The 142,142-nt window shown below is 44.3% G+C and overlaps 8 protein-coding genes and 1 pseudogene across 17 annotated transcripts in view; 5 read left to right on the plus strand and 4 right to left on the minus strand.

Annotated features, from left to right (window-relative positions):
* The first annotated feature begins 2,078 nt into the window (after positions 1-2,078).
* On the plus strand, positions 2,079-22,346 carry LOC111854774 (LIM domain and actin-binding protein 1-like). Of its 3 annotated transcripts, XM_072715368.1 has the most exons (13): positions 2,079-2,374; positions 7,419-7,569; positions 10,480-10,546; positions 10,706-10,846; positions 12,326-12,371; positions 13,579-13,974; positions 16,899-17,022; positions 17,135-17,229; positions 18,062-18,110; positions 19,309-19,343; positions 19,656-19,789; positions 19,896-20,986; positions 21,794-22,346. In XM_072715368.1, exons 4-12 carry the CDS (start codon positions 10,725-10,727, stop codon positions 20,977-20,979), a joined length of 2,085 nt encoding a protein of 694 aa, XP_072571469.1. In that variant the 5' UTR covers positions 2,079-2,374; positions 7,419-7,569; positions 10,480-10,546; positions 10,706-10,724; the 3' UTR covers positions 20,980-20,986; positions 21,794-22,346. The 3 variants fall into 3 exon arrangements, with proteins under 3 accessions (XP_072571469.1, XP_023688882.2, XP_023688891.2); XM_023833114.2 differs by having other exon boundaries at positions 19,896-22,346; XM_023833123.2 differs by lacking the exon at positions 10,480-10,546 and having other exon boundaries at positions 19,896-22,346.
* Positions 22,347-23,311: 965 nt separating this feature from the next.
* spryd3 (SPRY domain containing 3) lies at positions 23,312-55,116 on the minus strand. Its single transcript, XM_023832488.2, has 11 exons — positions 54,849-55,116; positions 54,030-54,164; positions 53,679-53,754; positions 46,638-46,762; positions 45,946-46,081; positions 45,587-45,775; positions 34,635-34,784; positions 31,726-31,783; positions 27,063-27,182; positions 26,767-26,906; positions 23,312-25,399 (listed from the first exon to the last, which is right to left on the minus strand). Exons 2-11 carry the CDS (start codon positions 54,155-54,157, stop codon positions 25,265-25,267), a joined length of 1,257 nt encoding a protein of 418 aa, XP_023688256.1. The 5' UTR covers positions 54,158-54,164; positions 54,849-55,116; the 3' UTR covers positions 23,312-25,264.
* A 2,608-nt stretch (positions 55,117-57,724) lies between these two features.
* On the plus strand, positions 57,725-61,864 carry LOC111854003 (insulin-like growth factor-binding protein 6). Its single transcript, XM_023831540.2, has 4 exons — positions 57,725-58,268; positions 59,062-59,096; positions 59,596-59,715; positions 59,963-61,864. Exons 1-4 carry the CDS (start codon positions 57,953-57,955, stop codon positions 60,074-60,076), a joined length of 585 nt encoding a protein of 194 aa, XP_023687308.1. The 5' UTR covers positions 57,725-57,952; the 3' UTR covers positions 60,077-61,864.
* Positions 61,865-68,994: 7,130 nt separating this feature from the next.
* LOC111855267 (U1 spliceosomal RNA) lies at positions 68,995-69,132 on the minus strand (annotated as a pseudogene).
* A 3,179-nt stretch (positions 69,133-72,311) lies between these two features.
* LOC111855067 (arf-GAP with GTPase, ANK repeat and PH domain-containing protein 1) lies at positions 72,312-95,670 on the minus strand. 5 transcript variants are annotated; one of them, XM_023833720.2, is made up of 19 exons: positions 95,341-95,670; positions 82,193-82,251; positions 81,319-81,406; positions 80,899-80,984; positions 80,635-80,776; positions 80,165-80,299; positions 79,585-79,706; positions 79,179-79,334; positions 78,894-78,971; positions 78,181-78,285; positions 77,852-78,002; positions 77,614-77,733; positions 77,288-77,434; positions 76,972-77,031; positions 76,509-76,660; positions 76,297-76,387; positions 75,980-76,202; positions 75,098-75,365; positions 72,312-74,859 (listed from the first exon to the last, which is right to left on the minus strand). In XM_023833720.2, exons 1-19 carry the CDS (start codon positions 95,498-95,500, stop codon positions 74,635-74,637), a joined length of 2,568 nt encoding a protein of 855 aa, XP_023689488.1. In that variant the 5' UTR covers positions 95,501-95,670; the 3' UTR covers positions 72,312-74,634. The 5 variants fall into 5 exon arrangements, with proteins under 5 accessions (XP_023689488.1, XP_023689477.2, XP_023689461.2 ...); XM_023833709.2 differs by lacking the exon at positions 95,341-95,670 and adding an exon at positions 87,782-89,501; XM_023833693.2 differs by lacking the exon at positions 95,341-95,670 and adding an exon at positions 87,539-89,501.
* Positions 95,671-104,113: 8,443 nt separating this feature from the next.
* On the plus strand, positions 104,114-111,062 carry LOC111854387 (tetraspanin-31). Its single transcript, XM_023832294.2, has 6 exons — positions 104,114-104,348; positions 106,642-106,809; positions 107,019-107,099; positions 107,290-107,430; positions 108,561-108,668; positions 108,777-111,062. The coding sequence occupies exons 1-6, from the start codon at positions 104,286-104,288 to the stop codon at positions 108,849-108,851; spliced, it is 636 nt and encodes a 211-aa protein (XP_023688062.1). The 5' UTR covers positions 104,114-104,285; the 3' UTR covers positions 108,852-111,062.
* Positions 111,063-111,184: 122 nt separating this feature from the next.
* Positions 111,185-115,910, minus strand: cdk4 (cyclin dependent kinase 4). 2 transcript variants are annotated; one of them, XM_023832273.2, is made up of 9 exons: positions 115,650-115,909; positions 114,307-114,376; positions 113,700-113,932; positions 113,466-113,601; positions 113,171-113,338; positions 112,782-112,891; positions 112,322-112,372; positions 112,091-112,226; positions 111,185-111,948 (listed from the first exon to the last, which is right to left on the minus strand). In XM_023832273.2, exons 3-9 carry the CDS (start codon positions 113,915-113,917, stop codon positions 111,871-111,873), a joined length of 897 nt encoding a protein of 298 aa, XP_023688041.1. In that variant the 5' UTR covers positions 113,918-113,932; positions 114,307-114,376; positions 115,650-115,909; the 3' UTR covers positions 111,185-111,870. The 2 variants fall into 2 exon arrangements, with proteins under 2 accessions (XP_023688041.1, XP_023688051.1); XM_023832283.2 differs by lacking the exon at positions 114,307-114,376 and having other exon boundaries at positions 115,650-115,910.
* Positions 115,911-122,722: 6,812 nt separating this feature from the next.
* marchf9 (E3 ubiquitin-protein ligase MARCHF9) lies at positions 122,723-137,083 on the plus strand. Its single transcript, XM_023831404.2, has 4 exons — positions 122,723-124,485; positions 134,122-134,277; positions 134,611-134,803; positions 135,030-137,083. Exons 1-4 carry the CDS (start codon positions 124,147-124,149, stop codon positions 135,362-135,364), a joined length of 1,023 nt encoding a protein of 340 aa, XP_023687172.1. The 5' UTR covers positions 122,723-124,146; the 3' UTR covers positions 135,365-137,083.
* Positions 137,084-138,892: 1,809 nt separating this feature from the next.
* The window catches only part of mettl1 (methyltransferase 1, tRNA methylguanosine), a 7,912-nt gene continuing 4,662 nt past the window's right edge, over positions 138,893-142,142 (plus strand). For all 3 annotated transcript variants that reach the window (XM_023833324.2, XM_023833332.2, XM_072715371.1), the window contains exons 1-3: positions 138,893-139,083; positions 139,375-139,508; positions 140,364-140,548. In XM_023833324.2, coding sequence (XP_023689092.1) covers positions 139,004-139,083; positions 139,375-139,508; positions 140,364-140,548 — 399 coding nt within the window. In that variant the 5' untranslated portion in view covers positions 138,893-139,003. The remainder of the gene's footprint in view (positions 139,084-139,374; positions 139,509-140,363; positions 140,549-142,142) is intronic.

The following is a 142,142-nucleotide window of genomic DNA, read 5'->3' on the forward strand; positions in this document are numbered from 1 at the left end:
ACAGCTCAGGCATCACAAATCTCTGAGTAATTGTGTTTGAATTACTGACACTAGCACAGCCTAAAGTGGAAAATTGGTTTCTGTTGGATTAATAGATCTCTCAACCTTTCCACTGCCAAACCCCACAGGTTACAGATGTGATCTGAGAAACAGGGGGTTGGGTCTTGACTCTAACCACCAGGTCTTCAAAATAGACCATTTAAAAAAATAAAATAGGCTATAGGCTGTTTGTAAATGTATAGGCTTATTACTTTTACTAGTATACTTCTTCTAGGATAATTCCTGGGAGTTATCAAAACCAAATTCTTTTGTATAGGCATAAGGATAATGAGATCTTCTGTATTGATTCTCATTGTGTCGCATGTCCAGACCATGACCGTGTGTTGCATACATGTTAGTAAACACCCCTAGCGCATCTTGCACTCTTAACATTGATCCTGGTGGCTATTCGTATTGACGCGGTAGCGGACCATAATGGTCATAGAAGTGTTATGAAGGCAGTACCCCCCAATTATGGAGGCGTAATTTGCACTCTGCTCTCACCCTGTTTTCTCTCTGACTGTCTATGTGAAATTAAATTGCAGTTATCTTTTAACTTTCTCAAGCTTAATAGTGATAAAACAGAGGTTCTCCTCATTGGCACTAAAGCTACTCTGGCGAAACTTGACAGTTTTTTGTATTACAATGCCATACGCCATCTCTCTTCCCAGGCTAAAAGTTTGCCTGTTATCCTAGTCTTTGAAGCACGCATAAATAATGACTCTCGGTCTGTTTACTTTCATTTACGTAATATCAATCATTTACATGAGTCACTTATAGTTCCTAGCACCTCTATTCTTGTACACGCCTTTCTTACATCTCACATTGATTACTGTAATTATATCGTCTCTGGCCTCCCTCACAAACACCTCTGTAGACTTCAACTGGTCCGGAATATGGCCGCCAGGATCATTACCAGAACCCCTTCAATAGAACATACGCATACTACTTCTGTCTTTCAGCAACTCCATTGAGTCAGGCATTAATAAGTTATAGCATTGAATTTGTGACAATGACACATAAACTCCCCTTTGTGTCAATTCTAATATGTGGATTCAATATATAAATATTTAATTTAATATTTATACATTTATTTTATATAATATTAATTATGTTTTAATATTAGATGTGACTATTTATGATAAATCACAGAAAACTGATTAATTCATTGATTTTTTTTTTAGTTGTTTCACAACCACAATTATATTATATATAAACAGTTACTCAATGAATTGTCAGATTGATCGGTAGAGTACTCGATTATTGATGTCATCGATAGTGACAGCCCTAGTTGTCAATACGATGCCCTCTCGTTTTATTGCCATTTGTGCATCTAGCCTTTCTGAAAGCATTGAAATTAAGCTTGTACTTGCTTGCAAGTAGTATTTTTTTTATTGTAAATGAATAATCTGCATATCACTAGTTTAAGTTAAAGCATTAAAGTCACTACAATATGGATAATTTTAACAAAATTTTTCAAAAAGAAAAGTTACATTGAAATAAAGATTTGTTTTTGTGTAGAGTGATTGATATTCCCTAAACTTTTAGGTGTATTAAAGTTATGTCATTTGCTGCTCTGATTTGATTATTTTTTTAAACCATTTTCAGCCAAAAATCAAAGAATACAAAACTATATAAAATGTTTGAAAATATTTTAACTTCATTGCATGTAACCCACAATAACCTTGTATCATTAGAGATTTCTTTTTTTTATTAGTTTTTTTCTATCTTTGTAACTCTTGCCCTGCATTTGATGATATACTTATATTTATTACTACCTTAGAGACAAAACCGACAGTTTAAACAATTAAATTGTACAATTTGATTCTGGCTTCAAATTAATTTTTAAAATTGATGTTACGGTAATGAGTTGGTGAGACTGACCCATATACTCCCCTTAATTCTACTTTAATTTAGGTAATTCATTTGTAAATATTTATGATTGATAAATTGCTTGTTGTGTAATCGATTCACGGCCCTACTATATATTAAAAACTAGCTGTTAATTACATGTGATGTCACCTATTTGCAAACAGAGATGGGACACGGAGAGCCAGTGTAAGAAATGATAAAAGCAAGCAAAGTGACATTTAACCTCACTGACATTTTTGTCCCGCCCTTTGTGAATCCGGGGGTACGGACTTTTTGCATTGGGATATGTGTGCATTTTAAACTGGGGAAAAGCAAACGTCTCAGTCCTTGCGAGTATCCCGAATCTGCCAACTGGTGAAAGAGCTGACCTCTTCGTTAACCATTAACAGACATTATTAACGCTCATGACTGGGTAAAGTGGGGGCAGGAGCAGCTGGCGTTGGGATATCTTCATCTGTGAAATGTAAGTTCTGACGGCGATCACTTAACAGGGTTTTCCTCGAACTACTAGACTTTCATACACGCACCTTTATGACAACACTACGACGGAGTTTAAATTAATGATTTGGTGTTTGTATCTTTGGATGTTTTTACTTGCAGTATGTCAGTCAGGTGTGCAAAGCTTCAGTGAAGCTGTTCCTTTAAGCTGGCTCACTATGCAATCTAAACGCGAGGTTAAAGTTAATCATCCATACCAACTTTAAAACTGAGTGCGTTTTATCGAGAGTGCGTGCACGTTAATTCGCTGCTGTTTAAAAAATGAAACACAAGTATCTTATAATTTTAACACTGGGCACAAGCCACCGTTTTGGATTACTGTGGTGCATCTGATGTAAAGAACGGTTCTTATTCTCTTGAACGTAAGGTGGACGTGTTGCACTTTTCCCACAGTTAACACTACGGCTGTTAAATGCTAGAAGCCGCAGACGTGCTTGGAATTTGCGTGCGGGCGACACGTGCGGAATACAGAGGCTCGTGTCTGTGCGGCGCGCTGTGAAGCTGCGCTGGGCGCCGCTGTGAAGTCGCGCTGTGCTCGTTTGCCTGCGTTATTCGGGCCTCGCGTTTCCCAAAGTAGCCTCTTGCACACCATCTCCTCAACACGCAAAGGTGGTGTTCCTCCTCAGATTATCTATGTTAGAAATATCATACCTGTCTGCTTAGTCGTCTTTTGGACGTGGTTTTAATTGGTACGTTATTTATGGAATGGTATCAGTGGTGACACGAGTCTGTCTGGTCAGTGAACTTCCTGGAAAACTATAGTGTGAATGTTAAGAGTTCTTGTTTAATCTTGCACGACACGGATATTGTGCAATGTTTGGGATTAGAAACCAAAATTAAATAGTTACCGATCGTTCATCCTGGTCAGGGTTATGGGACGATGGTCATAGTCAGTTTTATATTTCCCCTTTTACACTCGGAACTAACTGCCGAGTTAAAATATTTCACCAGTTCACACGAGGTTACTGGCATGCAAGAGGTCTGTGTGGTTTCTCTTTACAGTATGTGCTTTTGGCTGGAAAGCAAACCAAAAATGGTTATTTTCTTTTCTGGGAGTATTTCACAGAAAGTATTGTGACTAAGAAAATAAGATTCAGTGGTCCGCTGCACTGTGTGTGTGGCAAACGAGGAACTGAAAGTCGCTGCATACAGGGGAGAGGACAAAATGGCAAAAGACTAACTCTGAAGTAACTACATCACAATTGCAAATGCTGCTGCAAATATGAGCTGCAAGTGTCTTGTTTATCATTCACTCCATATGACAGATCTGAATGCTGAAATTTTTGTTGCTGTGCTGGGAACTCCTTCATGAAGATGCACTAAATATAAATGAGGGTTAATGGGGTAGTGAAAATATGATTATGACAGATAACATAAATAATAGGCTAAATGCTAGTTAGATTAATGTGGCAGCATTTTGATGAGTGACTTTTCAAAGCAACAAGAGGTCCGTTCATCCATTTTTGCAACCGTTTATCCTGGTCAGGGTTGCAGGAACTAACAAGAGGCCAAATAGTCGGTGCTTGTGAATCGGTCACAAAAACATGGGCGGTCTGTGCCGACAGACCAGTGGTTGCAAGTTGAGTCACTGATTGGGTCACTTAAGAGCATAGATGTGGAACGCCACAAAGGTGACTCAAAATCGACGTTTGTGACCCAGTCTCAATGACTGGCAACTAATATTGTCATTTTGTGTCATTTTTCACGGTTTTTCCTTTATCTGGAAGGTTTTACATTTGAAGAGAACCAAAGGATACAGAACACCCACAATCTGAGGGAGAGGGAGGGGGAGGGGGAGGGGGGGGGGGGGTAATGGTAGAGCTGAGGCAGTCATCTGGTCTGTTTATCACTCTGTATGCTTATGTAAGGGTATATTAGACTATTTTACAGGACCATCTTCCATGCCTCCCCCAGTCACCAGATCACCAGCACTGGAATGCAGAATGCATAGCAGGTTTGCATAGCATAGCAGGTTTACACCATCTGCCTCCCTCAAATAACTGGGAAATGATCTAATATCCCACTGCACCCACTGGTATGACAGCATTCCAGCATGGACTGAAACCTGGGTTTTCCTCAAAGGGTGACCCAGGTCTTTAAGTCTTCAATATTAGTATATTGGTAGATGTATGGAATGGAAAAAATAAACATTTTTTTAAACACACCCCCCTCATTTTTGTGTGTACCAATCATATTTACTTTAGTGGGAAAATGATTAACTTTATCCTGATTAGTGAATTCTTTTAATCTTCCTGCCACCTGGGTAAGAGAAATTAGCCAAATCACCCAACAGGAAAGTCTCTGTCTTTATCTTGCATGCAAAGTGGAGCCCGTTTTCCGAAAGCACAGACGCTTCAGTGTCCCAACTTGCACAATGGAGCTGAAGTCTGCTGGCGAGGAGCTATCTGATCCAGTCTCGGGGATCTTGCTGTCTGTTTAGCCTCGACTGTCTCCAGCAGAATAAAAGCACCTTTCACTCCCGTGTTTTGCCAGTGACTCATCCCTTTGCTGCAGCATGGGCACAATCCCTGCCTGTGTGTGTGTGTGCGTGTGTGTGTGTGTGTGTATGTGTGTGTGTGTGTGTGTGTATGCGTGCGTGCGTGTGTGTGTGTGTGTGTGTGTGTACACGTGCGTGTGGCCCAGATGAAGGTAACAAAGGAATGCTGATCACTAAAGCCCAACCTTGGGCAAATTTTAAAAGGACACATTTACGCTTGTTAAAAATTGATATGACAAGTGTGATTTTTTTTTTTTTTTCCTATTTTTGCATGTAGTGCATTTTTAATTTATTAAATTATTTAAAATCTTTTTTCTTTTTTTAAAGAGCTGAGTATTAACTTTGTGAAATGGCGTAAAATAAAAATGGCATCCTGGATCTAATCTACTATACATCTTCTGATGTTTAGTTTATTTTACGATTGAGTTATTATTGTATCTGCTTTGGGACTATTAGATTGAGCAGATTTGAATTCATGGCTTTAATTATCCTTATCAAACCTCAGCAGCAGGGAGGATTAAGTCAGCCCAAGAAATGTACAGTTCTGTGTAGAGAAGCACCTTTGTCTGTATAATTATTGGTAATGGCCACGATAGTAGGTGCACCTAATTAGTTCCAGGTAGGACTTACTTTTTCTTCCTGAACCATTTTAAGGACGAATGAGCTGTTCAGTCAGAGAAGCCATTCTCTACTACACTACTGTTGTACAGAGCTGTTATTATTGTGGACAAGCTGTTAGATCTGAGTCTGACCACTCTCATTAACAAGGTGTTTGCAGGCCACCAGCACATACTGCAGACCCTAGAGCCTGTAGTGTGTGTAAAAGATGCTGGGTGTTTGAGATGCTAGAATCGCCTTGTTTGGCACCAATAATCATGCTGCTTTCAGACTCTCTTTGATTAGGTATCTTAGAAATTTTATTTATCCCCAAGGGGGAAATTTGGATATCCAGTAGCTCCTTCAAAAATAATCAAAGTACATACTAATGAAGATAAAGATATAAATTGCATATTAAAATACATCCTAAAATGCATCCATATTACATATAACACAGTCCCTTAATTATAATACAGTTATAGATAAACAACAGGGGGTGGAATGGGAGGATGAGGTCAGAGAGCACTATTAAAAAGTCTAATTGCAGTGGGGACAAAGGACCTCCTTCTGCAGCGCAGTGAGAGAGGCCGTTTACCACTGCTGCTGCTCTGCCCAACCATGAGGCTGTGGCCCTAACCCGTTCTCCCACTGTTTAAGTGAGTCCAGCCTCCTGCCCAGCACCGATGCGGCTTTGTTCACCAGCTTGTCCAGCCTCTTGATGTGTTTATCTGTTAATTCTAATGCCTAATCGAACAGTAACTTCCTGACCCTGTCTATGCATTGTATTCATTCAGCTGCAGCCAAATAATTCATTCTTTGGCGGGTCAAGATATTTGCATTAGTCAGTGGGTGTACCTAATAAACTAGCCACTCGTACTTAATGAAGGTGTTGGTGCATTTTTAAAATATTTATGAGTGAATTCTATCTCCCTATAACAACTAGTGTAGTGTAGCAAGGGAGCGTTTGGTATTTTATTATTTTAATGTCAGATGCTCTACTTGTTCTGCAGTAGTCAATTTTAATATTTTAAAAGTGAGAGAGAAATAGGTATTTACCAAGGTGACCTCTGAAATCCTGTTGGCTCCCTTCGCATTTATTTTTGTTTTGTGAAATATCAGTTTATATAAGCATGATTGTCTGTGATGCAAAAGATGAGCTTTTATATAAGATCCCCCTACAACAACTGGGAATTGCTTGGTTGGCAGACAGTTTTAAGGGTTAAATCAGTTGTCCATCATTCTTTCATGCTTCCTTTAAAGTATTTGATACATAATAAATATATTATTAATATTGTAAAATAACTGTTTCCATTTCTATGTGGGGCGAAAACAAGCTGGTTTAGTTTGAGCATTGTTTCAGGTTTAGTTTGAGCATTAGCATTTCATTAGGTCCCTCTGTGCTGTTTCAAGCCAGTTCCGAGCGCATTAATGTGGTTTAATTCGCTGCAGTACCAAAGAGTCGAGCGTAGCCCCTGGGGAGGTCTCCCTTTCTTCAGGTCTAGTTTCACTCTGCAAAGAGAAACTTGAGATTCTTCCAGTGCTCTAGTTGATTCTGTTGGCCGTCCTTCCCCAACTGTCCCTTTTGTCATCTCTACGTTTTCCACACTGTCCTTTTAAAGAGTCAAGTACAGTCCTCACAGCATCTAATTATTGGCCTGTGTTATCTTCTGGGCATTTTTTTTGTCAGTTTGTGTGTCTTTATTTGTTAAATTCAAGCTTTTGTAAGCACTTCTACCTGCAATTGTGTTGCAGTTTCTCTCTCCATTCAGCTTCCATTACACGTGCATGCCTCCAGTACAGAAACAACAACGGCAGCAGGGAGGTGATTCCTACCTGGCAGGTGAAGCGTGTTACTCTTGAGGAAGTCACCTGATCCCTTCTTTTTCTTTCCTCCACCTCCTTTTTTTTCCCTCAGAACGCCCACACCTGCATTCTCGCGCACCGGTATTGCGGAGTTTACAGCAGCTGCATGAAGCCGTGAAGTGAAAGAGGAACGAGGGAACGTTGAAGCGGAAAGCTGCCGTTTTTGTTGATTTGTACTATCAGGAAGCACCCAGCTCTGAAGGGTGAGTTGGAGGAGAAGGTAGCATTTCTTACACTCTCTTACAGATGGTACGCTGCAAACTCAAATGAAAGAGAAAAGTTTTCACATCATATAAGCAATCGCTGGTTTAAAACGAGGAAGGTAGCATTCCTAGCATTCCTGATTCTGTTTCAGTACAAAATAAGTAAATACAGGTGGTTGCTTGGCGACACACGGTCGGGTTTACAGTTGGTTCAAATTTGTGTGTAAGTTCATTTTAAAACTTGTATTGTCAACAAGGGATAAATAAAACTGCTCATCAACATTTTCTCTCCCTTGTTGTTCTCGTATAATTTTTGTGTGTATGTTTTTATTATTATTTTTCTATAACCTCAGTGATCACCTTAAATACTAAAATTTAAACTGGCTATGGTCATATTTTTTGTTGTTGCAAAAGAGTAAGTTTATGGTGTTTGTGTGTTTTTGTCTGTTTGTCTTTACCTTTTGTGAAATGAAACTGATGTGTGAGACTGATCACAGACCTGTGTACCATTTATTACTCCGAAAGATCTTCCGTGGTGATCTGTGGATGTTGTTCATGTAGTTCTCAGTCAAATATATTTGATATAAATATAACAGTAAGGACTTGGAGGTCAAGCCCACCAAAATTTTATTTATGTGGGAAGTTTTGCTTCGGTGAGTAGTATGATGAAGCTTTTAACTTTCTGGTTGGGTACTGCAATGTCCAGTGTTCTTCCCATGGTCCAGTTTCCTGTATCCTAGCTCGTGTTTGAAGCACCAATGATTCATTGCAAAAATATGAGAATATTTATACAATAGTATAGGGACTGGAAAAATTGAATATCTCAGTCAAATTAAGGAAATGTACTCTGACCTATTTGATATTTGCATTCTAACCTGGAATACAAATCTAAAGGTATCTTTACTGACAAAAGATACAAAAAAGAACGTTTTTGTTCTTTGAAAACACAGATGTTTCCTGTTAACTTCTGAACACATTGTTTTGAGCATTTTGTGACGTTTTTGGTGATGACCAAATTGAAGCAACTCTTGGTGGAATCCCACCTCAAGAACCAGCAGCAGGCTTTCGTCTTACCGAGGGCTTCTGTGTGACGCAGCTGCTCCACTAATGAAACTGGGAGAACTGGGTAACCCTACAAGCCCCACAGAACAGCAGGACTACAAGAGGAAATTCTAAACGATCTTGTTGCAAAAGTATTGGGGAGCTCCAAGGGATTCTGGTCTTGTTGTGTTGCAAAGTGGGTTTTTTTATGGGAAAGAGAACTAAATTCTAGAGAGAATGCTATATTTACATTTCTTACCACCCTTGCCTTTTTGTTGTTTTAAGGAGATGTGGATCAGGTCTTGCTGATCTGATTGGACTGAGCTTGTGCATAGTTCATCTTTTGTCTCTTGGAGCCGGCTTAAGTCTCTCCGAATTGCTGGTTTCAAAGCCCTGGGGCAGCGGGGCTGTCCATCTTGCAGACGTGGCCGTGCATCAGGTGACAGCGGGTCGGTCTCCCTCGCCCAGCTGTGGCTGCTCTTGTTTTCATTGGATTGTGCTTTTCCTTAAAATGCAAAGAAATAAATTCCACTTGGCCTGGAGGAACGCCTGCATTCCGTCTGAGGTTTCTGGAGAGGCTCAGCCCACTCTCTCATTTTCAAGGAAGCTGAATCTCTGGTGCTGTCCTGGAGATACTCGTGGTTTTAGGGCCTGTATGGTGCCGCTGGAACCTGCAGGTGCGCTTTTGCTTTTCTTTGCCTTTGTACTAATTTTCTTAAAATACATACCTGCTGTGACAGACAGCCTGTAACAAAGCGGGTTATGTTTGTGCACATGCAGAAGGCTGCCCTACGTTACAGGTTTATCATGTCACCTGTCTTTGTTCTTTTATTGCCTGAGAGAGAGAGAGAGAGAGAGAGAGAGAGAGAGAGAGAGAGGTCTTTTCCTTGTTGAAGTGCATCTTTTTTTTCTCCACTGAAAATATGTGTTGAGTGGAAAGACATTATTTAGTTATGGTGACTGGACCGACCTTGCAGTATTTACACCTGGCTACTGGATGTGAAATTGGAGGACTATAAACTGTAAAAATTCACTCTCACATCTCGAATGCCCCTCCCCCCCCCCGCCCAAGCCTTGCATCATGTTTCATTTGTAGATGTCCTACACAAACAAACAAGGGAGTTTCTGCAGTGTGGAGTGTCTGGGCATTTAATCACTTTAACACAGGCATTTAATTACGCAGGCAAGGGCATAACTTTGGGTTGGGTCTTGCCTGTGGCACTCCCATAACTAGGTGGGGGGTGTTTGCACGGTCAAAGTTTGCAGTGTTGGCTCTGTTGCAGTGATTTTTATTTATTCTTTTATTGTCCTTTCACGTCACACATCCTGCGAGCGCCAGTGGCTGCCGCCAAGGGAAGGCGCTTCCGTCATACTCATCTTTATTGCTGCCTCAGATTTCATGTGCCGTTTTTGCTGAGACGAGTGACAGCGTAATGTTTCATCTCCCTGTGCCGTAGCTGAAGTGGGAAGTGTGTCATGTTGACGGAAGGGCAGGCATGCCGGGCTGCCTAGGTCCTCTGAGCGCGGTGGAATAATCCAGCACTTAAGTGTGACACAATAGGGCTGTTTAAATAAGCCACAATGACTCTGCAGCTTTTTAATGTGCTAAAAGAGCTGTTTGTTTGGGGGGGTGGGGTCTTCTCGGCAACCTTAAAAAGCTTATCTATTTTGCTTGGGTTCTGATCAGGCCACTGCTTTATACCCTCATGCACATGTGCATAGGCAGACTGGCAGCCTGACACCAGGCAGGGAATCCCGTGTCTGTTCATGGTCTCTCCTGTCTGTGCTTGGTGCCCTGACTGGTGCTCCATTGTGCAGGGAGTGGTGAGTCACCCCTTGGGTGATCGCCCCTCTCCTTTGCCTTTTCAGTGCCGCTGTCCCTCCACATCTGGTCCTGGGTCTCGTCAGCATTGGCCCTTTAATTCACTGCAGTTTGGTGAGTTGCTGAACTGTCTTGTTCTCCTGTCAGCACTCCAGGAAAGTGGGAAGAATCTTGCTCTGTGTCTCATTGTTAAGAGAGAAAATGTAGTGCAACCCTGGTTGGATCCTATGGTAATGCATCCATTAATGCATCCCCCCCCCCCCCCCCCCGCAGAAGTCCTGAAGACAGGGTAATGGAGGCCGGTCCATTCAGCCGCAAGCAGTGGGCATCGCAGTCGCTCCGCATCACTGCCAGGGAGCTGTCTCTGGTCGGCACTCGTGGTCAGAGCAACGCCATCGCAGAGCGCTTCTCCAAGTACGAGCACTCGTCCACTTACCCTCACAGCCTTGCTGATGCTTCACACCCAGAATCTGTCTTTCTAGGACATTCCTCTCATTCACAATGATCCTTACTGCCAGGTTAATGGAATTGATCATTACAGAAGTGGTAGATCGGGCACTAATAAAGTGTTTCTCAAACCAGTCCTCGGAGATCCCCAGACAGTCCACGTTTTTGCTTCTTCCCAGCTCCCGGTAGGGCACACCTGGTAAGGACCTGAGAGGGAGCAAAAATGTGGGCTGTCTGACAGGGAGCAAAAATGTGGGCTGTCTGACAGGGAGCTGGGAGGAAGCTGTTATGCACAACTGAAACACTGCTCTTTTCTAAGCTAAATGAAAGGTTAAAAAGTCTATTGTGTTACATGTTTGACTTTGCTGGTTGTTATACTTTTTGTTTAAATGCTATTCCCCCCCCTCCCACACACACACACATTTACTTAAATGCTGCCCTGTTCTGAATTTTTAAAGGTCTATTCTGACTCATCAGCAGCATGCCAGCAGGTTTTTCCAGAAAAGCCTGTATCATGACTGACTCCGTTGCAGCCTATGAGAAACCCTTCCTGTGTGAGCCTGCGAAATCAGCCCATCAGAGTCCATTTATTGTAATTTGTTGGTGTGGATCCAATAACAGTCTGTGGCTGGGGTTCCCGTGCGACACGTGCCTCTGGCATGTTTCAGGACACCCTGCAGTAGCCTCTAGGACCCGTGCATTGGAAGGCCGGCAGGCTCTTATCGCATTAAAAATGCATTGCTTTGCATTGACGTCAGTCTCAGGCTGCCATATCATAATTGCATTTATCCTGCCTCAAACGCAAAAAGGGAACTGCCCTTTTAACACAATATCAGTAAATGATCATTACTATTATATGTAAAATAAGGCATTGCGTAACTACATTTATGACCCACATTCCTTAGGCGTGACGAGAGCCATTTTAATGTTTAAGAATGCAGTGTTTCCATGGCTTCTCAAAATAGTTCTTCCTGAGGGGTCAGGAGAGGCGCTGAGCTTTTCCTGCAGTGAGGAATCATGAGCCAGTCCTGCGTGAGAACTGCGTAAAAGAAGCATGGAACATAGAAATATGGAGCAGTGAACAGGTGGTGGGGTTTTTTTGTTTGTTAACTAACTAAATTACATTGATCCTTTTTTTTTTTCTTTCAAAAATTCAGAAATGGTTTCCAGCAAGAAACCTCTTTTTTAGAAAAAACATACCATTCCTGACCACCAGAGGGCAGTGACATCCCTGCTTGGTTTCAAATTTCAAGTTTCAGGTTTATGTATCTAGTTAACCTGTTTCTGGCGGATAATGGGGATGCTGGTCCCACAGCAGCAGTAATGGTCAGGGCTGCAGGGGGCTCAGCTGGTAATTCACAGGATTCCTGTTTTAAAACTCATTGTCCGTACTTCCTAATTAACGCCCGTCTTCCTTCTCTCCCTCCTACCCTACATGCTCCATAGATACCAGAAAGCTGCAGAACAAACAAACTTGGAGAAGAGGAAAATGGCAAGTATTAAATATACCAGTCTGAAGAGTAAGGGTGATTTGGCAATAATCAGATTTCTCTAGAACAAAAAAATGAGAAGCTTCCCTTGCTGGGTGATTCGTGAGAAACTCATTTTCTGTCCAGAGTTCCTACCACAATTTGAGATGGATAATCTCTGCCTCCCTGCTTCACCTGCTTTACAATGTTTTGAAAATATCTACCATGAAACATTTTCCCTGCCGAAGGTTTTCATTTTGTTGGCTTAGCCAAAAGTCAATAAAACTCAAAAGCGCTATAAATCAAATATTTCATTAGTATTAAGTAAAAAAAAATATTTAACCATTAACATTGAAGTAGTTACAGGGCACCTGTTGAGTGCAGGACATTGATATCCTGTTGAATAGCTACAGGAATATTTGAAATCCCCTTAATGTTACAGGGAATGAACCACACCCACGGTTCTTATTCATATCTATCTGCTATAATAATCTTGGAGGGACGTGGAGCCTGTTGATGCTTGCTGGGCTGTAGGATTGAGATGTGGGTGCTGTGTTTGTTGATAGAGTCCATGCTAAGTTTGCATCCGCCGTTCTGCTCCATTCAGAATGTGGAGGAGGAATTGAACCTATGCAATGGTGTGGCCTGTACACTTTTCATAACGTAATGGCTACAACCTTTTTTGCACAATAGGAATGGAAATAGTGGGCTATTTTAATCCTCCAATTCCTGGGGATTGTTTTGTCATGCTCTGTAACGCCTGGTTGACGCAATAGTTTTGTTGCCCAGATTTATGCCGAATTTATTGCTGAGATTAACTCTCCTGTGTGACTGTGCTGACGGGAAGGACGAGGAAGAGCTTCATGGCTGGGGGTGTGGGTGTTCCTGCACGTTTTCCTTGGATAGTCCTTTCATTCTGTGTGAAAAGAGCCAACAAATTAGCATATAAAACATAAGTTATGTTCATTTGTGGCAAGTAAACACTGACTTGTCAATGAAGTGGAGTTCAGACTTAAGTTCCCCAGTTAAAGTGACCAATTTATTTTTTCAATTAGCTCTTATTTGCAGGGTTTTTGATGAGCTTAAAAATACCTTAATACATTTTTTGCTTTGGATGGGGTTATTGGTAAAATTTATTCTGAATTTCCTGAAGTTTATCTTTTAATATGTCACGAAGAGCGAAGTAAATTATTTCTTCTTTTTTTTCCCTCTTTTCCCAAACCCCCCCAGAGTACTGAAGCCTTGCCCCCCTCTTTCCGCTCTGGCAACTTAAGCGTACTAAAGAAGCGTTGGGAGCAGCCCTTGCTGAAGGATAAGCCCGTGCCCCCCCCCGCCGGGTTGAGCTCCCGACCCCAAGCCAGTACCGATCATGGGGTGGTGCCAGAGGGTCCGCCAGCGGCGAAGCCCTCGACCCCAGCAGCCTGCAGCGCTGACCAGCGAGACCCGGGACCGGCCAAGACGGCACCGCAGCCCCCCATCCTCCAGAGGAGGCCGTCAAAGCAGGCTGCGGATGTGGTCAGAGAGACCAAGGTCACCTCAGCCCCCAGAACACTGGTCCGGAAGCCCAGTGTGCCCATGGAAGACCTGAAGATGGTGTTCGAGCAAGGGCGAGGGCCACGGACCGAAGTAAGAGCGTCCTCCGGGGTTTTGTGACCGGTCATAGGCAGTCACCCAGGCACCTGTATGCATATTAGGTAGAAAAGGTGCGTGGAGCAGGCCCATCCTGATTCTACACCAGTGGTGATCTCCCACGGGTCTCCTGACAGGACCTGAGAAGCACCTTTTAAAGCAGATGCTCAAAAGCATATACAGAACTTTACTTATAGTTTATTATGAATATAGTTCATAACACAGGCAAAAGAATGTTCGTAGGGTGACAGTGAATATTAGCAATGTTGCATCAGATCTTTCATATTCTGTGTGTGTGTGTCCACCCATTGTGCAAAGACATGCAGGTAGGTGGATTGCTGTCTCTAAATTGCCTGTAGTTTTGTCTATCGTGAGGAATTATCATCCTTCAAAAGGTGTCGTTTTACATGGATGGATGGAAGGAAACATATGGGACTTAACTGTAACATAGCCCAAATCGGGCTGTTATGTCAATCAATGAATATACTATGAATACAAAAATATATTAAATTCCACCGCTGATGCTGATTCCAAGCCCTAGAATGCATCAGGTCACGTTTGGTTCAATGAATGGCCTGATTTCTGCCAGTCCTGGGTTTTCCTGTCATCCAGGCTACAGCGTCTTTGACTATTTTTTAGAGGCAGCCTTGAGTTGGCTTGTGGCTCTGACTCATCCCTCTTGTATCCGCAAAACCCCAGGTCTTTTTCAGGGGAAGTGAGCCACTTCTGACATTTGCATTGGATAGGAAACGGAATCAGCCCTTTGTCAGGGCTGTTACTGAAATCAGTTTTTTTTTCTTTTCCCCCCTGAATGCCTGCTGTGTGACATTTGCTTCGCAATGTGCCATTTGCCTTCCCTGCGTAGCCTGCTGGGCTGCCAGTGCTGTACAGAAGCCCAGGAAACAATGTCCGAGTCAAATTATGTCTTTGTATGACCATCCCTCAACCCTCATTCTTGTTTCGATACTTTGATTGCTGCTTTCCGCCACGTGCACCAGATAATCATGCAGGTAACACTTTATGGGGCACAAATAATATACTATTACTTTGTATTAACTAACCACAAATTACGTCACGCATACTGATCTCGTGTTAATTCATCATTAATGAATCATGATGCCTATTATATCTCAAGCAGTTATGTTACTATATCTAATTCTGTAAACCTTCATGAACTACTGAAGGAACTACTACAGAATTACTGAAGGAACAAGTAATACCACCATGTTTGTTCATCATTAATGAATCATGATGCATCTTTCTCAAGCTTGTTAAAGGTTTATAGAATTAATACATTGTGAACTACTGAAGGAACAAGTCATGATTAACACTAAAGTTACTGTTCTCGTGTTCATCATTAATGAATCATGATGCATCTTTTACCTTATGATTATATTTGCTTTATGATTTGTACTGCCATTACTAAGCATTTGCGGAATGCAAGGTGCGCTCACCCATTTCAGATTAAGCTGGGTTGCTTTGGCATTGTGGATTAGAAAAAAAATCCATTCTTTTCTCGTTATCTAAATGAATAGATTCCAAATACAGGAGCTTGTTAAAGCTTGAACATCAGATTTTATTGAGGCACATCAGGTAAATACTGAGGCATGTGCCCCAGTCATGCCCTTTAAGTGACCTTTAAGGTCCCCAGCCTTCTGCCCCACACCAGTGCCACTCTGGTATGGATGCTGGCTTACTGGTCATCTGCTTTGTAGCCCAGGTTTCAGAGGTGCCCAGTTTTTCCTGAGCTCCTCTACCTCTCCATTACTGTAATGTTGTAAATCCCCTTGCCGGTCTGTGGTTACAGCCAAAGATTCAGGCAGAAGTTTGCTGATCTTAGCTGGCCCCCACTCCTGGCGTCTGTTAGCTGGAGCAGCCCCCCCAGAGCAAAACGACCAGAGCATATCTTGATGGTAATCCAAGATATGAAGTAATCTTAGTTTACTGAGTTTGGTGGGTGTTCTCAAAATAGCAGTGAAAATAAATTATCAAGGATTTTTAAGAGTCATGTTGAGGTCCATTTAATAATAATATTTTTTGCTAAGAACAGATTAAATTACTTTTCTTTTGGATAAAGGGTAGTTAAATCATATCGACTCCATCCTGCATTTTGTCCTTATCCGAACAGTGAGATGATCACCCTGCTTCTCCTCCTGCTTCATTTTGTTATGGGGGGGCTTCCCTGAACACCCTCTCGGCGGGTTCCAGTGTTCGAGACAAGAAGCTGCCACTGAGATCATCACTGACTTCATGACACTGAAATCGGCTCATGCAGTCATGGTTACACAGTGTAAATTTTAATTTTGGCAGCAGCAAACGACTGACGCAAATTGAACACGGGTCAGATGTGATGCCAGCACCCAATCCTTTTCAGTCCTGCCAACAGTGAACGAATCTACAGTCTGTGCCAGGATTTTGCAACATTTATTGCTACAATATGTCTCTGAGGTTGTGCTTTGGGCGGCTCCATTAACGGATGGTTGCTCACCATTAGATGCGAAGGAAAGCTGTCAGTTTGGTTTCTCAGGCCTTGATCTGCCCTGAGCTGAACTGGATGGTCACTTTGGAATTTTAAAGGCTATCTGTGTGACAGGCTCTTCTGTGGGGGGATTGTGACATATTTCACTCACCCTCCTGCACACTGGAAGGTCTTTGCATATCGTCAGTGTGTGTGTTGTGTATTTGCCTTTGAGTTGTGTGTATTAGGTCTGGGGGGGGGGGCGTTGATCACACATCTGTTAGATGTGTGTCTGAGTGCTCATTAGCAGAGTGTGAGGGGGGGGGGGGGGCTGGGTGGGTAATGTGTGTCGGGGGCAAGGGGAGGTGGCTCCTGATGGATATGGTAAGCAAGAGAAGGGGTGGGGGTCGCATAACAGTAAAGGGGAGGCCATTAAGACTGCAGTGCTCTCTCGTTTGCACAGCCGAGCACGGAGGGCGTGAGGAGAAGCAACAGGAGTAGCAGCAGCACCTCCGAGGACGTGGAGCGGCTGGGAGCGGGATCGCGTAGCCCAGTGCAGAAGCTGCCAAAAGCAGAGGAACATTTGGGTAATGATCTGCCTGCCCCCTGCAAGCTGCTGGGGAATCCTTCCTGCTTGGCTGTGGTCCCTTCACTGTCACTGTGTCCCTTCACTGTCACTGTGTCCCTCACTGCTCACAGGGGTCCAGGGTGTGTCGGAGTCCTCAGACAAGGACGGCATGACCAAGTCCCAGGCGGCAACAGCCCAGCGGGAACCAGCCACCCCTCCAAGCAGTGTGAGTGTCCATCTGTGCCTGGCCTGGCTTTGAGGAACTGGAACGCGTTCGGTGGGTCTGCGAGGTCAACGTCTAAATGCAGTTTAGAAGCTTTCAGACCGGTAATTGTCATCAGAATTTGCCTTACTGGCCAGGTCCGCTTACACGTACTGGAAGTTTATCTTGGTGGTATTTGGTGTGTGCATTCCAAGACCACAGAATGTGTAAAAAAAGAATAGAATGGAATATTTTAATTATAAGCAATGTTGCAAATGAGTACCGATTTAGTCTTTATACAGAAATGTGCAGTGAGTACAGCGAATGTTAAACTAGATGTGCAAGTTTAAATACTGCTTAGAATTCCTAAATGCATGCCAATAAAGTTATACTTTAAGTACAGATGTACATGTTTATGTGCATAAAGGACACAGAGGTAAAAAATACGGAAAAGTGTCCACTAAAGAAAGTGGACGTTTGGTCTGTGGGCTCCTCAGATGAAAGGCTTCCCCGCTGGATGATATCAGACTGCAGGGCTTCAGGCGGAGCCTGTGGGCTGTCCGCAGGTATGACGTGGCCCCCCGCTTAAACACATCGGCAGGCCCCGTCTTTCTGAACCTGCCACGGCCTGCTGAGGCCGGCTGGCTCCAGCGCTTGTGCTTCCTGCCAGTTGTGTGTGATTAATACCAGCTTCATTGTTTTTTGCTTAATATAAATGAAAGTGACACAGGACAGAATTGAAAGCTCTGTGAGAAAGCATCACAGGGCACTCCTTAGTGCGTCTGCCCTCTGGTGTGGTCCAGGGAAAGCTGCAGCGTGTCTGTGTGTACCCTTCTGACCATTGACTCTCTCACAGAGCCCGTCCTCTGAGCTCATTTCTCGAGAGGATCCCCCATTCCACAACGGTGAGTCATACATGTGCAACCTTCCCGCTGTCGTCTTGGGAATCTACATGGTATCACTAGCTGAGTCACCAGGAGAGACGGGCAACCCCAGACATTTATGTGGGCGGCGTGTGGGTGAGCAGGTCACAACAGCGCTGTGGGGAAGCTTCAGGAACTCTGACTCTCCTTCCTCACAATACTCCTCCAGATTTGTGAATTTGATTTTGGCCATGAATAATTTTAATAACCGTATTTAAAATAAGAGTAATTTTGAATTTTAAGATGCAGAAATTAACTCTGTTTATACCTTGGGGAACAAAAGTGTACCAAGGCTGGACCCTTTGTTCTGACAGTGTACGCCAGGGTCGTTCAACTCGCGGTCCTCGAGGTCCGAGCACTGCTGGTTTTCCAGCCTTCCTTTACCTGTCAGTCAGGTGTGAAGCCTCTGCCCAATCAGAATCAGTAATTATTAAATAACTACCTGGGAGAACTGAAAACACGGGCTGGATTTGGAATCGAGGTCCAGAGTTGAAGAACCCTGGTGTATGCTGTGCATCTGTGTCTCAGCACTCAGCCTATTAGCTGTCCTTGTGACCGTGGAATCTTGTGTTTCTCACTGTAACTTTTAAACTTTTCAATGCCATTAATTTTTTTTAATTTTTTTATTTTTTTAAAAGTTAGTCCAAAAAATGGTACTCCCAGTGCCTACAGTAGTAACTTCATACTTACGGGGGTGTAATTTGATGTGCGAACTATACAGTACTGTTTAGAAATTGGTAATAAATAGTTCTTTGTTATCTGGCAGACTTATGGGTTGAGGTTAGGGGTGCCCAAGTATTATTTGCGAATTTTCACATTCATGGGGATCCTCCATCCCTAATGGTTGTAAATGTGAAGGGGGTTACTGTGCACACTTTGGACAAAATCATCTATTAAGTAAATAAAATTTAGTATTGAAGCACCATTATCCTGCAAACTAAATAGCAGCATTAAGCAAGTTCTGGGAATAAGCTGTATTATTTGCCCCCCCTCCCCCCCCCCCATTCAAAGAAACAACTTGCGACAAGGTGATGATGGTTTCGGTTAATCGCTTTTCCGTAGCGGTACTATGTTGGTCTTTTTTTTTTTATTTTAAAATCTTAGAAAAACAAGCAAAAGAAATGGGATCCCGTTTCTGTTTGGCCATCTGGGGAATCACACCCTGCTTTCTATGTTGTAGGCATGGAAACGGAATCCCAGTCCAAGGCAGTACGGGTGAGTTCCCTTCCAAAAGCAGTCATTGTAATCCTTCATTGTGTTTGTCTTGGAACAAACACAACAATGCAAGCAGGTTTTACTTGACATAGAATACAGGTATTTTCAATCAAAACTCCATAAGTCCATATACTGGAAGGTCTAAGAATAGCTCATTTCACATATGCTTTTCACAGAACCTTTTGTTTGAAAAAGCAGGTTTGATGTGCTAGGAGTCCTGTAGCCATTCCATTGGTTGTCAGCTGGAGTGTTGTAGCAACCCCAAGAACATGCAACATTTAAAGTGTTTCGCCATGTGTTATACCTGTTTAGAAGTTCTGCTTGCCTGTACGGGAGACTTGTGTGGCATGTTTGAAGACCGTGTATCCCCTGGAACGCCTGGTGGCTAATCAGCAGATCTTCCATAAAACCTGCTTTCGTTGTACACACTGCTGCACCAAGCTGAGGTGAGAATGACAAGCCACAACTAAAGGCTAACCTTTTCAGCATGAGGTGCGTGGGAGGGACCCTTAACTAACGCCTTGTGTGCATTTGTCGCCCTCTGCTGGTCAGTTTGGCAAACTACGCTTCCTTGCACGGCAATATCTACTGCAAGCCACACTTCAACCAGCTGTTCAAGGCCAAGGGGAATTACGACGAGGGATTTGGCCACCGTCCACACAAGGAGCTGTGGGAGGGCCACCCTGAGGATGAGGCTGAAGGCAGTGGGGAGCAGGCGAAGGAGCAGGGAGTGGAGCATGGCAGAGACACTCAAGTCAACCAGCAGCAGAACCCACTGGTGGAAGACGCTCCACTGGCTAAGGTCAATGTCCTGGCGGCCACACTGGAAATAAAGACACATCCCACCATGCAGGGGGAGAAGCCAGCCTTCGAGAAACCTGCAGAGACCAGAAGGCTCAAGATCGCCTGGCCACCAACATTGGAAGAGGACCAGGGCTCCGGGAGCTCAAACTCTTTGTTAGAGGATGGAATGGCAAGGCCTTTCCGTGCCAAGTGGCCCCCAGAGGGCGACGCCGCTCCTATCACTCAGACCCCTGAACTGCTTGAACTCAAGAGTCTGCGTCGGAGCACCTCCCTCAAAGAGCGCATCCGTCCATTCTCTGTGGCTGTCTGCAGAACCTCACCACCAGCTCCAGCTCCAGCTCCCAGGGAGCCCAGGCGTGTCTCAAGGGGCCTCCTAGAGAGGAGCGCCTCGCTGAGGCAAGACGGCACCTCCAAGAGGCTCCAAGTCTGGCAATCGAAGACTGAGAAGCCCAAGGAGGAACACGACCATGTCAATGGAGGAGGCTGCTTGGAGGAGCAGAAGAGAGGAGCGGAGGAGAAAGGAAAACGCATCCCTCAGGCATTGGATGGAGAGCCTCAGAAACGGGAACCGCAGAAGGAGGAGCTAGAGAAGAACGCTCCTGAGGAGCAGTTGAATTACAAAAAGAACTCTGATGTCCAGGAGTGTCCGTCTCCCCCCTCAGAGAGCCAGCGCAGTCACACCTCCCAGGACGTTGGCTTCTGGGACGGAGAGGAAGTAGAGGAGAACACGGAGGTGTCAGTGGAGGAGCATATCAAGAGGAACCGTCACTATGATGATGATGATGATGATGATGATGATGATGATGACGAAGATGAAGAAAATCTGGTCTGAAGATACGGTGAGGGGATAAGATTCCAGTATTCAAGTAGAATGACCGCTAAATAATTTTCAGTGAAATTTATTCTCTTTTTAACTTGCGCTGTTTGTTCAGATTTCTTGTGGGTGATTGAAGAGGCAAATTTGTGGCTCCTGCACAACTGGGAGCAGCTGATAGATTGTATTTGTGTTGCTACCTTATTCATGTCTGCCTTTTGAAGAGATTTGGCCGGTTTATTTAGTTTGAATGAGTTGTGTGGTTGCAACCCTTTAAAAATAAAAAAATATAGCTTACCTTAAAAAAAAAAAAAAAAAAAAAAAAAAGAAATCAGATTAAAATGTGTATATGATTTCTCACATTTAAGAAGCAATTTACAAGTAAATTATTTTTATTTCTTTGTTGGTTTGGCTGTTTATCTTAAATGAAGCACAGATTTGAACTGTGGGGTTTTATACAATGGGAGAAGCAATCAAGTTGATGACACTTTAATACAGGGACCTGAACTGGAAACTATGCATTTTTAATAAATGGTTTTTGTTTTTTTGCACAAGTTTCAGCTTTAGCTTGTAACAGCTTCACCCTCCTAGTAAATGTCTATACAATATATACACAGATGGAAAATTTTGTATTTTAGAGAAATTGCTGATTTTTTTTTTGTTGAGAAATTCATATTTCATCTTTTTAGCAGAAATAAAGGGTATATTGGTTATACATTTAATCTCCAGTTTTAATCTGTCAAAGAGCTGAAATCTCAAGGTAAAGTTGGCAATTTGATGATTACATTTCATTACAAGCGCAATTATATATTTATCATGTATCCTTATACAGGAAGAATTCTCTGTGTGTGTGTGTGTGAGAGAGAGAAGTCGGACACCCAGGCCAGGCTTGGAAGCCTCAGCACACCTGGCAAGTGTTATGTATGGCACATCCACCCCGTAATCATTTATCCTGGTCAGGATCAAAGGGGGGGGGAGCACAAGGCTGATGTACACCCAGGATGGGATGCAGATGAGCCACAGGGTGCTCGCAAGCACTCCGACGCAAACTCTGCGTGACTGAGCCTAACTGCAAGTCCTCGAGGCTGCAGGAGGAAACCCCACCAGTGCAATGCAGTCAGTCTCAAATTGTATCTTACTGGCTTGAGATCCAATATCTCGGCATACCTTAGGCCCTTCATTGGTCTTCCAATAAGCATCCATCTGCTTCAACACACTGAACTCAGCGTTTGCAATGTGTAAGGATGCAGATTCTGGGAATTTTCAGAGAAGGAAACTATCCATGGAATTGTATTTGTTTTATTTGGAAATGTATATTTTCCTGTGTATATGCAGCTATAAAATGTACAAAAATAAGCATATCATTAAAAGGGATTTTGAAGACATTTAGATTTAAATACTTAATTGAGCACAAATGTTTCCCTTGTCAACATAACTGAACACAAGGAGGTGGCATGAGGCTGATGTGGCATGATGACTTAAATCTGGAGAATCCGGTCATCGTCAGAATTCGTCCTCACCATCACCATCCATGGGGGGAGTTGCTCTCAAAAAGCCCCAGGCCTGAATTAGCACCAGTGTCTGGTCTTTTGTGTGCAAAAGGGAGACCAGTTGCAAGTTGATGTTTGGAGGATTTGTAAGATTATTTCTGCAATTGGTAACAGATGAGTAAAGACACTTCAACCAGGTTGATCACCTCAGAATAATTTTTACTAAAATATCGATGACATCAATTAGCAAGCAAGATTGCTAACTAGCTGATTAGCTAGCTACATTATTTTAGCTCATTTGAGAAATAGAGGTAGTGGGCTAATTTTCTATATCCAATATGGCTAGAGAAGAGGTGGCCAATCTTATCCACAAAGGGCCGGTGTGTACGCAGGTTTTTGGGATAGAAATGTCATCAGTTGGAACCCTGAGGGAGTATCTCCCACTGGGCCTTTCAGCAAAGCTATTAACAGCAGCCACTGCAGGGGTGCTGCACACCGCCCCCCCCCCCCCCTGCTGGATGACCCAGCGCATCCTCTCACTTACACATATATGTGTCTTATGGAGAGCAAAGTGGGACATGTGAGAACTATGCAAATTCCCCATGGAGGTGGGTAAATGGGGTGAGGCGAGAGCCCCCCCCCATGCTGATACCAGGCCCGTTTGCAGCCATTCTTCCGCAGCTGGTAATCTTCAGTTTATGCAGGATAATTGTAAATGAACAGCATGACTTTTCAATCTGTGGTTACACTAGTTTTCCCTCATAAGTCCCCCATCTTTTAAATATGCGCCTAATCTTTGATGTACGGTGGCGCCATCATCAAACACAAAAACCCACAGTAAAGATGCCACAAAATACACATTTTATGGAAATAACCATCTTTATTTGACAAACAGCAGTTCCCATAGGAACAGATTTCCATGCTGTAGGGAGCCATAGACGGACACTCTGCTTGCTTGTGCTCCAGCTGCTGATTCACGCAGGCTATCAACTGCTGGTGCAAATGGACAGTTCTGCCCACATGGGACCAGGAGTCAGTCACACCGTGGGGCTCCAGCACTCTAATGCCCTACAGCAAGAACATGTAGCTCTGTGAAAGGCACCTCTGGAGGTCAGAGACCTCCTCCAGTCACACCATGCAGGTGTGCACAACTTTTCCCCCCCACAATCCAATGCAGACGCCAGTCTACACATTAACTTTCAGTGCTTTGTGTTTCCATAATCATCGCAGATGCAGTTCAGACCAACTCTCCAAAATCAGGTGAATGAGTAACAGCAATATAGTGTGTTTTGTCATGTTTGTGTTCTGAGAAGTGCACTAACTTGACAAAAAGACGACTGCAGTGTAAGATTCCTGTGCTAATAAAATTGAATGATCATGAACCAAAAATATTTTAAACAAGGAGCTGTTTTGAATGTTCCCTTTCAGTGTGTGAATTCGCCCTTTAGGTGACAAGACCTTGAAATGAGTAAGATTAAGTACTATTACAGAAAAAGAGAGACATCCGTCCATAATGTACTTCTAACAGCAAAACATCATGAATTTATATTTCAGACATACATACAAGCATAGAAAATGGCAAAATATCAACCTAACTGGTTTTGTCAATGTTTTTTTAAAACAACATTCATAGTGTGGATAATAGAACCTTTACGATTAGATGTATATTTAATGTGAATTAAATAATCCTACTGATTCTCTTTTGATTATAATATCAATGTAAAATACAATGACTGGAAAGGAACTAAAAAGCACCTAAAGCCCAGCTTTCAAGCTGCAGGAGGGTCTCCAGCGTTTCTCCATCAGCCCTTCCTCCATGGTCACAGACATCCTACTGCTTCTCTCTCCAAATAAAAAAGCAGAGATAAGACACTAGTGACCAGGTTAATGGAGAGAAGTGTCTGTGTGCAGCAAGGACTGCAAAGACTCGGCCAACGTACGGCTACGATCTACCCAAAAGGCCACAGCGCCAGACGGCCAGGACCCCCGATTCCTGTAATCCTGACTTATAGCACAGTGGAAGGCACAGACAGCCAAGTCCTCGCTGGTGACCAACCACCAGCCTGAGATTATTGGCAACAGTGCTGGGTCAATTTCCCAGCACTTCCTGCACAGTCAGGATCATTACAACATGCATGTGGATCTATATGCCGTTTCCCACAGTGCTAAGAGGGTTACATTTACAGTATTTGTAAGTGCATTCAAAAATAGATTTCTATATATTTTATTTATACACATATTTAATTGACATATTTAACGATATATTTTTCACCCCACCTCAAGAATCTATAAAAAAAATAAATACAACTGCAGCTGCTGTAACTCGAACACTGACTGTTACCGGTGACCAACTTAATGAACGACACGGAGCCAAACAACATGCTTCAGCCACAGCAGAGAAATGGGAACACCTAGTGGCCAGAATAGATATAGCAGATTTTGATCTTTGTATCCATTAGTCGGACATATTTCACGTATTTCAGTAACTTATCAATTTATGATGAATTTGGGTAATTTTCTAACTTGTGGCATGTCAATTATTCAATTCTATTTAAAATAACTTAAAAAAATAATTCTCTCTCTCTCCTGCTATTAATTGCTACAAAAAGATATAATCTTAATGGCACTGAGCAAAACAGGAGTCAGAAACCGCCATCTTTAAAGAGGGAAAGCTATATGTAAGAGGTGGAGGTGAAGCTAAGCGCTATGAGGGCACAAAGCGGCGGCGTGACAGCCCAGTTCCTTGGCTCGGTGCTCTGTAGACAGTGTATAGTGCTCATGTCCCCCCCCCCCCCCACGTCCATTTCTTGCGCTCAGCCACTCAGGGGGTGCAGGTCGACCTTCACTTTCTCCCCGCTGCTCAGCATGCCGATGGTTGGGTAGAACCCACCGGACGGAACTACCACCTCCCGCTTGCCAATGATCTTTCCGTTTCGGGTGAAGAACACCTGTGTGAGCACAAGAGGGCGATGGTGAGTCACTTGCCGGAGTCTCAATACCATCAGTCCCTTTTGGTATTATACCTCCCTTAAGAAAAAAAGATATGGGTTTGAGACATTGCAGGAACACATTTTTACATTTGTGCGTACATATTTCAGTACAGGAGGAAACTGCTCTGAAGTAGTAGGCTACTGCACCGGCTGGCAGAGCACAAACTAATGCCCCATTCAACGTGACAGATCTGCTTTGCATCTGGGTATCATTATTCTGCAATGTGGGGTTTTCTCAACATCATAGCTGCCAAAAGCTCTTACTGGAAGCAATGGCAGGCCCCTACGCTAATGTGACGCAGCGTGACCAGTCGTAGATGATCAGGCACAGCACGTGAGTAATAAACAAACAAACGAAGATGGTTCCCAGACAAGAGCAGCACCCAGATTTCAAAGCTTCCATACTGCTGGACTGATCCATGGACACCTGACTGGCCCAACCCTCAACTATGCTGGCTGAATACTGTTTGTTGAAGCAAGGGTTAAGTTCTGTGTGCTGCAGGAGCAGGAGCGGTGGTAACAGGAAGGGCTGCACAATATCACACTGCAATGTAATCGTGATTATATGAAACATGCACAATAATCACCAGGGCTTTAGATAACAGGCGAAACATTTGTCCGGATGCTGGTGTTCCGATATTATGCGGACGTTTACTTATCCCCGCAATTTGGTAAGTAGTACGCCTAAAATATTAATGATGTATATGGTGACGCCCAAAAGTTAGCAATCTATATAAATTCAGCATATCCTCATGTTTATTAAATTCGATTAGCAGTGCACGCCTCATACTGCCGTTTTGGTAAATCATGGAAGTGATAAGCACTGAAGTCACGGTGAAGAAAGACAGCTGAACAGCCACAACATCTTTCAAAATAGGAGATTGTTGTGGATAAGGTAAACAGACATCAGTGGTGTGGCAATACTCTTTGCAGGATAAAGTTAGACACTTATTAAACAAACATATGCTGAATTTTTTACAGATTGCTAACTTATGGTCGTCAAAATACGCCTCATTAATATTTTAGGCGCACTGCTAATCTGCTTACAATCGGCGGGCATAAGTAAACCTCTGTACAGTATGGAAACGCCGGCATCCGGACAAATGTTTACGCCCGATATCTGAAACCCTGTTGATTACCGCGCATGCGCCATATGATCGCCATGTGGTATCAGGACCATTTCCAGTCAGTGCCAGCACTGCACCTGATTTCCAGACACTGTTTCTGACAGCTTGCAGGCCTTTCATCCTCCTAACTAAGCAGGATGCAGGGTCACCAACAGCCACACTCCTGCCATCAACATCTAAGCATGAATGTGTCCTCACCATGACCTTCCTGCCTTCATGCTCCTGTTCCATCTCCTCGCCATCCTCCTCCTCCTCATCCTCATAGTTGAGGTACAGCACGTTCTGGACTCTTCTCTGTTTGGGACGCACCTCCACAGAATCGCCGTCGTCGCTGTCATCTGCGTGTGGAGAAAACAAAGAATAACTGCATACCAGGTGTACAAATCATAACTGCATTAAAGTTATTTAGACCAAGCCATTTTTGAAATTAAACTCAAACAAAGAAGTGGTCTTTAGTTAACAGACAATGAGAAAGAGCACGTGCCCCAACTAACCTTCGCTGTCCAGAATGTAGTCTCGTGGAAACATGATTCCGCAGCCCATGACATCGCCCTCAAAACAGCGTGGGCCAAATGGATCCCCAACTCCACTGCCATGGAAGATCTTCCCATCATCTGTGCGGAGAACGGGACACAACAGAAAACTGCAGCTTAGTTGAAACTTCAGAAGAACCCTGGAAATGCCATTCTGAAGAACTCCTTCCTTTGGTGTTCCTAGTGTTTTCGTCAATGAACCTTTTTGACGTGACGGAGATGAGACGCAACCTAAATTCTGGTCATGTGACGATAACTATAACGAAATATATTGTGTAATATTGTTGACTAATAAAAACGAGACTAAATTTGATTTACAAAATAAAAACTATACTAAAATGTCTCTTCATTTTCGTTGACGAAAACGAAACGAGATGTTATTTCCTCTCGTTTAATCGCATTATTATTATTATTATGCAGTATTTTTTCCTGTCTCCCCCATTCGGCGCACAGATGGCGGAGAAATGTGGCCACAAAATATCGGGAAAAAACACCACAAACCTTAAAACCTTAAAAGACATCTCAAGGCATTCCACAATGACATTGAGGTAAGTAAAGACATTAACGCAACGTTACTTTCTATTTTAGAAAGCTCATGCCAACTCTGGTCAACATGTTATCGTTAGCAATAGATGTTATCCTGCTAGGTTTAGGCGTTTCGGAGAAAATTATATTTCATAAGCATGGACACTTGGTGATCTGTACAAAACATCTTTCTGATAAGATGTTTGATAAGAATACGTGGGTAAAGGGAACACTTTGAAGCTATGTAGGCATTTTAGCAAGCTAAAGCTAAGTAGCAAAATGAGAACGACAGCTCAGTTGTCTTGAATCCTGGCGATCTAAACTTTCAAGCTTTCATTACTGCGTGACTAGATATATGTCGAAAGGGGTAGTGTTTGAAACATTGAAAGAGCGTTTTTCGGAACATCGTGGGTTTGGCTTGCCAGGCTAGTTATCATCCACATAGAGGTAGATGCTCTGGCTACAGCGCATGTAAATACCTGCTAATTGTGAAATAATGTTCTTGTGGAAAGGATGTTCGTGAATTATTCAGGGCATGATGCATTTTGATTGGCATCCCTTATGGTCTTGTGAGGCCTATTTTTTCTGTTAAACAATTGTAGCTGAAAAATAGCCAAATTACAACCAATAGTTTCAGTCATTGAGGGCAAAATAGGCCTAATAGCAAGGATTTATGCGACTTAATATTTACAACAGTTAGATTTTCCAGAGGCTGCATCTGTCCTGACATTGTATCTATTCCTGTGCTAGATTCCAGAAACAGCTTCAGTGAAGCAAGTCCCGTGCAAGAAGAAGAACATTATTTTATTTAAATTCGTGTGTACTTCTAAGTTCAAAAATGTTTGGTTGGCAAAATGTTATAAATTCAAATCAAAGCGTCTTCCGTGTCTGGAATGGATGCAGAGTATTCTTGAGTCTAAGGTAACAATAAAATAATAAGAACCTTGTTTTAATTGTGAAATGCGTTTGACTAAAAGAAAATTTTGTTTTTGTCTATTCTACTAGGTACTTGTACTATATTGACTAGGTAAAATAGAATTGCATCACTAAAATAGACTAAAATACAATTTTCACTGACTAAAACTAGACTAAAATGTCATCAGTTTTCATTGACTAAAACTAGACTAAAATAGTCAAGGATAATTCTGACTAATGATTTCTGATAATTATGACTAAAATGCTCAGACTTTTAGTTGACTGAAACTTGACTAGACTAAAATAAGTATGAACATGACTAAAACTAATAACTAAAATGACAGCTTGACGCAAAGACTAGACTAAAACTAAAATTAAGACAGGTCGCCAAAAACAACTATAGGTGCTCCTTGCATGAATGTTTGTTTTAGAGAATAGCTCTGAGAGGTCTGACTTCTGCCCAGGTGTTTCCCCTCGGTGCCTCCATCAGTTTGTCCTGGTGCTTCTGGACGACCTCCCTTTCATATCTTCTGTTCCCTTCTTTCCCATTTGAAAACCCTCTGACTAGAGGAACAAATACCCTATCATGTTTTGACAGACCTTCTTGTTTTGCAAGAAAGGCTCCTTAAATGCTATTTCTCTCATGTCGTATCATAGTTGCTGTTAGGGCTCTGATTTTCAAATGGGCAGCTATATAGCTATTCATGTCAGACCAAGTCCATACAGTGGACCCTCCTCAGAATGACCGTGTACTCTGTCCTGTCCCAGTTCCGTACTGTTTCTGTCTCCTGATGTTCCCCTTAATCCGACATGATGCACAGTTTGTAGAGCAGCACGGTGCTACTCATCTCTTCAGGATGTTAGTGTGAAACGGTTCACAATCACACACCCAGGAGCATACAAGAGGACTGAATGGCAGAAACAGACACATGGCATGTAGATTCCTTGGGTCAACCTTATATTAAATGTAAAAAGAAGAGAAAGGTAGATAGAGGGATGTGCATATCAGGAAGACTTTACAAAAGGCTGGAGATGGAGCTAGTGGTGAGCACAAAGCTACAAGCATTGGACTGGAGCAGTAGGAGACAGATGAGCGAGAGGTCAGAGGTCAGAGGTCACAAGAGTCGCCAAGGACCTGAACAAAACAGAGAGCTGGTGGTGGGATCCCTACAAATGGACTGGCTGCTGACTGATTGGGCACCTTGGACTTGGCTGAGAGAACCTTGTGTAGCCAATATCACAATGCTATGAGCAAACATCAGGAACAGCAGCAGATACGATCTGAAGTGCAGAGTAGAGACACCACTGCTGAAGTGTCTCAGCATAGGAGGAGCTACGCCATCTGCAGCCCCACCATCAAATTTGAAGTTAATCTACTATTTCAACACAGATTCAGCTCCATAAACGACAACTCTGAATAAAACTAAAATAAACAAAATCTGGAAGATTTCTGGTAGCCATAACTACAGACACCACTCCCCCAAAACCAAGCCTCATTAAGCTCTCTTGTGCCCATGGAAATGTGATGTAATGGGTTTGTAATGAAGACCTCTGGTCCCCCTAGCAGAAGAAAAAACTGAAGGGAAATCACCAGGAAGGAAGGGAGTCCCCCAGAGGAATCAATGACCTGAAAGCATGACAGTGATGATTAACCGTGGACTGCGGACAAAGGGAATCGCAAAGTTTGGAATAAAATGACTTAAAGATCTTAGCTGTGCTGTGGACATTTTGTTAGGGTTCTAGAAGCAATGAAGGGCAGCTATCACAGCATTTCACAGTTTTCCTGTTAGACGTCCACTCTCTGGGCCGGAAGGGCCTGGCCGTGCTCGACGCGGTTGGTGGGACGGCAGACATTTCTCCAGAAGGACAAGGGGAGTCTGCAACGTGGTCTGACCTGCAGCTGCTTGCTTTGGACCACGGCTGTCTCGCAGTGTCACAAAGGCAGGACGCGAGAGCCTTGAAGGTCTTATCCGTGCAGATTTCTTCAGGGGCAAGTGGTGCTCAATGAGCCACGTCTCTCAGTCACCCATGGGTTCTCAGGCAGGCCTTACCAAATCATCAGGGTGGGGGGTATATGACCAGTGAAAATGAACCATTTCTCATCCACACCCCTGCCAATGGCAACAATGCTAATTACAGAGTTAGATGTTCCTATTGTGTCTGATTCCAATAGATCTGTCTCGGTGTCTGGTTTTGCCCCAATTATCCTCAATTCCATGCCTCTGTACCACCCATATTGAGTCAAACTTTGGTATTTTCTCAAGCTTTTTTCCACATAATAAACACACACTGCTATTATGTCTTTCTTCTGCTCCACCCCTCAACACACACTATACTAGGGCATGGATCAAGGCATTTCCCCATATATATTAAACACAATAGATGAGACTAATGCTTTATATTAGTGATGTGACAATGTGGAAATTGTGGCCAATGCAGACTTCCATTTGGTCTAATATTACACACCATCTTATCACAGATCTGCATTGAAATCTGAGGTCAGCGTCATTACTTCCTAAGGTCTCGTGAATGTGAATGTGGAGAACACATTCCCTCTAACCTAACAGCATCCCTAACTCCAAGCCGTAGGGCAAGCCTAACCCTAAGATAACCCTAAGTTAACCCCAATAATAAGTCTGACCCTAACTATAACTCTAATCCTAATAGCAGCCTTAACCACAGCTCTAAACCTTAAGGCAAACATAGGTGACTGGCTAGGATGCCAGCCGACTTGCGCGTGTTGTACACGATCCAAGACAACGCAAGAATGGCTTGCTTGTGCTCCTAGGAGTATTTTCACCCTCTGCAGCACCAGAACAGTACAGGGGAAAGGTGCCAAGGTTAGCATTGTGTGACCAAAAAAAAAAAAGTTAATATCAAAGAAATAACATATTAAAACTAAGATTAACCCTAACATGTTGACCAACGACCCTAGTTATAAAATTTACTGACAGTTCTACAGCTCATTGTACTTACAATGACAATAAAGCACCGATCTACACCACGTTACAACAACCACTAGACTAAGGTTACCGGAGCTCTCTAGAGAAAGAGAAATAACGGAACCAGGGTGTGTGAAGGTCCCCGGCATTGTCTACACTCTGCCGATGCTGACGGACTTCCTGACCCAGCTGTGAACATGGTGTGCATCAGGGCGGGGGGGGTTATGACCCGGAAGGCTCACCTGCGTGGTAGGCCACAGAGCCACGACTCCATCCGGGGTGCCTGTTCTTGGGATAGTCCTGCAAACCAAACAAAGGAGAGTTACTACATGACATGCGTGTTAGACAAAAGATGCGTGTTAGGCAAAAGATGCTTCCTTTCATCTCCGGCACGGTGGGAGCGGGGGGTGACATCCCCCCCCCCCCCACACAGCTGTGTGGTCCTCTGCTTCTATCGCCCCACTAACACTACAACAAAGAACACAGGTGTACCCTGCCAACACACGGAGGAAAAAAAACGACCCGCACTTGATAAGATCAGACGATGACTCACTGTTAATTATCGACGGTGTTTTTTTCTCTGCACATCCCTGCAGCCACTCTGCTGAGCTCTTTATCAGAAGACAATTGCACCCTTCAGGCAGCGCGATAAAGCTCTCCATTAACTCCGATGCAACCGGCCTAAACATGCTCTTGCCTATCGTTCCATCATCCCCACCCCCAAAAATAACCGAACAGCGGGGATGAATACCACACAAAGCCTCTTTTGGGGGGGAAGTCTATGTGATCAAACATTACCTATTAATGCCTAAGCCAGTTCAAATGACCGTTGATAATGATATAGCACCTAGTGCAGGTCATTGCCTTGTCCACAGACCAAACAGACGCTAACTGCCATTACCTAGGAGGAGTTAAAGCGGCTCGTATCCAAGGGGTATAGTGGGGGGGGGGGGCATTAAAAGCCAGGTTTTCAGTTTCCAGTTTAACCACAAGTCCTGGTATTTTTTCGTATCAATCCCAGAAATGACGTCTCCCGTGCTGTAATCCCGCCACCCCAGGGAATCTAGTTCCGATGAACACCTTGTTGAAGGTTCTGCTTGTTTATTATTTTTATGTAATTAGAGGGACCTTGGGTATAACCGCAGGCCCGTGACGGATTTACAGCGGTGATAATTTATTTCTGAACGATCCATGAAATCATTGTTCTTTAATTTGCTTTATTATTCATAAACCTTGTTCCTTTGGAAACTTGGTCTAACCACAGTGTGCAAAAAACCAGCTACAAAACCAACAACAAGTCTATAGACTGACTGAAAGGCTGACGCCAAGTGTGAACGTGACCTCGCTTTTTATCAAAAGACTTTTGACTAATGTACAAGACCCGAGAAACTGACCTTATTTAACAATTGTAATGAAAAGCGGTATATGTAATCAAAATTGACCTCAGAGGTGCTTATTACTTTGAGGGCACAGAGAGAAAAAGTTAACAAAAAGCAGAGATTCAAATGGTGACGGAAGGAAAGGAAAGGACACCATCTGACCCGAAGTGACATGAAAGGGAACCAGAGCATAAATCCACTCACTTCTGCTATCATGGAATGACTCGACTCTTGCGGAAAGAACGCCAGTTCTTGTAATTCTTGTTCTGCTACCATCTGCCGCTGGGTGCTGGGGTCACGGCCATGGCCATAGGTGTAAATTACAGGGGAGATGGGGGGTTGTAAACCCCCCAATAATCACGTCTCCCCGTTCATGGGTGGAGACCTCAACCCCCCCAATGTTGAAATGAAAGTTATGCCCTTGGCCACGGCACTGGCATCCCAAAAGCAAACCCGGGGAAACAGGAGGAGGTTGGACCAGGAAGGCCAGTACAGCCACAGATTAAACTGCCCGGCAAGTTGTTAATGTCAGAAAAACAATGTAAGACAGAGTGCTGCCTGATTGGCAGGTTTGAAATATCTGCCAGACAAAACCCAAACACTCTGGACCACGTGAAGCACTCTGGACTCAGAACACCAGGCAGTTCAGCAAATCAGTCTTAACCACGGAGAGACAAATTCCAGTGAAACTGCTCTCCGCTACAGAATTGTTATGGTACCCTCAAGCGGGTGAGGTTGATGGGTATTTAGGCAGGATGCATCCTAACAGCAAAAAATCCAAAAAAAAAAACCCAACTGCAGGTCAGTCACTTTGATAATCTGATATTTATGGCTTCGATAGAATCCCTAGAGGACAGGAAACTTTTGGGTACCTTAAAAGCAGGGGCCTGACAGCTCAATCCTTTTCCAGCAATCCGGGAAAAACAAGATTCAAGTGCCAGCCTTGGTCTCAAGGCCTGAAAGCCATTCTGAAAGGGCAATCAGATGACCCACCACCAGCAAGTCAAATGCCCAATAGCCCATTAGTGATGGTAGCCATGGGAACACCCAATGCACCAAGACAAAGTGTTCTCTTAGACACATAAAATAAATATCACCTAGTGGAAGCCAAACCTCATTTCACCATATTTTGACTGAGTTTGGTTCTCAGCACTGATGCGGCATTGTGGAAAGGGTCAGAACAAAATGTACAACCAAAGACAAGTGTGGAGCCGCTTCCAGAGAGAAGGATGATGGTGATGACGACGACGATGATGATAAAACCATGAGGCCATTTCCAAGCCGATTTCAGTTGATGGTAAGCCAATGCAAAGACATAATTCCAGAGGAATCCCTAGGTACCATCACAGAGGCCAAAAGCTGACTAAGTACAGTGCCAGCCTACCATGGGTCTACACCCAAATCCCTGGGTTCCCTTCACTATACCTTTCCTAACCAGGGCAGACCTGAAGGCCCGTTCCCTGGTTCTCAGGCCTTCTGCAGCATAAAGCACCACATCATCCTGTCCACGGGTTGCCAGCATGTGGCGGAAAGCCCCGGTTCTCTCTCGTGATAGGTGAATGACAGCTTCCAAAGACGGCATCCCACACCGACGCAACGGGCTTCGTCACCCATTGCTTAAAGTGTGGTGAAGTAGACCATGACCGTCATGGGAGGCTGGTCATGCTACACCCTAAAATTACCTTAATATGGGCAGGGTGTTCTTCACGGTGAAGCAACTGGAAACCAGTCAAATTAGATTACGCTTGAAGCAGACGATGATGAACACTTACCCTTCGCGCCAATCCCAGGGCGATGTAACACTTTTCTCCGGCATCCACAATCTCCACCTCAAAGTAATGGCTTCTTGGGCTGAGGGAAGTACGTGCTTGGGCAAGACCCACGTCCATGATGCTCTTGCCCTTACCCGTGTACTCCAACACCTGGGAGGACAGACAGACAGAGAAGGGAGTCAGCCTCGGCGAGACGGACCTCACCTAACCAAGCTGCCAGGGAACAGGGAAAGAGCTGCTCTTCAACCGACCTCAACAAATCGATTCCCTTAAGCAGTTATTCATTCAGGTAGCAAGTCGCCACACGAGAGGCTCCGCGCATCAGCGAGACACTTAAACCGAACGTATTCTACAAAAATCAACCCAGCCCTCCAGGAACGGGGAAAGCAAGCTGCTATTACTGACAGGCTTGATACAGGGGAAGAGATCATTTCAAACAGAAGATCAGAAGCAGATTCCTTTCATTCACCAACACAGAAGTAAAATCAGGGGTGGAGAACCTGTTCCATGGAGGGTCTTTGTGGGTGAGGGTTTTTGGGATGACCTTTCAATCAGGAATAATAAAACAGTGGTTCTCAACTCCAGTCCTGGGGACTCTGTTATTGCCTGATTGAGAGGCCGTCCCAAACACCCGCACCCACACTGGCCCTCCATGGATCAGGTTCCCCACCTCTGGTGTAAATGATGAATAAAGAACCAGATGCAGGGAACAAACAGCTGTGGGGAATGTGCAAATAAGGTTATAAAAATTAAAATTTAGTCACCCACTATACCAATTTTATAAGAAAAGATTGTATTATGACATTTAATAACATCTCAGAAAGGTTCTAGACTGGGTTTCCAATATGCTCATTGAGTTTGGCCCATCAACAATGGTGGGTGGGCGCCTTGAGCCATGGACCTGCAAAGCGTCGTTTGCCACCGACCCGTTTTATGACAGTGATGTGGCGGGCAGAGGCACGAACACACTACGAATTTAGAAACCCAACACACCAAAGACCATTAGAGGGGAAATGAGAACCATTCTGCTTGAGTAACACTTATCAGGCCTGTGACTGGAGGCCAGCTCTGCCTGTGTGCATCTCTCATGTGCAGCGGGGCCGAGTGCTGGTTTATTTACAGCCTGGCCGATGAGTGGACGGCTCGCTCCATCTCCATCGGCAACAAAAACAATGACGCATCTCTTCACATCAGACCCATTCCAGACCATTTGGAGGATGAGGTAGAGGAAGATGGAGGGGGAAACAAAGGTCAACTCCTTCTATGGTGACCGTTCTTCATCATGTAAAAAAGACTTGATGATGCTGAAACAGTCATACTCAGTGGATCTGAGGAGAGTTCCTCAGAAACATCACCATACAAACCCCAGCAGTCCGGCGCTTAGGACACCATTCACTTCAGTTTACACAATGGCTCCTTTCTTGCGACAGACATCGCTTTCGTGGGAACCACAACAGCAAGCGTGCACAGGCATGCATTCCGCACAGGATGACCCTGTGAGGGCCTCTGCCTGATGCCTGTGCATGTGGTATTGGGGGTGGGTTGCCTGGAGTCCCTCGACTCCCCCCAGCATTGCGTGCCTCGGCTGCAACGCAGCAAAGACGAGCGTCACGACGTCCGAGGAGCAAGTTTAATGGAATTTTTGTGGGGAAGGAAGAAACCTAAAAACTGCCCAAGGTGTAAGTGAGCATTCAGCCACGTCCTTCGCAATCAGCACTCCATCAGCGTGTCCCAGACATGAAACCACTGCGTCTAATCAGCAACATGATTTATCTGCTTCTATTTCTGTGAATTAAAACAAAAAGCACCCCCATAGCCCCCCACAAATGGAAAAAATGTTGCCCCTGAGGCCTGGTTTACAATTTTTGGCATTCTTGTTTATCTGTGAAAGTTGCTGCGTGTCATACGGCACGGATTCCAAAGACAGCGGGGACGTCAGGCCCCAAAATCGCAGCCATCACTGGGGGGGGGGGTGGATTATTGCAGATGCCACAGGGGCCAGATTCCATGCAACATGAAAGCGGAGCTTTTCCGTGAGGACAAATTCACTCCACAAACATGAAAATAGGCAGGAATCTGACAAGAAAAAGTTACCACTGCCCTTCTTCATCTTGCAGATTTAAACAAGCCTGAATGCAAACCGGTTTGGAACTAGTAAATTATACACACTGCTTTTTTTCTGTATTTGTATGGAAAATGAATTCTTCAAAGGTGTTTGACCAAGTTCAGAACCATGGGCTCGAGAGAGGCTCAGCCAATAAGTTCACTGTCCTACAGGCCAGACAGTTTGTCAAACAACCTTCCAGGATCCAATGATACGCTACTAAAGGTGGAGAACCTACCTCACCCACTCTTCTGCACACTGCCCTGGATCTGCCAGTATAAGCAACCAAGTTAAGAGTGCATGTAACTCTTACATGTACTAAACCGATGTTCCTCAACCCGGTCCTGGGGAGCCTCACACAGCCTACCCCAGCTCCTTTCCAGTCCCTAGGACAGGGTTATTCAACTCACGGTCCTCGAGGTCTGAGCACTGCTGGTTTTCCAGCCTTTCTTTACCTATCAGTCAGGTGTGAAGCCTCTGACCAATCAGAATCAGTAATTATTAAACAACTACCTGGGAGAACTGAAAACACGGCCTGGATTTGGAATCGAGGTCCATAGTTGAAGAACCCTGCTCTAGGACATCCGAGGGTCCCCAAGAACAGGGCCGAGAAACACCACACTGAAGATTCAGGAAGGCCAGGCACAAAAAGTGGAAATCAAAAGAGGGCAAATAAGGCAGCAGGAGAGTTGGAATTCATACAGAACTTGGCAAATGAGAAAATGGGCAATGATCATTCCAATCCTATTTTACAATCCAACGGTCTTCTTCAATACTAATTTACACAGGCCCATCAATCTCTGAAACCATACAAAGCATTCAAAGTTTATTAAAAGCTTGGAAATCATTCATGGGTGGCTGCAGAGTGGCAGGCTACCTCAATTTAGCATATTTTTAGGTTTGACGCAGAACAGTAGATTTTTCAATCTACTGTCATACCTGGGAATGACATATTCCTTATAAATGAGTCACTTTTTGGGGAACCAAACTCAGAATAGATAGATAAGACAGTTTCCTGCTTACATTATCACAGAAACCATTACACCTTGTATAATTAAGTAGATTCCATAAGCAGTGTGCAGAGAGGAAATATTTTCATGAGGAATTTGGCAATGGCAAGTTTGTCAGCCATGACATGTAGCCTATTTAGAGATCAGGCTGACAAAAAAAATGATAAATTTCACACATAATGGTATTTTCAGAACAGGAATTATTCCTTTAAGCTATTCATTATTCCATTCTGATCTGCGACACGTGGGTCGGCATTCATAAGGAACGGAGAGGACCAGAGCATGGCCGCCCGCACCTGGGGAAGAGCTCATCTGTTCCCCATTACACATGGCTCCCACAAGAAGCCCCGCCCCCCGGCTTGGTGGCCAATGAGAAGCCAATTAACCACGTGAGTGCAAAGAAACTTTTCAAAGGCCTCAATTGACTGCTTAAACATTTTGAGCTTCGAACAAGACAGACATCATAGGACTTGCAACAGCTTAAAGTCAAACATTCACACAAGGCAGCTTCTGTCAGGGTTTCCAAGCCTAAAACCATCCTGCCCATTTATTTATAAGGGAAATGGCACTCATCAATCCCAGTACAAATGCAAGATTTATAAAGAAATATGATTCATGCAATAAAATTTTATTTTACATGGAGAAAGGGGAGAAACAAAACTACGAAGTGGAATTTGTTTCCCCTAGAAAGAAAGAAAAAAAAAAGCAAATATGAGAGCATGACAATCCATCAGCAGCTGCCCTGGTCCTTCCACTCCTTACTGCACTTTCTGTGCCCAGGCTACACTTGGCTGATAAACGACAGCCAATAAAAAAAAAAGAAAAAAAAGAAAAAAAAAGAAGCAGATTCCCCTTTATTTATTTCCCGTTCCATTCCATCACTCCAGTAGTCATGCCTGGACAATTGCGAGGTCACACCTAATCACACCCTCCCGCCTCGCCGATACTCAGTAACGAGAAGGGGGACGATGGCTGCAGTCTGACTTGCATCTTCTCCCCCCCCCCCCCCCCCCAGCACAGGCGTGATCAACCGGGGGCAGGTAGATCGAGCGTCGAGCAGGAGCATGTCTTGTTGACCTGGTGCCCAGGCAACAGAGATTCCACATAAACATGCATGTTTAACCTAGATTTAACTGGACTTGTTGAGGTGGAAACCTGACATGATCGTGCTCTGCCATGCAGCTCCGACAGAGTCAGGCTGAGTCAATGCTCTACGTGTACCGGGCCCAAACCATCTTGTGTGCAAACGGTAGTTACTGGCCGAATTGGGTACTGCCAGGACAACTGCGGCCCCCATCTCCAGCGTCCATGTGGCATCGCACCCACAGCGGAGATGGACCGCTCTAACCCTTGACTCGTCGCATTTCTGCCTGCGTACATGCGTGCAACATCTGCGGTTTGGTCTCCGAGAGGCTCCCGAAATACGACTTCAGCGCCAGCTGTTCAGGTCAGCGTAGCAAGACTGGCTCCCCAGTAATTAAGAGCAAAAATAAACTATGTGACCATCGTGGCTGCAAAACACCACCAGGTACGGTAACCATTAGCCGAGATGCCATTTTTAGAATGGAGTGCGGCCCAACGCAAGACTGCAGCATGGCTGTGATTTCCTGCACCCCGCATTCACTGCGATATCAAAACAGGCTGGCAGAAGGCTCTGCCCCTCATACCATAATCGCATGCAGGACTGTACCAGTACCTACCACTGTTTTTCTCTGGGCATGTGGAAATTGTCACCACCCGTTAATAAACTGCTTATGAAATGACTTCAGGAAAGGTATCGCCTAAGCATCAGCAAGATCGGAGGCCAACACACAGACACCAAAACAATCACAGATATTTTATTTCATATTAATAAACACCGACAACCTTAAAATGAGAAATGGCCCCAACTGACTTCCCCTTGCAGCTGAATTTTATCAGTCGGCAGGACCCAGCTGGGCCTGACCCATGACTGGGTTCCTTCGCATTCCGGGACTGTCAGCACCAACTGCAGTCTGCGGGGAGAGTCACATTCCGCAGGATTCAGGCACGTCGTGGTGTAAACATCTCCTTACAGACCATATGCTAACCGGTTTGCCTCCCCCGGCAGAGCTGCGTGCCCCCAGACCGGACAGCGGCAGTGGACTGGTGGGTTCTGCACGCACGGGCAAGGCGGGGAGGGACAGGTGACCCGAGGGCAGCTTCCCGTCAGAGTGGCGGCACGCTAAAGTAGAGAGCGGACCTACTCCCAGTCGCACCGCCATCAGTAACCCAAGCTCACATAGAGTCACCCCCCTTTAGAGGCTCTGCAATCACATCACCTCCTCGCCAAGGCATTCTGGGAAAAACCCTCCACTGTGGTGAGCACCACCAACATCTTCATGACATTGTATGAAACGGTAGGATTTTGGTGCCGTTTCAAGGAAAGATGAGACGGTAACAAGAAAAGAAAGATCCATCCGTTCAAGCCTCATAATGCAAATCGTGGTTCATCAGGCTTCAGATGCAAATTAAACCCAAAACCCCACATCAAGCTAAAAATACTTGCTACTTTGCATGAAGGATGAAAAGAAACATATTTATTGCTTAAAAAAAAGCGAGCGTGGAGGCCACTGAATCCTTTTCAACATTTTCACATAAGTTTTTCCTGGTGACACATTGCAATTTTAGTGCGGTAAGAATATAAAAAGTTAAAATGCTCTAAAAAGTAAAGCGTACTGTGACAGAAACAGTTCTCTGTGACATGTCTGTTGGGATCCTACAGAGACATTTATTCATTGCAATTCAAAAACAGGAAATGTACAACAATGAATCACCAAGAGAGGCAACCATGCAGACACTTAATCTACCACTGCTAGAGTTCACTTTGTCATTCTTGTGTTAAACACTATAATGGATGGCAAAACACTTCATAAGCCATTCACCAGTATATAAAGAGGTCCATAATTCAACATGCAAATACTTTACAAACTGTACACCTCTAAGCTCATGCTATTCTATAAAAAAAAATTGATTAATGATACAGCCTGAAAACTATTTAAATCGTAGGTGTATTTAAAAGAACGTTCCGATTGATTTTACAGCCCACAGGCAGATCAGAGACAGGTGATTTAAATTTCCCTGTCATTTTATTCTCCAACTTCAAAGAAATGTAAATAAAAGTCTCTAACAGAGCCGAGGAGACAGAGGAACTTTCCTCAGCGTCTGCACGCAGTCAAACGCCGGAAAAAGGAACGAAATGGAGGATGGTTTTTCCTTTACACTAGTTGATCAAAGAAATGGTGCGAGTTAATCACATTCGTGAGTGGGTCTGCCTGCACTGAAAATGACAGCAGGATACAGTTCACGTTGGTTTTTAATATTGCGGCCATGTTAAACATTTTAGACATTTAAATACTCTTCTGGAATATCTTCAGCAAAGGAAGAGATCCAACATCTTTTTCACATTGTGCCACTCAGAGCGGCGTCACCGAACACCTATGTCTGTGGTTCAGTCTGAACACCCAAGCAACAGGCTCCATCTGCATAACTGCTGAAGTCCTATGTGACCAGCTGGCACGTGTGGGCAGGACTGGTCGTACGGAGAGCTTGAGGACACTGGGCGCTCACCTGCAGGTTAATTCTCCAGAACTGAGGATAACGGGAATAGATGTGCATGAGAGAGAGGGTGTATCCGGCAAATGTCACATTCACTTTCCGGGTTTACTCATCATTTCATTAGAAAGCGCACGTGAGACAGCCAGCTGGCCCTCTGGCAGAGAGCGTCTTGGACACGTGAGAAGAGCAACGTGATTCCCAGGCGCGTCTCGCTGACGAGGGTGGGGCTCTCAGTTCAACCGTAACGCGCTACCCCGGGTACGTCCGATCGAACCCACGCCCTCTAATCCCAGGACACCCAATTCATAAATCTGTGGCAGAGGCGGTTCGTGGAATGGGGGAGATGGAGAGAACAAGTTAGGACGCCGGCAGAGCCGGCCGCATGACGCACGTGTCCGCGAGACGGATCCATCGCTGAGGTCTGACTCACGCACTGTGCGGGGCCGTCACCACTGACAAACCGCCGGCAACCACAACAGGGACTTAGCAACGGCCTCTACCAACATGCTCACGGGGGAGGGGGGGTGATACTGTTAATCTTTCAGTTAACAAGTTAGAAGTAGGAGTTGAGGGAAAAAAAGAAAAACACACTCCAAGAATGAACCCCACCCAGAAACTGTGACACAAGGTTGTATGCTGTTCTGACGTAGGTAGATTGCATGCTTGTTGAACTTTGACCCCATTGCCAAGTCATACTGCCTCATGGCACCACCTAAGAAAAGCATGACATTGTGTCACCAGCACTAGCTTTCATCCATTATATAGCGTTCAACATTATATAGCGTTCAACATGCCACTGTGCAGTAGAGAGCAGGTGGGGGCAAGGTGGCCAGCAGCTGCGGATGACAGAGCAGACGATGACCGGCTGCAGTCACACGGGAGGCACATGTGCTCAGCCACACGTCAGGAGATGGACACGCAGACTGCAAAGCCTGTCTGTCCTACAAAGAGGACGAGTAGGAGATCTTGGCTGAGAGGCAAATCAAGAAGTCATTCAGATAAATCGCTTGTTGATGTTTGTAACACTGATGTTTTACAGGATACTTTGTCACCTTCAGTCGCCTGTGTGTGTCTGATTCCAAGCTGGTTCACTGAACCAGAGCGGGCCTGTCTGGTCCCAAGTACAGCAGAGTTCTTCAGGCAAAATGTCAGCGGATGCTGGCAGTGCCGAAGGTCGCCTCTCGCCGAGTCTCCGGGAACGTGGAACCCAACGCGCCGCTCAGAGAAAGGGGACCAGAACCAGAGTTTCATTTTAATGACCACAGCCAATGAGGGTGTTGTGGAATGGCTACGATCCCGAAAAATTTCTAGTCGAATCACAGATCATGTCAATTCCAACGTACAAACCCAAATCAGAAAAACTTGGGACGGTATGTTAAATTAAGATCAAACTGAAAACAGTACTTTGTTAAATTCTTTTTGACCTGTATTACATTGAAAACAATACAACAGCACATTATTTAATGTGTTCCTCACAAATTTTATTGTTATCATCAAAATAATTTTGGTTCTTGCAACACATTTCAAAAAAAGTTAATACAGTAAAGCATTTACCATTTTGTAATGTTGCCATTCCTTTTCACAACACTTAAAGGACGTTTAGGGACTGAAGACACCAAGTGATGAAGTGTTTCAGGTATAATTTTGTCCCATTCTTCCTGCAAACAAGTCTTAAGGTGGGCAACAGTACGGGGTCTTCGTTGTCGCATTTTGCGCTTCAAAATGCGTCACACATTCTCTATTGGAGACAGGTCGGGACTGCAGGCAGGCCAGTCAAGTACCCGAACCCTCTTCCTCCGCAGCCAGGACTTTGTAAAGTGTGCAGAATGTGGTTTTGCATTGTCTTGCTGAAATATGCATGGGCGTCCCTGGAAAAGATGTCTTCTTGAAGGCAGCATATTGTGCCTCAAAATCTCTATGTACTTTTCAGCAGTAATGGTGCCATCACAGAAGTGCAAGTTACCTTTGCCAAGGGCACTGACACAACCCCATACCATGACAGACCCTGGCTTTCGGACTTGCTGCTGGTAACAGTCTGGGTGATCCTTTTCTTCTTTGGTCCGGAGCACACGACGTCCATTTCTCCCAAAAAATACCTGAAATACTGATTCATCTGACCACAGTACAGGTTTCCACTGTGTGATGGTCCATCCCAGATACCTCCGAGCCCAGAGAAGTCGATGGCGCTTCTGGACACTTAACATATGGCTTCCTTTTGGCACAGTACAGTTTTAACTGGCATTTGTGGATGTAACTACGTATTGTGGTACTTGACAAAGGTTTGCCAAAGTAGTCCTGACTATTCTTGATGCAGTGCTGCTTGAGGGATCGGAGATCACGGTTGTTCAGCTTGTCCTTTACGCACTGAAATTCCTCCAGAATAATTATGTTATGCACTGTTGAAGGTGAAATATCCAAATCTCTTCCTATCTTTCTTTGAGGAACATTGTTTTTAAACATTTCAATATTTTTCTCACGTTTGTTGGCAAACTGGCGATCCTCGGACCCATCTTTGCTCCTAAAGGACCTTTCTTGGATGCTGCTTTTGTACCAAATCATAATTACAATCACCTGTTGACATCACCTGTTTCAAATCACATCATTTAACCAATTTACCTCATTACTAGCCCTAAATTGCTCCTGTCCCAACTTTTTTTGAAATGTGTTGCAAGAACCAAAACCAAGTGTTTATTTTGAGAAAAACAATAAAATTCATGAGGAACACATTAAATAATGTGCTGTTGTATTGTTTTCAATGTAATACAGGTCAAAGATAATTTAACAAAGTACTGTTTCCAGTTTGATTTTAATTTAACATACTGTCCCAACTTTTTCTGATTTGTGGTTGTAGACTTCCAGAGATCTATTATGCCAACACCCCCCCCCCCCCCCCCAGGTTCCGAAGTAGCGGAGAGAACAAGCAGAAGAAAAACAAGAAGCTTCTGTACTTGGATCGCAAATGCAACACCCGCTGGGTGGAAAAACTGACAATGGGACGAGGGCAGAGAGACCCACCGCTAGGGCTGTGGCGGTGGGCGGGGGGGGCAGAGCATGACACAGCAGTACGACATGTCATAGGGCATCAGGCACTGCCTACCACTGGCTGACACCTCAAGCTGGTGACAATAGAGATCAGGTTTGCATGCCGGCCTTGAAGGAGCAGCCCTGTTTACCTGCGTGTGACTCATCTCCATAGGAGGTTAGACTCCTGCTCAGCACGATCCAGGCTGCAGCAACCCAAAGCCAGCTGCCCCACAGACTCTCCTCATACTTATTACAGCACAAACAGTAAGTATCATCTCCTGTTAGACCATGCAGTCTGTACACTTTTAAATTCACACCAGAACAATGGAGTGTAGAGTGTACTGCACTCGCTGTACTGTGCACTGCATGTACGGAACGTAACCAACTCACCGAAAGGAATTCCGTGAGCATTCAGATTCTGGGTATTGGCTGCAGCTGGGAACCAGCAAATGGACTCTTACCTGACAGTTGCTGGTTCAAATCCCAGGAGAAGCCCTGTTATAGGAGCCTTGAACAGACAACTGAACCTGAATTGGTACAGTATAAATATCTGTATAAAATACCTGAGATTTTGGAAAATGTCACTTAAGAAATTTTATGCACACACATTTTAGCTCATTAATCTCAGGGTTAATTACACACCTATTGCCTCATAAGGTGGCATTTAACTTGGCACTCCTCACTATACATTTGTAGACCGTGAAAGGGGGCATTACAGTGCAACACTGGCAATCCACTGGAAGGGACGGAGCTGGTCATGAACTCCACACTGGTTAGTTGCAAATTCATCTCATAGCCGGCCTCATCTCCACTACATTTGCTTACTTAGCAGGTGCTTTTATGTAAAGTGATGGACAGATAAGTGCACAGGGTTGACCAGGGCAGGATAAGGGCCTTTCTCAAGGGCCAAACCCTAACATCACTCTGCCAAACACGGGATTTGAACTGGTGATCTTTCGATTTCAGGCACATCATCCTAACCTGTTGACCCACAAACCGCCTCCACAATAAGAGTATAAAGAGACCATGTGTAACCATACAGAGAAGCAGTGAGCACACACCAGACCGGATCACACTCAGGGTGCAGTCAAGGTGAACTTTATCGTCACTGTGTGCCGTTACCACAAAACGCGGTATAAACCAGCGACACTGATCTCAGCTTGGAACATGGATATCCCGCACCGCGAACCACAGCCACCCAGTGACCCCCCCACCCCCACCCCTGGAAGGGGCCTCACCGTGCCGCTGACCCGCACGTCGTGCAGCCGGCTCCACTCGTCCTCGTGGCTGTCCACCATCATGGCGCTGTCGTCCTCGTCTGAGCCCCACTCCGCCTGCAGGTCCAGCCGCACCTCCTCGCCCAGTGAGTGCATGCCCACGGCGGGAAAGAGGCCGTCCGAGGAGGCGGGGACCACCACCGAGCCCACCTGCGCTCCCGGCAAGACGAAAAAAGAAATCTGTAAGGCACTAAGTACACCTGAAGCCAACCACATCTCCAGAGCTTTGCTTCCACACAGACCCCAGAGTCTGTGTGGAACAAAAAAGTTACTGGGACGAGGCCTCCAAGCTGAGGCGGGACACGGCACTGGCGGCTCACCTCCTTGCCATTTTTGGTGAAAAACACCGTAGTGGGTCCTGTCTCGAAGGAGTCCAGGTAAATTCCACAGCCAATGCGGTCGCCACGGTTACATTTGGGTCCAAACTGCTGTCCTACAGTGTTGCCATTGTACAGCCTGTAGGGTTAGGGGAGAGGGGCAGATAAACAGCTCAGACAGGCAGAGAGAAGCAGACAGACAGGCAGAGAGAAGCAGGCACACAGGCAGAGAGGCACACAGGCAGAGAGGCACACAGGCAGAGAGGCACACAGGCAGAGAGGCACACAGGCAGAGAGGCACACAGGCAGAGAGGCACACAGGCAGAGAGGCACACAGGCAGAGAGAGGCACACAGGCAGAGAGAGGCAGGCACAGAGGCAGAGAGGCACAGAGGCAGAGAGGCACAGAGGCACAGAGGCACAGAGGCAGAGAGGCAGAGAGGCAGAGAGGCAGAGAGGCAGAGAGGCACAGAGGCAGGCAGAGACAGGCAGAGACAGGCAGAGACAGGCAGAGACAGGCAGAGACAGGCAGAGACGCACAGAGTTGTGGGCTAATGGAACTCTGCTATCACAGTAAGCACACATTAAAAGCTTCTCCTTCGGCAGCACAGACATGGTCCACGAGGCGGCTGCTCGAGCAGCTCGACGCCCGGCTCTGCACACACCCCGCGTGCACCTCTCCAGCCGCACACTCACTTGCCGTCATCGGCGTGGTAGGCTACAGAGTGCGGCAGCCAGCCCGGCTGCTGGTCCAGCTTGTAGAATTGCGGCACCAGACCCACCGCAATAGTCCCCCTCACTCCCGTGTCCACGATGGTCACCTGGAAGGGAGGATGGGGGTCAGACAGGCATCACTGCTGGCTGTAATACAATGCAAGCCAGTGGGGAGGTAGCTTTACGCAGGGGATTGTGGGATAGCTAGGCAGCTCCCTGGAGGCCAAGCAGTAGGCAATCTGCTTTGGCGGCCAACGTGGCATAATCAATGCGGCTGCAATACTTCAGCACTATCTACTGGCCATAACATAACCAACATACTGCACCAGGTCAGGTCACGCACCGGCGGCCAGAAGCAAAATTGTCAAAACCAAAAGTTCACCTGTCCAAACCTTTGAACACTAAGTTGTGCGGTCATCTGGGGATTATAGGTAATACTCGCTCACCCTGCCCTGAAGCAGAGACAGAAACCAGATTACTGGGAAGGGAGATTCTTAAACCTATTAAGACATCAATGAGTTTGTGCTGTGTCAAGCTCCCGGTGTTGCATCGAGGTCTGCAGGATCTGAACAATGAAAGTAGGGTACTTCAGATGGAGGGCCCTCCACTGCCCCCACCTAAGTGGTGGAGCCTTGTTGTAGAGCTGGAGACAGCAACAAGACGATGCTTAAAGAAAGTGCATTAACCCTAACCCAGGAGGTTCACTGCAGTTGTACCTTTAAGAAAATCTCTGCAACACTTCAGTGACATTGATCGTTCCTATTGCACAAAAAGTCAATAAAAATGACTCTAGCAATAAACTGCACTCACTCATTTCTGTGCCCACTTACATTTAATTTTATTTTTGAAAAAGCACAGTCAGCCAGTCCCTGGCACACCTAGGGGTTAAGGGCTTTGCTCAAGGGTCCAACGGTGACACCACTCTGCACAGCCACAAGATTCTAACCACAGACCTTCTGGTGACAGTCACCCAGCTGTACCCAGTTCAATCAGCATGTTACATAGAGAAGCATTACAAATACAAATAGCTATATATACACCATGACTTCAAAAAGGCAATAACACAAACTGCCTGTATAAGCAGGATGGACCTGCGTTCAGTAAAGAACCACAGCAGACTCACATTAAATTTGTGGGACGTGTACACACAGGCATGTCATTTTTATGAAGCGTATTCGGGTGTCATTTATGTTTCTCATACCAACTTCTTGTGCATCATAAAGTTCAATTTATGTTGTCGCTGTATTTGCCACGGTTACTTGGTAACAAACAGCAGGAGAGGCAAGAGAAGAAGAAAGAAAAAACACGTCTGTGTGTCAAATTCCCTCATAAAAGGATGGTTTAAAACTGCAGAGGGCCATAAATCAAAATCGTTAATATTCTGGATACTTGCACTATGTTACCGATGAACAGAACGTTTCATGACATAAAGCAGCAAGGCTCCCCACTAACAGCACAAGGTCCAAGCACCACACACTGACCCTAAGTGTCATGTGACCTCGGGTCATGTGACACATGCACTCCCAAAAGCACAGGAATACCATCCCGTCGCTTTCATTTTGCAATTATCCTGCACCACAAACAGCACTACGACTACTACACTAATGACAGAAGAGCTAAATGAAAAAGGTGAAGTTTTTTTTAAGCCTTTGATGGGTTTGCAGGGAGGCCTGGAGCCCCTCTCAGGCAGCGTAGAGCAGCAGGCAGGAGACACTCAGGACGGGATGCCAGGCCACACAACAAGTGCTGTAATGCTTCGGAGACAGAGACCGAAACCGCAATACAAATGTTCGCCATTCACAAGACCCAGGTGCAGCGTGTTGAGTGCTGAGTCGCATTAGTTATGTTGCAAAACTTAATATTCAATGTCATGATTAACACTAACACACCAGCATCACAAAATAATTATTCTAAAAAGTTAGGGCAAGTTGTACATTTTTCAAATTTTACACATTACGCCTATTTTTTTGTATTCCAACTGCATGTGTCGTGACAAATTTGGTCCAATCATGATTGAGTGATCATGCCTGCAGTAAAAGCTAGGCTGGTTTCATTAACTCAAGATGGAAACTACCAGATCGGCGAGCATCTGAGCACATTTAAGTCAGCCGTGTGGAAACATTGTGGTTATCCAGTACAGTATAGTATTTTTTTTATTTTTGTTTAGTCATTTTATGTGAAGTTGAGCAAACCTGTTTAGTATTCTTCTGTTTAGTGTTCCAAATTATTGTAAAACACAGAATTTTCCCACCCCTTTTTTTGTCTAATTAATCCCCCCCCCCCCCACAAAAAAAAAAAAACCCTGGGGTATGAACTCAAAAATCAAGGTCTGAACTGATCCATGGATTTGGGAAGTCTGTGCACTCCTAATCAGTACAGACAATTCAAAGATGATAATTAGCCTAACTGTCTTGTCTCTGGATTCTAGGAAGAAGTTGTTGGAAGTTGTTGTTGTTTATAAAATCCATCCATCAAACTCTTAATTCATTGCGAAAAACAAATTAAACTGGTTCGGCTAGCTCAGTAGAGGATGCTAATCAACGTCAGCATCACTAATATGGAACCCAACCAATGCAATGCATGATGGAGGCAGAGTGAGAGAGAACAACTTAGGATGCAATGGTCACCCTACGGAGAAACTTAGGTGAGAAGATACAACTTCTGTCAAGCACAGAAGAGCCCCCCTGAGACGAGGATGAGAGAGAGAGACTACCACAGAGAGACTAAACCAGGGGTCACTAACATGGTGCCCATGGGCACCAGGATGCCCCCAAGAACCACGAGTCACCCGCGGACCTTTTCTAAAAATAGCACAACTCACCAGTGAGCAGCGTCTAAAATTTAATTTTATTCTGTTGCTATTCTTCTTTACTCACATTTGCATTTATATAGATTTGAAAGTGATGTTAAAAAAAAGCATTTTAAACATGTTTATTATATTGAGCAAATTTGTTATTTAAGAAGAGTGTGTCAAACTGGTATCCCTTGAAGTAGCTCTGTTTCAAAAAGGTTGATGACCCCTGGACTAAACAGTAATGACCATTGTGGGGTATGAAAGTATAGAGAGAATCTAACTAACAATTAAAACCTTCCATGAAGGAGGAGTCAAAATATCACCAGAACACCCCCTGCAAACTGCTGGGGTTTCGCTCACTGCAATGCCTCCATAGAGAGACTAAATCAGCAACTACCTCAAGTCAGTGATCATTCGCAAACAGGACAGTAATTTTACAATTCGTCTTCAAACCAATCTGAGGACTATTGAGCAAATTTTGTACACCTGACAATGCATGCCAGAAAGAGAGATCTTTGAAGTAAAACAGACAAAATGTCAACTCAATGAGGGTTAAAAGAAATTGAGTGTGGAGGTGAAAGCAAAGTCGTAAGCATGTCTGCAGTCACGTCTGGGCTACCATGATATTTACTTAGCAGCCACTTCGCTGGGTTCGACTAGGTTGTTGGAACAGAACTCGGGCGCTAAACAAGGAGTTCATTCAAATGGAGAGGTAGGGCTGAGGGATGCATGGATAGTGGGCAAAGAACTCAGAACTTAGAAAGCAGTTCATCAGAATGTGTCAATGGGCCGAGTTGGATAGTTAATACACAGATCAATTGAATCTCAAGATTAAACTGCTACTTATTAACCAACCCCACCCCCGAATCCGTAAAAAAAAAAATACTTGGTCTCTTTAGATACCACACAAAATAATGAGGAAGTGACTTTTTGGCAAACTCCACAGCACTCACAATCATGGAACTGGATGATCAATCAGCCCTGTGAGATGGAACAGCCTTAGGAGTCACACACTCTATCCACTATCTCACCTTGGTGAGAAATTACAGCATACATTCCACAACCCGGGGCCCCTCACTCCAGCGCTTCAGACGCTATTCGCTATGGAAAAAGAACGGAAAAAAAAGACACGATACACAATATATGGTAAAACCTGAAATATCCGGTGCCCCAGGGACCAAAGGGGCGCCAGATAACGTAATTTTCCGGATATTCGAGCACCATAGTCAGTGTGTCTCTCAGTGTACCTAGCAACTTCACGGACTGACCCAACCAGTAACTCTGCCTATCCGCACGTCCCATTTCCCCTGATGCACCTTCTACTGACTTCTAGAGGCGTACATTAGATCTAAAAGCCCAACAAAACAATGTGACACTGAATTACTGACATTTGTATTTGAAACAAATCTTCCACAATCTGCTTAAAGATTAAACAAACCGATTCTCGGATGACTTTAGCCAAAGACTGCAAGTCACTCTTTATGCAACATACAGCCACCAGCAAAGGGGGGGGGGGGGGCTGCCAGGCACACGCCCCCACCCTAACCCAGCTGTGCCAGCACCACACTGAATTCTGCGGTATGATGCTCTATTCTCCCAAATGCACCGCTGCACTTCTCTGCCGCTTCCCGATTGGCTGGTTTTGCTTGCCGCTGGAAAGGGTACACATCCCCAAAGCTAGAATTCTGAGCATCGTTTAGGCTTTTCCACCAGTAAGAGCTCAATTATACGTTTCCAACTGAAAAAAAGCTGCAACGCCACCATCTGGCCCCTGTTAGGGGAAATGTGCCGATGTTTCAAATTCTTCGCCCGAGTCTTTCCAGTTAATAAAATAATGGAATGTAATAGGCTTCTCAACTGATTTCCGGGTAATAGCTCTCTCAATTTTCAATATGCTACCATTTCAAAATATGGAACGCTATGAAGATTTACAGACTGGACAGTAACTGAGCCACTTTACCAACCAGCTATGACCCAAAGCACCAGGAAAGCTTCCCCCAGCGCTGTCGGGCTCCGAGCACAGAGAGCACGCACACGTGGAGGGGGGGGGGGGGGCGAACACAGGCTGAGCCGGAAGACGGGGAGACAAAGCGGCATATGACAGAATTAACGGTGAATACGTTTGGGCACGACCCAGAGAAAAAGAATAACAAAAAAAAAAAAAAAGAGGAGGAATGTGAGGGGAGGGGGGTCTCTTCATTTGTAAAAATTGACATTTTTCTCCCCAAACAAAACGTTAAAAAGTGCTACCATAAAAGCAGTTTATCATACTCCACTGAAGCGCTTATTCTACCTTTGCTTTTCTTGCACATTAATTTCAGTGTGTGCAGGTAGGACTCTGGCCAGTGCATCTGGTCACTCCTAGGTATTTTTTAAAATAAAAAAAACATTCTTAGTAAACCAGGAATCTGAAGAATTTATATTTGTTCTGCCCTTTAAGCTGGTTGTGAAGCAACTGCAGTATTTCCAAACTGATCATTCATTTGGGAAAACAGAGATGATAACAACACTAGAACTTACTGACATCACTTATGCCACACAATACAGACATTTTCTACGAAGACTCAGTACTTCACATTTGGTCTCTGCCCTGGTTGCAGAGCACTGTTATTCATAGCTGCATGACCTAAGGCCCATATACGGCATGATCTGCTGTGAAACACTGCTGTCCAGCCAAATGGCTTTTTAATGTTTGCAAGTTAGCGGAAGACCACAATCGCCACCGCCGCAATGACAGTTCGCACAAACCACTACCGATCATCCACACACACAAGCTGTAAATAGCCAAGAAAACGATGATGTTCAGTAATGACAAAAACGGCCAATCATGGATCGGACTTGTTTGTCCAGCACATCCCACAGATGCTCGATCAGATTGAGATCTGGGGAACTTGGAGGCCAAGTCAACTCCTCGAAATCTTTTTTATGTTTCTTAAATCATCCCTGAATTTTTTTTATATGTGGCAGGTCGAATTATCCTGCTGAAGGAGGCCACTACCATCAGGGAATATAGTTGCCATGAAGAGGAGCACTAGATCCTTAATAATGTTTAGGTTGGTAGTACATGTCAAAGTATCACACACATGGATGCCAGGTGCAAAGGTTTCCCAGCAGAACATTGCCCAGAGCATCAAACTGCCTCGACTGACTTGCCTTCTTCCATGAGTACATCCTGGTACTCTCTCTTCCCCTGGTAAACAATACACATGCACCCAGCCATCCACATGATCTAACACAAAACGTGACTCATCAGACCTTCTTCCATTGCTTGATGGTCCAATTCTGGTGCGCACTTCATGTGCATCAGTGACATTTAGGTGCCCATGACCCCATCGCCGGTTCACCGGACCACTTTCGGTAGGCACTGACCAAAGCATACCAGGAAAACCTTACAAGACCTGCCAGTTAGGAGATGCTCTGGCCCAATCAAGTACCCATCACAATTTAGTCCTTGACAAAATTGCTCAGATCCTTACACTTGCCCATTTTTCCTACTTCCAACAAATCAAGTCAAGAACTGTCAACTTACCCAATATTTAATGGCACGCTTGACATTAAATACATTACTCATTGTAATGAGTTTATCAATGCTATTTACTTCACCAGTCAGTGTTTTTAATGCTATGGCTAATCAGCGAATTCCCTCTATTCTGAAAACATACAAAAGGTTTTAAGTCTCCTTCACAAGAGAAAAGTCCATAAGATCAGGTTTCACAAAGAAACATTTTTACACAGCTGGCCAAAAACAAAGGATAAAATAATCAACATTTTATCAACTCAGAGGCAGACACTGTCACCTGATCCATAGAAAGTTAATTATCAGCTGCCCCTACAGTTTCCTTTTTTAAAGACATTTCTGAGAGGGATGAGGTTCAGAACCACCTCGTCAGCAGGTGACCCAGCCCACTGGCCATGGAAATTGAAAACCATAAAGTTAATAACCTCTTCCCGTCCTTGCAGTCCCTGAAAACCCTCAGGCTTTTTTTTTTTTTTTTTTTTTACTTAAAGAGGTCTAAAAAGGTATATATTTACTTTGACAGCTCAAAGCAAAAAGCCAGCAAACACCCACAATCTGTGAGTCATATCAGTGTCAAACGGGAAGAGACGGGACCTGAGGCGGTGAGAAGGGAGCTTACAGCTGTGATGCAAACCCTGCTCCACATTAATTTTCCCCCAGCTTCAGAGCTTGGTAGCCCTGGGTAGCCGTGTCGCCATAATGCCCTTCCTACCTCAAAGTAGCAGTTCCCTTTGGACAGCGGTCGCGGAGCCACATAGCAGCCAACTTCATCCGAGTTGCCCTGGTAACTGGAAGAGAAGACAATTTAAATAAGGGCACATTTCACAGGCTCAACAAAATGAAACACTCAGACTCGACTGGGGTAGCTGATATGACCCAAAAGATCATGTTGTCTTAGTGTAAAAATATCTGGGCTCTAGTATGAGATAAGAATGAAGTTGAATGTATAAGGCACTAAAACAGGACCCTCTCATATCCCCTCCCACCGATTCCACAGACTGAGAACAGGTGAAGGCCATGCCTAGCTTCGTTCCAAAATGGTCTCCCTGCCTGCCTGACCCACCTGAGTGTGTCCCCATCCTTCAGCATCCTCTTGTACCTCTCCTGGAATCGGACAGCCCGCACCTCCCGGATCTCGCGGATCCTCCGTCGCCAGTTCAAAAATCTGTAGTGCAGGTTGATGTCATCCATTCTGGTCCTATATGAGGCAGGGACAAACTATGAAGACAGGTCTGACATTCAGGCGTCACGCGCTTGTTTACTGCGACAAAATTACTCGACCGGTTAACAGGTTTGTCAGGGTCAGTGATGAGCTAAAAGCCGCATCCCCAACAAGATACTCGCGGTTTAGGGTTAACACCTTTTGGCTATTGTTTTAGGTCATGTTGGACTTGGCATTTTCATTATTTTTTATGACACGCTCCAGTAGCATTGTACTGTTTTACATAACCTCAGGTGTTATCCTCTTCACCATGACCGCGCGATGAGTAGCCGGCCGAGACGGCCGACTGAGGCAAAATCTGACCAACAAGTTCATGTCTAGGAGCTCGAAGTTGTCAATGTGACTAAAGTCGACGGATCTTAAAACGGAGTCTAAAAGCTCCGTCCCTATTTCTAGATACCAACAACAAGGTTTAAAATGACAGAGTCAAGCTACAGTAAACAAAGCTAAGTTAGCCACCTACGTGTATTACTTGCTAGCTCCCGTTAGCTACACACATAAACAGCAACGAATATCAAAGTAACTGCTAGAAAATAATGGACTGTCGTATTATGCTGTAATTTTTAAACTAATAAATTAAGTAAAATAAAACACTTCACTTTTTCGGAATTAACAGTGACTTGGTCACGGTTCATAGCCGCTTTAAGGTAATTAATTTACCTATGATCAGTGAAGCTCCACGTCACTGCTAGCAGCTAGCAGCTGCAGACACTTTAAACCTCCAAGCGGGATCGCCGGGACCGGCCAGCCTGCGGACCGCCTAGCATTGGTACAAACGACCGACCCCGTGCTGCTCCTAATGGATTATCATTAATGTATCTTTGCAGACATACTAACGCCGGTAATAATTTCAGCTGCTGAACGCCGACTTTTCGTTCGCCATTAACGCAAACTAACGACGAACCACAGTCGGCGCCTACGGATGACGTCAAAGAAGACATTCCCTCATACAGACCTTTAAAGCGACAGTCGGCTCATTATCCTAAGCTTTTGCTGATGTAATACAAATTATTTGATAAAATATGTTACATACTGTAGTTATGGATATACCTGTATAGGGACTACATTGATTACTGATTCGATTCTGCTGTCTCACGTTGAGTGTCTCTTAATTAGTCTTTTGTTGGTTTATATTCAAAAACACTTTCTGTATTAAATTATATCTGCTCATCTCCAGTTGCTGAAACGTACTGCCTTGGTACACCCGACACTGCAGTAAACCGATTTCACTGTATAAGAATGACCCTGCTATTACAGCAAGAACAGCGATGCACAGCTCGATAAAAAGCTGAAAATGATTTCACAAAACTGAAAATATGAAATTAATAATATCCGAAAGGTGGAAACTGTCTTAGACATATTTTTATCTCGTACGAGTGTGCAAAAATCGACTGATCTCCTGTCTCAACGAAACTCTGGAATATGATCGAAGAACGATATCATATGCATTTGTCAATATATTGGCTAATATAAAAACTGTTTAATGTAACGCGTGTTGCAGGATAAAAAGGAAACCACACTTTAGAGGAGATAGGAGATAGTTTGCTGGGGATGGAAGAGCAGAATCAACTGTTTGGCATATTTACAGTTGGGACTCCATATAGAGGTGAAATAAAGTGATTTTGAATAGCTTTCCAGCACATCTTTCTGCATGTTCTACACTGACTAACTCCTGCACAGGACACTTCACTAAGAGCATTAATAAGATCTCACAGCTTTGGGGTGACAACTTAGATGTGTGAAGCCGGTGAAATTCAGACATTTTTAATGTAGCCGGTGATTTGCTGCCACTTTAGTTTCCAGCAGGAGAGCCGCAAAACATCGGTGTTCTGAATGTAAAATATCTTCTCACTGAAAAGGTGTTGCCTTTGCTGCACAATCTTCTGTCATCATGTGCTGTCATCACAAATGATATTTTAAAACGATCACTAATTCAGACTTCAGAAAATATACGTGACAAACCAAAATAAACATGACTCGAAATACACATCAAACGGGAATTCTGAACAAAACAGAAACCAAATGCTTAAATAAATAAGAAAAAGAAACCCAAGACTTTAATCCTGAGTTTTTGATTACTTCGTTAAACTCGCGATATTCCAGCAACACAAAGCTCCACTTCATTTAACTCCCAGCGACGCCCTCTAGTGAGTTTAATGAATTTCCAAATTTAGGCAAAGCACTCGTGCAGTTTCCCTCTATTCACTGAATGTCGATTCTTTGTTTGGAAGCTCTACATAATACCTGAAGTAATATTCCATCCATATTCCGACCAGTTATACTTTACACTGCCGTGGAGGGACTTCAAGTCTAGAATATTCCCCCGAGATCAATCAAGTTCATCTTAATCTTAACCCAGAGGCAGAGGGCACAAGGCAGGGGTACACCCTCGATGCCAATCCATCTGAGGTCAGATAAACAGACATGGACAGCCATTTTAACCCAAATGCATGTCTTTGAACTGTAGGTGAAAATCCACACAGCATTTTGGGAACATGCAGGCTCCACCCACACCTAAAGTGAAGGTGATATATGGTCTCACAACCCAGGAGGTTTAAGGCAATAGTGTTTCCCCGATCACTATACTGTCCCAGAAATAATAATAATAGCATTAATTATCATTAATATTCTCAGTCACAGTATGCTGTATTTCAGCATGCAGACATCTATTCATATTCTATCTGTTTTTCCTGGTCAGGGCTGTAGGGATTTCTTTGATGAAGATAACATTCTCAGTTTGCAGCTGTATATACTATGGGTTTATATAGGCACAGGTACATACCCCATGATCCTGACCAGAATAAGCACTTGGAGGATGAATGGATGAATGAATGTCTAGGCAGATGTTTACTGAATCATAGGTTTTAAATACTCTCCTTAAAGGTACAACGTCTCTAAGCTCTGCTCCTTTGGCTTCCCTAAATTACTAGGACTCAAAATACCATTTACTTAACAGACAGAATGTCTTTGATCCACATGACTTTTTGTATCTGCTTCTTATGTCTTATTCCATTAGCAACTCCTGTTACAGCCTCCATGCTTCTTTCACATTTGCCTTTTATTAAAGTTTGATAGAAGTACTTGTTACTTCTAACTCGCAACAAATGCAGGCATCGCACATACAGAGCCCCGGAGCTATAACTACCAACAATCCGACAATAAAAACAAAATCTGAAGTTATACTAAATCTTACTTGGACAGATGGACTGGAAATGCACGTACGAAACTTACTAGGCAATGTTATCCTATTGAAAAGAATGACAAGGTAACTGGTGCTGAGGTCTGTCAATGACTAAGAGTGTGGGGGGGGGGGGGGGGGGTCATCGGCAAAATGGGGAAGGAAAAACACACATAATTTCTTTATTTCCCATTGCTCTGTCTTAGCTCCCTCCCCACTCTGAAATCCCAGCCCCTGAAGGTGTCATAACAGTCCTCTCTCTCCTGTTCTCCTGCTCTCTCTCTCTCTCTCTCTCCCTCCCTCCCTCTCTCCACCTTTCAGATCTTTAAAAGCCGGTGTTCCCAGTGTCTTTCTCTGCTGTCTGCGCCATCAGTAGTCCCAGGTGCAGAAGGGAATTCCTGTGTCCCTCTTGTCTGAACAGGCTGAACATCCCCGGTGAAGCTCTCTCTCTTGAGAGAGAAAGGCAACAGAGAGGAACGAGGAGGAGGAGGAGGAGGAAGAGCGTTCAATTCAGTAAATTAAGAAATATATACAAATATTCAGGAGCGTCTGCTTCAGTGCGAGGAGGATAAGAGTTCTGGGCAGGATGGTTCACCTCTCTGACTTGCTGGCCTTCACCTTGATGCTGGGTGCTGTGTCTGCTGTCCGGTCAGGCATTGCTCGCACGCACCTCCTCAAAGCCGGCGGGAAGTCCGAGGGTCCCAGGGACCCAGTAGGAGACCTGAGCACCACGACACTGGCCCTGGGGGAGCCCTGCGGGGTGTACACACTGAGCTGCGCCAAGGGACTGCGCTGCATGCCATCGGCACAAGAGACCGGTCCCCTTCAAGCCCTGCTGCAAGGCAGGGGCATCTGCACCAAAGGCAGCAGAGCTAGCCCACCCGAGAGGCCTCATCCCACAGGTATGGCACGTGTTGAAAGGCAGAGGTCTCGTTTGAACCCAAAGTCAATGTCGGGTCATGAGGGCGTTAGTCTGATTTACCGTTGGGGCGGTTGCAGTCGGCATGCAGCTTAATAGGGGATTATCATTTTCCCCAAAATCATACCTAGTAAATAGATGTGCTGCCAACTCCGAGAAGTCATACCTCCCACAGTGAATGCCTTCTTTAAGTTACCCAATAAGTTACTCAACGAAAAAAGCATGTGCATGAAGCGATGGCAGACATTGCTCAAGGTTATCTGGCCATAAGTCAGAAGGGACCGGAGGACATTTGGCCGCACTCTCTTTAGACGGGCCGTGAGTGTGACCTCATGCCTGCTTCCTCTCAGCCAGGCACATTAACGGGGCTAAGCGTGCGTTTTATCTGAACGCACAGTGATCGTATGGATATTGCTCGCCGGCAGCTGGGATGGGGGGCTGGATCATTAGCTAGTGCGACAGAATCAGACCCTTCGTGAATGTATAAAACATCGCAGTGCCTGAATTTATACGTGTCTGGGCGGAAAAATGAAGGTCTTAAGGATAACCGTAAGGTAGCGTACGGGGCTTCATGAGGCACCTGCTGAAATTGTATGTACTCAACATCTTTGAAATACTGTTGTGTTAAGCAAGTGGCTCCACCTACTGTTCAAGAGAAGTCATTGCATCAGCAGGGCAGTCACACTGTAGCCTCCTCAGCTAAGCTACTTCAATGCTGTATTGGCGTTTCTAGTCAGTTTAAATATAACCAAGACTGCATATAATTATTTTTTCAGGTGGAAACCCTTCAAATACTGGAGAACTGGAAAAGGTAAGGCTTACGTCTCCTATCCTGCTGCTCTCCTCACAAACTTTCATATCCATTCTTCTTCCAGTCACTTGTCCTGGTCAAGGTCAAGGGACAAAGTTTCATATGTTTTTTTTTTTAATTAATCATTCATGTGATCTTTTTTTAAATCTTGAATTTTTGCAAACTTTTAAGTGCTTTTATTAATCATCAACTCTGTTACTATCGACCCAAATGACAGTAATGATTCCAAATAAGTGCTTCTATATGAGATAACATGACCTCTCTCAGACAGACCTTAGTTTCAGGTATCATGTGACAGGGTCTCCGAGTCTTGTGATGAAAGACAGATCAAAAGACATCTGAATCTTAACGTAAACATATATCCAGGCATGTCAAAATGTTCACCCACATTATGCAGCAAACAGTATGCAGCAAACCCTACACTGTATCCTTCCTTCTCTTGCTCTCTCTCTATGTCCCTCTCCATGGCTCTCTCTCACTCCATATCTCGGTCTCCCAGGCGCCCTGCCGTAAGCTCCTGAACACATTGCTGCAGCATCTAGAGCTCACTGTCTTCCCATCCAACAGTGACATCTACATCCCAAACTGTAACACTCGTGGCTACTACAGGAAGAAACAGGTAGCGACCCAGTTTTGAAGATAATAATTCATTTGTGATCATTTTTTTATAAGACCGTAAATGTTCTGTTCTGGATGGGGCAGGGGTAGTGAGTGATCTAATGTCCCCCATGTGACTTGAAATAGACTGCTCCACAGAAGAGAAGCTTATGCTGAAGGTGATCAGGGGTGCTTTCACTTTAGCAGTTAGAGGGGGAGTTCAGTGGCGCGTCAGTGATACTGAGTCAGTGCTCTGTTTCTCCTTACAGTGTCGGTCCTCCATGGGCATGCAGAGGGGCCAGTGCTGGTGCGTGGACGAACACGGCACCCTACTGCCCACACGTGCCAGCAATGATGGCACCATATCATGTGATGGCCAGTGAGGGGCGCCGTGGGTGCGGCGTGAGCCTTTGGGGGGTAGGAGGAAGGGGCCTCAGGGGGCACCAGTAATCACCTGACGGCACGGGTGCGACGTTTGCATGATGTTCACGGTCCTGCCAGAGCCTGCGGTGCCTCAAGCAGGAGTCAACAACGACAAGCCTTCTGCATCAGACACAACAAAGTCAAATGCAAACTAAATAACCACAACCACAAAACATTTCAGAAAAAGGATGCAGACATGTCAGTGTGCATCATATGGCTCAGATATCATCTGACACGAGACCTGGTGTACGCTGGCGATTTTTCAGATTCTTTAGTGATATGCAGTACAGTCAAAAACAAAAAGAAACGTGTTACATGTATATCTGTGTAAGAAATCTGCAGTCTACAAAACAAGAAATGAAAGAAGATTTCCGTAACAAAGACATACACAGGATACTGAAAATTGTTTCAAAAGGGAAAGTAATATTCCAAAGAATACATTTTTCCTATATAAATAGACACATGTTAGAGTTTGTGAAGGGCTTCATAGGACCTTGTGCTACATATTTTTTTCTTTTCATTAAAAATGACCAAAATTAAGAGTCTTTAAGAAAGGAACAACCAATGCACACAATCTAAATCCAACAAAACTAAACTCAGGAAATTCAAGATGCAACTTTTGACCATCGATTTGTGTTCAGGCTACTCTCTCACGGCACTTATGTTGGTAACATAATTTTCATAACATATTTTACTCATATTTTTTGTTGAAATATATATTGTTTTCCACTGTATTGTTTATAAGATGTTGACTGAATTAGTGTTGACATATTTATTTTAATTTAAAATCATTCCTCAATGACTCTCTATTATGGTACCTGGGCCAGTAGTTCAAATATTGTTACATGACTACAGGTCATTTTAACAAAGTATTTACAAAATATCTTCACTGGAGGATGAAAGGACAATAAACAAGACTAAAGACAGTTTTTTATTTTCACTGTATCACAGCCATGCTCCATTTTTGAAAATGGAAGAAAATAGATATTTCTGTAAAGGCTTCAATTAAAATCAATGGAGACAATGGTCATTATTACTGGAGGTGTCAAGATAATGGTTGCAGGTATTAGATCTCTGTTTGGACCCTGTCTCTCCTGACAAATCCTTCTCCCTCCTTCCAATGGTAGTAATAAGGATGGAAAAATTTGTGTAATTAATGTTCTAATATAATTTATCGGACCGAGTACATTTGGCACTTAAGCGCATTCATCGCAATAATATGCTTAAATTACATAATCTTAGCACGTATAATAATGAATAATATGTTTGTTTCTTAAAAGGGTTAAGATTTATTGTTGTACGTATTTAGTACCGGCTGTACCAGTCCTATACACACCAAATCATTATTTCTGATGATTTGGATAGAATACTGATTGCGATTTTTGGTCTTTATGAAATGTAACCCTAGTTTCTGCATATTTTTATAAAGGTTTTGATACATATATAAATTAAGTATGTTTTATTATTTAATGACCTACTGTATATTTTTTAATGGCTTCTCCATGTTATTTAAAACAAGCTAGAATTTCTAGCTTGTGAATTAAGGTCCATCACACCTTAACTGGGAGAATATAAATACTTGTACCTGCATCCCTGAGCTCTCCCCTCTATACTGTTACAATTATGTTAATTATTGATTTATTTATATGAAGGTAATTTAATATAATATGTTCAATGTGTAAATCAGTGTAATTCAAACTATATGCTTTTCATGCATTATTTGAATAAATTAAGTTCAAAGCTGTTAATTTTTTTTTTCCAACTTCAGTGTGAATACTAAGAGTCAAACTTGATAATATATGTTACGGTTCATTTGGATTAAACGTTACGGTGGAATTAACAGCAAGCGTAGGTGGTGCTAGGCCCTGATTAGGGGGCTTCAGCCCCCCCAGTATTTCCTCCCACTCTTTCCCTTCGAGTTGCGATTCCCCGGCTTCCAGTGTCAGGAAGTGCAAGGAAAGGCGGGCGGCACTTTTGGAGAGACTGTGGGTTTGTCACATGTCACCAGCTGTTAATAATGTAATAATCGATGTATTTCTAGTTGCTTATTCTTGTCATATCCCACATTCTCACTGGGGGTTGAAGCCCCCGAACGATCAAATCCTTGAATAACACCTTGTTGCACTGATGGATGTCTGAATGGTTGCATTATCCTCAGTAACAAATTAATTTTTACAATTTGTCTTGTCTATTTATGCATTAGCAGGGCCATGAACGCCTTAAAAAAAAACACCACTTTTGTTCTGTTTTTTGAAATTCACGCTGAAATGTATCTGCAGAAAAAAAGTGCATAGAGATCCTATCAGAAGTAGGAGACAAAAAACGAAAGCAGCACCAAATGCTGTGTGATTGTCTATAGATAATTCGCCTGAATACGAAGCGTTATTAATTTATAATTTTTTTTTATTTTCAGATGCAGTTTGACCTCATCAGTAGATGAGCACATTTTGAACATGTCGCATCTCAACCTGGCCACCAGAGGGAGTCAGATTTAGAAATGAGCAGTAACAACTTCAAAATGAATACTGTTTTGTCAGTGTATTGAAAATGACAAGAGAAGTAGTCATGATTCCTAGATAGTCAATCAGAAAGTGTAATTTAAGCGAAATTTAGGTGTCTGTGCTAAAGCGAAGTTTAGAAGTGACAGGTTTACACAAGGATTTGGTGCATCCTTCACAGAGCAGGAAAAGAAGGATGCATTTCTAAACTGCATTTGAAGGAGCATTTGAAATGGGACAGCCTTGTCGCGCCGCTGTGACACATTCGGTGTTCATTGTGTCCTAAGTTCGATCTTGGAAGGAATGTTAGTAAGAACGCTGGGCTATACACTGGGCTACACGGTTGACTACACACTGGGCTACACACTGGGCTATAACCTGGGCTACATCCTAGACTACATACTGGGCTACACCCGAGGCTACACCCTGGGCTACATCCTAGGCTACACACTGAGCTACAACCTGGGCTACAACCTGAGCTACATACTGGGCTATATCCTAGGCTACACACTGAGCTACAACCTGGGCTACACACTGGGCTATACACTGAGCTACATCCTAGGCTACACACTGAGCTACAACCTGGGCTGCATTCTAGACTACATACTGGGCAACACCCGAGGCTACATGCTGGGCTACATCCTAGGTTACACCCTTGGCTACACGCTGGGCTACAAGTGCACCGTCAACTGTCATCTGCCACAAACCCATGATGATAAAATTAACATCGTTAATCTGTGCACAGCTTGAAAGCAGCTTCAGAAATGAAAAGTACGACTTGACCTTTAGTGGGCTGTATGAGCTGCTTTTTGGAACCGGAAGAGAAATGAGACAGAATTAAAAGTTGAATACAAGGAGCTACATGAAATTAATGCAACAGCTATATATATATTTACTTCTCCTCTGCATAATGCACAGCTTGTCGTGCATTGACCCTTACTTAATGATTAATGTGCTCATTGCCACAAATTATTCCACGAGGCACATGCAAACACACAGCACAGACTCAACCCCTGGTCCCCAAAGTGTGAGACAACAGTGCTAACCACTGCACCACCATGCCACCCAAATTTTGATTTATGTAATCTTAATCTTTAAGAATAAAACCCCTAATAGCTTATATTGTTAAAAAAAAAAAAGTACCAACTACTCGATGATACACCTTTTTAAAGTTCTGTCTAAGCTTGTAATTTATATTACGAGCATCAGTTAAGACGACAATGGTGGAGATGAGGATGGTGGGAGAACATCAGGAACCATCCTGTCCTTCCACTATCCAGTCCTAATCCATTCTTGGTGCTCCTTTAGCCACCAGCTCATTGTACCATGGTGTGCTAAGCAGTACTTTTGGATGTTCAGACTTCCCGTTTCCTTCCAAGAAGAACTCCAATTTAACATTAGAATTGTATATTTTTACATTGCCCATTGTTTATATTTGTGCAGCCAGTACATACATGTAGGTGATTGTTTTATGCACATATAACTTACCATGCTTGTGGCAAGCAGCAGTGTGTTGTTCCCAGAACTATAAAAACACAGCTAAGTTTAAGAAATGCATGCTCTTGCCCCATATATACAGCTGTGGCAACCATGATGCTGAATTAAACGGAAGTCATGCATAAGCTCACTTTGGTAATTTCACCCACTTTTCCTGTTAAGGGTCACATGGCGACCTGGAGCCTATCACAGGGCATAATGCAAGGAGGCATCCTGGATGTGATGGCCGGTCGTCAGAGGGCACAATCTCACAATCAGACCTTATCAGCCGCCATGCTGCTCCTCACTTAATAAGCTACAACAGCATGTTTGCAAAGGTACATCTAAAGCACACAGAAACACATATCTGCACACATACACTATATGCCCATTCACGACTACACGCCTGCCCACTAAAGGAGACAGTTGCGCAGACAGACCTTGCCAGTGACCCATTTGTGCTACCATGCTGCATTGAAAAAGCTGGTAAGAAGAGACAAATTGCCAACTGGCTGGGATTTCCTGTAGGTGGGATTTCCTACCCTGTTACAGATAACTAGCACATATACAGCAGTCTTTCCTTCCAGGATCAGGACTTAATTATTATACCATGGGCCATAGAAGGGGCAGGGATACCCTGGCAGATTCAGGGGCCCAGCACTATAGGGGCCACAGAAGGGGCATGGATACCCTGGCAGATTCAGGGGCCCAGCACTATAGGGGCCACAGAAGGGGCATGGATACCCTGGCAGATTCAGGGGCCCAGCACTATAGGGGCCATAGAAGGGGCAGGGATACCCTGGCAGATTCAGGGGCCCAGCACTATAGGGGCCATAGAAGGGGCAGGGATACCCTGGCAGATTCAGGGGCCCAGCACTATAGGGGCCATAGAAGGGGCAGGGATACCCTGGCAGATTCAGGGGCCCAGCACTATAGGGGCCATAGAAGGGGCAGGGATACCCTGGCAGATTCAGGGGCCCAGCACTATAGGGGCCATAGAAGGGGCAGGGATACCCTGGCAGATTCAGGGGCCCAGCACTATAGGGGCCATAGAAGGGGCATGGATACCCTGGCAGATTCAGGGGCCCAGCACTATAGGGGCCATAGAAGGGGCAGGGATACCCTGGCAGATTCAGGGGCCCAGCACTATAGGGGCCATAGAAGGGGCATGGATATCCTGGCAGATTCAGGGGCCCAGCACTATAGGGGCCATAGAAGGGGCATGGATACCCTGGCAGATTTTGGGGCCCAGCACTTTGGGGGCCACAGAATGGGCATGGATACCCTGGCAGATTCAGGGGCCCAGCACTATAGGGGCCCTTAAGTATGTCAACTTATAAGTCATACGCTCAGAGAACATTATACAATGAATGCGAAATTTTAACGTGACTGACCAGCCCCCAGCTAGTTAATTTTACCATCAGAGGGTGGTGTCCGATATTGCTTGAGAAAGAGGCATCCCCATTGGGGGTGGGGAGGGGGGTGCAGAATTTCTAGCTACACCCCTGCTTATTTTTCAGTACGACACAATTTGTTTCAACTGGGTGTCTGACCAGTGCAGCAGAATCACTCAGGCACAGCAGGTGCCTCACGGTATCTGTTCAGCAAACATTCCTGAAAGCCATGAATAGAGCACTTTCAGAAATGTGTTATTTGTACCGCAGGTTGGGAGAGCAGCAAACCTGACTGTACGCTGCATCTTAAACTCTTAACTCCAGTATTTTGTTACTCCGTTGCAGCTGATGGAAAGATACTGCCTGCTGTTCTTGTCGTCGTTTTTCTGTACCGGTGGTTCTTGCCAGGGTCACAATACTTCTGTACTGCACTCTGCAGATACACTCAGATAAACACAAGAGCACCTTCAAAAAGGTGCTTCTAAAACATTCTGCCTTTTAATCCAATCTCAATGACATGTAAGCAGATTTATATGTAAACACTTTGTGGAATATTCCATGGTTTGTTTCTAATCTCAGTAATATGTGTAAGAATGTTAGAAATCTTGACAAATTCAAAGAGATTCTTCTTTTATAAGTAAGATCTATATCGTATAGTTTTTTTTCCCATCAATGCTCTATGTGCATGGGATTTTCACATTAATCTTAGCATCAAGACTTAAATGTCAAAATGTCCAATCAGATTTGAGGAGACGTACTGGCAAACCATGATGGATGTGGACGTGAAACAGGATAATCTACAGCAGTGTGCTTTAAGGTGGATTTAGATTCATACAGTGTGAGCTCAACACAATATTGAGATAAACTGGGATGTGCACTTATACTGGGATTATCTTGAGCTGGTTAGCAAAACTGAGCAGTATATCACATCTGCAGGGACTCTCTTCCAGCAGCATATAATTGAGGAATTTCATCCTACGCAAACAGAGAAGCAACTATGTAGACAAAATACAGAATAATTAGAATCCATACAAATAGCTCTTCACCTGTGTCCCTTCCTGTGCTTTTTCACTGTGACTATGTTTGTTTGTAAACAAATAGCAGACTCTCCAGGGGGGTATTCCAGAAAGCAGGTTATGTGACATACCCGGGTAAGTTTAAGGGCAAGTTAGTGGATAACCTCAACTTTCGGTTCCAAAAACGGAGGTTAACTTTCTGGGTATGTATGTAACCATAGCAGCTTACTCTCTGAAGATAACCTGCTACTGAGCAGGTTATGTTCCAGGGTCAGTTTGTTGCAGAAGGTTACTGAGCATGGCGTGCCCTTTTGATGACGATCCTGTGGACGTGGAGGCACAAATTATACAAGGTTTATTTCGCCGGGAGAGAGTTATAAGACCGCGTATTGATGTCTTTTCATTTCCTAATGATTATTTGAAAAAGCGTTATCAGTTTTCAAAAGAATCGTTAATTTACTTAACATCTCTTGAAACCGCATATTGCAAATGTCACAAACCCAAACCGCGGGTCTGCGCTTAGCACAGAAAACATTCTGTACATAGCACTTCGGTTTTTTGCGTCAGGGCATTTTTTGTACAATATGGGGGAAAGGCAACTGTGTGTAGAGCCGTTCGCACAGTATGTCTGGTACTTAACGCTTCTTACACACGTTTGTACAGTTCCCTGTCCATAAAGCTCTGCGTGTTATTAAAGAGGAATTCCACAGAGTGGTAGGTTTGTCCTTTGTAGTAAAATCTATGACGCATATTTTATATGTAGTCATACTATTTATATCTATACATGTATTCATCCTGCACACACACACACATGATACTTCCATATATGACTTTCTATTTCAGGGTTTCCAAATGTAATTTGGAATACATGTAATACATGTATAGTGACAATAAAATGCATTCATTCATTCATTCATTCATAATTGGGTGCATTGATGGCACCTACATTTCTATTAAAGCTCCTTCAATAAATGAGGGAGACTATGTTAATAGGAAATCTATTCATAGTATCAATGTGCAGGTAACTTGATTTTGTATCCTTAATTTTTTGCCTTGTTAAAATCATCAAACTCATTACTTTTTTCCACTAACTATAGGTAATCATTACAGGACAGTACAATGCTGGTTACCACTGGTTGCCCTCAGATGGGGTGAGGGGAGGTGGTGGTGGGCTCCCGCCAGTTAGACGGGCTTCAGCCTTTTTTCTATTAGCTACATGACAGAAAGAATATACTAAATCGTGTTTAATAAATAGTTAAGTGATCGTGTAATCAATTACCTTTTTGCAGAATGTTTTTGTGTTTCATTTTGACTTGGCTCAAAGTTCTTCTGTCTCCAGAAGGATTACACCTTATTAAATAAGAAACCATATATTCCTAGTCGATACATATTGTTATTTTAACCTAAAGAAATGAATGGCAGGAAAAGTAAATGCTTTCATAGTGATTTAACATTAAAAAGGATGCGGAAGGGTTATGTGTTTAATTATTTTGCATTATAATAAAAGGGGAGGCGATGTCAAATTTGCAATTTAATACACACGCATTTACTCTGTCCGTTATTTTTTGCCAAGCCAACTCTCTTTCTTTAGCCGATGCAGCCGTATTGCTTTTTTTCATTATTATTGGCTTGAATTCCTCATATGCGTGCATTAAAACGTCCAGTACTGTATGCCGCTCTCTTTTTTTCACTTTGATTTTCCATTCTGACTCGTGAAATCGGCGATCAATCGAAAACGTCTTTATGTATGCACGGTGCACGCGCATTAACTCTGGGTAAGCAATAGGAGGTTGATTGAACTTACTCTTCTCAGGTGTTTTGGAACCGACATACTCATGGTATGCGGGTTTGGGGTATATCAACCCAGAGGTTAAGATTTACCAAATGGTAAGTTAACCAAGCTTTCTGGAATACCCCCCAGGAGCACTACGCTTCAAAGGTCATGACACTTGGATTCTTATCTGATTCTTATGTGAATCGTACCAATTAATAAAGCTGAGCATTTAACAGCAGGAGCTGAAGTTAAGTGCATTTCTCACAACCACCCATCCATTTTTTGTACCTACATATTCTATTAGGGCAGGGGTCTCAAACTCCAGTCCTGGGGGGCCGGAGCCCTGTGTAGCTTAGTTCTTTCCCTGTTCCACCACAAATGATTCAGCTCAAGAGCTGTGTGGTAATTAGCACAAGGAGTTGAATCATGTGTGTTAAATGAGGGTGAACCAAAAACTGTGTAGGGCTCCGGCCCCCCAGGACCGGAGTTTGAGACCCCTGTATTAGGGCTTATGGACCCCATGGACACAAGGCAGGGAATAGCCCCGTGACATAGCGGGGGGCAGCTAATTCAGCGCCTGGGGAGCAGTGCTTGGGGGCGGTACCCTGCTCAGGGCACCTCAGTGGTGCTTTGTTGGTCCGGGATTTGAACCTGCAATCTTTCAATCACAAGTGCGCGTCCCTAACCATTAAGACACCACTGCCCAGGAAAAAAAAAAATCAGGGGAGAGTGGGAACACAGCCCCCCCGCTACCAGAAATTATGCAGCGGAGGGGTCAGCACAGCCGCAGCAATGGCTGGGCCTCACCCTGGGTGAAGCACCTCCGTGATCATGGTACCTGCCCTGCCAGGTAAGTATTAGCAACTTCAATTTACCTCAACATATTTTTGGAGCGTCAAGGGAAAGCAGAGTACCAAGAGGAAATCCCATGACATCATGGGGAAAACATGCAAACTCCACACACATAGACGCATGGCAGAGACCTGAAGCCCAGCCCCAGAGGGGTGAGACAATGGTGCTAACCACTGCACCACCACTCAGTCCTTCAACAGAGCCCCCAACAAAGCACCACAATTTGAAATGGAAATGTTCTATCAATAACATCTCTTGCTATTGTGCTTTATATACCTTTAACTTATCACTTTAAAAAATCAAGCTTAATCAAGCCTTTGCAAAAACGCAAATTTCCATGTATATATTTTTATCAGCTATAAGAACATGACAAAAATGAAGTTTTATTTTAGATACCTTTTCAAATGCAGGCAATAAACGTGCGTTTTTGAATGCTGCGTGCAATCAGCACTTGCACACGTGCAGTGGGTGTTAAAAACCACTGCCAAGCAATGGATTCAAAAGATCGCAGTGATAACCAGTCTTAGAGCCTGTTTAGGGGGGCTCCCACCCCTTGTCTTTCGTCTCAGTTCCCCTCAAAATGTTAATTAGTATTTCCCAGATATCTTCTGCGCAGGAATTGTGAAGTGGCTGCACAGCAGTAAACAGCCAACCAGCTCTCCTTTGATCTTTGATTTATGGGTTTGAACTGAACCAGATTCTGCTTCAAAGGTTTGTAGAATCTTAACTCGGAAGTACAGAGAAGGAAATGGGTGCAGTGCTTTTGGTGAGACTGTAGCTTTGTGGTTTTATCATGTCACATGTCAGCTCTATGGGTATTATGCCTTACATATGTCACATTCTGATTGGTGACTGAGCGCCCCTAAGGATCAAATCCTAGAACCGCCCCTGGCAAAAACTAATTTTAACCCGAATAGTACGTGTCTATACTGAGTGTAGGTATTTGTGAATTCTTCAATGCATTCGTGATTTTAGCTAGGACATTACCAAAGAAGCAGGTAATGTGAATGACTTTGGATGTGGATTGACTTGGTATAAAATGTGTAAAATTTGCTTTGAAATAAGAGACTTTGCATGGCTTTATAGTGACAAATTAGTTGCTAAGCCTAACCGAAAATACCTACAAATCCTGTAAATTCCACAATATATTGAGAAGACTATGCTGCAGTTACATGAATCAACCAGTAGAGGGACCAGCATATTTTTTCAAAACATCTGCATCTAGCTTGCGGAACTGATTTTGGTTCATTCAGCCTGTAATTGCAAGTATATAAATAAAATCATTCCAAAAATATTAATTTACAGGCTTCTTTCACACGCAGCTTCTTATATATATATATATATATATATATATATATATATATATACACACACACACACACACACACACACACATATATCCTCCTGAGACCCCACCCATTCATTTACGTCCATTGTAGTGGACATTTTATTTTTGCATCTATCTTTTCACTGATGTAAGAAAACATATTTATTCCTGTTGTACACTAAAGAGGACATGCTGTCAAATTAAAAATTCAAATAATTTTGAAAAAATCTAAATTGTAAGATGTCTTATTTCCTCCAAAGACAAATAACCTAAAATTGAAGGACACTTTTTTTACTTTTATCCTACAAGAGACAAAGGAACACAGGAAAAGTGTGTGAATGGGTTTCAGAAGTTTGTGGCAAGACTAAAGTAGGTAAAAGGAGCCTAAATCCAGACTTAAAACTTACTGAGACATCAAGGCAAGACCTGAAACAAGCAGTACATAAAACAGTAAACCTCAGAAAAGAAGGAGCTCTACATGGAGGAGGAGGCCAACATGCATCCATCTCGCTGAGACCAATAAACAGAGGTGGAAAGTTCGGGTCAGAAAGTAAAAATCCAGACCAATATTTTGTTTCAACCAACCGGTTGAGTTCTCTTTGACTGTGACTCTTCATACTCAGCTGATTGGTTGAAACAAAGTCCACCTCTGCTGATAAATTTGGGACGTGTTTTGGTTGTTGCTCTTGCCCCAGATTTGTCGTTGAGTATATATGGGGCAGATCGCAAGCCAAAGTCAAAGGGCCTCGAGGAATCCTAGAGCCTTGTAACTCTACATTTTGAATATTATTTTTAGATTTGATTATCTCAAAGTATTTCAAATTACTAATAATGTAATTAAAGAGTCATTAGGGATACTGATCAACAGGCGGGTAGTGGAGGGAGAACAGGAAGTAAAATTCGGTTTGTGTGGGTATCTGTTTTTGCAGAAGCTCCAGAGCACCACAAACGATCTTCTGGGTCTGTCCAACCTGAGGACACTGGGAAGGCAGCAGGTCACATGGCTCAGGTAAAGGTCAGGTGGACGTGGGATACAGCATAGGAAATAGACTGCATGCCTATCAAATGGTGGGTCATAACTGTTTGACTGGTGTGGACTTCAGAATGGGGGCTTCAGGGAGTTTGCTGTCATGCTCCTGAAGTTCTTATGGTTTTCATTGTGGTGTCATGCCTTATTGACGCCAAGGAGCATCAAAGGAAACCGTTCTTCAACCTAAAACAAAGGAAGTAATTCTGCCAATAACTTTTCCTGTCGCTCTAAATACAGACGGACTCCATTCATAAAGATGAGACTGGCAGACAAGTGGGAAGCAAGCTGGAGGTGCTGAGAACCTGAAAAACCAGACAGCGTGTTCAGCCCCCTTTAGTTTTAGCATTACACACACATGTGTAGGTATGTGTGTGTAATGGGCCCGTATGGGCAAAAGCCCAGGGCCGATTTAATCTCAGTCCAGCCCTGCTCCCAGCTGCTTTTGTTGAACCAGTATCCACTCCTTTCTCCATTTAAAATCCACAATTGTTCCTCCCATCTCCAGTTCCTATTTCCCAGTTCACAACCCAGCCTGGGGTAAGTCTTCCAGGTAACAATTAAAAGGATTAGTCAGGACAATACAATTCCAGGTGATGTTACTGCAGCTCAGGGGGGTGGGTCTTAACTTGTTGGATTTAAGGTAATTTGGGCTAAATATACTTTATCTTCGTTCACTTACATTCAGCAGAGACTGTCTTAAATCCAACAAGTTATCTGGCTAAGCAAGAAATCCTGCTTTGTGGACCCACCCCCCAGATGATTAAATTTAGTCTCAAAAGCCCAGATGAATGTACATACATGTGTTTGCTTACGCTCAGGACAGCAAAACTCATATAAAATTTTTATTCTGTTCCTTTTCATTCTACACTGTTGCCATTGTTACAGCTGATACGTTTCACATAAAAATATATTTAAAAAAAAAAATTCCTAAAAATAAATTAGATTAAAACCACACACAAAACAGGCCGTAGTGGAGTTATTAGTAGAGTTTCCATGTACATCACAAATGAAAAAAGGCTTTTATGTGTATACAGCACAATAGAAACATAAGGTGCCAATATAATGTGTCCGGTTTGTCTTCACTATGATGTGGCATGTTTTGTCCCCAAAGACTAAAGCGATGCTATTTGTCTCATTATCACCATGTCTTTTGTGTGTTGATGACAGCACATGTATGCATGTCTAAGTTCTTTGAAACCAGCGAAAAAGATCAAATGTTTTAGGAGAATGAACTGCTACGACCCCCAAGGGGTTAGTTTGTAGGTAGTTGGAGGACTTGTCTAAGTGCAGTGCAGACAAATGTGTCACAGACCAATATGTCACAGAAGGTGCCCTGTGAGCTTAGGTTACGTCAAATGATATTTATGGAAGAAAGGGGCGGGGCAGAAATGTTTAGGGGGGCAAATTGAGAAAATGTTTTAAAAATACACATATACTCAAGAACACTGATTAACATAAAGAATAGGAAATTAACAAAGAGTGACCTATACCATCACAACTGATGCAAGCGTGTAAATAGGCTTCTCATCATCCAGACCACTTATAAATGAGTCCTAGATATCCATACAAATGTCACTACATACAGTTACAAGGATGGTTCATACAGTTAGTAACACCAGCAGTAGTAGTAATGTCAATATGTCTATGCAATCTTTTATAGTTCCAAGGAAACTTTCTCATCATTGAAATTCTCTGGTATTTTGCTTGGGGGTGATCACAGAATGGAGGCAGCTCATTGCAGAAAGACTTGTTTGTACTCAGTAGCAGATGTAACGGTATCACCGCCAAGTGAAACTCCGCACCGATCTCTCCAGGCAACAATTGGGTTGATCCAATATCCTCAGATTGCTAAATTATCCAACCGTGACTCTGACTGACAGTTTATACAAGGGAATGCAGCTTCATTGTTGTAGAAAAAATAATTTTTGGAAATTAAATAAATCTTTTGGAAGAGAGTTTAAAAAATTGAAATTCCTTCATATTACCTTAATGCCCTGATTTCTCTCTGAAATATTATTTTAAAAAATCCAAATATTTACTTCCCTCCTTTACCTGCTTGTACATTTTACACACATTCTATACATATACACTGATGTCATCAATATAATAATGGCATTATTGCAATAATCTTGAGATCACATCAGGGAATCTGCTTACATACTCACCAGAACCACAGACCTTAATAACATCCTTTTCCTAAAAGGGTTTCCCTGTGAATGTGACATCAAGTCCAGCACAATGATGTCACCTGGAAGGAGATGCCTTACCAGGTCACCTAATAAGCGGTCCCCTCCATGTTTTGGTACGTTCCACTGGCACATGTCAAAAGGTCTACGCACATACTCGCACAGGCACACACAAACACACAGATCTACTGCTACCGAAAGGTGCTAAAAGTGCACAATGTCTAAAATTTAACATGCGAATGAAAGAAGGCTGACCGCTTGAGAGACAAATTTTTTGATGACCAGAATCAAATAAGAAGAGGCTTGACATTAGTTTATCCATCAACAAATAAGAGTAGAGAATTTCACTGTGGATACCTTTGCAGCGACACCAGAGGGACTCGAACCAGTTACTTGCAGTTTGCATCCTTTGAAAAGTCCCATCTGAGCTCCATCCGAAGTCCGTGCTGCTATAGGCTCCTGCTTCGTTTTCCTGCATAAGCCTCTGGATTCATAGTTCAATGCACGGAGGATAGCGCCATTTGCTCAGTGGGGTCAGCAAATACATGACGTACTACTGAATTAGGGTCACCATCCCATTACTTGGGTCTTGGCAGCATAAATGCCAAAACCCCTCCTTGCTTCTTCACTGGGAGGGAGGTGAGAAGTCTATCTTCTATCTGTCCTTTCTCTTTTCCTGCATTCAGAAAATGCCACGCCATTGTTCCCTTGGTCGTACGTAAGAGGCCTTGTTCTTTACGTCATCCTCCTAAGACCAAGGCTGCAAGTTTACTGCACAAAGGAAAGGAAGTGGCTGACAGACGGGCACACCCACACGCACACGCATACACACACACACACACACACACACATGCACGCACACACACGCACACAAACAGACACACACACACACACACTGGTGCAAACAGTGCCTGCCACAGAGGAAACTTCCTGCTCCTGCGAAAGATCCGTTTTGCAGTACAGGGTTACTGATCGCTACTGAAATGAAGAAACCCTCTCCTGGAAGTGGACCGGCTCAGGCTGGCACTGCTGACCTTACGGGAGAGACCAGGTGTCGCAGCAGCAGGGGGAGCCTCGTTGGGGCACCCATGCTGCAGCAGGATGTCGGCGCACTCCTGGCTCCCCGCTTGCCGGGCCAAGGTCAGGGCGGTCTGGCCCTGGGAATCCCGTGCTTTCACGTCACTGCCATACTACAGAGAGACGGAGTGGAAAGTGTTTGAGCACCAAAAGAGCCTTTGAATTCAAAGCTGGCTAGCTGAACATGCAATCCTTCGCCTATCATCCAGGGTACTTAATGCGCTCATATAGCCTTCACATGTTTGCATTGTGTAACCGGTCACTGACAGGAAAAACCGACACGCTGAAATGCAGTTGCGATTACATCAATCCCTCAGCAAGCTCACAGATCCGAGACATAAGGGCTCTCACCCAAACCAACAGCTGAGTCATGACCACATCAGCAAGCTGGCAGGCAGCATGGAGGGCGGAGTGAGGCTGGGGGGATGGCAGGGGGGCGTTGATCTCCTCCTTGGTGCTGTGAGCGAGCAGCAGAAGCAGCAGAGGCAGATTGCGCTCTAAGACGGTGGCTAGCAGCCGGGAGGGCATGGCGCCCCCTACAGCCTCCCTGGGAGCAGGCAAAGGGGCGACAAATGCCCGCTGCTCGTACTTGGCTCGGATCCATGACTCCCGCTCCTCTCTAAGGGACACAGAATGGATCAGGGTTCAGGTGACACTGTGCCAGAAAGCTGTTTCTGTGACAACATTCGTTTCTTGGAGGTGTAGCACTGCCTGCTGTCCTTGCGTTAATTTAAGCAAGTATGCACTCTGTTTACCAACTAACCAGACAAGTGGTCCCAAATATGAATATTCTTAAATATTCTTGACTATTTTCAGGACTGTGCAAAAATCAATCCAAGGCAATCAAAGAAAATTCAAAGATATTTAACTGAAGCGCAATAAGTAATAAATGTATATTTGCTCAGAAAAAAAATGCAAAGTTTAACATTAAAACAAAAAAGAATGTCTTCTATTCTCCATAACTGATATTTAGTTGAATAGCTATATGAACACCGCTTCAGTTCCCAAACCTCTCTTCAGGGGCCACTCAGTCATTCCATGTATCCACTAAATTTGACCACAAGCTCAATTAACTAATCAATTTACTCAGTTAAATGACTTGATGAGGTATTATTGATTAGACAAACATGGTAGACTTCTGCACAGTTTTGTATGTACTAACACCCAGGTTGTTAAAGCCCAGATGTTCACATTTGATCAACTGCCACCTCCTTATGACCACAGAGGCCTCACCGTGTCGACTCAGGGATGGGCTTCTGGCGCCCCTGTGTACAGCCCTCCCACACGCCGTTGGCCACGTGGTTGCCGATGGCGGCAAGCACACACGTCAGCTCGCGTGGCCAGTCGTCCAGGTCGAGGGAGCGCACACGCGACAGGTGTGTACCCAGGTTGCGGTGGATGCCTGAGCACTCGATGCAGATCAGTGCCCCCAGGTTCAGGCTAGCCCACGTTGGATCTGAGACAAAGTTCGGGGAAAGAGTACAGTTGATCGATAACGCCATAACAACTTGGGAGCAAGGATTACAGCGTGAGGGAGTTGTGAAACTCACGGGGAGCATCACAGTCCACGCAGAAACCATTGCCTTTGGCATTCCGGATGGCCTGTAAAGCTACTGCTTCACTCTGGCTGTTCTTTCTCGCCTGCCAAGAGAAGAAGTGAAACCAGATTTAACCAAGATGCAGTCAACATCCCTCTGCCACACCTCCCCAATGCCTCACCCTCCTGAGCTGCTGCAGAGCCCCAAGAGGACCTGGGACGTACCTTGTTCTTGCCGCTCTCGCAGGATTGCAGACTTGCCAGGATCTGGCTGTTGATAGCTTGGACCCAAGAGTCACGCGCTTCTAAACTCTGCGCCTCAAAAGTCCATGTCTGTCCCGTGCTTGAGACTATGATGAAGTCGAAATTCTCCTCATCTAAAAATGAAACATACAGAGGCTGTCAGTGACTGAGCACCCCATAAACAGATCCACAAACACATACCTGCATGCACTCGCACACATACATCTATTTCTATGAGAAGGGGGCACTTCACAAGGAGATGTGCAGAGGGAACACTGACAAGCAGTGGCAACATTCTGCAAAAGCTATGCTGGTTACAGTCAAAAAGTAATTCTGGTTTTTAGGTTTAGGAGATCTTACAGATGTGGACTTCAGAGGGGCTAATGATCACAAGCATGGTGTCATGCAAGGAGTTCCCGCACCCCCTCCCCCAGTCGCTGGTTACCTGCTCTGCTAACGTTTCTCAAGCTACCAAAGCTTTTGAGTTTCCACATTTTGCGCTTGGCTATGGAGTGACAGGTTAGCCAAGTGTCCCAGGAAAGCAGAAGTGCAACAGAGGAAACAAGGGAGAAGCCATCAAAGTGGGGAGGAAAAAAGGACAGAAAGGACACCCCCACCACAAAGCATAACCTTTATTTCCTTTGCCATGTTCTGCAGCTGAATCTTCTTTTTCACCCTCACTTGATGTGACACTAACTGGATTTCTACACAGACTGACCCATCCAGAGCTTTTTCAGCCTGCTTCCTGTGCGGATGCTCACCCTCAGCTTGGCCAGCTGCCACATCCCCTTTCTGGTTCATGCTCTTTTTCCTCCTTTCTCCCTTCTTCTTCTTGTCACTCAGGTTCGGGGAGGCAGGTATCGTGTCTTTAGCAGAGGGAGGGCTACTCATCCCCTCGGAGGCCGAGTCTGTGACACCGATGGAGAAATAAATGTTAGGAGGCCTGTGTCTGATGTGACACTGCTCACTTTCTTCTGAGTTTGTGCCATAAGGGACAAAACAATTATTAAAACCCCAATCACCTGACTCTCCAAAATGGATGTAAGACCTCCCTCCCTCCCTCCCTCCCCCCCACACAGAGACATACCCATACTCTGTCCTTTGTTGGACAGAGAAGATGGGCATCGTTGGACCCCCGGTGAGGAAAATGACCGCTCTGCTCCTGCCCCCTCTTCTACCGTCAAAAGGCCGCTTGGAAACTGAGGACCTGTAAAAGGACACAAAAATATTCCATAGTCCTGCAGGGAAGGCACAATCCACTGCATTTTGCACCCAAATAATGCAAAACTGACCAACTGCTCTGCTGGTCCAGGAGAGTGGCTCACCTGCACTGGCCCCATCGGGGCTGGACACCACACCATTGAGGCCGGATGCAGGGCTGCCAGCCGGCACTGCTCGAGGGGGCCGCTTGCCGGGAACCTTCACTGTCACTCGCAACAAGTCAATCTCCTTGCCGTGGATGTTCTGCATATAGTCCTGTAAGGTCAGGAGTCAAAGTCACACCTAAGGATGTTTGTTCAGTATATAGTGGCATACTGGAAAAATGTTATGTTATTAGTAGAAGAAGGTTGATCATGCCAGTTAGTTATAAACAAATTCCCACAAATAATACATAGAAATTTCAGAGTAACAGGACACTAATCATGTGACTTACATTGATACTGGAATGGTAGGACAAAATGCCCTTGCTGGACAGTGTGACCAATTTCTTCTTCCAGTCCTTGTTCAGTGTGTTGCCACTGCGCTTCAATAATATGCCCTGCAGGGATGGGGAAAGGGGTACAGTAAAATTGGGAAGCAGGGAGAGGCACGGAGAAAAGGGGGAAGCAGGGAGAGGCACGGAGAAAAGGGGGAAGCAGGGAGAGGCACGGAGAAAAGGGGGAAGCAGGGAGAGGCACAGGGAAAAGGGGAAAGCAGATAGAGGAACAGGGAAAAGGGGGAAGCAGGGAGAGGCACAGGGAAAAGGGGGAAGCAGGTAGACGCACAGGCAAAAGGGGGAAGCAGGGAGAGGCACAGGCAAAAGTGGAAAGCAGATAGAGGCATAGGCAAAAGGGGGAAGCAGGGAGAGGCACAGGGAAAAGGGGAAAGCAGGGAGAGGCACAGGCAAAAGGGGAAAGCAGATAGAGGCATAGGCAAAAGGGGGAAGCAGGGAGAGGCACAGGGAAAAGGGGAAAGCAGATAGAGGCACAGGCAAAAGGGGGAAGCAGGGAGAGGCACAGAGAAAAGGGGAAGCATGGAGAGGCACAGGAAAAAGGGGAAGCATGGAGAGGCATGGGGAAACAGACAAGAATATGAGGCACAATGCAGACCATCAGCAGTGAGCAACAGGTTATAAGGCCTTTCAGACCATCCCACAGTGGTGCTAACCTGTTTAACTGGGATTGACCGGCCACTCCCCACATCGCCCCTGCTTTCAGCACTCTTCTTTTCTGCATCACTGCTGTGCTGTGAGACATCAAGAAAGCAAGAACGGTGGCAACAAAATGAGATTAGCAAGTGAGACTAAACAGTAAGGCAGAAACATTACCGTTGAACACAATTCAGTCGGGGGGTTTAAATACCGACAATCATATTCCTAGTAAATGGAATAAACAGAACAGACTCGGGGGGCATGGAGACAGACTAAAATTATGTGGTGTAAGACCAACTGACTGGGAAGCGGCGACGCCGAGGAGTGCTGCCCTGTGTCCCCGGGGGGGCACTCCCCCCACCGTCCGCTGGGACCATGCTACGTAGGTCCTTACGGCTGCCGACGGGGGTGGAGGGCAAGGAGGAGGAGTAATCACTGCTCTGACCTCCATTACTGGCCTGTAGGAGGAGTGGAGGTTGGGGGGAGGCAGGAAGAGTAGGGAGTGGAAGGGAAAGGAGTAAGGGGGTGGGACAAGGGAGGTACAAGGAGTAAAACACATAAAAATAATGCAAAAGTAAATAGCACTTTAATAAACACAGCTGGCCAAATCACATCTAATTTCTGTGCCACGACAACACAGGTTTTTTCCTGTCATTTAGTGCCTAGGGATTATGGGTAAACAGGAGGTTTATTTCAGGGGACTGTTACCTGTCCTGGAAAGGCACCAGACACCGGAGTCGAGTCCCCTGAGTGACTGGGGGTGTTAGGCAGTGATCTGCAGGCGGCTTGTAAAGAGGCCTGTCTTTTTATGGCTGCTATCTTCTGGGCAGCTGTGAGGGAGCAGACGGACAGCAAGTCAGCAGGGACAAACTTAGTTACAGGAAAGCAAAATCAATCTGCCTCTTTTCAGTATTTCCACTTGTATCACTTTACCATAATTCCATCAGCAATTCCAAAGATCTTGTTGCATAAAACAAGTTCACAACTAGGGAATTATTTACAAATGAGTTTACAAATGAGGTGACTCAGAATTCACAGCTGTGCACTGGCACTGTGCATAAGGTGCATCACATTCATTTAGCAGATGCTTCTTTTGAGAGAGAGATAGCAATGGGGGTTAAGGGCCTTCCTCAAGGGTCCAATGAAGAAGTCATTCCACTAACCCCAGGTTTGGAACTGATGACCTGCTGATCACTGGCACAGCATCCTGACCTGCTGAGTCACACACTCCCCCCAAGAGCTCAAGAGTTAAGCTAAGTTAGAGTGAACAAAAGGAAAAGCCCGTCACCCTCAGTGAAGACGCGGTTGACGTTAAGCCCGTAGGTGGCGCATGTCTCGTAGTACGTGCAGCGGCGCAGGTCAGAGCAGAGCTGGCGGGCTCTCGCATCCTCGATCACCCGTGGGTTGGAGCTGCTGATCTTGTCTGGGTGGGGTGAGGGGGGGTGGTTAGATCACACCTCACATTACACGTCTCCCACCTATTTCCCTTTTTAAAGCTGAAAACCAAGTGAGGTTATTCTCTCAGCATGAGTGACGTTATCAAAGGGAAAGTATTTAAATCGCAGTTTAGAAAGGAATGCTATATTTATATTGGTTATTCAGGGTTTCCATGTCGTTCATAGGATATACACCTCATAGTATGGGTACTAGGTTAAAACGTTTCTTGATTTCTTCTTAGTAAAATACCTTATACATACAATGAAGCCTGAACTGGTCTGTTAATGAGCATAGAATCCCACAATTTACTATGGCTCTTACCCTGCGTTGCAACCACAATCAACGGGATCTCCACTATATTGCGATGGGTGTTCAGCTGGCTGTAGTTCCGATAAACCTCCTGGAAACTGTTCTCGTTCTCCAGGCTGAACACCAGGATGACTCCATCCACCCAGCTGCAGAACTGCAGGTCCGGGTGGGGAACAAGGGAGGAGAGGAGGAGATCAAGCACCACGGAGATGTGTGAGATGCCACCACTGGCCTATCTAAAATCGAGCTGGAGCACAGGTGCGCCGAGGGACACACCTGTGCGTCGGGTGGTCCCGCCTCCTCCCTGATCAGCAGCAGCTGGCTCTGCCCCTCAACCAGGACCTCCTTCTTATACCGTCCCCCTGTCAAGTGAACAGAAGGGTTGTCAGTGTGGGGCTACCCCTGGGCGGGGCCTGTCAGGGTCTGAACTGCCCCTGGGTGGGGCCTGTTGGGACCTGGGCAGGGCCTGTCAGGGCCTGGGTGGGAGGCTGGGCTGCCCCTGGGTGGGGCCTGTCGGGGCCTGGGCTGCCCCTGGGCGGGGCCTGTCAGAGGCTGGGTGGAGCCTGTTGTGGCCTGGGTGGGGCCTGTCGGGGCCTGGGCTGCCCCTGGGCGGGGCCTGTCAGGGGCTGGGTGGAGCCTGTTGGGGCCTGGGTGGGGCCTGGGCTGCCCCTGGGCGGGGCCTGGCCAGGTACGTACCATCCGGGGATTCCACAGCCAGATAGGAGCCCGTCATGTACCAGTGCACCAGCGCTGACTTCCCACTGCGCAGACTGCCAAGCACCCCCTGCATGGACGTAGACTCATGAGTCCGGCCCCCCTGGCACAAGGGAGGGGGACGAGAGGACACACCCCACAGGCAAAGCCTCCATGCTCCTCCCAATACATTTAATTAGCTTTGAAACTGTTCTTACTCATTTTTGTGAAATAACAAAATTATCCGCAAGCTTAATTTATGTACATGGGGAGAGGGAGGGGGGGACACTGTCACATAGTCACACTAAATTATACACTTATTGTGCAGCCTGCAAATTAGCTCATCTGCTACTAAATTCAATTACACTCAGTTGCATGTATTTATATATAGTTGCTTTTCCTGTGTGGTTGCCCCAAACACTGGCACTTACTGTACTGACACACACCAGTTTAACGTGCCAACTGAAAGGGCAATGGATGGGTACTGGATGGATGGCTGACACTGCACTTTGGACCCCAAGCTTCGCTATCATGAGTGTGTCTTTAAAACCGGAGACCAACATGGGATACAGTATGTGAAAACTAACACATTCTCCATTCTCATGTTTGTGCAAATCGCAAATAAAGTTCAACCTCATTTAATTTCAAAGCAAAGGCTAAATATGAAAGGAGAGGAAATAAAACTCCATAGTGTCAAAGGAGAGAAAAGCTCTGTGGGGTCCCAGGCCACCCCTCCATCCAGCCCCCTGTGGGACCGCTATCAATAAACAGGGCAGAAAGCGGCAGGTCTTTTTGCGTAGCTCTGCCTTCTGTCACGCCGTCTGTGGGTCTCTCTTTTTCACATGAAGCCGACGGGGACGACGGGGCCGCCGCTCACCAAACGAAGCTCTTGGACGGAGCGGCTCAGGGTCCATTCCTGACTGTTGGTGCAAGCCGCTGGAAAAAGGACAGGCAGTCAGTGAGGGAGGCCTGAGAGAGCCGCAAGGGAGGAGCGTTCATTACTCTGAGGAGAACATCACCTTCTGCATTTACACAACACGTGCTTCTACAAACCATTTTAGAGAAGTCTGAAATGCAAAAATGAAATTTATAATTGTATGCTTTAGATTAGTGTGGAAAATAATATTTATATATTTACACATAAAAATATGTTTCCATGTATCCATCCATCAAACCATCCATCCATCCATCCATCAAGTGGCAGCCACTCAATGTTTACTGAGTGTCACTAATAAAATAGCGCAAGCTAACAGCAAAAAGTTGTCTTAACCTGGGCACTGCCCGTACATGTGTACACACACAGATTACAGTCCAGTCCATCACAGGACACACTCAAAAGCCATTTCGATAACTTTTTGGGGGGGGGGAGTAGACATGAGGAGAACATGCTACCTCTGTACACGCTACCTCCATACATGCTACCTCCGTACACGCTACCTCCATACATGCTACCTCCATACATGCTACCTCCATACATGCTACCTCCGTACATGCTATCTCCGTACATGCTACCTCCGGGGCACAGGAGTCAAAGCCACAGCCCTGAGGATGTGAGACATCGTGCTGCCCACGTGCTGCCCTAAGCGTACATGCAGAAATGCCAGCCTAAGCACAACAGGAAGGTCTGCAGTTCGGAATTCCATCAGACAGAAGGTCACATAGCTAGAGAAAGGTATTCAACAGCCACCTGCTAACAGCTAATTACAAATGCGAGCCCACAGACACAGCTGGCCCTTATGGCAGGAAAAAAAAAACAAAAACAAAAGTCTTTCAAAGTCACGGTGTGTTTATGGGTACTTTTCTCCCGTGCAGAATGGCGCTTGGCTTTGGCAGTGACGTGAATCGCCCCATATGGGTCCTCTCACAGGCCCAGATGGCTCTCAGCAGGGGCCCAAGGAGAAGCGGGGGGGAAGGTAAACGACAGCGGAGGAAGAGGAGGGCCGAGGAGGCGCAGATTAATTGCACGGACTCTGTGGGGCAGCAGCCGCGAGACCCAGGTTCATTAGCAGCTCTGTGCCTGGACTGTGGGGCACCGTGGCACGGTTCGGCCCCCGTGATCGTACACGTACAGCAGTGCGAGAAAATGGGCAGGAAAAAAAATGCACAGGGAGCACTGCAGTTTCTGTCCGGACGTTTACATCCTGCACAGCTGACGGCTGGGGAAGTTCACCTGAACCGTGTCGACCTCCCTCTACAACAGCCTGTCCCGTGCCGGCAAGATGCAGGGAAGTGACCTGACGCCGGGCGGAGCTGCTCTTTGCTGTCACGTGCGGGATCACAACATGGGAGACACATCCACAGGTGCCGGCGGCCTCTTGCGCAGCATCTGGCCTTTTAGATGCCACTCACAGCCTAATCCCCATTAGCCCAGGGGTCTGGATACTGACGAAGATGCAAAATTAACTTATATACCACATTCACAGAAAAACAGGTTCATGTAGCTAAACCACAGCCGCTGTCTCACAGGATCCCTGCGTCAGAGGTTGTTGCGAAACAACAGGCACATATACATCATTTCCCTTACTGTAGAGGTATTCAAACTGTGGTGCGCAAATAAATTTTGGGGGGGGGGGCAGGGGCAGGTTAGGAGAAAAAAAACAGAGAACTGGGTGGGGTTTGAGGTAGGGGCAGCTCTATTTCGAAATTATAACCGTCAGAAATATAAAAGATTTGAGCTCATTATACACATTATATGATGCTAAAAAATAAAAAGTAATGGCACCAAGTCAGTGTGTGTATGTCTGTTGGGGGGGCGAGATCAGCACAAATACATCAGTCCTGGGGGGGTCCTATCAAAAAAAATACTACTGCCTTACATCCATACAGTTGCAGATGAATGTAAACTGTACCCAGAGGACTAATGTGAAGCTACATTCAATGGGGGGGGGGGGGCTTAACCAGCCTGCTCAGCCGAGATCCTTCAAACAGGTTGTGTAGTACACAGGAGGAAAGAGAGTAGGTGGGGGGTGGGTTGGGGAGGGGGTAGCCAGATCCACCCCAAGCGTGATCTCTGCCACCTCAATGTTCCCCCCCTTATTTAATGTGACACCTTTTATCCAGAATGACAAACACATAGATCCATTATTACTGACAGCTGCCTTTAAGGACACTACACTACAGTACAGTACAGCAGGCATGTCTGTGTGATTAGAAAACTGCTTCCAAAACACACCGGCTTGACCCTTAGATACGGTGATAATGGCAGGTCAGCTTGCAGACACGGAGGCTCTCATCTCCGTAACATTAATAGATCCTTCTTCCCTTGGTCTCAGGGGACAGGAATTTCGATTCCTTTACGCTCCCCCCACCCCCCACCATCCCGTCCGTTCCCGTCTCTCTCTCTCTCTCTTTCTCTTTTTTTTTCAGCTTCACACTACCATCCAACAGGCATCTCTTGCAACCCTGTTGCCATGACAACACTTCCTCCGGCAAGCTTCTCGCACGTCCAGAAGACGAGCGTGTGGAAGGTAGAGCCCGTGCAGACAGCCAATTGACGTGCTCGCACGAGAAAGGGAAATACATGTCACATAATGTGTGTGTGTGTGTGTGTGTGTGTGGGGGGGGGGGGGGGGTCGCTGAAGATGGTCATAATAAAACCATTACAGTACCTATATTCCCTCATTGCTGCCGCACACCGAAACAACACACAGCTGGGGACAGATGGACATTAATGTGGAGGTGAGCTCCTTCCTATGCTCCCCGTCCTCCTGTCCTCCTCTTTCACAGCACACAGCAGGACAGCGCCATCACCTCCTTCCTATGCTTCCTGTTCTCCTGTCCTCCTCTTTCACAGCACACAGCAGGACAGCGCCATCACCTCCTTCCTATGCTCCCCATCCTCCTCTTTTAAAGCACACAGCAGAACTGCGCCATCACCTCCTTCCTATGCTCCCCGTCCTCCTCTTTTACAGCACACAGCAGGACAGCGCCATCACCTCCTTCCTATGCTCCCCATCCTCCTCTTTCACAGCACACAGCAGGACAGCACCATCACCTCCTTCCTATGCTCCCCGTCCTCCTCTTTTACAGCACACAGCAGGACAGCACCATCACCTCCTTCCTATGCTCCCCATCCTCCTCTTTCACAGCACACAGCAGGACAGCACCATCACCTCCTTCCTATGCTCCCCGTCCTCCTCTTTTACAGCACACAGCAGGACAGCACCATCACCTCCTTCCTATGCTCCCTGTTCTCCTCTTTCACAGCACACAGCAGAACTGCGCCATCACCTCCTTCCTGTGCTCCCCATCCTCCTCTTTTACAGCACACAGCAGAACTGCGCCATCACCTCCTTCCTATGCTCCCCGTTCTCCTCTTTCACAGCACACAGCAGAACTGCGCCATCACCTCCTTCCTATGCTCCCCGTTCTCCTCTTTCACAGCACACAGCAGAACTGCGCCATCACCTCCTTCCTATGCTCCCCGTCCTCCTCTTTCACAGCACACAGCAGAACTGCGCCATCACCTCCTTCCTATGCTCCCCGTCCTCCTCTTTCACAACACACAGCAGGACAGCGCCATCACCTCCTTCCTATGCTCCCCGTCCTCCTCTTTCTCAGCACACAGCAGAACTGCGCCATCACCTCCTTCCTATGCTCCCCGTCCTCCTCTTTCACAGCACACAGCAGAACTGCGCCATCACCTCCTTCCTATGCTCCCCGTCCTCCTCTTTCACAGCACACAGCAGAACTGCGCCATCACCTCCTTCCTATGCTCCCCATCCTCCTCTTTTACAGCACACAGCAGAACTGCGCCATCACCTCCTTCCTATGCTCCCTGTTCTCCTCTTTCACAGCACACAGCAGAACTGCGCCATCACCTCCTTCCTATGCTCCCCGTCCTCCTCTTTCACAGCAGCTCTCTGCATTCTGTTTAATAATTTATGCGCAACGCAACGGATTATTCAGTATCTATTTTGACCGCGTCGCTCGCCCGCCAGCGTCTGTTCCACACTAATTTATGCACCGGCTTTATTTCCCTCCCTCTCCTTTGGCATCGCTACAGCCCTAAGTACCATCTATCAATCTCTCCGTCTCCTGCTTCCGTCTCCCCAGCTCGTCTCTCTCCCACGGGCCGGACACCACCGGAAGCCTGAAGTCCTTCTGCTGTGATTCCATTCCGGCATTCAGCTGTAATTCCATTTCCCTTGGTGCTGACGGGTTAGATGTTGGTGCCGGGGGGGGGGCAGCCTTGCAGAAAGCCCACGTGTGTTTTTTCGGTCCCTGTCTGGGTCAAACTGAAACTGCTACCTATCCATCTGTTACATAAGTTATACATCAGCACAGGGGGCCATTGTACGGTTTGACCCTTGGGGGGGGGCTTGGCGCTGAGTAGGGTTGCCACTTCCAATCAGATGAAACACAGATGCCGAGGGGGGGAGGGGTGTTATAAAATTTATATGAAATGTGCATGAAAATGTAGAACAAATCACTGAATGGATTTAGAAAAATCATTTTTCATGGGGAGCTGACACAAAAAGCACGACGGCTGAAGCGTCCCTCTAAACAGGGTCTTGAATCGCTTTCATGGCATTTCTGGGCCGTGGTGCCCCTGAAATACAAATGAAATGAGGTGAAAGATGCCTTAGTACTGCACCAGAGGCTCCTTATCAGGGAATTTCTCTCTCCAAAGCTTCTACCTAAAAACATCACAGCCTTTAAGTCAAGTAAAGCTGACCATTAAATCCCAACAGTCTAAACCCTCCCTTCAAACTGTTGGTATCAATATTTCCTTTCAAATTCATTGGATCAATTACTATCTGATTAAATATAACAAAATCACCATTTATAAAACAAACTCTGGCTAAAGTAACTAATTATAGCCCATCTAAGAGATGAACATCCTCTGTAAAATAAAGTCGCATTGTGTACCACTATCTTTCTAAGAGATTCTTTTGCAAAATTTAGAAGAATGTTCTGGAAAGCGCTGCCGGCGCTTAGTTAGTGCACCTGACGTCGTGGTTCTGCTAAAAGATGTGTGCAGAATCCGCCAAGCAGACATCCATCCATAGACACAGAGAAGGTCTGGGAGGGGCCTTGCCCGTAAATGTCATCTGTACCACCTTCTTTCAGATGTCCCCATCTTCTCAAGACCTTTAAAACTCTAAAGAACCAATCAGGACTGGGGAGGAACTAAAATAAACCAGGAATCCCCAATAAGGAAAGAAGGAAGAGTTGAGTAGCGTAACTGGAATTGAGGGAAGGGCTAAAATTGGAGGCTTACCTTCCTCTTCACTGGATTCCCGCTGCAAAGGGCTATAGAGCGGGGTAATAGTGGTGCTGCTGGTAGGGACCGTGGTGCTCTTGGTGAAAATGCCGCTAATGAACTTCAGCATCTTGTGGTCACGGCCGGACGCGCGCTGTGGGTGACCGTACGCCGCCTCGCTAGCCGCGCGGCACTCCTTTCCCCGCCGCAGGTCCTCGGACAAGGAGTTCAGGTCACTGTTGTCCAGGGTGCGGCTCTTACCTTTGCGGGGGGGCTTGATGACCTGGCCGGCCGGGCCCGGCAGGGAGGCGGAACCAGCCTTCAGTCTTTCGGGACGAGGGGCATCGCGTGTAAACGACCCTCTTCCCCCCATCACATTGCCACCGTGAGCTCTCGCCTTCTCTTCGGTCCCCATCCATGACCCCCGGTTGAGTCCCAAGGCCATGACTGCCTCCAAAGCGCTACCCACATCGCTGCCCAAGTCCTGGGAAAGGGCGGGGGCGCTTCCTCTGGCCTCCTGCCAGCTTCTATCACCACGCTGGGCTCCTGGTAGGTCCATCGGCCTCTGGCTGAGTCGCAGAGGGATGGCACACTTATTTGGGGTGCGATTCTGAGATCCCACGTCCACAGACCTCCAGGGTGGCACTGGTCCCAGTGGGGCTTCCGGGGTCCTGTCTGCACCCCTCTGGACCTCTGCTTCCCTCCCTCTGGCCTCCAGCCAGTCAACTCCAGGGCCCTGATCTGGGGTCTTATGACCGCCTCCTGGAGACACTCTCTCCACCACAAACCTCCTCTCTTTGAGAAGTTTGTCCTTTTCTCTCTCTGCCCCGCCAAAGCCGTCTTCCCCTTCCAACTCTGCATGGGGCCTTTCTCGGCGACGTTCAGAGGAGGGCATATCTCTTCCCTCCATGGACCCCCCAGGCCTGCCCCCATGGCCCTCTCCTTTTCCAGGGGCCCTGGCTTCATCCTGCTGGTCCGCATCCTTGCCCAGAGCCTCAACCTTCACAAGCGTGAGGGAGATGAGGTAGGTCGTGCGTCGCTGCTGTGCGCCGGCTTGGCTCATGTGGTCACACTTCAGCAGGCAGACCTTCTGAGCCGGGAGATGTGGGAAAACTCATAGTGAGGAGGAACTGGACTGGAATGGTCAGCTAGATAGATAGCTTGACAGTCAGCTTGTTCAGAGAGGTCTGAGGAGGATTCAAATCCAAAGTGAACATAGGACACGGATTATCCTGAAGTTACTCCACATCCATCATGAAACAAGACTGAAGGATGACGGACAGGTGGAGAAAAAGAATGATCTTCACTGAAATGTTGGCCCATAAGAAAAGAGGTAAGAAAAAGAGGAGGTGATTCACCCTACGCCCCCACCCTTGGTTTGCCTTATTCTTAAGTTAAACTTTGTCATGGTTTGTTGTTCTTGAGTATTGACTCCTCCAGTCCCTCTTTTGTTAATGCATAAATTCCCCTAATCTGTCTTCTGTCCTTCCAAGAGGGTCTCCTTCTCCTCCTAAAACTATGACTATAATCTGCCTTTTCTGTTTTCGCGCATCATTATTTCACACTACCCCTCTCCTTCAGCTGAATTTTTTTAAGTGCTGGTTCAGATACTCCCTTTTGATTATGAATTGTAATCCACATAGAAAATTATTCAAAATAAAATAACATCGAAATTCCAAAGCGAGAAAACACTCAGACCCACTTTTTTTTTAGAAGCTTTAAGTATCGGCGAAAAATAATCGGCAGAAACAAAGAAGGTGGCGTAACCAAGGAATCACCTAAAACGACGCGGTTACGGGGATCCATGTCCAACGTGCTCCCATAGCTAGGAGCTGTAAACACGCTTGTCTACACGCACAACGCCAGCATCCGTCCTCATCGTGCCCAGCCACAAGGAGCGTCTTCCCGTATGATCTGTGACAAAGCATCTATCCTTCCCAGATGATGGAAGTGAGACGCGGAGCTGCACAGGGAGTGGATCGCAATGGGAGGGCGGGGGGGTGGGGGGACAGGAGTGGGTGGCGGAATTCAAAAGGTGACATTCCCAAGCAGAAAGAGAAGGACGGCTGCTTCACGCCGGCGTGCCCATCCTCCGCGCCGTCTCCACTCCCAGCGTCGTCGCGGCGATTAATGAGTCGCCGGGGTCCGTCCGTGAAAGTGCCGCCACACTCGATTCCTACGCCGACAAGCCCCACAGCCCGGATTCCCAAGAGACAAGAGCACAGCTGGTCTGGGACCAGAGAGACAAGCTGAGAAAGAAGAACAGGAATCTGACGGAGAAAGAGGTGTCTGTGATGAGCCTCTCCTCCGAGCTCTCCGCTTGCCTACCAGTAATCCTCCTCTTTATTCCAATCTCTCTCTCTCTCTCTCTCCCCACTCTCTCTCTTTCGCTCTCTCACACACAAAGCAGTCTCCAGGCAGTCCCTGCTGCCTCTCTCTCTCCCTCTCTCACACAAGGCAGTCTCCAGCCAGTTCCTGCTCTCTCTCTCCCTCTCTCTCTCTCTCTCTCTCTCTCTCTTTCCCTCCGTCCTCCCTCTTCTCCTCTCTCCCAAAAAAAAGGAGGAGGAGATGAATGATGCAATGAAGAAGAGCAAGGAGATCAAACGTCAGGACCTGCAAATAAGCAAGTGAATAGAAAGTGAGGGAAAAAAAGATGAATGATGACAATGGAGGAAAAGGGACACCAGGGGGACAAAAAAGCCCCAGGGTCGAGGTAGAAGGACGGGGGGGGGGGGGGGAGGAGGAGGTGAAGGGAAGGCTCCCCCCTTTGCTGCTGCATCACCAGCAGCCTCTAACTGCTCCAGAGACAAAGTGTCACTCGACCCTTTTCACTCCCTTTTCACCGACAGTGTTTGGCATGTTTTAGGCATCCCCAGCGACGCCCCCGGCCCCCACCATCTCTATTGCCCCCCCCCCCCAAAAGTATGTTCATCCCCCAGCCTTTTGATCTGTTTGCCAGTGTGAGTATGTTCGTGAACAGAAGCAATCAGTAGTGATCCATGCTGTCAATGGGGATAAGGACAGTCGGGGGGGGGGGGGTCTGCTCACTAGCGCCCCCCTCAGGATAGCAGGAGGCCAGTAGCGCATATGGGTGAGGGATCCTCATGTGTGACCTGAGTGGAGATGGACCTCGATATAGTGTGTGTGTGTCTGTGTGTGTGTGTTCTGTGTGTGTCTGTGTGTGTGTGTGTGTGTGTGTGTGTCTGTGTGTGTGTGTGTGTGTGTGTGTGTGTGTTTGTGTCTGTGTGTGTGTGTGTACACGCTCATGCACACTGAGGATGGCTTTTATTTTATTTATACAGAGGGGGAGCAGCCCCGACACACAGCCCTGCATGCCATGCCCTTCGTTTAAAGGGGGGTCACCCCTCGTACCAACACACCCCCCCTCCTCTCCCTCCTTTCCCTCCACAGCCCCAGTCTACTTCTGCTGTCCCTTCAGCTGCTGTTTTCTGGCCCAAGATAAACACACCTCCTGTGATTCAAAACTGGGTCCGGCCCCCTCATGGGCATCACATCTTGTTTATTTATCTCTAAACCTTTTTTTTATTATTTATACCCAAGGGAACAACAATGCCCTGTCACTGGTGCTGTGCTCTTATAGCCATCCAACATGATGGCCGCAATGGTTTGTAGAACAGAAATTCTCGCTATTTAGCATGTTATGATTCATTTGTGTATATTCTAATAGTAAACTGTGTCTTTATTGTTTATTGTTATTATTATTGCAATTATTTTTATGAAACTTGTTTTATTCTATATTCTCTGTATTTTATGGCTATATGCTTTATTGTACAGTATCCTTGGGTGCTAGAAAGGCGCCTTTTAAGTAAAATGTATTATTATTATTATACATTTTTGCTACACTGATAAATAACTTTAAATATATTGTGTGATGGCCTAAGATTTTGCACAGTACAATATGTGTATATTAATATTTATTAGATAGAAAGACAGGCAGAATTTTAATATCATTCCTTTTTATCTTGTTTATTTCTTATTAATAGCACATTACAAAATAATGCATTGCACACTAAGAAATAGGGAGGTCTGTCATATTCAGTGAGTCTTTCATCAGAAATGGAGGAGGAGAGATTGCATAAATGCAAAATACACACAACTCCACGTGGTGGGTGTATGGTGGGGGGGGGAAGGCTCCCTGCGGGCCCCCAGGTCACTCCTCCTAGGTCATGTGGCTCCTTCCAGCATGCAAATGAAATAAGGCAAGACAGCTCACATCTGCAGTGAATTATACGCCTCTCCCACAGCTTGCTCGCTTCCATCGAAACAGTCAATAAGTCATATGTGTGTGTGGCTACAGTTCAGCAGCCCAGCAGAGTTTGGGGGGGGGGTTTCAATATAGCACTGGTGATGTCACACCTGGCTTCCCCACCCAGTGGTTCACATGCAGGAGTAACCGGGGCGTCTGACAGTCAGAGACATTCTGAGAGGCCGCCATGTTTTAAAGAGTGCCTTCAATCGGAGGTAGGTACAAGGGAGAGAGCTGTGAATCTTCCAAATCACATCCACATCCCCAGCATATAGGTCAGGGGTCTCTAAGTGCAGTCCTGGAGAACGCGGGCCCTGCACGTTTTTGGGCTTCCCCTCATTTAACACCTGAGGTTTCGTGGAACAGGGAAATAACTAAGCTCTGCTGGGCTGGGGCTCTGCGGGACTGGGGCTCTGCGGGACTGGGGCTCTGCGGGACTGGGGCTCTGCGGGACTGGGGCTCTGCGGGACTGGGGCTCTGCGGGACTGGGGCTCTGCGGGACTGGGGCTCTGCGGGACTGAGGATGAGCACTTTATCTTCTAGGAGCTACAGACCTCTGAGGTCAGACTGGGTTTGCTCTGGGCTGTACTGAGTCTATAAACATACAATCTAAGCAAGATGGGTTCAGGTTTAGAGAGATGGACCACAAGTGCATAGCTAGCTGAGGGAATGAGACTGCTACTGTGTACTAGAGACCGATCTCTGCGCCGTATAACATGCTACACGTTCCTTTCCTGCAAAATGGCGGGTCTGGCTGCTAGCTGGTACACTTATTAACTTGCACTTATTTAGCAGATGCTTTTATTCAGAGCACTGCACATTTTTGAGAAACGCTGTCCCAGGAGCAACTGGGGGTCAAGGGCCCAGTGGTAATATCACTCTGCTGACCCTGGGATCTGAACCAGTGATGGTTTGACCATGTAGCGACCTGAGCTAAGCTTCCAGCAGGGTATTGGTTTGAGCTGACTACAGTCAACTATGAGCAGGTGATTGGCCACAAGATGACACAGCAGTGGAGACCACCTGGGGTGGGGGGGGGGGGGGGGGCAGGGCTGTGGTGTGTGAAGTGTGGGGGTTATAGGAAGAGAAGCTGGAGAACGACAGCTGAATCGGAGGTGATGGTTTGGCCAGTAAACAGGGAAAACGCTGCAGCAGGAACTGGATGGTAATGTGGTAACAAGGCCTACAGTGTTAAGCCCCTCTTGATGCAGGGGGGCCAGAGACGGAATGGGCCAGCCAGTCACAGGCTTGGCTCACTCCAAAGCTAGGCAAATGCCAACCAATCAAAATTAGAGTTTTTAGTGATTGTAAATAGGAAGGAAGCCAGACAAAAAAAAAAAAGAATCCTGTGGCCCAACCTACATCCTTGAACTAGAGCAGCAGCGATTCAAGGGACTCTGGAGGCCCTGGGCAAAAAAAATTCATGGGGCCCCCAACTCACCCTCCCCCAACATAGTAAAATTGATTACCATTATTTTAGAGTGAAATCTAAATTAATAATATCAACAAAGTGAATATAAGAAACGCAAGTCCTTTATTTTCACTTTTGCGAAAAATGTAATACACAAATAAAGCAGATGCGTTGTTGAAATGTGCCATGTAATCAGCCACCCTAGAGGGCCCCCCCCCTCCCAGCCGGGGGCCCCTGGCCGTTGGGTGTCTTGTCTGTCTTGTCACTAAACTGAAGAACCAGATCACAGGTTTAAGGTCAGCTGGTGAATGCAGCTGTGCTATTGCTTCTGGCCCAGATCTGCTATGAATAAATTTATATAAAACTAAATTAAATTAAATTAAATTAAATTAACTTGACTGAAATACACTTCCTGTAAATCAATTGCATGATCAGTCCTCGGAAGTAAGACTGTAGTAGAGAGACAGAGAACTAAGTAGGAAAACATACAAGCAAGTGAATGGTGACCACTGACAGGGACCGTAGAAAAAGGGATTAGCAGATATATTTAAAAAAAAATACACAGAAGGCTTGGTCAGAGAAAACCATGGAGAAGCTGTGAAAAATGTAGGGCAGTGCTATCTTGCACAGGGAGGAAGTGGGTTTAAGAACTGTTGAAGAGTAACAGGAAATAAGCCAAAATTTAGCAGGTCCTACTGTCATCAGCGTAGGCAGCCCACCCCTTAACTGAGGCAACCCATAATTACACCAAATAAACACGGTAAATCAATATAAGCAGTGACTTCATGGAAATATCCAGTGCTCTGTGATAAGGGATCATCAAATAAGTCCTGCAGAAAGACGTTTGCACTGCTCTGTTATTAATGCTATTGGAGTTCAAAGAGAATTTGTTATCAAAAGCATCTCAAAGCAGGTTCACGTTATGCAATTTGTAGCATTCAGTTACACTAGGGTTTGATTGGATACCATAAAGTGTATGTTAAAATACAGACATATCTTTATATACCAGCGTAACATTAACATCATAAGGTGGTCCATCTGAAAATACCAGGCCAATTCACTGTTGTGCAAACCTAAAAATGCCGGTAATATTACTTGTACTTGAATGATGTGGTGAAGCTTCACTTTCACATAATGTAGCACTCAAATACACTTTAAAATCAGATTCAGAAATCCCTGATCATTAATGTAATTAAAACGATCTATCAATCTATATTACTATCAAAAACAAAAGATAAGCATCCACATTCTGCTCTCCTTTTGCTGCAGACAGGATGTCAGATATCTGAAATTACTGCGGTAAAGGTCACGTGTTGGTTTTTTCCTCTTACGTATACCACTTAGGTTTTGGACTCAGGATATTTAACGTCCTTCATGCTATTTTAACTATTTCCGATATGAAGCTTTGCTCCAGTTCACACCATTGCGTGTATGATGAATACTTCAGTCTGTGATGCATATCTGAAAATAAGAGTTTCACTCTCATAAAAATATCTCTAAACTGGTAAATGTCAAATGAACCAAAAAGAAGCATAAAGTGTAAAGTGACCAGCAGCCAGGTTAAGTGCTCTGTCGATAGCTGGCCTCCGACCTTTTTTACATTTAAATGTTTCAAGCAGTTAGCAAGTGCTGCCAGCCACACAGCATCTCAGCCGTTCGGGCACACATCAAATGGCATTTCCTGTTCAAGCAGCATCGCTCATGGCATTTACCTATAAATTAACGTGTCGATTGCTGATTTTCGTTACTGAATAATCGCTGAGCTCTATCTGTGGCCCGTACAAACTTAACGTGACATTGACCCAAAGACCCACTATAATACAAAAAGTACCCCAGACAAAAATTCATTTTACTGCAATAACAAAAGAGACTGACCACTCCATATCATCCACTTACATCACGAGGAAATTGGGCTAATGCATCAGTTTAAACAATAATGTATTTTAGCCAAATATATTAAAATTAAAACTGAACGTGTGCAAATACAAGGTTACAATTGCTGAGCCACTAAGTTATACGTCTCAATCCGCTGGCAAACACGCGGCGGCGATCCATGACACTATGTTGTATTTTGTCACACATCCCGGGGCACAATCCTCATAATATTACGAAAGAGGACCTCGTGACACGGCGCGCTCTCACCTTGGACGCTGTGCAGGTGTAATTGTAAAGTACTGCGAAGCTCTTGGTCGCCAACTCGCTCCAACTGCTTGAAAATTTTCTTGATGGTAGTTTTGGCACTTTCGTGGCGTTTCACCTCCGCACGAATGGCACTCGAATGTGCTAATTTCATGTTATTCATCTTGATTCAAGGACGGAACCAAAAAATCCACCTGCGCCCACCAAAAACCCGGCAGACAGTCCCACGAACAGCATCAATCAAAACATTAAACGACAGCAATTGTAATAAAGGTTAAAGGATTCCTGATCCTGACGACAGTATCGGTGAACGCACTTCCTGATTGTAACGAGCATTCCGATTTCTGCGAGTGACTTTCTTTAGTTTCTTTTGAAGAGCACATGAAACTGTGCGGATGCTTAGACCTACCTTCTCTAAAAGACGGAAAACAAACATTCGCAGATTTCTAACTTTGGTGCGGGGGTATTTGCAATAATAAACTGAAATAAAGCTATTATGTGTCGTAGTATGCCAAAGTATTATTTGATTATCAAGATGGATTGATATCATTGCTTACTGATCTATATATATTTTCTCCCTATTCATTTACACTGTCATAAAGTAAGGGCAATTCTAGGTCTCTAGCCAGTGCGATCATCATTTCATTTTATAAAAATTATTATTTTTTTAGATTTAAAATATAGGCCTACACTATGATATTTATCAGATCTAATGTAAAGTGATATTATACTTAAAAAAAACCTTCAGATGCATAACTGTAAATACTGGCCTGCTTCATATTTTATATACAGAAAAACAAAGTTTTACTCTGTAACTGGTGACGGAACAGGTTGAGAATACTAATTTAACCATGAAAGGTTATAAGGTTTTGTTTTTAAAACGTTGCATACTGTCACCACCTTCTGGAAAGTAATAATAACTACTCCATACATAATTAAATTGACCATGACCGGTGAAAAAGAGTATCCATATATTTTGCACTTTCCTCCGTGTGTTTATTTGATAGTATTATGACATGGAAATCTAAACATAGGGCCTAACTGCATTTTTGTTAAAGCTGAATGGATCCGTACGCCCTTAATTATCACGGTATTTTTTTTACAATGTGATACCCTTAAAAAGGCGGCAGTTAGAACTATCTAACAATGTGACTGGTAGAATGGGGGTTTTATTCATTAGGGAGATTGAAAGGAGCGTTTCCGCGTTAGGATCGCGAACATCCGTAACCAACAAAACGGGCGCCGGACGGGCGTTTTTCAGACTATAGACGGGATTATAAGTGGCGAGAGAAAACAAAACGCAAACTTTCATAAAGACCAACACAAGAGACAGACCAACGGAATGAGTTCACTCCTCACGTGCTTTCACCCCGCCCAAGACTTCCACCCCCCCACATGCTCGCAGTATTAGAGTGCTTGAGTGTTAGTACACTTACTCACCGTGATTAATTCCTCAACCAACGATACTCTTCTTGTTATTTCAACCCAGTAAGTAAACTCTACCTTTATAAGGCTTGGCTTCAGCTGTGGACCAACCAGGATTTTTCTTGACTGACTTGGCTGGAGTACGGGATGTTTTTACGGGTTTTTGTTCTTTTGGGGTCATTGTATTTTTTTAAAAAAGTATCAAAATATAGTTTTTCATACATGACTTTCTGTTTTTTAGTTTTAATTTGATTCGTTTCAAGTTGTCATACTGTAGGTGTTCCTTAAAAAATCTAACAGGGTCACCTTCAGTCTATGATTAAATTAAGGTGCATATACTGCATTTTGATTTACATACACACCCATTAAAGCTGTTATGTCACATGACCACACAAGCCACCTCAAACTCCAATACAGCATCTGCTTGATTTTACTTAGTGGCTGTGAAAATCTTGCTTGTTCAGTTCTTATGTTAATTGCTGGGAAGGTCAACCTGTACATGTCCCTGGCAAAGCTCGTCTGTGTCCATGCCAAAGTGTTTTAACTGCTACTTTGCATGTTGATCAAAATGTCTATTAGAATTCAACTTGGTGTTGACCCCTGGTTAAGTGTGATGTTCAATGTTTAGTTTAAATCCTTTACCAACTTGGTTTTAGATTTAAATAAATCAATAAAGAAAAATTACACTGAACTATAGTGGTACCTCAGAACTCAGATTTAATCCGTTCAGAACTCCGGATCGAATCCTAAAAAGTTCAAGTTCTGATCGAATTTTCCCCATAAGAAATAATGGAAAACCAATTAATTGGTTCCCGGCACCAAAAAATTACACATAAATATGTTTTTTTTTTAGCATTTAAACACAAAATGAACCGGATAAAACAAGAAGAGCATATACTGTACTAAAGACATCTAAGCACATTTATCAAAATAGTCATTTTTAAAGTAAGAAAATAAATGTATCCAAACAATGTGTGAAGTTAAAAAAAACAATGTGTCCTGCCCCAATCGTTTGCTCCTTCCGTGTGCCACGCCCTCTCGTTAACCCCGTGTGGAATCCCTGTGTGATCAGCTGTTTCTGGTTGTTGTCATTAGTCCTCTGTATTTAGTCCGCGTTTCAGTTTGTTTCCCCAGTCCGGTCATTGTATTGTCCGTCTGCGGTTTGCCTGCCTTACCTGTAATTAAACCCCGTATTCCCCGATACCCTGACGTCTGCGCCTTTGTCTCCGTTCTGTCCCCGCTCCGCACGACAATATTATTATAATTAAATGTATTAATGGTTTATTATTAATATTAAAATAATTAATAAGAAATCTATTTTAAAATGTATTTTATTATATAATAATAATTACTGTTACTGTCTATCATTGTCTAAATGTATTTTTACTGTCTAAATATATGTATTCAGCTAGTGTAAACATGCATGGTGCTATCACAGGCAATGTGAGGCTGAGATTGAAGCTTTACCCTTTGTTTCTGAGGGACGTGCGGCGTGACTCATTTCCCCAAGCGTACAAGTGATCTTAGGTCGGCATTCATGGTTTAACTTCTGAGATTCAGATCGAGTTCTAGGTAATTTTTTTTCAAACTGGTTGGTTCGACTTTTAAGAAATTTGAGTTCTAATGAGTTTGAGAACTGAGGTACCACTGTACTAACATTTTCTGTAATGTAACTGTTGTGCCATTTTCAGGGAAAATTCACATGGATATCATAATAGTATATAGAAAAAAATGATACTCCCAAAGTCAAGAGATGGACTCTTCACTTCTCTCATAAATTGTCACATTTCATGTGCACAGGCAATGTTGCAAGTGGGCAAGAAAAGCCACATCCTTGACTCATCTGTTTCTTTCAGACAGCTCTTGTGAAGTGTTTGATCACCCAGTTGTTGGACATAGCCAAGGGGATAGGCTGTGCAAACTCAAGCAAGGGAATCAAGTAGCGACAGACTTCTCCCTTGAGCTCTGGACTCTCTTTGCAGGATTGGGCTGGCCGTTGTTGTGCTTGCAAGTCCTTTATAGAAGAGGGGAGAATCCTGAGGTCCAGGCTCAGGTCGCTTGTCGACGAGAAGCTAAGTTGTTTGAAGACTACGTAAAGTTGTCGATAGCTTTGGATAACATAATTCAAGAGTGGCACCAGTCTCAACCCAGGACCAAACCACCCCGGACCAGTCCATTACCAGCAAGCCTTGAGTCAGAGCCGATGCAGTTAGGAAGAACATCGCTTACCCTGGAAGAGAAACAGCAACAACAACAACTGTGCATGTACAGTATTGTGGAGTAGCTGGTCACCACATTCACGCCTCCCCACTATCACGAATCTCCAAGCGAGACATAAAGGTAGGAGCCTCTTCCCGGTTGAACATCATACAGAAGCAAGTAGTAGCTCCAGGCAAATGCAGGTGAGTGATGTGACACTGATCTACTCTGGAGTCGCTGATAACTTTGTCACCGTTAAGTTTGTAGAGAAATTTGCTGTCCCCCTAGTAGGTTGTCCAGCCTTTTAGGGTTCACGTGTGTCTGAATGTACGAAGTTCCCTTCCACTTACATCACAGCAATGGACTTCATTAAGCAACATTTTGGAATACTGGTCAACGACTAGTACACCTCTGTGATGGGGACAGGTCGGTTATGAAATCCATACTGATGCGTGAAACATTGTCTTTGTGGCACTGCAAAGACTCCAAGGTCCCGGCTGGCATCAACATAGGGGTCTTCACTTGATTGCATATGTGACATGCAAGCACATAGTCCTGGACATCTACCAATGAGGGCCACCAAAACTTGCGGTTGATGAGGTTCAAAGTCTGGGTTATTTCCAGGTCACCAGAACAGAAGGAAGTGTGAACCCAGATCCTCAATATAAATTATCAGGAACTGATAATGCCACAGAACACTTTGTTAATGAATGACTGAAAAATGACTGCCGCATTATCTAATCCATAAGGCATCACCAGGTACTCGTAGTGCCCCCTAGTGGTTACGAACACAGTTTACAGTCATCCCCTTCTCTTATATGGATGAGATTGTAGGCACTTCCCAAGTCCAATTTCATGAAAATGGTGGCCTCTCCAATTTGCTCCAGATCTGTCGGGATCAGTGGTAATAGATATCTGAACTTCACGGTAATATTATTCAAGACTCAATCATCTATGCAAGGATGTAGACCCCCATCATTCTCAACAAAAAACCTTAAGGCTGCTAGAGAGTTAGAGGGCCTGATTATGCCTATAGTGAGGGAATCGTGTTTCTACAGCCAGGGAAGTCCTAAAATCACAGGGTCACAAGGAGAAGGTAACTGGATGTTTTCGCAACGGAGGACTGCAGTATACATGGTGATGGGTTGTGTCTGGTGAGGAACCAGGCTGTCCCCTAATGGCTTGCCGTCAAACCCCCGCACTGATAGAGGTTTGGTTAATCGGGGCTAAGGGGACCTCTAGTTTACCAGAATAGTTAATTGACGTTGCCATACAATGGTTATTGAGGATATTCTCACCCAAGTAGATCATGGACTGAAGCCTGGTGGTGGACGAGCTAGACCGGCGGCCCGGAGATGGTCGGCTCGTCCACAGTATAGGCAAAGTCATTGTCGTTCCTCTGGGCTCAGGGATTGCCTGCATGGGTTCCAGTCTTTCCTCTCCAGGGCTTGGCATCCGAGCTCCAGCCATAGCAGAAGCTTGGACAGGTCTCCGCTGTTCCCATTCACCCCCCCTGCAGGCAAGCTTGGTTGGTACATGAGAATTTAGCCCCATACGGTAAGCATTGAGCAGGACAAACTCATTTCATCCACTTCCAGTGGCCATGCTACCTAACACTAAGGCAGAATTGGAAGTGAGGTGATTACCTTGTCTTATCCAGTATCAGCATTCACCGGCATCCTTCCCTAGGAGGGGTGATTGAGCCCCCGCTTTGGAGCCTCTAACAAGCTGGTGTCACAGTGACATACAGGGTTATTTTGATGTGACAATTTCCAAAGGTAACAGAGACATAATAAATTGCATCTTACGTTACATAATTTGGATGTTATCAGAATAGTGATCCAAATACACAGCACATTGCATCAAGAAGCCATTACAGCAATCAGGGTGTCCATCAAACTTATCGGGCAAAGGGAAAAGAGTTACTGGAGAGGTAGAAGACACAGAAGCTGCCACGGTGGCTTGGCTTGATGCAGGAAGGTGGGGCAGACCCTCACTAAATAAATGAACCAAATCATTTATCTGTTCCTCTTGCTGTGCCAGCCTTCTTTCCACCTCTGCTGGATCCATGAACAAGGCAAAGTATTCTGTAATGATGAGGATCCACGTGCAGAGTAGAAGGTGGGTTAATTAGATTAGAAGACAGGAGTTGTGGTTGAGCACAGGCTCAAAGATCTCGAACAATCCAATAGCAAAATGGAGGGACAGGCTCAACGTCGGTAATACGAAGGCAATCCACGAGGCAACCAGAACCAGAGAGACACAAAGGCAAGAATCGAAAATGCAGACCACGGAAACTACAGGTCATGAGCGAGAATACAAGCATGGTCATCCATAACACTCTGTATGCTACAAAACACTCAAGCATGTAATAATGTTCCAATCCGCACTTAAAAATATAGTCCCAATAAGGACTGAACGTCTGGTCAGACTGTTCACTGGAAGTGGCAAGTCTGTTAGGTTACCATAGAAGCCGTCAACAGACACTTGTATTATGAAAACCAAGGAGTTATGCTGATAAGAATGACTGCATATTTATGATTAAAAAGGCACACAAGTTATTATATGAACATATTTAATAAAACATTAAAACACCATAATATAAAAATGTTATTAGGCTGCTGGAACTGTCTGTGCAGTTGCAGGAAAACACCCGCATGACATCTCTGGACTAATAAGAAAACAGTATGTACCAAAGCCAGGGTTAATGTAAATGTAGCGATTGGGCAGGATCACTCGTGGCTGTTCATAACTCCGGGAAGACAATCAGTAAAGGCTGGGTTGTTCAGGAGAAGCTGGGTGTGGTTGCAGTTGATCTGGTGTGAGGGCGTGACACCTCATTTATGTTCATCTTCTTGGGACAAATTAAATCATCTTTCCAACATCATTAAAATTACCAGCATGAAAAATATAAAATGAAAAATCATGGATCTGCAAGCACTGAAGACTATTACCACAGAACTGAATTAACTTTTCCTTCACTAACTAAGGAGTTTTATTGTATCTGTATTGTACATTCAGACAGGGGTGCCCCTAGAGCAAGAGTGACCAATCTTATTTTTGCAATAACCTTTAGATCAGCAGTTAAAATCCAGGTGTGAGGATTCTTCAATCTATCAGTCGACTAATTAGTAATCTAATTAGGGAGATGCAGAGCAAACCCACATACACAGCGGCCCTTTCTGGACAAGCTTGGCCACCCCTGCCCTAGAGATTTTGACCACCATGCATTGGAGGTTCTAGACCATTTCACCCGAGGGGCCAGACTGGGGCAATTTGTTCTGTTGGGGGGGGGGGACAGGTGCATTTGACCTTAATGTCCTCCAAGTATTATTTACATTAGATTGCCAGCATTAAGAAGCAAAAGTCAGTTTTGAACCAATGAGTTATTTATGTAATGCTTTGCAGTTACATTTTACAGTTTTTACAGATATGTAACTCACATTTCGTTAGACTGTCTTGCTTCCACAAGTTAATTCTTTTTTTCCTGTCATTATCTTCGCTTTTCACTAGCTTAAGCCATTCCACCACCCAGCACAGCCGGGCTTACATTTGTGTTCCCAGCGCACATATATAAATGTAAATAATAATAATGGTAATAATAATAATACATTTATTTCGGACCCAAGTACCAAACGTTTTTAGTGGGACCTCAGGGGGGAGCATGCATGTTGACCCCCCAGAACCACCATAAATGCATGGAGCCCCCAAACCAAACCAATCCAATTATGTTCCACATTGTAGGGTCCCATTTTAGGGTCCCCCTACTGCGGACCGTTCACCAGTAATCGAGGGCTTCCCACCTGGCAGCTGTGAGGAGCGGCAGCAGGCTCTGTAGCGGAGCCTAAAGGGCTCTTTGTTCTATGATCCCGTTATCTGCTGTCGTTCATTGGCTCGAATTAATTAATGGATAATGCATACATAATAGAGCTGTCACGATTACTCGAATTAAATTGACCATGTGTGGGGCTGAGTGTGCACCCTGCAATGTGTGGTTGGTACCTGCCTTGCGCAAAGTGCAACATTATATTATATTTTTTATAAAGCAAAAGTGTAAAAACGAACAACAACACAAGGGTTAACGTACCTGTGCTGTTTGGGATAGTCCCCGCTCCCCTCCCCCCCCAAAAAAAAATATACACAATCACATTCCTGTATCAGTTAAGTGTTTTGAAAACGGATCTCTTTCACATTTCACTTAACCTTCTGCCTGTTCCTTTTTTTCCTAAATTGCCGAAGCCTGCTCGCCTCGCGATACTCTTTTTTTCCCCTCGCGAGGTATGTTGAGGTTTAGCCAGTACTGCCAGTATGACGCAGCATTAAATATGAAGGCTAAAAATACAGTTAATTGGTAGATATCAAATCGCAACACTCGTAGAGTAACTAATATAATTCGCCTCACCTAAAACCCACATTTTTTTTAATAAAAAAAAATACGGATACAATTCATTAAATTGGCCTACCCTTGCCAAATGCACAGTTACAAATCATGGAAAACTGTCAAATACCATTTGTCATAGCTGCATATTTTTGGACTATGGGAGGAAACAGGCAAGACATGAGAAGAACATGCATACTCTGCACACAGGGTGTAACCCCATAACCCTGGAGGTGTAAGGTGACGGTGCTACCCAGTGGCACCCATGATTATAATCAAATGGTATGCATTTCATTTTACCCAAACTAAAAATTAAGCTTAAACCAGAAATTTAGCAAATATGCTCAGAATAGGTGTCAAATTCATCCATCCACCACAAAATATCGTATACAGAGAAGTATTGTGATATGCCATTTAATTCAAAATGTATTTTTTAATCAAATACGTTTAAGACGCCCCTCATTAAAATAATACGCATTTTACTTAAGTAAAATTATTTAGGCTGGATGGAAAATGGTTGACGATATGAAGACACAAAACATAACTTAGATATTTGATGACAACAGGCCTTAAAAGAGGCTTGTCATAAATACGTAGTTTGTGATGTATTATGTACTCGCCTTGCACTGCGCATTCGAAAAAAAAGCTTCAGTAAATAAATCTAAAATAACGTAAAAAAAAATCTTCGCGCAATAAAGGAGATGCGAACAGATGACGCGCGGAACAGGCTGCGTGCGGAGGGCGGGGCCTGGGGCTCTGTGACACGCTGACGGCTGCGCCGGACGCGCTGGGCGGCGGAAGTTGGTGAGCCCTCGGCCGGTGGTGGTGGTGCGGGAGCTCGGCTCTGACAAAGCGCTGGGCTCTTCATCTCTCTTTTCAGTTGTCAAGTGGACGCGAATAGCATAGAAGCTTCGGCCGACGGCTGTGGAAGCCGACCGGGTGCAAAATGGCGTGTGGCGGCTTTACGTGCTCGAAAAACGCCCTTTGTTCCCTGAATGTGGTTTACATGGTGAGTGATCGCCGGAGCCCCGTTAGCTGCCTCGGCCCGGTGTATGTGGGTCGTTCATCTGGGGCCGAGCCGGGGCATAAGCTGAGTACTGGCGCTTAGTCACACGGCGATGCCCGCTTAGCCTAGCCCGCTAGCAAGCTGCTTCGTACTGATTTTCTGAGGTAAACTTGAATGTATTTATATACGATGTTTTATCGTATGTTACAATATGTCGGCTTTATTTGGATGAGAAGTTGATCAGTGCAGTACCGTATACGCTCCATTAGCCTAATGTGGATAATCGCGACCACACTGCGTATGGTCTGGCGGGCGAGCCGCGTCACAGACATGCCGGCACTACTGGCCTGCTGGCGGCGCGTTTTATTGTATTTTATTGACTTTCTGTTGATCGTTGGTCGCCTTTTTTATTGGGCCGCGTGACTTCGAGGAAGCAGAAACGCGGAGGTGATGCGGGCAGCCAGGCCTCCGTCGGGCGCAGCGCTGTCTTCGTCTCTCTGCGTCTATTTAATGCGATTAATTAAGTCACACACAAAGCAAGATTGTACAGTGCTGCTGATTTATTGCTGCCTTATTTCTCCACTATTAAAAAAATGTGTTCTTCCTGAAAATAGGACGCAGTCTTATTTGCCGCTGTCATATGAAAGCGATGGCAGCATGCATTTAGACGTGTTTAAATAGGTAATTAGAAAAGGAATTCCAGCAACTGTTTTCTTGCTAAGAGGCTGTCAGATTTTTTTTCCTTGGTGGGTGCAATGTGCCGTTATGTTTATTTCAACGCTTTGATAAAGTTGTCCTCAGTTGACATTTGTCAGAGTATTTGGACAGCTGGGCTGGCCTAGTGTTATCGGTAGATCTGCTGCTGGTACTGTAACAGATAGTTATTGGGCAAGTACTGTGAAAAATAAGTCACATCAGATCATTTGGCTTCAGTTCTCCTGGAGTTTGGAAAGAACAAAGAAGAAACAGGTAATTTTTTAAAAGGATATTTAATGCGAGGCTTGTTTTGCATGAGGCTTTTAATCTTATGACTTGCCCAGCTCTCAGTAATAAATTATGGCTTTACATGAGGTTAACTGGTGGTAATGTGTGTGTAAACCTAGCGCCGAAATCTCAAGCCAAAGAGGTATCGTCGAAGGGGCAGCTACAGCATTCTTGGCTGAAGAACAAGTACTGGATGCTGTTATTAGTTTGGTTTGTTAGCTGCTAGCCACCATCACTAAAGTGACCAGTAATATAGACTGTTTTCCATTGCTAAGCAAAAGTAACTCCCACTAATATACTGCCTCTATATCCAGGTGTGATTAAATCTGTGGATTCGTTAAGGATGCTACATATGAACACATATGTGTGTTCAGTCAGTTTGGTAGTCATTTGCTTTTATAGAGGATGTGCTCAGTACAGCTGGTGCTCCAATTTTGGCTTCATTTATCAGAATGCTTGTTTTAAGGGGTATACCTTCTCAGGTATTTTATTTAAGAGATACACAGTGTACCTCTTATTCTGTCTCTTCCCTAAATAATATCTGTTATATTCATTGAAGATGTTCCTATTACAGTTTGCATGTGGACCGAGCTTGTTTAAATCATGGAGTGCGCAGTATTTTTGTTGCATTTTGTTAACCTGCCATCGATGGAAAATGAATCATGGCATTTTGAATGCTTGGAGCCTTGTTTTGCTTGGATACTTTTCATGTTTTTGTGTGCCTGAAATTTGTAAAAGATTGCCAAGGATAGGGTGCTCACAGGGATGCCTTCAGGGAAGTAAGGGCAGGCTGACTGTATTTGGTGTATGTGGCACTGTATCTATAAATAGACAAACGTCATTTAGTGTGACCAATCCGGAATATAAGTTAGAGGTTAATTTGATGCTTAGCTGGAATGAAAATCAGCACATCCTTTAGCCTGCAAGTTTAATTAGTGTAACGTACCAGTTTTACATAGACTGCGCCTCGGTCACTTCTCCAAATATCAGCCATGTCTAAATTAGCATAAGTGCTCTCTGTCTATCGGTGCATTAGATTTCCTTTTGCAGCCTTACAGTCATGTCACACAATGCTTCATTGCTAATTTTTAGTTTATGCATGTATTATTTTTGAGGTTATTCTTCCTTTTAAACAGAACACAGGTTCCAAATGCTGCTCTTTTTTATTACTATTATTCTTATTCATATTCATGATGTCTCTGAATTTTTGCTTCAGTAGATATTGCACTCTGCGTTTCATACCTGCCCTTCAGAGGATTCCCCCTGATTATAATTTAAATTATTTATATCGTTGTTTATGCTCTCTGTTTAGCTAGTGGGGCTGCTGCTGATTGGGGTGGCAGCCTGGGCCAAAGGATTTGGCATTGTCTTCAGCATCCACATCATTGGCGGGGTGATCGCTGTGGGTGTTTTCCTGCTGCTCATCGCCATCGTTGGCCTCATTGGAGCCCTCAATCATCACCAAGTCATGCTCTTCTTTGTATCTTTTCTGGCCCCAGCTGTAGTGTAAGGTAGCAAGAGCTGCCTGGCTTCCAGTTTAGATTATGTGTTGTTTTATAACATTACCTGTCACCATGAGTTTACTGGTCTTTTAATCAAAATTTGTTTTTGTGATTAATATTAGAGACAATGGTAAAACAACACATTACTGCTACACTGCCGGTGACATTTCCTTGACTGCTTTGTCAGTATATGGTCATTCTCCTCTTAGTATTCCTTTTCCAGTTTGGAGTATCCTGTTCTTGCTTGGCGATGAACCGTTCACAACAAGTGAGTATGTGGTAATATGTTGGATTTCTTCTTTGTAAAAATGTCTTTCACATTCTTCTTCTCTGGGTCATAGTGTCCCCACACCCCCTTCACTCATCTTTTTAATCATTTTTGCTGTCTGCCTTTCCCTCATCACCCATATCCTCATCCTTACTAATCGCCCACTTGCACCTCTGTCTCATACCTACAGGTGGCGCTCCTGAATGCCACCTGGAAGATGTTGCACAACGAAACAAAGGTTGAGCTGGAGATGAATCTGAACTGCTGCGGACTGCTGAACATCACAGCTGACTCTCAGCACTATCTGAGTGATGTTTCTTCCTGCCAAGCTGTAAGTAGCTCTACACTGAGACATGGGCTATTTTTCTGCATTAGTCATTAGGACTGGAAACCTCTAGCTGTGATTAAGAACATGGTTAATGAATCTAAACAAAAGGTTGTGTTAGTCTAATGTTTTTTTTTTTGTTTTTTGGCAACGTCACAATCCAAAACTCTGACTGTGTCAAAACAGTTTTAATTGCATAGTGCTATAGTTGCATTCATTTGCCCCAAGACATTTAACAGGAATATGTGGCAGTACATCATTCATGAATGCTAAATTGTTAATGATACAGGAGAAATTGTATTTGAAATTTCACTAATAAATGAAAATTGAATTTTATTAAAAATCCTCTACCTCTCTAGAATCAAATGCTTACCCATGTGACTGAATATGTAGAAATATAGAAACTCCAACTTAAAGCAGGGGCGTGCAACCAGTGTGGCCAAAGCGTAGTTTCTGGCCTAGCGGTCTATTCCAGTCACCAGTTCTGTGCTTTAAAGAAAATGGAACTTGTCTAGAAATGCCAAAAAGCTTAAAATGCTAAGTTTCAGGCTCTACCTTTTCTGTTTTGGATTGTTTTGAAGTTCCCCTTTGCTTTTATTTAATATTTCACTCAATTCTTCATATATGGCATCCTCTGTTTCAGCAAACCTGTGGCCTCTCAAATGTCTTTTTTTTTAATAATACCTAGTATGGTCCCTTATACCTTTAATACCTTATGGAGATTAATCATGTGTATTTTTGTTTTGATTTAAAGGTAAATGTTTTATATTTTTTTGAGTGGGACTGAATAAATCAGCAAATTCTCAGGACGCACCGAACGCCGCAACAATCAGCTTAGTTGAATGAGCAGGAGAGGCTTTGAATGATAGTGATTGGCTGGAAATCAGCTGTGGTTTGAGGCTTGAACTTGGAGACACAGGAAGAGTTCTGGTTGCCTGCTGTAACTATGGAAGGAGAGAACCTGGTGAAATGAGAATTAATTCATTAACCATGATGATTGGCAGGCTTAGAGTTCCCAGGAAAACTTTGAATAATCCTATGAAATTAAAGCAACTTGTTGATCTGTGCTTGGTATCTTTTGAGAACTGGATCTAACAGGTATGAACATGCCATCTGTGACTCTGTTTCCTTCCCAGCAATGTCGGAAGAATGTCTGCCAGACCTGCGGAGAAAAAATGCTTCTGCACTCAGCGGAAGCTCTGAAGATCCTGGGCGGGGTCGGCCTGTTCTTCAGTTTCACAGAGGTCAGCTTGTCTTACCTGGAGAGCAAGGCCAAAGTTCTCCTCCACATTATCACCACCACCCCCCGAGCTTCCCACCAGTTTGTCACATGGGTTTGTTGTTCGTTTCAGATCTTGGGTGTGTGGCTTGCTGCTCGATACAGGAACCAGAAGGACCCCAGGGCCAATCCCAGTGCTTTTCTATAGGGCTGCCGATGGGAATGCAGAGGGATGCGCACACACTCAGACACAGCGCAGCACAGACATGCACAGCCACACCACATGTGCCATGTAAACACACAGCAAGTACTCGCTCTACAATCCTTTCTCATTTTCTACTGAGCCATTTATCATATATGCACAGAAACGCATACACGAACATATGAAATATTATTGTTGACAAGCAGAGACTACAAAAAAGCATGTGGACACAACATTCGTAATCCATACAGTATTTTCTGGTGTTTGTACAGTAGTTCCTGAGGACTTTGGTTCCCTGTTTATAACTTTTTACCTTCTTTTGTCCTGCCTGACCTCCTCGGACTTTTGTTCCCACCAGACATAATTACCTTGTTCTGCCTTTTTCTTAACTGAGTGATCACCTGGTCTAGTCTGCCTTTCTCAAGTCCTTGTCCACATACGCAGTCTCCCCAGCGTGTGGCCAAGATGTCAATCTGTGAACTTGCCATGCCTCTTGCCCCCCCCCCCGCCCCCATGGTCCCTCAGGGGATAGATACAGCTGAAACACCACATTCTCCATTTTAGCCACACAGTGAGATCCTGGCAGCGTGATGTCAGTGCTCTATGTTGACCAGGGGAACATCTGCTCCGAGCCTCAGAGTGGCTTAACCTTTTCTCTAACCTGCTCCCCTTTTAAGCCTGTTTTGGACATTACTAGGAGAAAGTCATGCCTTGATGTCAGTATACATGCCTTTTTAGTGTAGTGTATTATGATGAGTGTGCCACTTAGATAATGAAGTTCATATGGTATGTGCTAGTCTATTTTTGTGTCTTTTTTTGTATAAAAGTAGAGTATGGCTTTAAATGCTAAGGGACAGCAGTAGCCAATGTCGTATCTGAGATATGGCTAACCTGGATGATGGTGGAGATGTAAAAAATGTAAGCCAAACTCTGTGAATGGTAGGCATACAGGAAGCGTCTCATGATGTCAGCTGTAATATCCACGTGACAGGCATTGAGGCCAGATGGTCTCGACAGTCTCACTTTTTTATTCCGCCACCTCTGTGGACATGTGTTCCCGAAAAAATAATCAGGGTCTCTGACCTTTTGTGCCGAAGCAGATGAGATCCCTCTAGTGGGTGCAAGACAGACTACATTATCGGATTCCTGCATTGCAGAGGTCTCTTCACCTTAGCCAGGTATAATAATCATGAACCGTGTGAAAACCCTGCTCACTATATCCCAGCCATAACAAACTCCTTAAAATATATGCATAAAAATGCTCTTCATTATAAAAATTATATTCTGCACCTTAGTTTATGGTTTTTATAAATATTCTAATGGTAAGTGTCATTCGCACAATTCTATGTAGGTGAGATGGTGAAATCGGGTGATCACATATAATGGTACGTTATTGCATCACCATGTCAATAAATTGATCAGCAAGTTATCTATAAGTTATGTCCCTACAAATGAACTGCGTGGTGTGTGGTGTATATGACTTTAATGACTGCGGGATATTTTTGATGAGTTGTGTCTTAAGCTTATTGGAAATCTATGAAAACGGTTCCATTCGCTGGCATGTGGCAGGAGGGATTCCTGATCCATATGGGGAAGGGTATGTGCTCCGCTATGCCTGCTTCAGGATGTTCTCTGCAACATTTGTTGACACTTCTTTAAATGTAAATGGCGTACTTGTGATAATTTTAAAACAAGTCCAGTCCATATGCATGTTTTGATAGTTTTTATATGGAGTTAAACCAGAACGAGAACTCATCTCACGTATTTGTCTTGATGGTTGACTAGGATGTTCTATGTAGAGAAAAGACAAACCCATCACAGAATACTCAGGCCGGTGGCAGTATGGCTTCCGCTCTGGTTTAAAAGTGCAGACCTGCAATACGCCTATTTGTCACTGTAGGGTTCTTTTTGAGCTGTTTTTTTTTTTTTGCCAAATGATCGGTTCGTGTCAAATTTTATTTTTTATTTACACATTTTAAGTATTACTTTATCCTTTTTCCCTTTGCTTCCTGAAGAAATTATTTGCAGAGATAGGAATTTAGTTCCATGCAGTTGCAGTTACTGTATGCTGACCCTAAAGCTCAGCTTCAAGGAGCGTCACCACAAAACCACATGATCTGTATTTCTGATTGTTAACTCTGATGTTACTCAAAGAGATGTAAATTTTTCTTAATATTGAAATAAAACTGCAAAGACCTTTAGGTAACTCCAATTTCATATCCTGCTGAAGCCCCTCAAGTTCTTTCCTGATTAAAGTTGCCAGTGACCCTTTGGGTGGCCCACTTCCTGCACCCACCGCTCACACCCCATAGACTCATACAGGCATGTGAGGACACGCCTTCTCGCAGAGCAGCGTTTATTTGTCATGACTATATTAATACAGTTACTGTACAGTAGTTTGTACTAATACTCATGTGTTGCATGTCTAAAGTTAGCATGGAAGGGTTAGAGCAGCAGAAACTGAAGTGAAGTCGAGGCAGAGGCACAGGTGACATGAAAACAGTGATATTCCCTACAGATGACCGTCTAACACACCCATAGGTTTTATTGACCCAAATACGAGTTTGTTTCTCTAACATCCTAAAGCCAGCTGTTGTCTTGTCCCTGTATCAGTATGTTGCTATCTATCAGTAAAGTAATGCTATTAGTTAGTGACGCTTATAGTCTGCTGGCAGAAGTATGTTTTGGGTCATTTGGTCCTGACAAAGGTACTGCCCCCCCCCCCCCCCGAGCACTGGTCAAAATGTAATTTACTGTATAAACCATTAGTTACCAGCAGGCAAACCTAACAATTATGGGCTGAAATCTGGGGGTACAAATATATACTGGCATCAATGTCACACCACAAACCCCCCCCCCCCCCCCCACCACATATTCCCACCCTGGATCCAGTGCCTGGATTGGCTGTTCAAAGTTCCATTTCCAATCAATGCCTTTAGTTATTTGCTCAGACCTACTGCAGACTCATCCTATGCCCAGAAAAAGTCCAGTTGTGGTCACAATATTCCTTGGCTCTGTGGGCCCTTCATCCCTCCTGAAAATAAGGATGTTCCAGAGCATTCAAGGCAGAGATTCTTCGTAGAGGGTCAAAGGTCAGCATCTCCTGTAGAAAAGAATATTTATTTTTACACATTAAAGTTAAATAAGAATACATTTTCTGAATTTGATACAGAACTTCTTGCCTGCAATGTGCTTGATATCACACTGACCTTTCCCCTAATTCTGCCAAGCCACATTCATCTTACCTTCAACAAATCTGCCCCCTGGTGGCTGATTTCAGGGACGCAATCTGTGATTGGACAGGGACCACAGAGGCTGAAAAGGCACCGTGAGAGCGTGACATCTGGCGGCCATTCTTCCTCTGACGGCAAGCCAATCACACTGCAGAAATTTTAGAAAAGAAGGTACAGAACTGTTCTGGAAACACAAAAGCGAGGTTTAACTTCTACTTCCTAGATACCGCACTTAATACTCACTCGAAAATTTTCCGTAGCTGATCCACTTCTGAGTCACCACAGAACAAAGGCCTGAGGGGAGATTTGGAGTGATGAGAGAGCATGTCATTCCAGAAAGCAGTGTTCCCATAACGAGATGCAAAAGGGCGTTCCGAGCGTGTCACCGTGAGCTGTAAGGCACAGTGCCTGTTTTGTGTCAGGCCTACTGCCACTTGTCAGAGTGATTAGAAGTTCCTGCATCAACCCTCCCCTTACTTGCACACTGTGACAGTTGGTCTTGAGTCAGATTGATAAAAAGGAATTTGGATTTCCAACTTTATCAGTAAACCACAGGTTAGAGGGTGCACCGCTCCAATTAACCACATGATGTCAGCAAAAGACCTTTGCATAACAAAAGACACTTCAGGCCGATACATGTGGCGCTGCAGAGGGCCTAAAATGGACGGCTCTCCCATGTGTAAACAAACCCAGCTTGACTCACTTGCGTCGGAACATCTCTGCAAAGATGCAGCCTGTACTCCATATGTCAACTGGAGTCGCGTAGGAAGCCTGAAGCAGAACCTCTGGGGCACGATACCACAGTGTGACCACCTGAGAGAATGAAAATGTGCGGGGGGGGGTTTGTCATGGAGCGGGCCATGGATGTCAGGAATGGTGTGAACCGAGGGGAATTTGACTTTGAGCTCTATCACCCATCTGAACATCAATGGTCAGTATCCTGCTCATGGTGCACAATGGGGGGAAAAAAAGTTGACTCAAGGTGACCAGAAAGGTGACCTCTCTCACTTTATTTTAACAGTGCACCATTCTCCAAAAAGTGCTCTGTCGGCCCAGTGGCTGAAAAGCATGCAAGCTGGGGCACATCCTTACCACCGGGGTGAGCGCCATGTGACAGCTGTAGATGCGAGCCAGACCAAAATCAGCCAGCTTGACCTGCCCTCGGCTGGTCACCAGGATGTTCTCTGGCTTCAGGTCCCGGTGCAGGACGCAGTTGGAGTGAAGAAACGCCAATCCGTGCAACAACTGATGCATCAGGTCCTATCAAAGCGTGGAACTAATTAGTTCTTTGAACGGTTTGAACGAACTACAAAGGGCAGCAGTATACAAAACTGCTGGATTTAAAACACCTAGAAATCCAAAGGTGGGGGAGGGGGCACATGCTTACTCGTATCCGGTCTGCGGGGAGTCCTGGAGCAGGGGCCTTGCTCAGGTAGGTCTTGAGATCTTGATCCACATGCTCAAACACCAGAGTTACCTTGGTCTCCTGGTCTGTCCGCAGGGTGGCGCACACATCCATGAGCCTGGGTCACAACACCCACACATTGACACTTCAGATGACACTACTCCCAAGCCTCACGGTCACCGAGACCTGCTCAATGTGGGCATAGCGTCGTCTTACTTGACCACGTTCGGATGTTCAAACTGCTCCAGTCGCTTGAGCAAGGCCACTTCTCTGACTGTGGACAATGGTAGGCCATCCTGGTTGGTCTGCACACGCACGCTCTTCAGAGCCACAAACTGGCCGCTCTGGCGGTCCCGTGCTTTGTACACCGTCCCATAGGCACCGCCGCCGATCTCGGCGACACGCTCGTACTGCCGACCGCACTCCTGCGCCATCGCCCAGCCCGCCAGCTACACAAGTCAGGATGGAATTAAAAATACCGTCAATTACATGCCTTATGATGCTCATTTATTTATATTGAACAATAACACCAACAACATTTAAATATAAAAAGAGTGGGGTCTTCCTCCCAGAAATAATCTTATAATTTGTAAGGTTGTGAAGTCACAACATCACTGTTTTTAAGTTTGAAATCCATCTTCCAATACTGCCCCCCCCCCCCCCCCCCAATACTCAGTGTACAACCGTAAGCTCACAACCTCTGTCTCATACCCATATATCGGCCCCATCTCCACTCTTTTCATATTTATGCCCCTGGTCACGAAACCCCAGTCAGCCGAATTCCTGAGCAGGGGCTGAAGTGAAGGAGGTGTTGGAATCTGACCTGATATTCAATGAAACAAGAGTCGAGTCAAAAAGGCATTCCTGAGGCAGACCACACAGCCTCAGGCACCCTGTCGACGGTGAAAGAAAGGGAAAATTAATAGGAAACAACTTGGATATATTTCCATATTTCAGCTGTGTCACAGCATCAAGAAGCAGCCTGTCCCTGGAAAAACTTTTTTTTAAAGTAATCACCCTGTTGGGGGTAAACCTCAGCTTTGCGCTGTCTGGGGTAGGCGGCACGCCTCCCAGAACCCTGACCAAATAAGCCGGAAGATGGATGGATTGTCATTTTTTGTTCAAGATCACATCCACTGCAGTTATATTTAAATATTAAAAAATAACTGACAAAACTCATTTATTGGTTGATAACGACAATTATATTTTATATTAAAAAAATAATCTTGAAATATATTTACGTCTTGGGGGGAGAGAATGGAGAGGTTAATGTGTCTATATTGCTGCTCTTTTCATGGTTTACGATTAATCACCTTTTGCATACATTTATGAATCGTCAAGTAAAGGGACGTGGTAGATGATTTCTGTGCGATGTACAAACACTGTATGCATTCCGCAAATAAGAAAGCATTCTTCAATCGTATTTGAAATTAGAAACCCAACATTTCGTAGAATCGACTCAAAATGGAATGAAGGGCTAGCAGCCCCCACAGCTCCGTCTGCGGCATGCGGATATCCTGTAGAACTGCAAGCGACACGCAGGCCTTCCTGAGAACCAGCGGGCTGTCAGCACGAGCCGACAAGTTCAGCTCTGGGGCGGAGGACGTTCGTTATTAGCAGCTCCGGTGTTTTAATAAAGCATGCATCACTTTAGTTTCGGACGTCTTTTAAAGCGAGTTCGATGTGGCCACTGTCACCTGGGGTGGCGGGGGGGTCGGGGGGGGGGGGGGGTGGAGCGGAAGGCCAAGCGCGGCAGATGATGACTCGGCCGGGGCGAAGCGAAACCGCTTCCCGCGAACACGTGGTGCATAATAAAAGCGCTCTTTTCTTTGTTAATTAATCGCTAAAGAGCACACTTCGGAGGGTCCCTGAACCTCCAGCCCCTCGATACTGCGTCCCTAAAGCCAATACGGGATGATCGATCCCGACTTTGGCAGCCAAGAAGCCAATATGGGACGAAGGGGATACAATGTAAACAAATAAACTTTAAAAGTAATTAAGAAAGTAACGTTTCACGTAGATGCAAAATGGGAAAGTAATCGAAGCAGCACTAACATGACCAAACATTTAAAAAAATAACACCTTACGTATCAACAACATGCCGGCCTAATAAATACCCATTTTAAAACCCAAATATGCATGAAATGGATAAGACACCTCACTCACCACGCTTTTTTACTTCTTTATACAGCCAGCCGAGTTGCTCTAATTCACCAACAAAATCATCTCCCGCATCGACTCCTTTTTGCCCCCGATAAGTCTGATCTGCGGCAGCTCGGGGTCTTTCTCTGCTTATATTACCGCACAAAATGTTTTCCTTTTAAAAACACACAAAACTTTGACCTGACTTCACTTTTTCCAAACATTTCTAGCGAATACCATACTTAAAGTCCTTCCTGCGGCGCCAAAGGCGGGGCTGGCACGCCCTTTTACGTTGGTACAGCCAATCAGCTTCTTCCCACTGAAAAAAACCCGCCTGACTTGGATAGTCACTCCCACCAGTTTTGACCGCTAAAATATATAAATTAAGCTTAAAATGTTTAATGTATATTTAGGAGATGCAAATACTGCCTGCAGGCCTTCCGTTAGTTTCATTTATAACAATAACTGCCAGTTGTATGCATTATATTGTGTATGAAAATATAGATTACGAGTAGTGCCTTTCGTAATAGTTGTAGGATATCAAATGGGTGTCTGTTGTCGACAATAGAGAAACGACTATTATTTAGCATTATAGCTTTTAACACGTTTGTATATGTCCTAGGTTGTTATTTTTAAAAAAGTTTGAATGCATTTGTGTGCAACTTATCAGACAGGGCTAGCTTTGCACGTCAGTGCAGACTGTGACAGCCTCCCCTCCGCCTCCACGACGCGCTCCGAGAGATTAGTGTCGTGGCGCTGGCTGAGCCCGCGGATCCTCCCTTCCTTCTGTAATACTGCAATTGGTCGAAAACCGCTGTTGCTAGGCTCGCCTGCTGCTCTGCCTGGCCGGGAGAACCCCTACATTCCGGAGTAAAGTGGGAGAGACGACGCCATGCGTTTAACACAAATGATGCATTCTTCAATTCATGGCTCCTCAAAGATAGCAGAGATGAATGCTAGCGCCAAAAAAGGCTGCGCAGTTTGTCTTCTGCTTTTTTATCAAGAAAGTGCAGCTGTGTAAATTGTGTATAGGGAATATTTTAGTGACCCACAAATTGGTCACTACGATGCAATAATTCTTTGGGTTCTGGCCAAGAATGATGGTATTCATACGATTAAGACTTCCGATAAAAAATCAACAACAAAAAAAATCTCCAAACACAATAATGTCATCTGTAACGTTTTTTTTCCAGCGTGATTGCAAAGGTATTTATTGTGTGTGTGTGTGTGTGTGTGTGTGTGTGTGTGTTTGGGGGATCCTTATTGTACTCCAAAAAAGAAAATCCCTTATATGTGTTTATTATTGTTAAGGAACGAAGCTACGTTAGATGGGAGACGGCTTTTTCTGGTGGCTGCCTCTGATTATTTTAAACCCACAGGAGGTCACATATGGTGGGAAAATGAAATTTATTGCAAAATTACGATAAACAATACATGTATCCGTGTATTGGATACATATATGTGTGTACTGGAGTATTGGTTAAGTTACTGAACTGCTCTGTTCGCGATGGATTCAGATAGTATGATGCGTGAATCAGATCATTGTTTTCCAAAATGATAAAAATGAGCAATCAATACATAAGAAATAGCGAGGACACAGACAATGAAAGGTACAAGAATGTGTCAGTTTCAGGTGTTTTATTTGTTTTATATTTATTTATTGGTAGGTCAACATTATAAAAAGCAGTTGTATATCAGTCTGCCTGTTACAGCGGCCATTATCTGGCTGGTTGGATCAGGGGCGCTGCTAGAGATTTTGGGCCCCATGAAAGCATATTATATTAGGCCCCCCAATCTAAACCAATCCAGTTATTTTCCTAATTTTTTAGGGCCCCTGTCGCTCAGGGGCCCTTGGAATCGTCCTAGCTTTCCTCCCCCTTACGGCGCCCCTGGGTTGGATTAATAAGGTGTGAGGTTTCTCATATGGGTGCTTGGTTGTGTAGTGATTGTGGGTTTTTCATGTGCTGGTTATGGGTTCAAATACCAAGAAACTCTCCACTATAGTGTATTTCAGCAACATAATACATTCAGGTCCTTAAATGATTAAATGAAAGCAGCAGACAAGCAAAATGTTCTGTCAGAGCATACTGAGAATTAAAACTTTAAGTAATCTATCCAGATAACAGGCAGGCAATGTTTTCCCATACAATCATTACAGCTGTTCGTTAACAATTAGCTAGCTAACTTTGGATATAATGTGCACTATGCTTAATTGTGCCTCCAAATTCCTTAAACAAGCTTTCACTTAATTCTAGTCTCAGAAGACTGTAGTCAAGGCTTGTTTCACCTACATACAAGTCCAGAGTTATTTGTGTTTGTTTCAGCATTTGTTGAAGAGAAGCTAAGCATCTAATGGCTTTTTTCTTGCATACAAATATGCATGGTTAAATGTCTTTGCAGATACATATGTGTGTGTGTGTGTGTGTGTGTGTTTGTGTGTGTGTGTGTGTGTATGTGTGTGTGTGCAAGCAAAATTTGACTTTCTGGATGAAAACACATTTTTAAATTTAATTATAAATGTAAATAAGCAAAGGCCGGGGGCCTGGAGCTTCTCTTAAGCAGCAGAGAGCACAAGGTTGGGTTACACCCTGGTCAGGATGCAGTCCATCGCAGACCAGGATAGATGGATGGATGGATTGATGGATGAAATAAGCAATACTAAATGATACCCATATGATTTTACAATCAAAATAAAGGACGATTTTCAGGTCTACTTTAGTGGTAGCTGTGTGGCAGGGCACTAAGTCGGGGGACGGTGCCCTCTTGTGATCGAATTGCAGCATGCGACACTAAACAAGGTCTCAGATCCAGTAGGTGAAGCCTACTAATAGAGAATTTAAAAATGTACTGATACAAATGAAGTACCGCTGTTAAATTGTGGGGTGGCATGGTGGCTCACACCTGCACGGTTCGTGATTCGAATGCCACCTCTGTTCTGTATGTGTGGAATATGCACATTCTCCATATCATGCTGGTTTCCTCCCACCAACCAAAGACCCATATGACACTTTTCCACTGGCACACTGGAACCGACCCATACCACAAAGAGAGACTAGTTCCAGCGCGGTTCCAGCTCGCTTCAGTTTTCCACTGCAGAAGGGTCGGCCGGTAAAGGCGTTGCTGAGTCTGGAGAGCGACAGTTACATAAATCAGAAGAGACGCTTATTTACTGTTCACAAGGTGTACATCATGATTGACCATGTGTTGTTATTTTTATTTACTTTTACTGTGTGTTAATTTCCACTAGTACATCTGTGAGAATGGCAGTGTTGTGCAAGTATCAAACGCTAGGAGAATTTGCTTGCGTAAATTTGCATTCCAAATGCAGTCTGTTCAGCTCTTCTATAGTACTTTTTAAATAGGAGGTTGGAAATGTTCAAGTTTTGAATTTTTGGGAATGCACCATTACATCACGATGTGTAATAATACTAATAATATATAATAATATATAGAACATGTGCTTTTTCCCTCATATAATCCATGTGCATTTCGACCAATCAGATGGTCACGCTTTTGGTCTTGCTAGTAAGCAGGGTCATGTCAGAGCCGTTACAGCTGGGGTACGGTTCGCCGTACTTTGCAATGAAAAACCGCCAGGTCGCGGTACAACGTGGTTCTTGGGGGCAGTGGAAAAGCACCAAAGTGAACCCAATTGGTGCCTTTAAATTGTTCGAAGCATGAGTGTGTATATACATGTTCTGCCATGGAGCACCTTGGGGATGCTGCTTGGGATAGGTGTTAAATCCTTCAGGATAAATGGAAGATAGAGTGATGGACTTTGGGCTGCGTCAAAGCTCACAGAATACAGCATGACGGTTAGTCACAATGTGGCATCATTTTGTTAGATAAATCAACAAGAACGTGGTTTGTTTTTTTTTCCCACACATTCTCTGTTGCAGTGGGCCTAATCCCAAAATGATTTAAAAGACGCCGGTATTCAAATAGTCCCGTCAGTGATGTATGGACAGGTCAGCGACGAACACAGCACGTTTCCGGTCCTTGGACATATCCAGGCAAGCGTGGCCTTCCACCCTGGCAGCCGGCTTTCTGGGGAATGCATGCCAGCCCCCCCCCCCCCACCCCCCTCCCCGTGAAGTATGCCCATATGCCCCGTATATTTTCTTGGAGTGGCTGCAGAACGGCGCTGACTGGGGTGACCATCTGTCCACCAGCAGATATAGCACGATGTCCGCAGCCTCGGCCTGGTGGGGGCCCAGCAGATGCAGGCAGCGCCGAGAGGTTTGTCTTGTCTGTGTGGAGGCAGAACGCTAAATGCTATAGCCAGAGCCCCTGAAATTTATATAAGGGTGGTGTCAATAATGACTAAGCAATTATATTTCATTAGGGAAACATCCAAACAGTCTCCGAGTTACTGCACTGTTTCTGATAATACTTTGGTGTTTTGACGGACCATTATCGAAAGCTGTGTCACAATCCCCAGGGCAGTTTACTCTCCTGGTAACTTTCCTAGACATCATCCACTGCCAAATTTGTTTAATAGCAAGTCATGATGATAACGCCCATTAATTGACATAGATTTAATTAAGTACAAGGATGAGGGATGTTTTGTCTGGGATGAGGACCGTCTACTCTAAGCTGCATCCAAAGTGGCCTGATCCTGTCGGCCGGCGAACACGAGGGAGACACTGAGAGGAGTTTGGAGACGGTTCTTTTTGTACTTTGGAGTTGCTGCCAGCACAGCCTGTTTGCAGTCGGCGCGGTGACGTGTCGGGGCGCGCTGAGCACACGGTCGGGTCGTGCTGCCGCGCGCCACGCGCCACTCTCCTCGTAACGCTTGAGTGGCCACGCCGCGGAGCTCGGTACTAACCCGTGCGCCATATGGCGCGACCTCCATCTTGAGTGCTGGCCAGTGTTGCCCGCATTCCCGTCACACGCCCCACAACCCTCGTTCCCGCTTCTGGAAGCTTCTTCATCCACCTCTCCTCACCGTTTTAGGAAAACAAAAAAAAGGGGGGGGGGGGGCCTGAAATAGGCAACTCGCCTGCCTGCCTGCCTCCATGTGTCAGAGCAAACTGAACATTTATTCCAATTTCTGCCAGCATCACTTGACTGTTTCAAATTCCCCCATTAGTCAAAACAACATTTTTTTTTTGTTAAACACAAATAAAAATAGGCTGCAGATGGATTGCTGTCCCATTCAGGGTACATGATGCCTTGTGCCCTGTGCCTCCAGATCTCCATGACCCTGATTGGTTGAGCAGTTCTTGAAAATTTATCTATGGGAATAAAGAATTGGCAATCATACTACTCATGAAGACAGAGATTTATCTATAGCATGGCAATAAATAGTAGATAGACATCAGCTGAGTGTGCTCCTCATAATTAACCTATGCACCACTGTCAGCCGCCCCCCCCCCCCTCATTCTAAATGTACTATTTAACCCATTGACATGCACTTCCAGCACTGCTGTTTGTGACACTTGTACGTCCTGTAGTACAGTTAGCAAAACAAAGAGGATTCAAGACATCCTAAGATCACGTGATGAAGATATTCTCGTTTTCTGCCTCATTCTTGTGCCCGCATGTTTGTGGCCCATCTTGTGCCTTCATTGTTCACCTCTTCATTACTTTGTTTTCCTTTCTCAATCCCTTCCTGCTGTCACGTGAATTGCACTCCGAATTAAAAATGAATAACGCCTTATCGACATCCTGAGCGATATGATTTTGTCTGCCTGACAGGCTTCTCAGCATCCCGGCCGCAAACAATGTCTAATGACACCATACATTTCAGCACCCAGGACAGCAACATCATCTAGTTTTGGTATCGTCTTGCGGCACATGGTACAAAACAACGGCAGCAGCTATTGGAGCATGTAGCCTGTTTATATACTACATCATACATTAGCTTTGATAGCATATGGACTAGAGATACTCAGGCGCAACAAATCCATTCCATTTTTAAGAGCTTGTTTTGTTTTGTAGAGACCAGGTGGCCAGGCAGGGATGGCACTGTACCTTATGCCATCATAACGCTGTTTCATGCCTCTGGAGTTTCAGGTTCGAAATTTGCAATTGACAAGGTCATGTATAGCAATGAGGGATATCAGTTTCCATCCACAGTTCAAAGACATGCTATCAAGGTGACTCAACTGCTCTGAGATGAATGTAGCATGTAAGCATTTAGATTCCCCTACAAAGAGATGATATCCCATCCAGCCTATGTTGCAACCTGTACTTCTCTCAATGGACTCAAGACCAATACGGCTCTGACTAAAAGCACTGAGCTAGCAGGTGGACACATGCTAAGTATATTTACAGAACTTAATCATGGATTTTTATCATTTATTTGGGGGGGGGGGGCAGGTATTTACAGGTGTGCAGGCAACACCAAGTGAATAGCGGTTTAAAACCATTGGATGTGTCCCTCAGAGACACGCAGTGTTTTCTGTACTCAAACAGATCGACTGTGATTTTCAGGCAAACGAGATTTCCAGCAATGTAGTCAGTTCTGCTGACCAGAAATATACGAATAAGCAATGACGGCAGACACATCATACAGTTCATATTGTACTTGTATTTAAAATGCTGCCACACGTCGACCTTCAAAGATTGTGTATTTATGGAATGTCGATTATCAGCTATTTATTGCATATTAACACGTTTAGAACAATGGTACCAAATCGTAGGGTAGCCAGACATGCTTTTGACATTTTGTTGTAGTTAGTAACATAATATCTAAGCAACATATGACTTGCATGTATACGATGCCAGTGTAGAGGACAGAGTTTGATATGGGGGGGGGGGGGGGACAAAACTTGATCATTTAAATACAAAGTTCTATTAATTGGGGGCGATGAATGAATCCAAATTAAATTTTGGGGGTACATGCCCCCCGCCTCCTTCTTTCTACGTCCCTGCGTGTACACAAAGCATATTGAGATGTGAAATCATTAAGACTATACAAAATTCTATATGTTGCACTTACTGTAAAAGTATAATTTAAAACGTAGAGTGCCGTTCCACGTTTGTGACTTGATTGCCGCTCCCGTAAGCGCTGCAGGACACCTGACCATTTTGGCCCGTCCAGGTGACACCAAGGTTTGCTTCAGATTTCCCGGGTTAGGCTGTCTAACACGTGGCCCCGCGTCACGTAGAGATCAGCACCTTGGACAGCGGCGCCTGCCAATACGCAGCAAATCGGCCGATTTTATTCTCACCGTGAAAAAAAACATTACGACCGTGAAAGCGAAAGGCGGACAACATCACTGGTAAACATATTTCATTTTTATTATTAAAATGCCGCTACTGAAGAAGGAGCATTTATTGTGGTCCTCGGCGTCCCTGTCGACGAGGGATCTGCTTTCGCACTAATATTTCCTCCAGAGCTATTCTAAAATCGTTTTTTATTATTTTCATTGGACCGATTGACGTTTTTTTTTTTGTACATCAAATCTGTGTTTCATCATGTCTATCTGAACGGGGAAATCGCTGCATCCTTTTTTTCTCCATTCCCGGTACATGGTCTGCAGGAATCGTTGCAGACGGAAAGATCAGCATGGATGCTCGATGGAAGACGGATGTGTGTTTTCATGCATATTTTGGCAGCATTTTAAGATTTGATGTAAAATGCGAACACGTTGGATTGTAAAACGGATTTCGGCGGTGTTCGGAGGGGGGACGGAGAGGGACATATTTTTGAGGCATCAACCAGAAAACATACAGTAAAGAAACGAAAAAAAAACAAAATGATCTGATAGCTGGGATGGCATTGAGGGACAAAAAGAGAGACGATTTTGAATAACAACTGATTTGAAACGACCTTTTCCTCTTTATAATTCTGGATTATATCAACGGACGAGACATACACATGGAGGGGAGTTTCTGATTTTGTAATATCTTCTGATTTTTAAATGTCATTTCATGTGATCCCTCTCCCTCTATCGCCGTCCGCTCGATAGGATTCCGATTTTCCCTTGTAGTCCCAGGACGACACATCTCCAAATCTAATGTCCTCCGAAACCATATGCAATTGCCAGTGAAACGTTCCGGTATTTTTTGCGGTCCGGTTTTGTTTGTCGCTCCAATATACATATTGCCTTTATTGTTTCGGCAGCCTATTAACGGTACCAGAGAGCTTCGGCCCGTTCACGAAAGCAACCCTTTATTCCGCATCGGTTAAAGAAAACATACAGTCACCAGGGTGGTAATCACCGCGACCAAATGTGTTTTCTTCTATTTAATATTATTGAAATGTTTTTTGATATTTATTGAATGTTTATTTTTGAGTATTTATTCGAGTATTTGCTCGGCAGTCATGTTTTTTTCTTACTTTGACATTTTATCTTGATAGTCCCATGCCCTCTAGCTGGACGGTAATTGTAATAATATAATTAATAATATCACAGCATTTTATTTCCATCATTTCAACTACAAATAATCGTTATTATTATTATTATAAGCCACACCTGGCTTGCAAAACGTGCATCCGGAATGAATCACTTTTTGCACTTATACTGATCATTTTTTTCTCATCTTACAGCCACATTTGCATATGTAGTAAATGATGTTTAAGTATCGGATCCGCATGTTTTTTAACGAACTCAAAGTATTGGTTTTGATGCGATCCGGTTCGAGACGGGCCGATCCAGACGCAGACGCAGACAGGCGAAGCAGCATGCGGGGACTCGGCATGGGCGGTTGCGGGTGGCCGCCTTTCGACTGTTCCTCCCGGGACGACGAGGAAGAGTACTATGGGACGGATCCTCGACCACGTAGCCTGGCCTTCGAGGAGAAGGAGGCCAGACTGCAGGGCGGCCTGGACGCCGTGTCGCTCACCAGCAGCATGGAGAGCGGGATACGCTCACCGCAGTGTCGGATCTGCTTCCAGGGACCGGAGCAGGTAAATTCGCTCCTCCGCCTTTTCACGCTGCTTCTCACGCCCGTTTTGCGCGACTTAGGCTCTTGCGCTTATTTATGTTGCCCTCATTTACATGATCAGTTACTATGTCTAATATGATATTTTTGCGTACACGCAACAATACTCTGGAGAACCCCAGCAGCCTATCTGAGCACCGTCTGGCATGTACGCTGTTTGTGCTATTATAAGCCAGCCACTGGGCCTACTATTTAACTAAGACTGATGGAGTTCGTGTGTAACAATTTATCTGGACGTACTGCCGGGGCGCGTTCACGTTTAATAAGTATTTAGACGGGTTACAACCATTGTTTTTAATCGCTTTTAGATACTGGGCCCCAGGCAAAGTAGCTAGGCACCTCCTAAGCCAGGAAGGGTGCCTGTTTTGCGCATCCACGCCTGAAGTAATATGCACTTTTACTTTAATTCCATTACATTCATGACAGCTCTGATGAGAATTTACCTGCCTCCCAAATGGCAGGACAACTGCCCTTTTGGGAGATGCAAGGTGGCTTGAATTGGTTTTGCTTTAGAGTATAAACTCTTGGCCTTTTTCCAAGAAGGACAGATAAATAAATCCATTTACCACAGAAGATGCTTCCTTGGAAATGTTTCAGAAGGGATGAGGGGTTTCCCCCGAGCCGCTAAGGTCCTGGCCAGAACGTAGCTCCCAGCTGGCCAAGGCACCAGTCACGTCAACATTTTCAGCCCCAAATCTCAAACCATCTGCAACGGAAGGCCGATTTCAAAGCAAACTTCATTCTGACCAACCAGCCATCTTGAGATGCTCATCATAAACTGGCTACGCTATGAGTGATGAGTCTGGCCTGATCGAAGAAAATACTAAGAGTATTAGTAAAATGTGAGCAGTTGTAAAACATGTTCCTGGGTATTTTAGGCACTTAGCAATCTGTGAGCGATGCAGTACAGATACATCCACTGGCACAGCTATTTACCGCAATATGAGTCCGATTATGATGACTGCAGTTATTATTATTATTGATGATGTTATTAATATCATTATTGTTGTTGTCGTTGTCGTCACTTCAGCGCTTATATGGTAACATGAATGTCAACAAAATGTATTGAAATTTAAGTTAAGGTGTCTGGTCTACAGCGTCATCCAAAGGCTGACGAAGATCTTTCGATGTATACCACGGTATGTGATGTCATAGACCAGGGACAGGGTCACAGTCTTCCTTTATAGCATAATTTTTCACCAATCAAATCACAGTATTTACTGTTAATTCTCTGCGCATGTGATAACAGTATTCCTGCTTCAGTCACATGCAGTCCATATATACTCTGCTTTAGATACATTTGGAAGCATAGCAGCACAATAGCCGTTCAGAACTGTTTTGGTGCTATATTTATCGTTTGGTTTTGATTTATGAGCTAAATTTGCTTTTGACATGCAGGCCTGCAAGATCACATCTGTAACACTTCACTTTTCAGCCGAAGAGGTGAATTTGTGGGGGGAAAAGAATCATTCTGTACTAGTTAACCAATAACTGGTTTCTCATTACAGCTACAAAAATATTTTGATGAAAAATCATTCCAAATGAAATGCAAATTTGTAGTGGTTGAAAAAGAACCTTTTTCGATGTCTTGTTCACTGAAACACCCTGCAGACTTTATGTCTGCGCGGCTTTTTAAATTTTACATTTACTTTTACCATTAATTCATTTAGCAGATGCTATTGTCCAAAGTGACATAGATGTGAGGCAAATAGTACATTGCAAGCATAATTGAATTCACTGCCTTTTCCAATGGATGCAACTGTGTCTCTTGCTGCCAACTCTATTTGTTTATTAATTCTATAGCCCATTGCCCTTGATCGTTTAGGAAAAGGAATTAACATGTCAAGCTGAGTGTACTAAGGTTTGGGACACACAATAGAAGGACATGAAATGGATTAAAAATAATATGCCTGGGATTTTTTCCTACTTGTTTTAGCTTTGCAGAGGAGCCGTTACTTATTAGTCTAAATGAGTAGGTTATCATGCATATATTACTAGACTGGTAGCAAAGGGTGATGTTCATGTGACACAGGTCTGGCAGTGTGCTGCGGAAGGTTCTGCTTTGCTCTTTGCACTCTCTTCTCTGAAATGTGTTTAACCAATATGTGAAGCATAAGCAATAATTACTGCACGTCCGACCAGCCTCGGCTGTGGGATTCAGGTGTTGTGTCTGGTGACTCCATCCAGGTCGCCTCTAAATTTGGGCTCCTGAGGTCATCGCTAATTTAACTCTTTCTGTGGCTTATGGTATGAGGGACTCTGCAGAGGTTTTCCACAAGGTGCTTAATCCCAGTGGCTTCTACACCACATGCAGTTATGCACATAGGTGCTGGCTGGGAGTAGCATGGTGTAGGTCTGTCCTACACACTTCTGTCAATGCAGAAGTTTTCTGCTCAAGTTACAGTCTGCTCTCCTGCTATGAAAAAGGTAGTGAGATACCTTAAATAATGTTTGCTGGTTTCTTATCCCAGGAGGGGGTCCGCTGTAGGGTCCTCGAGTTTAACCCAAACCTCTCAGATAAACACATTTGGCTTCATCAATGGCTGAAGTGAATGACTGAACTTGGTGCAGGTATATACGTATATTTACACCTGGGAGTTGGCAGTATTACTGATGATACTTGCACACATTGCTGTGAAACGTAGGACACAGCGTGGGAATTCGGCCACCATCATCTGCATAAGTAGTGTTTGGGCAGAAGAACAGACTGCCATTTGGCTCCCAGCCAAGTTCTCAAACGATGGTATATGGACAGACCTTTCCTGCATTGCTTGGTCAGATAACCTTGGGCTGGAGTTAATTGATGCTTTTTTCTTCCAAGGTGTTTATAAACTCTGTCTGAACACACAGCCAGTGATGACCTTTTCTGTCACCATGTGAGAGTAGCAGGAATGGAGTGATTATTGCATGTGTGCATGTGTGTGTGTGTGTGTGTGCATGTGTGTGTGTGTGTGTGTGTGTGTGTGTTTCCGCCTGTGTGGTCCAAGTGAATGACACATTACCCTGAGCAAGTTAATGCAGGGAGAGAGAGAATGTACAAGAACCGGGGAGATGGAGAGGGATGAAAGGGGGGGGGGGGGGGGGAGGGTATCAGACAAAGAGACACTTCAGGGGAAACCAGGAGGCTGAGAAGAAAGTGACGAAAAAACCAGTGAACAACGGGAACAATTTCATATGAGTGATGTTTAACGCTTTTTAAGGTCACGCCTGTTCGACTTCGGGTTTGCAGTTTTTTTTGTTATTGCTCTTATTGTCGTCGGGTTGCCATTTCCCAGAGCAATAAAAAATCCAGTTCAGTAACATTTCCTTTTTCCAAAGGCGAACCTACGCGCGCTTTAATTTTACAAGTAAACTACTTACATTTAAATTAAAATAGATAATTAAGGATAAATAACATTTAACGTGAGAAGAAGGCGTGTTTTTCAAATGTAAATTTTTAAATGACGTTCAGACGGTGTTACATAGTTATAAGACACTATAATCCCCTGTGCTACACTGATCAAAAATAGCAAATGTGTACTAAAATTTAACAGACTAACAGAATATGGTGACAATTGCTTATTTATGTCACACCTCTAAGCAAATTGCAAACTGCTCACTTCAGATCTAAATGAGATTATTCTGAATTTTTAAGACATAAACATTGCACCATAAGCTTAGAGTATATGATAACAAGACAGGCACAGTAATGACAGGTCATTTTATCAATGTACTATGGAAAAACCCGTGAGTTTGGCTTATACCATTTGGAATACACACCTCAGAATCTAGTGCAGATCTCTCTTACCTCTGTATTGTAAGATCATGCCATTCAGGTGCATGTCAAATTTGCGTTTGACATGCAAACTGTGTTTAACTTGTGTGTAAGACAAGCATTTGCTTCAACCAGCGATTCACAGCTAGCAGACAGCTCGTTCTCCAGTTAGCGCTACAAAAATAGTTTGGAGAAAAGAATCTTACCAAAGTCTTACCAGAATAACATGCAAATCTGTAATGGGTGAAATTATAAGCAAACCTTTTCTTGGCCTGTGGTTAAATGAGACACCACATAGACACAAATGGTTTAGTTCACAGCTCTCATGGTTTTGTGAAGCGTATTCACAGACAGTGGCATTAATCACAGTCAAGTGCAGTGATAGAAAAACTTTTCCATAGATGCTGACAGTTTTGTACTTAGTCATAGTTATATTTGCAAAAAAAGTCTTTATTCTAGCAAAAATAATAAAGTATTCATGCATTCCCAGCAGAATGAAAAATATATACTGTACTGTACTTAAAGTTAAAAAAAGAGAATTAAGCTTTAGTGTTTTATATTGTGATCTGAAAAAAACAATATTCAGATACAGAAACAGATGACAATGTAGTATCCAATACAGTATCCAATACAGTATCCAATACAGTATCCAATACAGTATCCAATACAGTATCCAATACAGTATTCCCTGACCTAATGATGAACTCATCCTAGGCATTAGACACTTAGCTCAGGCTGATTACCACCAAATTCAATAATTCAACTAATTAATTTTTTCTGATGTCAGTCTATGATAATCTCTTCAAGTCTCTGTTATGTTGGGGTGGGGGGGTGGGGGGGGTGGGGGTGCTGCATAGAATAGACAGAATTTTTTAATCGTTTGTAGGTAAGCGCCGGTTAGCAGGCGACAGCTTCACTTTTCCGCTATTTGTCCAATGAAGCAGAACAAACACAATTAGCCACCTTGTCAGGACAGATGACACATTTGTCCCTGATAGTGACACGTCACATATGTTGGGTTGCTGTCTATTGGCAGCTGTCCTGACAGCGCTTCTTGACTGGGTGAGGCTGTGGGCTTCTCCTGCTGGGCCAGCCTGTGCATCTGGCAGTGATGTAGGCGTTTCGGCCTCTTTGCTCTGACTGCCACGGCTCCCTGCCTCTGTCCTGCTTACCTGTATCTTTTTCATTGGCCCTCTATTGTCCCTGACTTGAGGCTGTCAGCACGGTGCTCAGGTCTCCCCTGCACCGCTGCCCCCGTACAGCTGTTATCGGGAGTGTCGCAGCCATGCTGTCGGCGTTCGGCTGACAGAATCGTTGCAGGTAACAGCGTCACAGTCACATGCATTGTCTGAGCTTGCAAATCAGCAGGACAGGGGAATGCTCACCTCTCTTCTACCTGCTAGTTCCCACGATCCCCTTCTGCCGACACCTGTGCCGTATTTGGACAGCTGCAAAGCCGTAAAGGTCACACCCATTCTGTGGAAGAATGAGTAGCTATCGGAGATAAGGAGATAAACCTCACAGTCGCCACTGTTCTCATTTTTATCTTGCTGTCGCCGTGATCTTGGTAGCCGAGGCAGGCGGATACAGTTCTGGGGTAGATTTTGCAATAAATTCCACGTTAATAAATAATTCCTTATGAAGAATCACTGAAACCGCGGGGAGAAACAGGAGCACACAGAATTGTCCATGTTCAGAGGAGAGTAGCAGTGTAGGGACAGATCTGAGTGGGCTGACTGTACTCTCACACCTGTGAAAGAAACAGGACATGGGGCAAAAAATGTGGCCTTCCTTTTTTACGTACAATAAATATTTTTTAAAAGGCCCATGACTGCTAACTAGCACCACTTAATTGTACACAAATTAGCCCCCCATATAATTAGCTAGTTAGCTTCATTCCAAAATAAAACTAAAACAATTAACAATTGGCTGGTTCAAATGTAGTTGATAGAGCTGCACAGAATTAATTTTTCGACATTGTTTGCCATGCCTACAAAGTAAATCCGATGAACAGAAACACACAATTTCCCCACATTTCCACACAGACGGAAATCTATTTTTAGAAGAAGATAAGGTTAGTCCATCACAGTAACGCTGTAGTCTTCACATCTCTGACGTGTGCGTGTGCGTGGCACTAGATGTCACCCCAGTGTAGTGCGGCAGCGGTGAACTCGTAATGGCCGTGTTACGTGAGTCACCTCCAGAAGCCCCACCCCACGCCACCCCCCTCCCGGCTCTCGCATGCAGACACGTGTGCATCTCCAGCACAAGAAATGCATAGACACACCCCTGCAGCACCTCCGATGAAGAATGGGGTTAGGGTTAGCCTACTAGGGACACGACAAGCTGTCACTTAAGGCGTTTATTAAAGACTGCAAATGAGAAAGGAGCAGGAGTCAGTGCATTTACCATAAATCTAGCCAAAAATGGGCATGATTTCTCACTTCTATGCATCGCGTGGTGTGTGCAAAATCTTCTCAGCAAAGCCTTGCAGTAGCAGTAGTCACACTGTTCGCACCATACAGGGCAAATAAAACGCAGTAAGAAATATGGACAAGGAGTCAAATGTGTCCCCATTTTAAACACCCTCAAGCTGTAAATGAGACTGTAAAACTGTAATACTTATGTAGATTTTTCCACCCCTGAAATGCAATAAAAGTCTAGTATAAACATTTATCCTATTAAAAATTGACCCCCTATAAACGATTCCCTACAGGGAACACGTGTAGTGGAAAATAAATCTTAAATGCAGAACCTGGTGATTTGTTAATGTTTATCTTGATGATTTTAGTTCCCCTTTTCCTTGTATCAATGTTTATACATTCTTGTTTTCATGCAAACTGTCATTTTTTTGGCATTTTTAAATGTGATTTAGATTTGAAAGCAGAACGGGGGAGTGCGTGGCTCACGAGGTTTGGACGCTTATGCCTGTGATCGAAATGTTGCCAGTCAATAGACTGATGTCACTGTTGGGCCTTTGATCAAGGCCATTAAAGCCTAATGACTTCAGGTACCGCCTGACCCTGTTACCTTAAAAAGGTAGATTGGTTTGGATAAAAGCATCTAACAAAACAAACATTGATATCGTAGAATAGGAACCATATATTTAGCATTTATCAAAATCCATCAGTATATTTGAGGATGGGTATTTGGTCTACTTAGGGTGATGGTAATTTACAGCAGGAAGCATGCGGCACAATCCTGACCCCGGTTCCCACAAACAGCGTGTCTTCAGGCAGAGGGAGAACATGTGGACCACATATGGATGGAGATCCCACAGCGGTGGCGAGACGAGGCGGCAGCAATGCGCCCTGAGCCTCCGAGCCAGCCAGCCCTCCCACGCGCCGAGGGCAACGCCCAACAGGCCGCGCCACGGCTGGATGGCGGAGACAGCTTCACGTAGTGTCTGCTCGCGACACAGACTTTATTTCATGAATGATGGGAGGCAGGAAACACTTCACAATGAGAGCCGGAGAGAGAGTTTCTATATATATACTACAGCATGTTTGTGTGTGTTTGTCTGAGGGAACAGAAGCAGATTTGGAGCAGATGTTAGTGCTGATAGCTGACAGCAGTAGCTGGACCTGAATGTAGGTGGAGCTGCCGTTCCGTGACCATCTCCTACTGCCCCTGTTCTGCACCCCCGTTCCTGTCTCCCGGTGTCCTTTCGCCGCCTTCGTCCAGTCGCGTCACTTTCTGTACCTCTCAGCTTGCACAGCTGTGCGCACATCTGCACTGCAGTGCCCCGCACAGCTGGCCCTGCAGTGGGGTCTGTGTCTGCTCACTCCCAGTGAGTGTCCCAATTGTGCTTTACACACTGATGGGAATACTGATAGAGTTACTGATAGAGGATAAATGCCTCTTATACTGTGATTGTCAGCTGTCACCCCCTGCTTTTCCAATGTTATTCTAGGCTTGGGTGTTATCTGATTTTTCATACTGTTGTACCTTCCAGTAGGGATGTCCTGATCCACTTTTTTAGTACCTCAATCTGATCCATTCAATATTTATATCTGCCTATTTCGAGTCCCAATCTGATCTTTTAATAAATATTTAAATATACATATGCATACAGTAGGTGTTGGTACCTTCTTCAACTAAGTAAGCCTTGTGATTTCGCAGTATTCTTCATTATGATGTCTCTGCAAGTCCCTAATTAGATTTGTTACATTAAATGACACTGTCTTGCAAACATTGCAGGTAGTTGTTGGGCTACTTTGTGCTTCCAGTTTAAAGAATTTCCACATGGCTGACATCTTGACAAGTTGTAGTTTGAAGCCACGTACCTTTAGCTTCCTGTAGCATGTGATGGAACCTTACAATCTGTGGAACTGATGTAAATTATTACAGTCTGCACAAATGATGATGGAGATTAAATTGATTGGGCTGTGGTGGCCGATAATGAAATGAAATTGAGACATTATACCACAATATACGGTATTTTGAAAAATAAAATTCCTATGGCAGATTTTATCATGGGGAAACCTCCATCACATTGGCTCAGTTAATGTTGTGGGCAAGATTTCAAAATACCATAGTATATCCAGAATACCTTGGTATACCACCTATTCCTCTGTTCCATTGTCATTCCTACCCATTTGGCTTCCTAATGCTGGCCAAAGGGATGTGTTTACACAGCTGAAACAACAGCTTGAGTGGCAAGAAAAAAATATGCACAGCTCTGACAAAAGAAATACATTTAACGATGAGATTTTAGAAAATGTTTATAAAATGAAACAATTATGATCAGAATTTGGCTCCAGCTAAGGAAAGAGAGTGTGCATTTGCATCCAAATTGTGTCACAGAACAAGCCATTCAGCAGAATGCAAACACAGACCAAGCTTAGCATAAACCTGGAGCGTTAAAGGCCGTTCTGCCTCTCAGTGTAGGTATGCAGTATCATTTTATATGTTCAGTTTAGGTAAAAGTTATATTAAGAAGATATTGGTTCATGTGGTTAGTGTCAGTGGTCTTTTGTCAATAGTTGCAGTCAACGTATGACATTTCTGCAAGTGACTAAGCGCACTGCTTCAGCTAAGACCATTTGCTCAATGAATAAAATGTAAAATATAAGCCTTGCTCAGATTCAGAAAGTTGGTGCCAATCGTATTGAAACTCCCCAGACAAACCACTGAGAAAAGCGGTGGAGACATAGCACAATAAAAGCAGAAACAGGCCTTTCAGCATCTCTAAATGAGGGAGTCAGCCATAGCACGGCTGAGTTCATAACATGTATGACATTTCAATTATATGTGAATGAATCATGGGGAAAACTCCAGTTTCTGATCTCAGAAGCATGGACGTTAAACCCATCACCGCTAACACTAAATCTGGCCATTTTACAAAGGCACAATTTAAGGGCGATTAATGGTTCCTTCAGAAAAACATTAATCACATAGAACTTGTGTAAGTGTGCATGTGAATATGCTGGCAGAGCAGACTTATTGCTGAGTGTCAGCAGCACAGCAGCGTGAGCAGGCGCCATGGCGACAGGAGGCGTCACTCAGCAACAACAAGCCAGCGATTAAAAAGGCAGGGCCGAGTAAAGGGCCATGATGAACTTCCAGCACTCAAGGGATCACGTCAAATTTGTGAAATTCCAGTGAAATTGTTCTGTGAGAACACATGTAAAACATGAGATCTAGCTGAATTTTCTGGCCGATTGAAGAAAAAAAGAATAAGCGTTTTAAAAGGACAGATTTGGTGGGCAAAGGATTACTGATGACAGGGAATGCCATAGTGACAGATTTCTGGAGACTAAGCTACATGCGTTTGCTTTGTCAGGTGTTATTGTGCGGCTCTCCTTATTTTCTATGCATGTAGCAATTACCTTCTCTCTCCTGCAGGGGGAGCTATTGAGCCCTTGCCGCTGTGACGGCTCAGTGCGCTGCACCCACCAGCCCTGCCTTATCCGCTGGATCAGCGAACGCGGCTCCTGGAGCTGCGAGCTGTGCTACTTCAAGTATCAGGTGCTGGCCATCAGCACCAAGAACCCACTACAGGTAACACACTCTGCCAGCTCTTCAGGACGCTGCACACACGCACACACGTACACACGCACACTCACAAGCATACAAGCACTATGACACAGGGCACAGATTGGCAATTTTTATTTGATTTCTTAATGTCTCAAAGACAAATGTATCTTCTTGTAATGCTAGGAAATATATGTGTTTATAGCTAATAGCGATATTAAGATATTTCACACATATCCGAGTTCCTTCCATTGATATTTAACCATTCACGAGTCAGACACATGAGCATAACACACATTGAATTATAGCATGGTCTGACTCACTAACCTGTCACAATCCATCACCCCCCTCCCTTTCCAGTGGCAGGCCATCTCCCTCACGGTGATCGAGAAGGTGCAGATCGCAGCCATCATCCTGGGCTCCCTCTTCCTAATTGCCAGCATCTCCTGGCTCATCTGGTCCTCGTTGAGCCCCTCGGCCAAGTGGCAGCGCCAGGACCTGCTCTTCCAGATCTGCTACGGCATGTACGGCTTCATGGACATAGTGTGCATCGGTGAGCGCGTTTCCTGTGCCTGTGCTGAACCCTACCCTTACTAACCTGCTTTTGTTTTGCACTCAGGTGCGATCGTTCAGAAATGCCTATTCAGTTTAGGCGAAGAAAACAAGAACTGTTTGAGCGTGTCGGCTTTTGTCTTGAAAAGATATTTAGGTTATGGTGGCCCTTGTTTGTTTTCAGTATACTTGTTCTCATTATTGTCTACCAAATGCATCTTTTCCAGGCCTTATCGTCCACGAGGGCTCTTCTGTGTACCGAATATTCAAGCGGTGGCAGGCTGTAAACCAGCAATGGAAGGTACTGAATTACGAAAAGGCCAAGGACCTGGAGGACCCAATGAACTCGGCGGGCAAGGGAGGGGGGCGTGCCTCTCGGAACAACCCACATGGCTCAGCCAATGGTGTCAGGGGAGGGAGGCGGGGCCAGCGTGTCAGGACTATTCTGAACCACCACTGTGGCTACACCCTCCTGCACATTCTGAGTCAGCTGCGGCCGAACGATCACCGCATCAGCGCCACGGCGAACCGTGAGGTGGTGATGAGGGTCACCACTGTATGAAACTGGAGGCCCACTGTACGGACCACTGCCAAAATGGCCTCCCTCACTGACTACGGCATAGCAACGAATGCATGGCGCAGCAGTAACGAAGAAATACAGACAAACTGAACCTGAGTTCTTATACAAAAAAATGCATTTTTAACAGCAAATAAACAGATGAACAGAACATAAAAAATACAAACAGCTCCACGACAAACTTAAATGCTGGAATTTTTTTTCTTTTCCCAGCAAGAAAATACATTTCCATGGCTACTGTTGTTTTTGTTTTTTATTAAACTGTTACTTGTTACTTGTTACTGATTTTGGTTTTATAAGAGAACACACTGTAAAACGATTATAAAATTTCCAAAAGCCGTTCCCATGCTGCTGGGTTCCGTGTGGAATCGCGTCACACTTCCGCCCCATAGCAAGGGGGTCATTGACGACCCCTGAACTCTCCCCGCGCAAAGGCAGCTGAGGAGTCTGAAAAACAATAACTTAACCTACAATAAAATTACAGAAGTCCTGAACAATAACACCAATATTCCACAAACAAAAAACGTGTGAACCAACCTGGCAATAAGGGGTATCTGTACATCTCACCGTGAATTCTGTCCGAGGGGGGTGGCTACTTTCTTGTTTTCTTCTCATCCCTCTCTCTCTCTCTGTCTTTCTCTCTCTGCCAATTTGCTGTTTTTCAGATTCATGCTCGCCGACACAGAGGGGCGGGCTGCAGGAAAATAATTGCCGAATCAATGAATCATCGCTGTAGCTTACAATACCTTCAAAGCAGTGTCTTTCTTTCTTCTCTTTTTTGATTTGGAAGACTTCACTCTTATAGCCTGAAGCTGTAAAGTACCCTGAATATAACCCAAACTATCCTGGGATGAAACAAAGCTCAAAGGTGCTTGATACAAATATTTGTATCCGGAATTTATTCATTTACATGTCAGCTAATAACAAGCACTTATGACATGATAAATAAAAATGCCATCTTGACCTGACTGTACTGTGTGCCCCCTGTACTGAGGCATCTTTAGCCTTGACTGTTTGTGTTTCAGAATGTTCCAGGGTGCTGTCTTGTTTACTTTAAGAGTATAAACCCCATATGGTAAGAATTATCAGTTGACAAACTGAAACTACTGGCTGATTGGATATGCACATAAATGACATATAATTCCAGCATATAATCTACTTTAACATAATTATCTTACGATTATTTAGGTGCTGATTAGGTAAGACCATTTAAATGTATACCTCAAGCAAAAGTCAGCACTTATTACAGTTTGGAGTATTATAACCAATGAAAACCACTGCAGCAGATCCTGAGAAGAAGATCAAAATATATAAATTTGCAGTTGCTTGCAGTATTTGCCATGTTCTGCTGTAAATCCTAAATTTGTGACGAAACATTTCCTTTAATGTGGATGGAGTACAAAGAACCACAGTGTGTCGGATGTTATGGGGGGTTTTTAACTTAAGACAAATACCTGAGTTTATGTTATTTGCAATGTTCAATAACTTTTGTCAAAACAGTGTTTGCTTTGAATTAAACATGCATTATATACCCAAAATGTCCTAATTCCTACTCAAATTTATGCCCAAATTGTCCTCATTTCAGTCTCTAACCTGATTACGGCTATAAACATGATTGTACTATGTACATTGTTACAGCTGTCATTGTCCTTATTATTAATATGGTATGAACTTCAGATATAATAAAAAAAACCAATATGCACAGACCAGTGTGTATAACTCAGTGGTACACGTGGTATGTGATGTCGTTCACTCAGCACACGTACACCCTGAACCTCAGTCGAAGCCATGAGTGTGTAGAACCATACTGGCCAGGTCTAGTACAGAGGCGTACAGGACCCAGAGTTCTAAGACATAACAGGGCTAGTGAACCTGTTCATTCAGGTGGTAGAACAGAATTTCCCATGCTGACTGAGGAGGTCTATGTTAACATCATAATTCAGATAAGAAAATAAATGTGTACACAGAACTACAGTTCTGTTCCACAATATGCTGTTGGAAACTGCTTTGTGTGGAATTTTAGGGATATCTGTAGAATTTCTGTAAGGTTGATGCTATATTACCTCCACAAACAATATCAGAATGTTGTTATTAAACTAATCACAAAACAAATGTGATACCTGCATTCACAGCTTGATCAGCACAAAATAACCTCAATTTAGCACCTGCCAACATCAATGGGCTGCTACCTTGGCAGGGGATGGAGTCATGCACACCAAGTAAATCATTTGCTCCAGTCATTACCCAAAATTTAAGGCTGTGGATTGTCCTGTGATCACAACAATAACAACACATAATTTGTTTCACTAACTTTCATCATGCTTCCAGCTTTATTTGCTTTTCAGACTATTTACATTTTGATTGATTAAATCCACAAGATTGCTTTTTGAAGGCGTTATTATCCCGCACTTCAAAGAATTGCCTCAGACCACGGAGTATCTCATGCTCAAGCATAGACATTCAGAATTACAAATACATTTTAAAGCCATTCTTGTGCCAAGTCATCTAGATGGATGGTGACCCTGAAAAAGGAAAGTGACATCAGTATTACCGTTAATATTAAACCGAACAGCCTCAGCGAATTGTACACGATCTCAAAGATAGACAAAGCTATGATAAACAAAGCCAAAACCATTTTTTGAATATCTGATTGCCAAAAGCAACGTGAGAGGCAATTACGGTTTCATGTTTTGAAATATAAATTTCAGAGGACTAAACGTACGTAATATTTACCGTAATTATGAGAACACCATAAGCAAGCTTAGGTACATCAAGATCAGAGTCAGCTATGAGTCATTTTGTAACAGATTTCAGGACCAGTAAACTCACATCTTGTAACAGTGCCTAAAATAAAGAAGTACACAGGGACAAAAAGAAAATCTCCCCAGAGATGCCACGGTTAATGCATCATTACATAAAACAATTATGCGCATGCATACTTAAAGTAAAATTACGTAAATGTAAAATGATAATTTATATCGAACAATTCTATTTCTGTTGTGTTTTGTGTTTCTCAAGTATGCGTTTTTTGAAGCTGTAGTCTAATACACTAGTGACCTTAGAAGGTTTTTTTTCCCATCAGTACTGCAATATCCGTTACACAAACCGCTTATCTGGGTGAGATCATAAATCTTTTGGCTTGGATGTTACAGATCAGGTATGAAAAAAGAATTATCGCAATTATTCTTGTGCCAAGGCCAAGCCGCATCAATTTTCTCAGAAAAAAAGGTTTATTTTTCTCCCATCTGTTCACTATGCTTAGCCTACCGGATCTTACTTAGTGCAATATTACGTTAAATGCAAGATAATTAAGAGCAGTAATTTCAATATGTTACTGAAATCTACCAGACATATTTTTAACATTAATAACAAAGCATGTAATATATGCATAATATTTTCGCCTTGAAAATACATGGAGATATAAACTCAGTATTAAAGTGTAGAAAGTAGCCAATCAGAGGAAAGGAGGCCGGACATTGGCCCGTCTACGTTACGTCATTAATGAGCGACACAATGCAGCAGCGTGCTGCCTAGAGTGTGGTCTGGGTGGTTGTTGCTGTATTTATTTTTTAATACTTTTATTCAAAACTTAGGTAAAAAAGGTACTTTCCCCCCATATAAAAAATGAGCGTGTCAATGCCACAGAAGCGTTACTACAGACAACGAGCCCATTCCAATCCCATGGCTGATCACACCTTTGACTAGTGAGTTGTTCGTGGGTACATTTTTTGCTCCGTTCTGAAACGGAATGAAAAGTTGCTATGGAGTTCTCTCCCATTTGATTTTTTTTCTTAATTGATATTCATAATACGATATTAGCTCGTAAATTTAAAAACATTGTCCTCTTTTGGCGGTTTTATAGCAATTTAAAACCATTTAACATTTTACTAATAAATTTCTGACCCATTCTAAGTCATATACCCCAGGTTTGTAAAATTTCCACTTTGGTTGTGAATTTGTGCACAGTGTGTTTTGTTTGCCTTCGCTGTTTTTAGTCCGCTGTGCCCAGAAGAGATGGACTGGTCTCAACTGTACCCGGAGTTTTTCAGTGGTCCTGGAAACGCCAGCGCAAAAGCAGGCGCTCGTGTGGAGTTTGCTGATATTGGATGCGGTTACGGCGGACTTCTTGGTAAATAATTTTCTTCCGTCTTATGCCTTACATTAAATTTAGATTCAGTGCTAAAACTAAGCGTTTTATGAAAATGATACTGGTATGATCATTCCTACCGTAATCCTAGATGGAGTTTTGAACAACGTTTAAGTGTGAACGTGTTGATGAAAACCGTGTTACTGTGGGTCATGGACCTCTAAGTTTCTTTTTTATTCAGACCACCAACAGAGGGAGCCGATGGTTTGACTATAAACAGGAACCGTGGCTGTTTTACTCGCATCATTTCAAATTTGGCTGCCACCCATGTCCAGTTTTGTTAACATTTTGGCTCACGTTTGAAATATCTAGCTAAAATTTTGCCTTTCAGCATAAAAGTACCTCATTTAGAAGAGTTATTAAAATGTGGTAATTTGCTGATATTACTTGTACAGGACTGTTCTTATGCAAATTGCACTTTGAGCATATTGGTCACATGGTTTGTATGCATATTAAACCTCTACTAGTTATTACTGGTTAGGTTTGTCAGAGAGTCTCGTGTTAAAAACCTTTGTCTGTCCGCAGAGACCTGGCTGTGATGTTTTATGGACTATTTGTTTATAACTGCATGATAATTACTCTCAAATTGTTAACATAGTCTGGTATGCTTAAAGTTTCACCATTTTACCACACATCAGCTTTAGAGTCAGTGGTTGGCTAACTATATTTCAACATTATTATGAAATCATTTTCACTTTTCTTCAGTTTATAGCAAAACTTTTAAATAAGCTTACTTATCAGATTTTCTTAACTGTCGAAACATGAATTATTTAGTCCTATAATGAGCTGTCAGGTTTGGGCTCCTCAGACTAATTGTCTTTCTGATGCTCTCTCCAGTGGAGCTCTCCCTGCTCTTCCCTAACCAGCTGATTCTGGGTCTGGAAATTCGAGTCAAGGTCTCAGATTATGTTCAAGACCGGATCCGCTCGCTCCGTGTGGCAGAATCCGGTCGGTACCAGAACATCGCTTGTCTGCGGAGCAACGCTATGAAGTACCTGCCGAACTACTTTGCTAAGGGACAGGTGAGGCCCAGACCTGCTAATGCTTTTTCCTTCACGATGGTGTCTTATGCCAAACCAGTGTTTCTCAATCCCCTCCACAATGCCCTCCCACCACCACCCAGTCCACATTTTTGTTCTGTTCCTACATCCACACACCCAGTTTTTATCACCTGATCATAAAACCCTTGAATACCTGACTGAGAAATGCAGACTGAGTAGTATACTGAAAACGTGGACTGGGACCGGGTGTTGAAGCATTGCTTAAGTGCTAACTGCGCAGCTAAGGACTTTGCTAAAGAAGAGTGGTGATGCGGATGGGTTTGACCAAAGTGAAGCACAGTTTATGTGGCGGAAGTCAGCTTCCTGTTCCTGTTGAGGTTGGTCAACAGCATTGATGAGTCTTTTGGAAATGCTGCACTTCTGTCACAGAGAATCATGCCTGCATTGCCCAACAGAATATACGCTTAGCAGAATTATGCCAAAAGAGAATTTCCCATTTGCCATCATTTTTCTAATTGATATGGGCGTGATATAGGCAGCTTTGCATCCACTGTATAAGCAGATATTTAAAACATTATCTTAATCTGGAATCAGAATCAGGTTTATTTGGCCCAGTATGTTCTCACACACAGGGAATCTGTCTCTGGTTGTCAATGCTAACATACTTGCAGTAGGTACAGACATAGTCAAGACAAGACAACGATCACATACAGTTCTGTTGATATATAACTAGCTTAAAGTAAAGGGCATGTTTGCTAACAGTCTGTACTTAAAACTGTGATTCCTCACTATGTAATATCTCGGAAATGATGATCCGAGTCTTCACAGCAGCCCAGAGCTGTGGGTATTACGGCACTGCTGTTCCTGTAATTAAGGATGAGGTGGTTCTCGTAGCTTTGGTGCGCCTCTCCAGATCTGATGCTAAATCAATATATGTCTGAAGACCGATGAACAGAATAGCCTCAGATAAGTGTGACCTCGTGGTCTGGAGGATTAGCCCTGCCTCTGCCTTGTTTGCCCTGGACCCATGAGTCCAGCCCTTTCTGTTAATGTGTAATTGGCTCAGACCTCTAGACCCAGTTACAACATTCTGAGCTTTTAATTCCAAATAGAGCTTCATAAGCGTTGAGCAGAATGCTTCCCATGCTCGATAAACGGAAAAGTTGATTATCCATTGGGATTTTGGAAAACTGTTAGATAAACAGACCTCTTTGCAATATGTAGGTTAATGCTCCAGTTTTCAGTCTGAATGGGGGGATGGTGCTTTGTGGAAGGAGAAGGATATTTAACTTTTGCTGACTTGTGATTTTTTCCCCCCCCATTGGAAACTGTATGAGTGAATCGAATCGAAACAGATACGTTTAAATTGGTAAATGCATAAAGTTACTGGAATTTAAAATGACCTCATTTCTTTTCCCTTAACATCCTGTATCCAGTGTTTAATGAATAAAGAGCCTGCAGATGGAAGCAGCCTTAAGTTCTGTGGTTATACGTTTCGCTGCTTAGATGAAGCTGTTATCAGCAATGAGCTGCCAGTTTGACCTGTTTTGCTGTCATGGGTCACTGTGCAGTACTGTGGCATCACATCTGCAGGGTGCTTTGTGTGATTCCTGTC

Source organism: Paramormyrops kingsleyae, chromosome 8, assembly GCF_048594095.1.
Source record: "Paramormyrops kingsleyae isolate MSU_618 chromosome 8, PKINGS_0.4, whole genome shotgun sequence".
Taxonomy (NCBI): Eukaryota; Metazoa; Chordata; class Actinopteri; order Osteoglossiformes; family Mormyridae; genus Paramormyrops; species Paramormyrops kingsleyae.

Excerpts from the sequence above, each read along its gene's own strand:
- LOC111854774 (XM_023833114.2), top strand. The coding sequence starts at position 10,725 with ATGGAGGCCGGTCCATTCAGCCGCAAGCAGTGGGCATCGCAGTCGCTC. Across the intron at positions 10,847-12,325 it reads ATCGCAGAGCGCTTCTCCAA|ATACCAGAAAGCTGCAGAAC; the intron begins GTACGAGCACTC and ends CATGCTCCATAG. Across the intron at positions 19,790-19,895 it reads CACTGCTGCACCAAGCTGAG|TTTGGCAAACTACGCTTCCT; the intron begins GTGAGAATGACA and ends TCTGCTGGTCAG.
- spryd3 (XM_023832488.2), bottom strand. The coding sequence starts at position 54,157 with ATGGATGACATCAACCTGCACTACAGATTTTTGAACTGGCGACGGAGG. Across the intron at positions 45,776-45,945 it reads TCACCAAAAATGGCAAGGAG|GTGGGCTCGGTGGTGGTCCC; the intron begins GTGAGCCGCCAG and ends CCGGGAGCGCAG. Across the intron at positions 26,907-27,062 it reads CTACATTCTGGACAGCGAAG|ATGACAGCGACGACGGCGAT; the intron begins GTTAGTTGGGGC and ends CTCCACACGCAG.
- LOC111854003 (XM_023831540.2), top strand. The coding sequence starts at position 57,953 with ATGGTTCACCTCTCTGACTTGCTGGCCTTCACCTTGATGCTGGGTGCT. Across the intron at positions 58,269-59,061 it reads CGAGAGGCCTCATCCCACAG|GTGGAAACCCTTCAAATACT; the intron begins GTATGGCACGTG and ends TTATTTTTTCAG. Across the intron at positions 59,097-59,595 it reads ATACTGGAGAACTGGAAAAG|GCGCCCTGCCGTAAGCTCCT; the intron begins GTAAGGCTTACG and ends TCGGTCTCCCAG.
- LOC111855067 (XM_023833693.2), bottom strand. The coding sequence starts at position 88,583 with ATGAGCCAAGCCGGCGCACAGCAGCGACGCACGACCTACCTCATCTCC. Across the intron at positions 82,252-87,538 it reads GGAATCCAGTGAAGAGGAAG|CGGCTTGCACCAACAGTCAG; the intron begins GTAAGCCTCCAA and ends TCCTTTTTCCAG. Across the intron at positions 77,435-77,613 it reads CAACAAAGGACAGAGTATGG|ACTCGGCCTCCGAGGGGATG; the intron begins GTATGTCTCTGT and ends TCGGTGTCACAG.
- LOC111854387 (XM_023832294.2), top strand. The coding sequence starts at position 104,286 with ATGGCGTGTGGCGGCTTTACGTGCTCGAAAAACGCCCTTTGTTCCCTG. Across the intron at positions 106,810-107,018 it reads ACCAAGTCATGCTCTTCTTT|TATATGGTCATTCTCCTCTT; the intron begins GTATCTTTTCTG and ends CTGCTTTGTCAG. Across the intron at positions 108,669-108,776 it reads TGTTCTTCAGTTTCACAGAG|ATCTTGGGTGTGTGGCTTGC; the intron begins GTCAGCTTGTCT and ends TGTTCGTTTCAG.
- cdk4 (XM_023832283.2), bottom strand. The coding sequence starts at position 113,917 with ATGGCGCAGGAGTGCGGTCGGCAGTACGAGCGTGTCGCCGAGATCGGC. Across the intron at positions 113,602-113,699 it reads GAACATCCGAACGTGGTCAA|GCTCATGGATGTGTGCGCCA; the intron begins GTAAGACGACGC and ends GTTGTGACCCAG. Across the intron at positions 111,949-112,090 it reads AGGGGGCAGATTTGTTGAAG|GAGATGCTGACCTTTGACCC; the intron begins GTAAGATGAATG and ends TCTTTTCTACAG.
- marchf9 (XM_023831404.2), top strand. The coding sequence starts at position 124,147 with ATGATGTTTAAGTATCGGATCCGCATGTTTTTTAACGAACTCAAAGTA. Across the intron at positions 124,486-134,121 it reads GCTTCCAGGGACCGGAGCAG|GGGGAGCTATTGAGCCCTTG; the intron begins GTAAATTCGCTC and ends TCTCTCCTGCAG. Across the intron at positions 134,278-134,610 it reads GCACCAAGAACCCACTACAG|TGGCAGGCCATCTCCCTCAC; the intron begins GTAACACACTCT and ends CTCCCTTTCCAG.